This window comes from Aquarana catesbeiana, linkage group LG02, assembly GCF_042186555.1.
Source record: "Aquarana catesbeiana isolate 2022-GZ linkage group LG02, ASM4218655v1, whole genome shotgun sequence".
NCBI lineage: Eukaryota > Metazoa > Chordata > Amphibia > Anura > Ranidae > Aquarana > Aquarana catesbeiana.
In genome coordinates, this window is record NC_133325.1 from 55968811 (window position 1) to 56091835 (window position 123025).

Here is a 123025-nt window from a genome sequence, read left to right on the forward strand (position 1 = left end):
TCATTGAGCCACTCTGGGAAGATCTCAAACGAGCAGTTCATGCAAAACAGCCCAAGAATTTACAGGAACTGGAGGCTTTTTGCCAAGAGGAATGGGCAGCTTTACCATCTGAGAAGATAAAGAGCCTCATCCACAAGTACCACAAAAGACTTCAAGCTGTCATTGATGTTAAAGGGGGCAATACACGATATTAAGAACTGGGGTATGTAAACTTTTGATCAGGGTCATTTGGGTAGTTTCTGTTGCCATTATGATTTAAAAAGAGTAAACACAGTTGACTGATAATAAATGGCTTGAGCCAAACACTAACCATAAGTGAAAGAAAAGTTTTTGTGTTATCATTCATATTCTCTGAAAAATGGCCAAGAAATCATAAATTCTGCCAGGGTATGTAAACTTATGAGCACAACTGTATGTGTCACCACAATTTTCAACACGAAGATTTCTTTGCAAAAGAAATCTAATGACTGAAACCAACTATTAATTAGTGTTGACATAAAAAGTGCTTACGTAAACATATTTTCAAAAAAAGGTCCCAAATTAGAAAAGTCCAAAGAAAAAACTGAAAAAACAACAATTTTTTTTAAAATGTCTCCAAATGCGTGTGTGCAACCAAACACAATCCAAATTTCAATCTTCAATGAAAAAAATGTGATCCAATCATTCATGTGTTCAAATATCTGATGTGCTCCTTCATCAATAGTCCTAAAATGACTCACCAGAGGCTGTGGCTGGTCAGAATATAAACCAGCAATACCGCGGTGTTTGTATAATTAGGAAGATCCACTTTCCACTCTGTTGATTTTCAACGTATCCACCCGTCAGTTTCTCTCCCGTATTAAACAGCAGATAATTATGGGGAAGAAAGAAGAGAAATCTCCATAGCATAATCTAATTTTTTAAAAAGGTTTTATTTGTTTAAAACGTAGTATAATACACTCAAATTTTTGTAGTGTCAGCCCGACACTAGGGAACAATCGCGTGTTGATACAATATACCTCTCCGCTCCTGGCTATACTCCAAAGCCACGAGCCTTATCTTTACAAGAGCTTGATGGTGTCAACCTCCTTACAGAGCAGCATTCACAGAATGCCTTGCATTTTTCTCAATGAATGCAGGGTGTCCTCTGATTGGAAGAGTTGGAGAGGTGAGGCAGTGATGTCATGATCTCCACCTCGTCCAGTCAAGGAACTCTTTGCATTCATTTAAAAAAATGCAAGGTGTTCTGCGAATGCTACCCACGCTGCGCAAGCAATCCCTGTGGTTAACATGGAGCAGGGCAGCTGCTTAGCACAGGACCCGGAAAAACCAAGGAGGTCACTTGGAACTGGACCCAGAAGACAGCGACTACTACAGTGATTCTCCACTTCCACAACTGTCCCACAGGTATGACATATGCATACTTATGTTGGTCCAAGCTGGACCAATGTATCTGTAGCACCATCTAGCTATGGGTGCTAGTGTTAGTTGTAGTGTAGGTACATTTTAGCCTGGCTAAGAGCCAGACTGGGTTGAATCTGGGTCAGGGACTCAGGGAGGCTGGATGACTCACCAGACAGCAACTCTGGTACCTCCCCCTGCTTGCTGAAACCTTGGAGAAGCTTCCAGAAGAATGGGAGGGAGGTTAAGAAGAGCTGCCTGGAGTATTGAGGAGGGCCCCAGCCAGTCCCCAGCAAATGGGCTGGCAGGGGGTAGGCCCCTCTTAAATACTCAGGGTCAGGCCAGCAGGGGCAGTGGAGTTTGGGTGGAAGCTGGAGATGGAGTGCTGAGGAGGCTGTCAGTGGCTCTTGAGGGTAACCCCCTAGTCTGGGGGGGGGGATTACCTCGGGTCTGGGGCTCAGGTGCTGGAGGGATCCTCTTACAACACACAGAAGAGTCCTGTCCAGAGGCACGGGAGCAAGAGTGAGGACAGCAGGAGCCAGCGAGCATGTCTGGTGAGTGTGCAGGCTGAGAGGACTATGGGATGTATCCAAGAGGGCTAGTGAAAGGGGCTGCTGCAACCAGGCAGGCTGGCAGGGCATGAAGAAGTGGTGCTGGGACCAGTGACCACAGGAGGAAGTGCAGTGAAAGTGCTAGTGGTGTCACCCTATCGTTCTCAAGTATAGGGGCCTGTGGTCCCTGGCTGTAAAGGGCCTTTGCTAAAGACTTTTCTAGGGTGACACCACAATGGACCTGTAAGCAAGATTGTGCAGGAGAAAGGAAAAGAGTGTATGTAGACTGTGTATATAGAAGTTTGTTCCAGTCAAGCGGGTATCCCATAATCATCCCATCTCCATCCAAGTTTATTAACCCCTGAATAAAAATACAAAAAAAAAAAAAAAAGTTGCTGGACTGTTTCCTGTCTGTCTGAAGTCCCGGAAGACTGTTTCCTGTCTGAAGTGTGCCTGTGGAAATTCGGTATGCCTGGCTGTGCATTGTGGGGGATCCCTATTCACCAGCGGCTCCTACGGGAGGGTGCGCTACATAACTATACAAAAAATCCATATGTGGGACTCTTTAAAAAAATTATCAAGAATGGTCAAATTCCATCAAAGTTTAGAAAGTTTCCCAAGGCATGTCTGACACGCTAGGTGGATCAATAGAATGGCAATACAGAGATTTTCTTTGACATCATATTAATCCTATCAGTGTCCATATTTACACACCTATTTTGTACATATACCTCCCAAAGTGACATTCTTGGCTGTGCTGGTGGGACCTGTTTAGAAGTCGCATTACTCAGAGAGGTTTCACAGGCAAAACCGGACTGCTAGACGAGTGAAACGTAACAAAGGTGGAATGTTAATGGCCCTCTTTTTTTTTTTTTACTAGTCTCTATCTAATTTGTATGACTCTTTCAAATATTGAAAAGACACTGCAATAATGCTGTAAGAGATACGTGTGATGTCCTCAGCCTGTTGCAGGACACCCTGAGGATTCAGGTGACACATCAGTATTTTACTGCAAAGAAACTTTTCCCCCTTGTTGCTGCATTTCTTTCTTTAAAGAGACCCTGGCACTGCAAAAGAAATCTAGTTATATGTACCTGTTCTTGAATCTACGCTCTCTTGCTGTAATGCCACTAGGAGAGTTTTTTAACATCTGACCTATTTCCATGTAAGAAGCCGGCATGCTTCGCCACATGCTGTGGTACCACCTGCAGGCTGATATTGAGGGCTGCGGCAGGGAACCAGGCATCTAAAAAATAAGTAGTTCTGTGGATAGTTGATTAATTTAAATTAAATATTTCTATATTACAGGCATTTACACTGAACAGGCATAACTTTATGACCACCCAACTATTATTGATTAGGTACCCTTTTTGCCACCAACACACCCTTGACCCGTGGAGGCTTGGATGTTGTTTTTTTTTTAATAAAGTACTTGTCAAAAACTGTGTTTGTTTTTTTATTAACTTTTTGAGCACTTTCTAGTGAATGAGTAGGGGTACTATGTACCCCATACTCATTCACATGGGGGGGTGGGATATAGGGGCCCCCCTGTTAAAGTGGGCTTTCAGATTCCGATACGCCCCGCCCGCAGATTCCCACAACCACTGGGCAAGGGTTTTGGGGAAGAGGCCCTTATCATCTTCAACATGTTCCCCCTGCCCCAAAGACCCCCCCTGTTGAGGGCATGTGGCCTATTATGGTTCCCTCCCCCTCCCCCCTTTTCTGCCCTACCGGGCTGTATGCTCCAATAAGGGTCTGGTGTGGATTTTGGGGGGGGCCCACGTTATTAAAAAAAAAAAAAAATTGGCATGCGGTTCCCCTTAAAATCCATACCAGACCCAAAGGGACCTTTTTTTTGTGAATTTTTATTTGCCGACAGTTCTTTTGTTTACATTCAGCTGTCAGCGGGAAAACTGCTGACAGCTGATGGGTCATCTGTTTGTAAGGACACGCCAGCCAGCTTGCCAGCCCACTCCTTAACAACCAGCCATTCTAATCGTTATGAAAATTTGGAATTTCTTAGAAAATGAAATGAAAAATAAATTAAATGAAACTAAAGAAAACTAAACAAAGTTTGAAACAAATCAGCGAAACAAAATTAGTAACATAAACAAGCTATCCAAAATGAAACTAAACACCTTTTTCAGTTCCGCACATGTCTAGGGATTACCACCAAATACGAAGCAGAGAATTATGGGACTTTTAAGACTGAAACCACCTTCTAACATTGTATTATGGCCTGATAAAACTGCAACTCACAGGAAGCCTTGTGTGCATCTCCCAGGAATCCTTGTGGCAGAAGGAGGGTCAGGGGGCCTCATAAGGAATTGTGGAGGGCGGGTTCGCTCTCCTGGCAGAGTAGGACCGTAGTGTGCACATCAGGGTGTACCAGCGTCATCAGAAGAGGAAGGACCTCAGTTACACAGCAGCTATCACTTTCTCAGTGAAAGTTCTCCAGCAACACAGAAGTCATCACACCAGTGAATGCCTTCAGCCTTGCAGTGGTCATCTGACATCATACCAGTGAATGTTTTCAGCAGTGCAATGGCCATTACACCAGTTAACGCCTTGAGCGGTGCAGCGGTCATCACATCAGTGTATATCTTCTGTTACCCGGCTACCACCATCATCAGCACAGCTCAGCAGGACTATCGTTACATCTGAGGCTTGGTAAAAGGACTGTTTGCCAAGTTATATCACATCTCTCTGATTGCAAGCCCAGCTATACTATTAGTATTCTGAGAGCAGAACTCCACCCAATGGAATGCTATACATTCCCTGTAAATACCTCTCTGCTAGCAGAATCATCAGCATTATCGCTCAGTGCCTCCAAGACAATATTAGGGCCCCAACATTGCCGGCAGAAGATGTAAAATTCCCTGCAGGACATTAGGGTACTGTCATTCCTCAGAATTACTATCCTCCTTCTCCTCCTCTTTCTTAACTACAGCCTAAGCCTAGTATATCCCTGGGTGATCTGTGGCAGCATAGCCTCCTGATCAAGTAATTTCCTATTCCAGCTGCCATAGTTGAGCTTTTCGGGCAATTATTAGAGCTATGCTGAATCCAGTTAACTAGTTCATTTTATGCCAGTTATGTTATGGTTACCTTTTATAGCTGTTTATCCACCTGTCTACAGCTGTCGATACGCCTGATTGTTGACATTATCACTAAGTTGAGTTGTGTCAATACAGCAGAATTCTATTTTATTACTTTGCCGAATGCTTTTTTTTAAATGCTGAAAGCTATTTGAGACAAACGCCTTGGTGTGGCTGCAAGATGCATTACTAAGCCTACAGTATAAGGGTTGGTTTCCTGAAGGCAAATAGACTGTGCACTTTGCAAAGTGCAGTTGCCCTCTGCAAGTGCAGTTGCTCCAGAGCTCAGTAAATAAGGTAAGGTTTCACTTTGCAAAGAATACCCAATCACATGCAAGGGAAATAAAAAAAACAGCAGTTTTTGCTTGCACACGATTGGATGATGGAAGTCAGAAGAGTGTCTGCTTATTTACTAAGCTCTGGAGCAACTGTAATTTGCAAAGGGCACAGTATTTTTGCCTTTAGTAAATCAACCCCAGAGTGTCAGAAGGCTTGAAAGTCTTAGTAGGCATAGAGGTCCTATACTATTCAGCGGCTCCTACAGGGGTAGTGCTAAATTCCCATACTGCATCCTGCTGCCACCTCTTCCCGGATAAGTGACCATTACATGATGCATACCTCCCAAAATTTTGAGATGGGAATGAGGGAAACCTATCAGCAAAAGTATGCAGGCATAGGACACTCCCCCTGCCATGCCCCCTTACAGGAGAATTGTACAAAAAAAACCAAGATTGGTTAAACCCACAAGTGCCTTTTTTACCACTACTATTCCTTTATATCGGCTTTTGGAATTTACAGATGCAGCAATTTAGAAATCAGATGAAAGGTTTAGCACTGGAAAACACTTTTTTATAGATAAAAAGTGCATTTTATATACAACTATATAGATCAGACCAAAATGAGGGACAAATGAGGGGGAAAGAGGGACAGAGGGACATTGCTCCAAATCAGGGACAGTCCCTCGAAAATCAGGGACAGTTGGGAGCTATGCGAGATGTAAAATAAAAGTGATTAATCAGACCAGACCCCCTACCTCCATTGCTCCATGGTCCAGTTCTGATGGTCATATGCCCACTGTAGGCATTTTATGCTGTGGACACGGGTCAGCATGGGCAACCTGACCAGCCTGTAGCTAAGCAGCACCATACACAACAAACCATGATGCACTGTGTGTTCTGACACCTTTCTATGAGAACCAGCATTTACTTTCTCAACTATTTGAGTTACAGTAGCTTTCCTATTGGATCGGACTACAATGGCCAATCTTCGCTCCACATTTACCTCAATGAAGCTTGGCCACCAATGATCCTGATGCTGGTTTGTCAGTTTTCCTTCCTTAGTGGTAGGCCCTGACCACTGCAGACCAGGAACATCCCACAAGAACTGCAGTTTCGGAGTTGCTCTGACCTAGTTGTGTAGCCATTACAATTTGACGCTTGTCAAATTCGCATAAAGTCTAAGGTCCCTATCTTACATGCATACTTACACGCGTACACCTACTAGAGCTCATTTATACAAGAATCAAATAACCTACCAGCATGTCTTGGAAGTGAGGTAGGAAACCCACACTGGCACAGGGAGAACATGCAAACTCCATACAGATAGCATCCTGGATGGGATTCAAAGCAAGGACCCCAGATCTGCAAGTAAGAAGTGCCTGTGTGCAAGAACAGAAGTTGTGCCTCACTGTGAGCCTACATCAGTGGAGAGCCATGCTGCACCGCAGCCACCTACAGATGTACATTTTTTTAACACCCCCCCCGCTTACAAAAAAAATTTCAGTAATAAAGCGGAGTACCTCCCATTACCTCACAGGGGGAAAGGCAGCAGGTAGGGTAGGTCTGTACGGAGGATGTTCCATCTTTCTCTGATTGCTGAGGAAGTGTTTATTTGATTGCTAGGAGGCTAGCGGTCCTAGCAACCAACAACAGTAGCAAAGACAGCAACGGTGGGGAAAACCTGCGCTGTAGACTGTGGGGGGGGGGGAACAGAGATCACAGGCAGCCCCTACTGATAGAAATCCTCAATATGTGCAGTGTGTGAGAACACAGTGGGCCCCACCCCCCTATGGGCCTGCATGCTTGGCACACACTACACATATTGAGGATAAAATCCTGCTAACCACCTGGCCATTGTGCTGCCTAACTATTTAAAGGATTATCATTATACACTATATTACCAAAAGTATTGGGACGCCTGCCTTTACACGCAAATGAACGTTAATGGCATCCCAGTCTTAGTCCGTAGGGTTCAATATTGAGTTGGCCCACCCTTTGCAGCTATAACAGCTTCAACTCTTCTGGCAAGGCTGTCCACAAGGTTTAGGAGTGTCTATGGGAATGTTTGACCATTCTTCCAGAAGTGCATTTGTGAGCTCAGGCACTGATGTTGGACGAGAAGGCCTGGCCCACATTCTCCGCTCCAATTCATCCCAAAGGTGTTCTGTCGGGTTGAGGTCAGGACTTTGTGCAGGCCAGTCAAGTTCCTCCAACCCAAACTCGCTCATCCGTGTCTTTATGGACCTTATGTGATCTGGTGATGCTGACATGAGTATGAGTTTTCTTTAGCGAAATCTGCATATCATAACGATCAATAGGTCCTAAGATATAAACTGCTAAAACTATATGCAAATCTTGACTTTTTTCCTCTTTTTGAGAAGTTCACTAAACATGCATTTTTTTCAGCCCATAGATATGAAAATTAACTTGGGACTCACAGTGATACTAGGCAGCCCTAAAGGTAATTTATTCTGAAAAAATGGGATTTTTTCCTTACTATGTTTTTTATCCATTATGTATGATTTAGCTAGCTGCCTGCACCATCTCAAAACATTGCTCTGACACAGCTCCCTCGTTTCCTCATGAACAATGGCTACCGCCAGGCATGCAGGCGTCATTGTGCCTTCAGGACAGAAAGGACAGATTGTTTGTATAGTTAACAATGAGTGATGCTTCCAGTGTTCTATTGAAAAACCTAATTGAACTTTAACCACTTCCATACCAGGCACTTCCGCCCCTTCCTGCCCAGCTTTCAGCGCTGTCGCACTTTGAAAGACAATTACACGGTCATGCAGCACTGTACCCAAACTACATTTTTAGCATTTTCTTCCCACAAATAGAGCTTTCTTTTGGTGGTATTTGATCACCTCTGGGGTTTTTATTTTTTGCTAAACAAACTAAAAAGGTCAGATTTATTATTTTTTTTAAAGTTTCTTAGTTTCTGTCATAAAATTTTAGTTTTTTCCTTCACTGACGTGCACTGATGAGGCGGCACTGATGGGCACTGATGAGAAGGCACTGATATGTAGAATTGATGGGCACTGATAGGCAGCAATGATATGCAGCACTGATGGGCACTGGCAGGCGGCACTAATGGACACTGACCAGCGGCACTGATGGGAACTCACAGGTGGCACTGATGGACACTAATACTGACAGGTGTTACTGCTGGGCACTGATTGGCACTGTGATGGGCACTGATTGGCACTGTGGTGGACACTGATTATTGATGGGGCACTGACTGGCAGCTAATGGGCACTGATTGGCAGATGATTTGCACATCTGATGGGGGCTGTGCTGATAATCAATGTGCTGATTATCAGAGCAGACCCCCCTCTGACAGGGAGAGCCGCCGATCGGCTCTCCCTGTCAGCACAAACCAAGGAATGCCGTTTACCGGCACCTCCTGGTTTACGCGATGATCAGCTGTTATTGGTCACAGCTGATCAGGTGGTAATAAGCCTCTGTCAGAGGCTCTATACCATGATTGGAGATGCTGTGTGTCAGACTGACACACAGCACCTCTGATCGCCACGCTGCGCGCCCCCGCGGGCACGCGCAGGCATGTTATCCTTTTGGACGTCATATATCGTCAGAATAACAGAACCACTGCCGGCCGTCAATCTGCTATAGGCCAGGCAGGAAGTGGTTAAAGTGGTTGTAAACCCTTACATAAACCCAGTGAAGTGACTGGCCTCAGGTGATACACAGAGATAAAACAAATCCTCCTACATAAGTTGTACCTCTTTATCTTACATAGTTACATAGTAGGTGAGGTCGAAAAAAGACCCAAGTCCATCAAGTCCAACCTATGTGTGTGATTATGTGTCAGTATTACATTGTATATCCCTGTATGTTGCGGTCATTCAGGTGCTTATCTAATAGTTTCTTGAAACTATCGATGTCCCTCGCTGAGACCAACGCCTGTGGATAGGAATTCCATATCCTTGCCGCTCTTACAGTAAAGAACCCTCTACGTAGTTTAAGGTTAAACCTCTTTTCTTCTAATTTTAATGAGTGATCACCTGTCTTGTTAAACTCCCTTCCGTGAAAAAGTTTTATCCCCCATTGTGGGGTCACCAGTACGATATTTGTATATTGAAATCATATCCCCTCTCAAGCGTCTCTTCTCCAGAGAGAATAGGTTCGGTGCTCGCAACCTTTCCTCATAACTAATATCCTCCAGACCCTTTATTAGCTTTGTTGCCCTTCTTTGTACTCGCTCCATTTCCAGTACATCCTTCCTGAGGACTGGTGCCCAGAACTGGACAGCATACTCCAGGTGCGGCCGGACCAGAGTCTTGTAGAGCGGGAGAATTATCGTTTTATCTCTGGAGTTGATCCCCTTTTGAATGCAAGCCAATATTCTGTTTGCTTTGTTAGCAGCAGCTTGGCATTGCATGCCATTGCTGAGCCTATCATCTACTAGGGCCCCCAGGTCCTTTTCCATCCTAGATTCCCCCCAGAGGTTCTCCCCCCCAGTGTATAGATTGCATTCATATTGTTGCCACCCAAATGCATTATTTTACATTTTTCTACATTGAACCTCATTTGCCATGTAGTTGCCCACCCCATTAATTTGTCCAGGTCTTTTTGCAAGGTTTCCACATCCTGCAGAGAAGTTATTGTCCTGCTTAACTTAGTATTGTCCGCAAATACAGAGGTTGAACTGTTTACCCCATCCTCCAGGTTGTTTATGAACAAAATAAACAGGATTGGTCTCAGTACAGAACCCTGGGGGACCCCACTACCCACCTCTGACCATTCAGAGTACCCATTTATTACCACCCTCTGAACTCGCCCTTGTAGCCAGTTTTCAATCCATGTACTCACCCTATGGTCCATGCCAACAGACCTTATTTTGTACAGTAAACGTTTATGGGGAACTGTGAAAAATGCTTTTGCAAAATCCAAATACACCACGTCTACGGGCCTTCTTTTATCTAGATGGCAACTCACCTCCTCATAGAAGGTTAATAGATTGGTTTGGCAAGAACGATTCTTCATGAATCCATGCTGATTACTGCTAATGATACCGTTCTCATTACAAAAATCTTGTATATAGTCCCTTATCATCCCCTCCAAGAGTTTACATACTATTGATGTTAGGCTAACTGGTCTGTAATTCCCAGGGATGTATTTTGGGTCCTTTTTAAATATTGGTGCTACATTGGCTTTTCTCCAATCAGCTGGTACCATTCCAGTCAGTAGACTGTCAGTCCTACATCCATTCAAAGTGCAGAATTTACACAGGATCTTTCAGCTCTGAAAAGCAGAGGGTGGAGAACTGAAGTCACATCAGTGAGGAGATCTCTGAAAGCTGATTGGAGGGAAGGGACACACCCCCCATCACACAGCACACAGGAACAGAGCTGAGGCTGTCAATCAGCTGGAGCTCCCTCCCCTGTCAGGAAAGCTTGTCAGAAGTCACTCCTGCTTATATCAGAGGAACAAAGCAGCTGACAGAAATGAATTCTCTGGAGTAAGACACCATATAGAGGGATATTCTTTGTTAAAATTTCATGTCTGAGGTTTACAATCACTTTAAGGCTTTGTTTACACAAGTGCATTGGGGAAACTAGTGCAAAATCATGCAGAAAAATGCACTGCCCCTTTGCAGGCACACGGTAGTGGTAGTGGTAGCAGACATCCAGGGCAGCACCATGGTGGTGCAATGTCATAGTACCTGGCGGCGCCGGTGCTTTCCGGGCTGGATGGAGGAGGCGCTGAATGGAGGATGGAGCTCTTGCTCCTCCTCCATCCAGCCCGGGACACCGAAAACCACCGGCGCCGCCAGGTATGATGACATTGCGCCTCCATGGTGCTGCCCTGGATCTCTGCTACCATCTGGCTTACTTTTATTGATATGTCTGAAATTGCCACTGTCTAGTGCAATGGTTCTGAACTCTGTCCTCAGGACCCACTAACAGGCCAGGTTTGCAAGATAACTGAAATACATCACAGGTGACATTATTTGCTGCTCAGTGATTGCAGTATTCTAGTCTATCTCCCCAAGGAAATACTTAAAATCTGGCCTGTTAGTGGGTCCTGAGGACAGGAGTTGAGAACCACTGCTCTAGTGAGTGCATTACTTTTAAATAAACTTGTTTATGACATTGCTACACTCAGATTGGCGCTGCTTTTCTCTCCTTGTGTCTCAGTACCTATAGAGTCTCTTCTGCTCTCCAGACGGCTGCCTTTCCTGTGTATGCATAAAGATCCCTATCCTACCTCCTGTGGCCACCACCCAGGATATACGGACCTTGCATGGACTATTTTCCCTCCCCCGCCACCCCATATCTGGACTAATTGTTTTATGGTGACATACATGCCATATCCCCCAGCAGAGGTATCCTTGCATCAGTCATAGAGTACCTGGCGCTGAAATTACCATTGTTTTTATTGCCATTAGATTAATGGCAACCCCATGCATTTTGCAAACACATGCCCATTTGCATGTGCCAAAGTGCCATGTGTTCTGGTGCAGTGCGATTGTTAAAATGGTGCAGAACATTTCTTGCGCATAAGGCAGCCCATTGAAATGAAAGGAGAACTACAGCCAAAGCTGGCTGTACTTCTCCTGTGGATCATAGGACTGCAGTTCGTTCTGCACTCCTGTGACCCATTTTCAGCACACAGCGGGCTGAAACTGGCTGTCTGCTGATGTCACAGAGCCGGTCCAGGCTCGGGCAAGATCGCAAAAATGAAGTTGGAATCTGACCACATGCCTGGACTGGCACCCGGCTCAGCCTCTCAGCGAGCTGCTAAGAGTCTGTGTCGGCCACTCCCGCCCCCTCCACAGCCCAGTGGAGAACGGGGGGGGGGGGGCAGAGTAGAGAGCTACTGGCTGATTGTCACCAGCTCTCAGCTCAGGGAGCTGTGAGAACCGAGTGATCGGCGGTGTTCGATCGCTCGGTTCTCAGTGTTAGAGGCGCCGGAAGAAAGATGCAGCATCCACCTAGGTAAGTATGATTCTTAAAAAAAAAAAACCATACATCTCCTTTAACCGGATGCAACATTCAAGAATGTGTGGAGACGTGCAAAAAAGCATCTGCACCCGGTCATATCTCCATGGTGTGAATGGAGCCTCAGGTAGAGTAGAAAAGCCACTCCCCTAAAAGAATGCTGCAGAAAAGGACTCGCTTTTAGTATGGAAGCAGTAGTATTTCTGTAGAGATGCTTCCTGCTGAGTCAAACCTATACAGCTGCAATAAGCAAAGCTCATGCTCCCTGCTGAATGGAAAGCTCTGGCTCTGACTCAGCAGGGAATGCATCAGACCTCTGCAGAGAGACCACTGGTTACCCACAGGTTAAGGATCCTTCTCTGCAGCATGCTAAGAAGGGGCAGACTTTTCTACTCAAGCTGTGGTCACTTTAAAAAAAAAAAAAAGAACTGTATGGCACACCTTTTATTTCAACACACCTGGAATGTATTTGGATGATTTGCACTTAAACTGGATTTTAGACTCTATGCAGATCTCTGCGATGCATGAGTTCCCACACGTGTTCCTGCATCATACAAGATCATGTGTGCTGTATTGTGTCCTAATGGTATCCAAATGCACCAAGCCATTGCAGGCCTATGTTGAACCACAATGCATGGTTACGTAGCGGTACCCCCGTAAGGGCTGCTAATAGACTCTGTACCCCACTGATTACCTGGACTCTGCAAATCCTCCCTTACCTCTGACACCCTGGGTTCTATCATGTCACCAGCTATAGTAGTAAATAGAGACTCACACAATATTAAAGAAATAGTTCAAATATGTTTACTGTAGTATCAAAACACAAGATATATATATATATATATATATAGATCTATATATATATATATATATAGATCTATATATATATATATATATAGATCTATATATATATATATATATATATATATATATATATATATATATATATATATATATATATAGATCTATAGATCTATATATATATATATATATATATATATATATATATATATATATATATATATATATATAGATCTATATATATATATAGATATATCAACTTTGTCAATAATGGAAACACTCCTGTATACACTTATGTAAAGCTTATCTAGTAAACACAATATATTGATGTAAAGTTCCCTTAATTGTGAATGAACGCAAATATTAACTCAATACAGGGACCTATGTGAACAGGTTAACAGGAGAGTAAACACCTGGTACAATATCTTATGTCAGATCTCTCCCTTCTTCCTCCTCTACTCACAGGCCAGCAATCCTGCACAATATTGAAAACAGTATAAACAATATTATATTCAATAGGATGGCTCCGTTTAGCAGTTCAATGCAATTAGAGCAGATGAGGAGAGAAAATTATAAAAAGGGGAGAAAAGGTATTCCTTGAAATCCAGATGTCTTCAGCTAGCCTCTTTTATGTTGTAAATAACATAATCCAATATGGCAAGGCGTAGCAAAGTTAGCAAAGCTGTGACTTATCCTGGTAGTAGTATAGCTTCCTTCTTTTCATAATCCTAAAGATGTCATCTGATGTAGCCACTGAAATCAGTAATGTGTACATGTGAGCATAGTAATCTGCTTGCTGTATCTGTTATAATAGAGGGTTTATCTTATGTGGGACTACAAGTACCACCAGCTAAACTGTGTGGGTGTTGTTTAACAGCAGTGTCCTTTACTATAATACGGGCTACCCCAGTTGATGTCTCATTAGATGAAACGCGTCGGGACGGGCTCTGCTGATGCCATTGCGTAAAAATTTTAACAAAATCGCTTTTTTTATCTTCACAAATGTGAGTGTTCCGTTTAAATCTTAATAAAATATTCCCTTTTTCTTAACTGAATTACACTATGTGGCCCTCCATTCTTTTTTTCTCGCCCAATCATACAATACGGGAAAATATTTTTATCCTATTCCTCTTCTAACCAATCTGGAGTACCTTTGGAAAGAACATTTGGATATCTCACTTCTAGCCAGAGATCGTTTATATGGATATCTGTAATTCTTGGTGTGTTACACCATACAGCTCGTTTGACTTATTAGGCATATGCCTGTCTGAGTCCACGCTTTCCGGTAAGCCTTCACATAATTGGTGGTGGATTTTACATCTTCTTGTTCTATTCCTTTACAAGTCACAATGATGTCATGACCATTTCATCCATGGACTCAGATTTATTCACATGTTTGATATTTTTTTCTGTGGATATCACGTTCACTTATTTGTAAAAAGTTCTTTTCATGTACTGCATGCCTTGTACCTTTTAAGTTTTTTTTCATAAGCATTGTTTTCACTTATTTCAGTTTAATTTTAACATTGCACATTAGCGCCGCACTTTCATTTTTTATTTTTTACGTTGTTGCAATTCTTTTACTGTGCTGGCTGCTGTTTATTATTTAAAGAGACAGTGCGGTATATTTTTTATATTTTCAACTATAACATGGGCTATGCCCGCTCACCACTCCAATATTTTCAACTATAACATGGGCTATGCCCGCTCACCACTCCAATATTTTCAACTATAACATGGGCTATGCCCGCTCACCACTCCAATATTTTCAACTATAACATGGGCTTTGCCCGCTCACCACTCCAAATCTCAGGTGCACTAGATACCAGTGCAGATGATGAGAAGACTCCAGCCAGAACTCTCTGTGTGTCTTTGCTCTGGGAAATGCCGACTGCCGCGCCACGTTGCAGCTCACTGGAATCTGAATTGCAGGCGCCTCTGGGTGATCTGAAATACCCGCCGGTCACTGTACTGAAGAAGCGATGCTGTCCGCAGAGATTGCTCTGGGTATAGCTGTCCGGCTGAGATACTCTAATAGGGGAATTGGCGCTGTTCAAAAAAAAATTTACAAATGTGTATTAAATCATGAGTATTAAATAAAGAAAAATATGTATGCGTGAAAATACACCAAAATATAATGCTATACTATAAAGTGCTAAATACTAGAAAATGTGTATATCAATGAAATGCAATACACGAAAAATCAAATTAACAGTGAAATAAAACATCAGATGACATCTAATGAAAACTTATACTCTCAACCACTGTGAAAAAATGACAAAAATACCAAAATAGTGGTAATCAGTGTAAAAAGTGTTTAAAAAATGTGTATTAATAAAAAGTGAAAAATGACAAAATACTTTTACAGTGTCCTAAAAAATATGAAAAGTCTGAAAAAAGGCTGTAATATATCAATCCAAAAATTCCAATAAAAAATCTTAATGTAATGCTGTGACAAGTGCTCCCCGTCTTCTGTTGCACCCCCAATCGTGCCCTCACTCACCAGAGCGCCTAACCCCTGCAGGGGTAATAGGCATGTAGGTTGGGATCCAGCAATGATGTTCCTTAGCGATCGGTGTTCCTCACCACAGTGTCCTTTTCTCCTTTTCCAATATGCCAATGATGTCCTCTTAATAATCCCCACCGAAATGTATCCATATATTGTGAAAAAAGAGGAGCCTCATAGCGTAAATCCAAAAAGACAATGTTTATTGTAAAAAAAAGTTATTTAAAATGGAGCTGACAGTGCTCCACCGGCTGGCTCAAAGCCAATCGCCGCAGCAACAGCGTGGTAGCAGCGTGCGTTCCACAGCCTGCCTACCAAAAAACCGGAAGTCTCAAGTAAAAGCCACCATTAATTTTTGAATTTCACCTAGGTGATTTTCTGTGTTTGGGGGGCTGCAGTTCCTTTTTCTGTCCTAAGCGTGGAATAATTGATTTTCATTTATAGCTGTCCGGCTCCCCGCTGTGTAGGCCACAAATCATCAGCAACTCCCTATCACACAAACCACTTGCTGGTAGAGTCAAAACCGCGTCCAGAGAGGCTGCTCTAGGCCGTGCCAGTCCTTTTTATATCCACTCCCAACAGTCTGTTCCCCCGTAGTTCAGATCATCCCTGCTGGCAGTGTCACTTCAGCATTCTGAACTACACGTCCCATCATGCTTTGCTCTACATCCAGCAAACAGTAGAGGGAGCCAACCCCACATTAACAACACAAAAAATGTCTCTAACTTATAAGCATAATAGCTGACCATGGCTAAAGTTATTATCATGTGTTGGGATGCAATGTGATTTTAAAAAAGCGCCATGCCCTTTTTTGGTGCGATTTAAATGCAGGCAGTCCATGCACATGAATGGGCTGCCGCAGTGCTGGGACAGGGTCATCTAGAGCCCAGGGCGAACATGCCAAATTGTGCCAACCCCCCACCCCCAATATGTATTGCAATTAAAAAAGGGATTGGAAACTAACCAGGGATATTTGGAGTCCTAGCAATCTTTGTCACATCCCAATTATCAGACAAAGAAAAATAGTAGGGCAGGGTACACCAAGAAAAAGTGACATGATATAAAAGTCTAACAATTTTATTAGTACAAAAAAGATTTAGTTAACAACAGTGATATGTACAGTGGGGACGGAAAGTATTCGGACTCCCTTAAATTTTTCACTGTTATATTGCAGCCATTTGCTACAATCATTTAAGTTCATTTTTTTCCCTCATTAATGTACACACAGCACCCCATATCATGGACGTCCGCAGGTAGGGGCTAGGGGGGTCAAGTCCCCCCCCCCCCCCCCGGAATCAGGGATCGGATCTTTATTTAATAATTTAGCACAGTTGCGTCGCTATCGGGGTGCGGGCAGCCCACACCTGGGTGCCACCCGCCAGTGGGGTGACACCATCAAGGTGCTATCAAGTCCCCCCATCAGTGTAGTGTGACTTCGGTTCTTTTCCCTGCTCAGTCCAGCAGAGAACTCGGCGGCGCTGTGACAGGAGAAAGGTGAGCTGCGGGCTGTCAGAGGTTGTCCCCGCTCGCCCCCCCCTTTCTCCTGTCAGGGAGAAGAGACGGCGGCTCTCACCAGGTTCCCCGCCCCAACTTCCTGCCTGCTCCGTTCCTTCCCTATTGACCATCACTGAGGGCCAATCAAAGGAGACTAGGAGTGGAGAGCTTCATGGGACATGTAGTCCCTAAGATTGGCGGCCCCATTTTCCACGGGGAGGAGGCTACAGCTCGATCAAGAGAGAGATTGAGAGACTGCAGCCTGGAAAAAAGCTGAGGGAGAGAGTGCTACAGGACAAAGAAAGAGTAGTGTGCTGGGCGGAAGCCAGAGAGAGAGCCACGCTGCCTAGCACCACCAGAGAGAGCCACGCTGTCCAGCACCACCAGAGAGGGAAAGACTGAGCCACTACCAGGGTACAGACAGGCTACACTACTGATCAGAGTCGCCCCCCCGGGGAACCCAGAATGAACGATTATCCAGCCAGAGGGATCACTGCTGTAGTTTTGCTGGAAAGAGGGCCTGTTGGCCATTATCCATTACTTATCCTAGGGACTGTACTACGTCTGCAGTCTCTGACCATTATAATGTGATAATGACATTGTCTAAAAAGGGGTGGTGCATGGGTGACCCTAAAATGATGCCCCCCCCCCCCCCCCGAAAAAAAGTTCTGCGGACGCCTATGCCCCATATTGACAGAAAAACACAGAATTGTTGACATTTTTGTAGATTTTTAAAAAAAGGAAAACTGAAATATCACATGATCCTAAGTATTCAGACTCTCAGTATTTAGTAGAAGCACCCTTTTTATCTAATACAGCCATGAGTCTTTTTGGGAAAGATGAAACAAGTTTTTCACACCTGGATTTGAGGATCCTCTGCCAGTCTTCCTTGCAGATCCTCTCCAGTTCTGTCAGGTTGGATGGTAAACGTTGGTGGACAGCCATTTTTAGGTCTCTCCAGAGATGCTCAATTGGGTTTAAGTCAGGGCTCTAGCTGGGCCATTCAAGAACAGCACTCTGTAGAAGGTTTTTGTCCAGGATATCCCTGTACTTGGCTGCATTCATCTTTCCCTCAATTGCAACCAGTCGTCCTGTCCCTGCAGCTGAAAAACACCCCCACAGCTTGATGCTGCCACCACCATGCTTCACGGTTGGGACTGTATTGGACAGGTGATGAGCAGTGCCTGGCTTTCTCCACACATACCGCTTAGAATTAAGGCTAAAAAGTTCTATCTTGGTCTCATCAGACCAGAGAATCTTATTTCTCACCATCTTGGAGTCCTTCAGGTGTTTTTTAGCAAACTCCATGCGGGCTTTCATGTGTCTTGCACTGAGGAGAGGCTTCCGTCTGGCCACTCTGTCATAAAGCCCCGACTGGTGGAGGGCTGCAGTGATGGTTGACTTTCTACAACTTTCTCCCATCTCCCGACTGCATCTCTAGAGCTCAGCCACAGTGATCTTTGGGTTCTTCTTTACCTCTCTCACCAAGGCTCTTCTCCCCCGATAGCTCAGTTTGGCCGGACGGCCAGTTCTAGGAAGGGTTCTGGTCGTCCCAAACGTCTTCCTTTTAGGGATTATGGAGGCAAATGTGCTCTTAGGAACCTTAAGTGCAGCAGAAATTTTTTTGTAACCTTGGTTAGATCTGTGCCTTGCCACAATTCTGTCTCTGAGCTCTTCAGGCAGTTCCTTTGACCTCATGATTCTCATTTGCTCTGACATGCACTGTGAGCTATAAGGTCTTAAATAAACAGGTATGTGGCTTTCCTAACCTAGTCCAATCAGTATAATCAAACACAGCTGGACTCAAATGAAGGTGTAGAACCATCTCAAGGATGATCAGAAAAAATGGACAGCACCTGAGTTAAATATATGAATATCACAGCAAAGGGCCAGAATACTTAGGACCATGTGATATTTCAGTTTTTCTTTTTTAATAAATCTGCAAAAATGTCAACAATTCTGTGTTTTTCTGTCAATATGGGGTGCTGTGTGTACATTAATGAGGAAAAAAAATGAACTTAAATGATTTTAGCAAATGGCTGCAATATAACAAAGAGTGAAAAATTGAAGGGGGTCTGAATACTTTCTGTCCCCACTGTATATTCAAAAACACCTAAAAACAATGGATAGAACACATGCCAAATAATGAAAACAGCTGCTAAATTTGGAACACACCAAGGTTCCAGACTTTGAGTCGAATCAATACGGTGTGTAGACCAAGATTGCCAACATGTTTCGGAAAACGGGGGGAGGGTTTTCTATAGACATATATATTTCCTTCTTCAGGGGTTATATGTAAGCATGTTGTTATATTTAGCTCTGTGTTCCCTTTGTAAACACTACATGTCAATAAAGTAGACGAAAGGTCAGGTCTCAAATTCTGCTGAACTGCATTTTCATGCCCATAAATTGTTGTATAGATATGGCTCTGGATTTCAAAGAGCCAGTCACAACAGTTTGGGAGCTCTCTGTGTGTCTTTGCATGCAGACTAATCTGACTGCAGTTATATGGATGGGAGCAGATTAAGTAGCCGCCTTGGAGCGATGCATCAATGCTCGCAAGGATCACCCCTCAAAGAACGGGGGAACAAATATCTGTGGTTGTTTTTTCTACTGTGTTCACAGAGATCCCTGGCGTTTCCCGGCCAAACACCCCCAATATGTATGAGCATTATGTGTCAGCGAAAATCCCCTCTCCCTCCCTCCAAAAAAATCAACCATTAATCTGCATGCTCACCCCTATACATGTCCTCCCAGTACAAATCCACCTCCTGCTAAAATTCCCCCAGCACAAATATTGCCCCCTTCCCAGCTCAAATCCTCTCTCTCTCCATATGCTCCCCACCCCAAAAAAAATGTCCCCCCCTCCTAGCACACATCCTCTCCACATCCCCCCTTACACTTTAAATCTCCCCCTTTCAGCACAAACCCCCCCCCCCCCCTCCACAATTTTACTCTCCAAGCACAAATCCTCTCCCCCCCTACTCCAATTCTCCCTCTACCAGCACAAATTCCCCTATCACAGTCCCCCATCCTAGCACAAATCCCCCCACAAATTTCCCCTCCAAGCACAAATCCTCTCCCAACCACTCCAAGACCCCCCTTCCAGCACAAATTCCCCTCCTCCAATCACCCACCCTGGCACAAATCTCCCCTACAAATTTCCCCTCCTAGCACAAATACCCCTCAATGATCCCTACTAGCATAAATCCCCCCCCAAAAAAAAATATTTCCCCTCTGATATTTTACTTTCATAGCACAAATCCCCCTTCCTGGAACAAGTCCTCCTCCCTCCTCCCAACACAAATCCCCCCAAATCACCACTCCTAGCACACCTCCCCAAATTTGCCCTTCTTGAACAACTCTTACCCCCTGCTGCCCCTCAAATTCCCCTTCTCAACACAAATCCCCTCCCCCTCCCCAGCTTCTTGTGGTGCCACCACAGCTCATATAATATCACAATGCCCAGGGCAGCCGCCCCTCCCACCCACCCCTTGTCCCTGCCCTGGGATTCCCTACCCCCAAAGCAAAGTAAAACACACAAAAACACACAGCCACAAACGTGTGCTGGCGCATCGCGCAGATGTGAACCCAGCCTTTTTTAAAACTGATATTTTTTTTAAATAAAATATTTGTGTATTATTTTAGAATGAAAACTAACATTACATCACAGATTCATTAATGCACACACATTGTTGCCCTCCTAGATTCTCCATTATTTCGTTTCGTACACAGATATAGGACGATGTGCATGATATGCTAATCCCGTGTCATGTTTTATCGCTAGTTCACTCCTGCAAAAATACCCAACACATTTGGAAACCCTGAGTCAAAGAACATTTATTGATCTGATTGTTAAATTGATTTATTTATTAGCTGTTATGGGTTACTGCACCACTTTTATTTGTGTATTACCCTTCTTTCTGAGCTCATTAACTGCATGGGAACCACGTCTGTCCCACCTCCCATAATCCCCTGTCATAAAAAATCTGTAACCCACACAAACAGCAATGTTAGAAAATTCATGCCCACAACGTCCCCCAAAAGATTAACTTGCTTTACAGGGCTTATTGGGATTCTTTGCATTCTTTAAATCTGAGGACTTTGAACTCTTTATTCACCATTTAGATTTTTTTCAGATGGCATCTGGGAGGTGACGAGAGGTGACATAAATGAGTTGGGTAAATATCTAGGTTATGCTTTGTATAACATAGTAGAAAAAAGCATTAGGGCCATTTTAACCACTTGCCGACTCACGTCGAAATACGTTGGCAAAAGTGGCACGTTCCCGCAAAAGAGAAAAATATAAAATGAGCAACCAATAATGTAATGCCGCACCAAAAATTTGTAAAAATGAATAAAACATAAAATAATAGAAAAATTGGGCGCAAAACCATATAAATATGTATATGAATATGAAATCACCCAAACATGCGTGAGTGCACCATATACAGTATCTCACACAAGTGAGTACACCCCTCACATTTTTGTAAATATTTTATTATTCTGTCTCTTTACAGGTATGTGTCAGCTCATCCACATCTTCCACCGTTAACTGAAATTGGAATCTGCCTGCTGTCTCTGTGTGTGTGTGTCTCTGGTATGTGTCAGCTCATCCACATCTTCCACCGTTAACTGAAATTGGAATCTGCCTGCTGTCTCTGTGTGTGTGTGTCTCTGGTATGTGTCAGCTCATCCACATCTTCCACCGTTAACTGAAATTGGAATCTGCCTGCTGTCTCTGTGTGTGTGTGTCTCTGGTATGTGGCCTTCTCTATCTGTTGCCCTGTGCGAACAACCATGACATTTTTGTTTTTCTGGACTGTCTTACCTAAGTTTTATGTGTTGATCTTGTCTTGGCCTCTTGCTATTCTGACTTTTGAAGCAAAAAGTTCACTTTGATTGCCAGGCACTCTTATAGTCACTCATGATTAATTAACGAACTTCAACCCCACCCCTATAACAGTATATATTTGAGCATCCTTAAGGGATCAGCACATTGCTGGGGGGTGCACATTGCAGGGGCTTCTATCCTTAAGGCTTCTATCTCTAAGTGATTCTTTCTACAAGTGATATGCACTTCATTCTCTGCACTTCAGCGATTGCACGAAGCAAACAATTACAGCAATCTGCACTGGAAAGCAGCTAACAGACTACAGGTGACCCTGTCTCTCTCTTAAGCTCTCCTTCCACTCTGTAACATGCACTCTCTACCACTACTTCTGACACTCCTGACCTCTCTCCTCAAACTCTCTTACCTTCACCCCCCCTCTCCACCCGCCTGCTTATACATATCACCCTGCCTTCTGTCTTCCCCCTACTACTGCTCTTACCAACTCTCGCTCATTCTACATCCATACACTGATAAAACCTCCAGTACTCTGAAACATGCCCCTTCACATAAATCACAGTCCCACATTACCTCCCTCACCCTCCTGCTTCTCCTAATCTCTGGTGACATATCCCCAAACCCTGGGCCACCATCATCTGTCATTGCCCATTGCTCCCATCCCCCTACACCCTCTGGCAGGAGCCGCAACCCACAGAACTTGGTCTCTATTCCTCTTTCCAATACCAGCCCCCCCTTTTCCTGTGCCCTGTGGAATGCACGTTCTGTCTGCAACAAACTCACCGCCCTCCACGACCTCTTCATCACAAATTCCTTTAACCTACTTGCCATTACTGAAACCTGGCTTCATGAATCGGATACTATTTCTCCTGCTTCCCTCTCCCATGGGGGCCTTCTCTGGACTCACTCCCCCAGACCAAGTGGACGGAAGGGAGGTGGAGTGGGAATCCTTCTAGCTCCATGCAGCACCTATCAGGTTCTTCACCCACCTCCCTCTCTGATACTCTCCTCTTTTGAGGCACACTGCATTCGTCTTTTCTCTCCCATTTCTCTAAGAATTGCTGTCATCTACCGGCCCCCTGGACCGGTATCAGCCTTTCTTGATGACTTCTCTGCCTGGCTACCCTACTTTCTCTCTTCTGAAATCCCCACAATTATTCTTGGGGACTTCAACATCCCTGTCAACACTAACACTACTATTACTTCTAAACTTCTCAGTCTAACCTCATCGCTTGACCTGAAGCAATGGATACAGGCTCCTACCCACTCCAATGGCAACACCCTTGACCTTGCCTTCTCCTATCTGTGCACTCCGTGCAACCTTTCCAACAATCCACTCCCACTCTCTGATCACCACCTTATTACTTTTGCTCTCTCCTTGTCTTCCACCTCTTCTCCCTCCAACCGCCTAACAGTTACACGCAGAAACCTTCGCCACCTCAACCCTTCTCTTCTCTACTCTGCTACTGATCACCTCTATGACAAAATCTCCCCCCTGTCCTGTCCCAACCTAGCTACTTTCGTTTACAACAGCTCACTGTCTTCCTCCCTAGACAAGCTGGCCCCCCTCACTACACACAGAATTAGGCCCCGACTGCTACAACCCTGGCAAACAGATGACACCAGAAGTCTCAGAAAACGTAGCCGCGCTCTTGAGCGCCTGTGGCATAAGACTAAGACCCAGGAAGACTTCACACAATATAAATCTGCCCTCCTAAAATACTACTCCTGCCTTCACACTGCCAAACAGACCTACTTTATCACACTCATCAACACCTTCTCATCCAGTCCACGTCAACTCTTCTCTACCTTCAACACTCTACTCTGTCCTCCACTGCCTCCACCCACCAACTCACTCACTGCCCAGGAGATTGCCAATCACTTCAAAACTAAGATTGATACAATTCATGAGGAGATCGCCAATGCGCAAAAACCTCCCCCATGCAACACTCCATGTCCACAGATACAATCATTACTTCCCTCATTCAACCCTGCTACTACTACTGAGGTTGCTAAACTTTTATCTAGCACTCATCTAACCACTTGCCCCCTGGATCCTGTTCCCTCGCAAATGCTACGCTCACCCTCTGACTCGATTCTACGCTCTCTAACTCACATTTTCAACCTCTCCCTCTCTTGTGGCATCTTCCCAAACTCTCTAAAACATGCGCTAGTCACCCCCATACTAAAAAAGCCCTCACTGGATCCCACCAATCTCAACAACTTACGTCCCATCTCCTTACTCTCCTTCTCCTCCAAACTTCTTGAAAGACTGGTCTACAACCGATTAAGCGACCATCTGACCATGAATAAACTTCTTGATCCCCTTCAGTCCGGTTTTCGCCCTCAACACTCCACGGAAACTGCTCTCCTTAAACTCTCAAATGACCTACTAATGGCTAAAGCCAATGGACACTATTCTGTACTACTTCTCCTGGACCTCTCTGCTGCCTTTGACACAGTGGACCACCCCCTCCTCCTCAAAAAACTCCACTCCTTTGGTCTCCGTGACTGTACTCTTCGCTGGTTCTCATCCTACCTATCCCACCGCTCCTTCAGTGTCACTTACAACTCTACTTCCTCTTCTCCTCTTCCTTTTTCCGTCGGGGTCCCCCAAGGTTCTGTTCTCGGACCTCTCCTTTTCTCAATCTACACCACCTCCCTGGGTCAATTGATTGCCTCCCACGGCTTTAAATATCATCTCTACGCTGATGACACCCAAATCTATCTCTCCACCCCCCAGCTCTCTCCATCTGTCTCCTCACGCATTACCAACTTATTAGCAGACATATCAGCCTGGATGTCACATCACTTTCTCAAACTCAACCTATCCAAAACCGAGCTCATGATATTTCCTCCCTCAGGTGCCACTTCCCCTGATCTCCCTGTCAAGATCAACGGCTCAACTATCAACCCATCTCCCCACGCCAAGGTCCTAGGTGTAATCCTGGACTCTGAACTAACCTTTCGACCCCACATTCTATCACTATCCAAAGCTTGCCGCCTCTGTCTTCGCAACATCTCCAAGATACGCCCCTTCCTAACCAATGACACCACAAAGCTTCTAATCCACTCCCTGGTCATCTCCCGCCTTGACTACTGCAACTCCCTCCTCATTGGTTTACCTCTAAATAGGCTATCCCCACTTCAGTCCATCATGAACGCTGCGGCCAGGCTCATCCACCACACAAACCGCTCAGCGTCTGCTACACCCCTCTGCCAATCCCTCCATTGGCTGCCACTCAGTCACCGAATTAAATTCAAGATACTAACTATAACTTACAAAGCCATCCACAACCTGGCCCCCAGCTACATCTCTAACCTAGTCACAAAATACCAACCTAATCGTTCTCTTCGCTCCTCCCAAGACCTCCTGCTCTCAAACTCCCTTGTCACCTCATCCCATGCTCGCCTTCAGGACTTCTCCAGAGCCTCCCCCATCCTCTGGAATGCTCTTCCCCAATCCGTCCGATTTTCTCCTACCTTATCCACTTTCAGACGATCCCTGAAAACTCATCTCTTCAGAGAAGCCTATCTGGCCCCCACCTAACAACTGTACATTTATCTTCTCAATCAGCACATCACCCACAGCTATTACCTCTTGTATCTCTTAACCTTCCCTCTTAGATTGTAAGCTCTAAGTGAGCAGGGCCCTCTGATTCCTACTGTATCAAATTGTATTGTACTTGTACTGTCTACCCTCAAGTTGTAAAGCGCTACGTAAACTGTTGGCGCTATATAAATATTGTATAATAATAATAATAATAATTATATCTTTTCATGTGACAACACTGAAGAAATGACACTTTGCTACAATGTAAAGTAGTGAGTGTACAGCTTGTATAACAGTGTAAATTTTCTGTCCCCTCAAAATAACTCAACACACAGCCATTAATGTCTAAACCGCTGGCAACAAAAGTAAGTACACCCCTAAGTGAAAATGTCCAATTTGGGCCCAAAGTGTCGATATTTTGTGTGGCCACCATTATTTTCCAGCACTGCCTTAACCCTCTTTGTTCACCAGAGCTTCACAGGTTGCCACTGGAGTCCTCTTCCACTCCTCCATGATGACATCACAGAGCTGGTGGATGTTAAAGACCTTGCGCTCCTCCACCTTCTGTTTGAGGATGCCCCACAGATGCTCAATAGGGTTTAGGTCTGGAGACATGCTTGGCCAGTCCATCACCTTTACCCTCAGCTTCTTTAGCAAAGCAGTGGTCATCTTGGAGGTGTGTTTGGGGTCGTTATGTTGGAATACTGCCCTGCGGCCCAGTCTCTGAAGGGAGGGGATCATGCTCTGCTTCAGTATATCACAGTACATGTTGGCATTCATGAATCCCTCAATGAACTGTAGCTCCCCAGTGCTGGTAGCACTCATGCAGCCCCAGACCATGACACTCCCACCAACATGCTTGACTGGAGGCAAGACACACTTGTCTTTGTAATCCTCACCTGGTTGCCGCCACACACGCTTGACACCAGCTGAACCAAATAGGTTTATCTTGGTCTCATCAGACCACAGGACATGGTTTTAGTAATCCATGTCCTTAGTCTGCTTGTCTTCAGCAAACTGTTTGCGAACTTTCTTGTGCATCATCTTTAGAAGAGGCTTCCTTCTGGGATGGCAGCCATGCAGACCAATTTGATGTAGTGTGCGGAATATGGTCTAAGCATTGACAGGCTGACCCCCACCCCTTCAACCTTTGCAGCAATGCTGGCAGCACTCATACGTCTATTTCCCAAAGACAACCTCTGGATATGATGCTGAGCACGTGCACTCAAACTCTTTGGTCCACCATGGTGAGGCCTGTTCTGAGTGGAACCTGTCCTGTTAAACCGCTGTATGGTCTTGGCCACTTTGCTGCAGCTCAGTTTCAGGGTCTCGGCAATCTTCTTATAGCCTAGGCCATCTTTATGTAGAGCAACAATTCTTTTTTTCAGATCTTCAGAGAGGTCTTTGCTATGAGGTGCCATGTTGAACTTCCTGTGACCAGTATGAGAGAGTGAGAGCGATAACACCAAATTTAACACACCTACTCCCCATTCACACCTGACACCTTGTAACACTAACGAGGTACATGATATCTGAGAGGGAAAATGGCTAATTGGGCCCAGTTTGGACATTTTCACTTAGGGGTGTACTCACTTTTGTTGCCAGCGGTTTAGACATTAATGGCTGTGTGTTGAGATATTTTGAGGGGACAGCAAATTTACACTGTTATACAAGCTGTACACTCACTACTTTACATTATTAGTGTCATTTCTCCAGTGTTGTCACATGAAAAGATATTATAAAATATTTACAAAAATGTGAGGGTGTACTCACTTGTGTGAGATACTGTAGCTGCATAATTTTATACAAACATTTACACTGTGTAGTATACTGTACTTTGGTAGAACAGAGGGGCTGGCAGTAATCCTACTCTGACTTTACAACCACTTTAAAAACATCATTCTTCCTTGCATAGAAATGAGCAGTAGGGGCTTATTCTCATGTGTGGCAGCCCCTGCTGTATACTCGCACATTATTGCACACTTAGGCTTCTTTCACACTGGAGGCGTTTTCCAGGCACATTTGGGCTAAAAATAGCGCCTGTAAAGCGCCTGAAAAAGGCCTCCCCTGCAGCCCCAGTGTGAAAGCGCTCAGGATGTTAGAAAAAGTCCTGTAAGCAGCATCTTTTGGTTGGTGTGGGAGCGGTGTATACTTCGCTCCTCCACTGCCCCAGCCATTGAAATCAATGGACACCACTGCCAAAGCGCCTGCAAAGCTTTGGGGTCGCTTTTAACCCTTTATTCGGTTTTACAGCGTCCCGCTATCGGCCGAAAAGCTAACGCCCCCCCCACCCCAGTGTGAAAGTAGCCTTACCCTCCAGTGTGTGCTCCTAACATGGCCTTTCTCAACCATTTATCCCAGAGGAACCCCAAAAATAATTTTCAGGTCGCAGAGAATCAGTGTTATTATTGACGTCAAATTATGATTCAGTTTTAGTCATAGTCTTTTGACTAAAATGCCATTTTAGTTTTAGTCATATTTTAGTCGTTGTCATTTTAGTTTTAGTTCTATTTTATTCAGCTGAATCGTTTTAGTTTTAGTCATGTTTTAGTCGACTAAAATCTCCAGTACATTTTAGTCAACTAAAATCTAATGGGTTTAGTTAAACTGTAATGCGTTATTTAAGCATTTCTCTAGAATTTCCAAGCTCATTATATACTCCTGGAGTAAAAATCTAATATGTTATTATTATTTATGGTATTAGGGTTTGAACATGCGCTACAGACAAAGATTTAGCCATTGTGATAAACTGTATAACTAAAAAGGGGACACTACCCTGACCACCAAAATAGGGGCAGTACCCTGACCACCAACTAAAAAGCAGACACTACCCTAACCACCAAAAGGGGACACTACCCTGACCACCAAAAGGGGACACTACCCTGACCACCAAAAGGGGACACTACCCTGACCACCAAAAGGGGACACTACCCTGACCACCAAAAGGGGACACTACCCTGACCACCAAAAGGGGGCACTACCCTGACCACCAAAAGGGGGCACTACCCTGGCCACCAAAAGGGGGCACTACCCTGGCCACCAACTAAAAGATGACAATACACTGAACACCAAATAAAAGATATGCTGAAAGGGGGGCACTACACTGACCATCACCTACAGCAGGGAGAACACAGTAGTGACACCAAATATAGTGATACCAAATCTCACAGCAAATCTGGTGAGGCAAGCAGTGCCTTAGATCTCACACTGAAGATATCCCGCTACGAGGTTACAGCACAAAAAAAAAAAATTGCAATTTCAGGTGGAATTTAAGAAAAATATTTTAGGGTGGCTTAGGCACAATTAACAGTACTAAATCTCTCCTATAAGACAGCAAATCTTTGCTTTTTGATTTCACATTGACAATACAATAACAGATAAATGCAGAGAACAGACACAAAAATGTGAAAATCATATAAAAACTGTTTTAGGGTTACAGTGCAATAATAACTCAGAGTATGTGTTCGCTGTACATACACTATACATTTCCTGGTGCCCTTGCATCCCCCTGAGCACTTTTGGTATTTGCTGCCTCTGAAGATCTGAACCTTCATTTCTCACGCTCTGGAATTTAGTCTTCTGGCCTCTCACAGGCTGATGCTAATTAAATGGCCTCTATAATGTCTCTGCACTTTTGTAGCCTGAGCTGCAGGCAATAGTCCCTAGTTTTGTAAACTTGCCCTTGGAAATATTTGACTCTGCATATTTTCCTCATCTTGATAATTATAGTATAAGTACGGCCAATATAAGAAAATTACATAGAAAATGCAGTCTGTCACGACCAACATGGCAATTATTATTCTAGGTCAGGGATCTCAAAACTACGGCCCTCCAGCTGTTGTGGATCTACATGTCCCATGAGGCATTGTAAAACAGACATGACTAGGCATGATGGGAATTGTAGTTTCTGAACAACTGGAGGGCCATAGTTTGGAGACCCCTGTTTTAGGTATACCAGAAGTTTTTTTTTTTTTTTTTTTTTTAACTGTTGATCCTGCTAGTAGATCTGTTATTTTTATCCTTCCTGTAACAGGGTGACAACACTGCTCATTTGCAAGTGAAATGAAACAGCAGCATTGTCACAGATGGACATGTCATTTAGATGGTAAAAGATAAACAAATGAAAATTTCACAGCACTGCTGTATGTGAAATGGAAAGTTATTGAATACTAAAGTAATTCACACGCCACGGGTACAACACAAGGATAAATACCCAAAAGGACATTAACATTTACCTTGCTTAACCACTTGCTGACTGGGCTATAGCCGAATGATGGCTACAGCGCAGCCGGCTAGTTCTGGGAGGCTGTCATATGATGGCCCCCTGTGATCGCGCCCGCTGCAGGGTGGCGCACTCTGTGATCACAGCGTCCTCCAGACACAGCTGATCACAGATTGAGGTTAAGAGCCAATCAGCAGCTCTTTACCACGTGATCAGCTGTGTCCAGTCCAATCACAGCTGCTCACAGTTCCAAACAGATGCTAGTTATCGGCACTCCTATATAGTGTGCCAATAACCGGCTCCTGTAAAAGGGACATGCACACTGATAATCGGGGCACTGATGATCAGTGCAGTCCCAACAGTGCCCACCAGTGCTGCCAATCAGTGCCCATCAGTGCCTCCTCATCAGTGTCACCTATCAGTGCCACCTATCCATACTGCCTATCAGTGCCCATCAGTGCCAGCTCATCAGTGCCCACCAATGCTGCCTCATCAGTACCCAACAGTGCAGCCTATCAGTACCCAACAGTGCAGCCTATCAGTGCCTATCAGTGCCCACCAGTGCTGCCTCATCAGTACCCAACAGTGCAGCCTATCAGTGCCCACCAGTGCTGCCTCATCAGTACCCAACAGTGCAGCCTATCAGTACCCAACAGTGCAGCCTATCAGTGCCCATCAGTGGTGCCTCAACAGTGCCCATCAGTGGTGCCTCAACAGTGCCCATCAGTGCAACCTATCAGTGCCCATCAGTTCCGCCTCATCAGCGCGCATCAGTAAAGGCGAAAAATTACCTGTTTGCAAAATTTTAAACTATGAACATTTCTTTATTTAAAAATTTTCAGCCTTTATTCGTTTATTTAGCAAAAAAAAAAAACAGCGGTGATTCAATACCACCAAAAAAAAAAGCTCTATTTGTGTGCAGAAAAAATGATAAAAATGTATTTTGGGTACATTGTTGCATTACCGCGCAATTGTCATTCAAAATGTGAGAGCTCTGAAAATTGGCCTGGGCAGGAAGGGGGGTAAAAGTGCCTGGTAGGCAAGTGATTAAAGGATAACTGCTCTTTCCTGGAAACAAATATAGCAGATTAAAATAAATAAATAAATAAATAATATAGCATTTACAATTGCTACACAAGCCATATTGTAATTTAATGTCAGTAGAAATTACCTTTCCATATCAATCTGCAGCCACCGTAATTTTTTAATTCAATATGGCAACCTGGAGGAGATCTGTACAATGCTGGTGTACAGAACTCCCCAAAATTTAATTTTCTCCTTGTATTAATTGGCTCACTAATTTTCCCAGAAGTCTGCATTAAGACTGCATTAAACATTTTAGGCATCCCCTGCAATAGGAATTTCAGTTTTGGTGAGGTACACCTTAAGGCTGGGTTCAGACTGGAGGCACGGAGCGGCTCACAGCAGGGGACCGGCGCGTCTCCATTCACCATTTCAGGTCCGATTTAAGCCAGAATTTTTGGCTGAACTCGAATCTGAAACGGACCAAAAGAAGCACAGGACTCCTGTGCAATTCTCACCGAAACCACTCCGGAGATTTGTGAACCGGCTCCATTGAGAGCGCGGTTGCAATCTCCCGCTATGCAAATTGGATGCGGCTTTCGCAATAGTGTGAACCCAGCCCAAAAGTAAAATACTTTTAAAGGGATGCAGAGACTGCAACTTTCCCTATTAGAACACTGGGAGTGCACCAGGTGAACATAATGAACCAGACCCTCTCATTCCAGATCCGCCCGCAAAGGACATGCAAAGGAATCTGCTACAAAGTTTGTTAAAATCCCCACAATATACCTTGGGTTTGTATTTTTTCTCTTTAAAAATAGTGTTTAACCACTTCACTGCCTGCGTATTGTAAAATGACGTCCACAGATGGGATCTCCCATCCTGGGTGGACGTCATATGATGGCCTGGGCTTCCCGGCCGTCTAGGGGGCGCACCGCCGGGGTCGCGCGCGCCCAGCGCGTTGCTCGGGACCCGGGGCGTGTGCCCAGCGGCCGCGATGTCCGCCGGGCACCCGCGATTGCCCGTTAACCCTGCCGGACCGTGGATCTGTATGTGTAAACACACAGATCCACGTCCTGTCAGTTGAGAGGAGACCGAACGGAGGAACACTGATCGGTCTCCTCCCCTTGAGCGTCCCCTCCCCCTACAGTTAGAATCATTCCCTAGGAAACATAATTAACCTCTTGTGCCCCCCTAGTGGTTAACCCCTTCCCTGCCTGTCACATTTACACAGTAATCAATGCAATTTTATAGCATTGATCGCTGTATAAATGTGAATAGTCCCAAAAATGTGTCAAAAGTGTCCGATGTGTCCGCCATAATGTCGCAGTCATGAAAAAAAATCGCGATCGCCGCTATTACTAGTAAAAAAAATAAATAAATAATTATTTTTTTTAAATGCCATAAATCTATCCCGTATTTTGTAGACGTTATAACTTTTGCGCAAACCAATCAATATACGCTTATTGCGATTTTTTTTACCAAAAATATGTAGAAGAATACGTATCGGCCGAAACTGAGGAAAAAATTTTTTTTTTTTTTTTAAATTGGGATATTTATTATAGCAAAAAGTAAAAAATATTGTGTTTTTTTCAAAATTGTCGCTCTTCTTTTGTTTATAGCGCAAAAAATAAAAACCGCAGAGGTGATCAAATACCACCAAAAGAAAGCTCTATTTGTGGGGAAAAAAGGACGTCAATTTTGTTTGGGTACAACGTCGCACGACCGCGCAATTGTCGTTTAAAGTGCGACAACGCTAGAAAACTAAAAATTGGTCTGGGAAGGAAGGGGGTGAAAATGCCCGGTATTGAACCGGTTAAAAGAAGACTATACCATTAAATAACTAAAGCCCTGCATAGCCAGAGGTGCCCCTGTCTTAGCGGCCAGACAGATTAGACGGGACCACCCACAGAGACAGCTCTTCTTTCTACCACCACAGATAATTGAACCTGAGGAGCAGCGATGGGAGTGGGCTCTGTGTACCTGTTTGCGGGTTGAGAGGAGTAGGGAATAAATTGGGAAAAGCTGCAGCTGGAGCTACTGGAGAAGCCCCGCCCACTCCCTGGGGAGTACCTCGGGGAGCTGTGATTGGCTGTAGGCACAGCCTGAGATGATACACCCAGTTCCCCGCCAGATGGAGAACTGTGGGAGCTGCAGGGACTGGTGGGAAATGTAGTCCCCAAAGGGAGGAAGTGCTGTACAGAGGAGACTGTGTAGGACTACAAGTCCCAGGAGCAAAGCAACTGCAGAAGGATGAAAAAGGACTGGAAGCCTGGTCTCTAAAAACAATTTATGCACATGAGTGCCAGTGTATCCGGTGACACTAGATCCGGTCTGAACTATTGTACCTACTAGCGACCACCAAGCGGCCAGGGCCAAGGTAAAAAATCCCCCTTTTTGGGGCCAGTGGGACCGCACAAGTGGACTGCAGGAGGCAGCCTGATCATGAGTCCAGTGTTCTGGACAACCACGGGAGGGAGGAGGCTCCTCAACAAACTTCAGAGTGGAGCAACAGTCCAATTTGGGACCCCCACAGATTTTTTTTGAGGATTAGCTCTCCTTGTAATTCCTGTTGGAATTACAAAACTCTTCTTATGAGCACTCAAGCACAGTCCTTAGCCCCAACGTCTGCCACCAACAGGTATACCACTGGCTAGTGGGTAGCCCTTAAATCAGGGCCTAGAAGGTGCAGTCTTTGCCCCCTTGAGCCAGGTTTCAGGTACTGTGCGAAACGAGGTTTAACAGCTTTCTGTCCATGTTATAGCCGAAATATGGCTAAGGCATGGCTGTTCAGTTATGGGAGGCAGTCCTTGGACCGCGTGTGCACATTGAGCACACTGTGTGACTACTGTGTCCTTTGGACAGAGCTGATCACAGATCGGGGTGAAGGGCCAATCACAGCGGCTCTTTACCATGTGATCAACTGTGTCCAATCACAACCGATCACATGTAAACAGACTTGTCGGCTATCGGCATTTCTTTCCTCATACATACACTGTCTCTGTGTGAGGAAAGGAGAGTGGATAGCCGGCAAGTCTGACAGTGCACAGTGAGTAGATTGTTTATACTGATAATCAGGGCACTAATCATAAGTTCAGCCCCATCAATGCAGCTTGTCAGTTCCCATCAATGCCGCCTCATCATTGCAGCCTCGCCAGTGCCTCCTCATCAGTGCCCATTAATGCAGCTTATCAGTGCCCATCAGTGCTGCCTCATCAGTGCACATCGGTGCCGCCTCATCAGTGCACATCCACGCCGCCTCATCAGCGCCCATCAGCGAAGAAGAAAAATGTTATAATAGAAACTAAGATCCCGCACCTACAGGTAGGGGGCGCACGTGCCCACCACCGGCGGCTCGCTTCCGCTGTGATTACACACGGCGAAAACCAATTGGCGTGTGCCGGGTACCTGATGTTCTCCGGCACCTGCCGATCGTCAGCCAAAGAGACAGAACTGCAATCTGCCTATGTAAACAAGGCAGATTGCCGTTCTGACGGGGGGAAGGGATGGAACTTGTGTCCCTGCAAAGCAGGGACTAGGATCCATGCCTTCTCCTAGTAAAAGCACCTCCCACAGTACACCAAAACACTGGCTAGGCACACATTTAACCCGCTGATCGCCCCTGATGTTAACCCCTTCCCAGCCAGTGTCATTAGTACAGTGACAGCGTATATTTTTAGCACTGATCACTGTATTAGTGTCACTGGTTCCCAAAATAGTTTCAAAAGTGTCAGTTAGTGTCAGAATGCCTGCCACAATATCGCAGTCCCTCTATAAGTCGCTGATCGCTGTCATTACTTGTAATAAATAAATAAAGATATCTGATAGTTTGTAGACATTATAACTTTTGCGCAAACCAGTCAATATACGCTTATTGGGATTTTTTTTTTAACCAAAAACATGTAGCAGAATACATATTGGCCTAAACTTATGAAGAAATTTGATTTTGTTTCAATTTTTTACTTGGATATGTTTTATAGCAGAAAGTGAAAAATATTGTGTCTTTTTTTGTTTATAACGCAAAAAATTAAAACCACAGAAGTGATCAAATACCACCAATAGAAACCTCTATTTGTGGGGGAAAAAAAGGACATCAATTTTATTTGGGTACAGCGTCGCACGACCGCGCAATTGTCAGTAAAGTAACACAGTGGTGCCGTATCGCAAAAAAATGGCCTGGTCATGAAGGGGGGTAAATCTTCCGGCGGTCAAGTGGTTAAAGAACTCCATCTCATAAACTAGTACCTAAAGTGGGCACTTTACCTAAACTTAGAAGCCTTTATGAAGACATTTCTGACATGTCAAAGTACACTGCAACTGTAACTTTTTCAAACAAATCTCCGCCTTTTATCCTTAAACCCGGTCCTTGTGCGCCTTTCTAGTGATTTTGCCTAGGAGGAAGCATTAGACATGTGCAATTAGTTTCGTTCCAAAATCGTTTTTCGTCAGAATTAAGCATATTCGTTCATTCGGTTTGCCGAATTTCGACGGAAATTTTTTTAAATTATTTTTTTTTTCAAAAACAAATTTTCTACAAAAATGAAAATTTTAAAGAACGAAAGTCAGAAAGAACAAAAAAATCCAAAAAATAAGAAGGAAAATGCGAAAATTTTGAAAGAACGAAAATCTGAAGATAAGAACGAAAAACATTCAGATAATTTTGCTTTTTCGTATTTTCTATCATAATTAAATTGTTAACCATTATTATAGTTTTTTTATTATTATCATTTATTAATAATAAATAATAATAATAACTATAATAATAGTTATAAACTATTCAGTTATAGGTATTGGAAATTCCTTTCAAATTTGTGTGTTAGTGAACGCAATAAATACGAATTTATCCGAAGTTACGAATGATCAGAAATAACGAATGCCGCATCTAAACGAATGGAACATAACGAATACGAATGCATCCGAAGTTAGGAATTATCGTAATAACTAAGACCACCTCTATAAGAATGGAACGTAACGAATTTGAATACATCCGAAGTTACGAATTATCAAAATAACGAATGCTGATCATAACGAATGATAAACAAAAAAAAATGAATGAAACGAAAACGAAAGAAGAAAACCCCCAAATTTTTCGGCAGTGCACATGTCTAGGAAGCATTTCCTCGATCTCCTCCTCCAGGGATGGGGCTACAACATTGTAACTAAGTAGCAAGTGGCGAGAGGCTGTAGCCAGGGCTGATCTATATCAGACATTTGTAAACAAAGCACAAGGATTTCGATTATTGGTAATCTCTGAGCCGGCATCCTAATCCAGGAAGACACAGGATGATACCTGAACAAAGATGGTGCTGTCATTCTGAAGGTGTAAGCAGATGACGTCATTGTCGGGGGGGGGGGGGGGGTACTAACCACTACATGGAAGGCATTCTGTAACACATTACTTACATTACATGCAATTATAATGAAAAAATATATTTGACGCTGAGTTCACCGAAAGACTTAAAGGCTACAAGACGTGGAGTTCTGTTTAGTTTACATCATTTTATTATACCTGGAAAGTCTTTCACTTTCTCCAGCATTCTATGATTCATCGGTTTCTCAAGCACCCAAAGCCAAGCCCTTCTGTAAGGCATGCCAGCCATGAGAAGCATGAGGCATGGCAAATACCTTACTCTACTGGTTACTGAGAAATCTCTGAGGATTGTAGAACAGGCTGGTGATAGAGAGAGAAGAACGGGTGACCTCTACTGGTCATAAGTCCCATTCCTACTAATGCTTGAGCATACTCCTCCTAGTACGTACAGTACAGTATTTCATTCTGGCGTAACATTTTAAAGCCGTAAGCTATCACAATGTAACGTTATACTCTTCTACTCACACCATCTTTTGCCATTATTTTAATGTACTGCAACAGGTTTTATGGTTGGAGTAGTCCTTTGGCTTTAACCACTTGCCACCCAAGTTTAGAGTTGCCACCTCATCTCAGGCATCATCCCGGTAAAACCACTGAAACCCGAGGACGTCCGTTTACGTACCTTAGGTGGAGTTGCCACCTCATCCCTTTAACCACTTCAATACCAGGCACTTAGACACCTTCCCGCCCAGGCCAATTTTCAGCTTTCAGTGCTGTCGCAATTTGAATGACAATTGCGCGGTCATGCTACACTGTACCCAAACAAATTTTTTATCATTTTGTTCCCACAAATAGAGCTTTCTTTTGGTGGTATTTGATCACCTCTGCGGTTTTTATTTTTTGCGCAACAAATAAAAAAAGACCGAAAATTTTGAAAAAAAACAAGTTTTTCTTTGTTTCTGTTAAAACTTTTTGTAAATAAGTACGTTTTCTTCTTCAATGACGGGCACTGATATGGCTACACTGACGGGCACTGATACGGCGGCACTAATGGGCACCGATGAGGTGGCACCAATGAGGTGGCACTGATGAGGTGGCACTGATGATGGGCACTGATAGGCGGCACTGATGGGCACTGATAGGTGGCACTGATGGGCACTGATAGGTGGCACTGGTATGTGGCACTGATGGGCACTCATAGGTGGCACGGATGGGCACTTATAGGCGGCACTGATGGGCACTCGTAGGTGGCATTGATGGACACTCGTAGGTGGCATTGATGGTTACTTATGGGTGGCACTGATAGTTGGCACAGATGGGCATGGATGGGCACAGATAGATGGGCACGGATGGGCACCGACAGGTGGCATGAATGGACACTGATGGGTGGCACTGATGGCACTGCTTGTTTGCAGCGATGCCCCTAAGGGTGGCATTGCTGGGCATCACTGCAACATAATGGTGCCAATCAGTGCCCATTTGTGGGCACTGATTGGCACAGATTTGGCACACTGGGCACATGTGGATGGCCATGGGGTACATACCTGGCCATCCACATGTTGCCCCTTCCCTGGTGGTCCTAGTGGCAATCCCTGGTGGTCCAGTGTGGTGATCTGCGGGGGGGCTGCGCTGATAAACAATCAGCGCAGACCCCCCCTGCCAGGAGAGCCGCCGATCGGCTCTCCTCTACTCGCGTCTGTCAGACGCGAGTGAGGAAGAGCCGATCAACGGCTCTTCCTACTGACAGCGTGATCAGCCGTGATTGGACACGGCTGATCACGTGGTAAAGAGCCTCCGCCGGAGGCTCTTTACCAAGATCGGTGTAGCGGTGTGTCAGACTGACACACCGCTCCACCGATCACCGCGATGTGCGCCCCCGGGGGCGCACTGCGGCATGTTATCCTGCTGGACGTCATATGACGTCCAGTCAGGATAACAGAACCACTTCCCGGACGTCAATCCGCCATAGGGCGGGCGGGAAGTGGTTAAACCTGGACACATACGAATTGCACAGGCTCTGTGGCTGATTAAGGTGGTAATTAAACTCACTTGGTGCCTTATCTGCATTAAATTAGCCTCAGAACCTGTGTATTTCATATGTGTTCAGGTTTAAAGGGATGAGGTGGCAACTCTACCCAAGGTACGTAAACGGACGTCCTCGGGTTTCAGTGGTTTTACCGGGATGATGCCTGCACCTACAAGCATCATCCCGGTATCATTCTTTGCGATTGTCTTTCATGCAGAAGTGATCCGAGTGGCTAGTTACCTACTCAATCACTTCTGCGGGAGGCAGAAGGGGGTCCCACCCCTCTCCTGCCACCGCCTCTCTAGTCTCCATCGCGGAGGCCGGGGAGCGATGCGGCCCCGCGGCAATGGCTGCCATGTACAGAGAGACAGTGGCGGCTGGATTACTGGAACCATGTCCTGTGGTCTGATGAGACCAGGATAAACTTATTTGGTTCAGATGGTGTCAAGTGTGTGTGGCGGCAACCAGGTGAGGAGTACAAAGACAAGTGTGTCTTGCCTACAGTCATGCATGGTGGTGGGAGTGTCATTGTCTGGGGCTGCATGAGTACTGCCGACACTGGTGAGCTACAGTTCATTGAGGGAACCATGAATGCATCCGAAGTTACGAATTATCAAAAGAACTAAGACCACATCTATATGAATGGAACGTAAAGAATTACCCCACCCAGCCAGCCACCGACTCTTCCCCCCCAAGTCGATCGCCTCTTCGATCGCTCACCCGCCAGCCCTGCACTTACCTTCATCCCTGCATCTCTCTTCCGGAGTCCCGGCGGTCTCCTTCCGTAGTCCTGGAACCCAGCCAATGGGGTCCTATGACTCCCGGCCAAACGGGTCTCAGGACCTGCTTCCTGATTGGCCGGGAAGAGAAACAGGAAGGCATTAGCGAATATTACCCACTTAAGGACCGAGCCTCTTTTTGAGAATTGTTGTTTACGAATAGTTTTATTGTTTTATAGTTAAAAACTGTTTTTTTTTTTCTAGAAAATTACTTAGAACCCCCAAACATTATACATTTCTTTTTTGTAACACCCTAGAGAATAAAATGGCGGTCATTGCAATATTTTCTGTCACACTGTATTTGCACAGCGGTCTTACAAGCGCACCTTTTTTGGAAAAAAATACACTTTTTTGAATTAAAAAATAAAACAACAGTAAAGTTAGCCCAATTTTTTTTATATATTATGAACGATAATGTTACGCTGAGTAAATTGATACCCAACATGTCACGCTTCAAAATTGCTCCCGCTCGTGGAATGGCGACAAACTTTTGCCCTTAAAAATCTCCATAGGCGACGTTCTACAGGTTGCATGTTTTGAGTTACAGAGGAGGTCTAGTGCTAGAATTGTTGCTCTCGCTCTACCAATCGCGGGGATACCTCACATGTGTGGTTTGAACACCGTTTATATATGCGGACGCTACTCACGTATGCATTCGCTTCTGCACGCGAGCTCGGCGGGACGGGGCACGTTTAAAACGTTTTTTTTTTCTTAATTATTTTACCTTTTCATTTTTTATTTTTACACTGTTCTTTAAAAAAAAAAGTGTCACTTTTATTCCTATTACAAGGAATGTAAACATCCCTTGTAATAGAAAAAAAGCATGACAGGACCTCTTAAATGTGAGATCTGGGGTCAAAAAGACCTCAGATCTCATATTTACACTAAAATGCAATAAAAAAAAAAATTTTGTTATTTAAACATTTTTTTTAAATGGCCCTTTAAGAGCTATGGGCAGAAGTGACATTTTGACGTCGCTTCCACCCTGCAATGTTATGGAGACGGGTGTGGGCCATCTTTCCCTCGCTCGTCTCCATACCCAGAAAGGGGAAACAATCGATCGCCTCCACCGCTGCCGACGGATCCGGTAAGCGGCATAGGGCACCGGAGAGTGGCGGGAGGGGGAGCCCCTCTCCCTCCGCCAATAAAAGTGATCTCGCGGCGAATACCCTGCAGATACCACTCTTACTGGAAAGCGGACCACCGGCCGAAGAAGAGGATAACGGGGTTATGGCAGCTATCTACTGCCATAACACCGATATTCCTCTTCAAGGTTAGGACGTATATCGGCGTGCGGCAGTCTGTAAGTGGTTAATTTGCTAATGTCACACAACTGGGTGGGCTCAGGGCACAGTGCTCTGCGCCCCGAGCCCACCCTTTTTTGAAGCCAATTAGAGCCTCAGGCTCTAATCATGTGCTTCCAAAAAAAACAAAAACCTGTTGAAATCTATGCCTCTGGTGCCCTGCATGTAGATTAGAGGTCGGGCGCATGGATTGGGGGGGGGGCCTCCTGCATGAGTGGCTGCCACTGCAGAGAGAGAGGAACTGACATTGTTCACCTCTCTCTGTAACCCCGGAAGACGGGAGCGACGAGTTATGTCGTTATTTCCGGTTCCGGTTCTTTGTTTACCTGGCCACCTGCGGCCAGGAAAGCAGCCGATCAGACAGGTCTGTGTCTGATCGGCTGCATGGGAGGCCAGAGGAGAGATTTGTTGTTTAATAGGCACCGCCCATGCTGTCACAAGAGATGTTGTTCATCCCTTGTGATAGCAATAAAGTTAGTACCAAAAAAAAAAAAATTTTCGTATGAAATGAAAAAAAAAATGTGAAGCGCCCCGTCCCACCGTGCTTACGCGCAAATGGGAAAGAATACATTACTCCCGCATACATTTGTAAGCGGTGATCGCAACACGCATGTGAGGTATTGTCACGAACAATAATTCTAGCACCAGACCTCCTGTGTAACTCTAAACTGGTAACCTGTAAAGGCGTTTAAAGCATTGCCTAGGGAGAATTTTAAGCACTGTAGGTTGCTGCCATTCCACGGGCAGACGCAATTGTAAAGCGTGACATGTTAGGTATCTATTTACTCAGCGTAACATCATCTTATACATTATACAAAAAAATGGGCCTAACTTTAGTGTTTTGGTTACTATTAGCATGATGCCAACCCCCGCCCCATACAAAAAGATCATTGGCGTCAGGTGGTTGCTCATCTGAGAGACAGAAGTTGCTCATTGCTCAAGGAAGATCCAGCAACCTCTGGAGGAACTTCATGGAACTCCATGGATGAGAAAGCCTGCTCTAAACCTATAGCAGTGGAAAGTATGAAGTGCAGTGGTCAGATGCGTGCAATGTACAGAGTGCAGGGGTCAGGAGTATGTGATGTACAGTGTGCAGGGGTCAGGTGTGTTTAACTGCTTCAATACTGGGCACTATCACCCCCTTCCTGCCCAGGCCACTTTTCAGCTTTCAGCACTGTCACACTTTGAATGACAATTGCGCGGTCATGCAATGCTGTACCCAAACAACATTTTTATAATTTTTTTTGAGACAGATAGGGCTTACTTTGGTAGTATTTAATCACCACTGCACTGATGGACACTGAAGAGGAGGCACTGATATGCAGCACTGATGGGCACTGATATGCAGCACTGATGGGCACTAACATGTGGAATTGTTGGGCACTGACAGGCAGCATTGATGGGCACTGGTGGACTGTTTTTTTTTTTGCATTGATAGGTGGCACTGATGGGCAGCACTGATAGGCAGCACTGATGAGGAGGCAATGACAGGCATCACTGATGGGGCACTGAAAGGTATCACTGATGGGCACTGATTGGCATCACTGGTGGGCACAGGTGGGCATCACTGGTGGGACTGCACTGATAATAAACGCACGGATTATCAGAACAGACCCCCCCTGTCAGGAGAGCTGCTTATTGGCTCTCCTCTACGCACGTGCTGTCAGCGTAAGGAGAGGAGTGCTGATAACTGGCATTTCCTATTTACGCTGTGATTGGACACAGCTGATCACATGGTAAAGAGCCTATGTGAGATGCGGTGTGTTCAAGTGACATACCGCACCACCAATTGGGGGCGCGCACGAGCGGCTTGTTCTGAAGGACGTCAGAACAATGAGACCCCCCGCCCGGCTATCATTTTGCTATAGGCTGGGCAGGAAGAGCGCAGGAGTCAGGAGTAAGTGACATACAGAGTACAGAGGTTAGGTGTGTGTGATGTACAGAGTACAGAGGTTAGGTGTGTGTAATGGGCAGAGTACAGAGGTTAGGTGTGTGTAATGGGCAGAGTACAGAGGTTAGGTGTGTGTAATGGGCAGAGTACAGAGGTTAGGTGTGTGTAATGGGCAGAGTACAGAGGTTAGGTGTGTGTAATGGGCAGAGTACAGAGGTTAGGTGTGTGTAATGTACAGAGTACAGAGGTTAGGTGTGTGTAATGGGCAGAGTACAGAGGTTAGGTGTGTGTAATGGGCAGAGTACAGAGGTTAGGTGTGTGTAATGGGCAGAGTACAGAGGTTAGGTGTGTGTAATGGGCAGATTACAGAGGTTAGGTGTGTGTAATGGGCAGAGTACAGAGGTTAGGTGTGTGTAATGGGCAGAGTACAGAGGTTAGGTGTGTGTAATGCACAGAGTACAGAGGTTAGGTGTGTGTAATGGGCAGAGTTCAGAGGTTAGGTGAGTGTAATGTACAGAGTACAGAGGTTAGGTGTGTGTAATGGGCAGAGTACAGAGGTTAGGTGTGTGTAATGGGCAGAGTACAGAGGTTAGGTGTGTGTAATGGGCAGAGTACAGAGGTTAGGTGTGTGTAATGGGCAGAGTTCAGAGGTTAGGTGTGTGTAATGTACAGAGTACAGAGGTTAGGTGCATGGGCGTCTGCAGAACTTTTTTCATGGGGGAGGGGGGGGGCATCATTTTAGGGTCACCCATGCACCAGCCCTTTTTAGACAATGTCGTTATCACATTATCATGGTCAGACTGCAGATGTAGTACAGTCCCTAGGATAAGTAATGGATAATGGCCAACAGGCCCTCTTGCCAGCAAAACTACAGCAGTGATCCCTCCAGCTGGATGATCGCTCACTCTGGGTTCCCGGTGGCGACTCTAATCAGTAGTGTAGCATGTCTGTACCCTGGTAGTGGCTCAGTCTTTCTCTCTCTGGTGGTGCTGGACAACGTGGCTCTCTCTGGTGGTGCTGGGCAGCGTGACTCTCTCTCTGGTGGTGCTGGGCAGCGTGGCTTTCTCTCTGGCTTCCGCCCAGCACACTCCTCATTCTTTGTCCTGTAGCACTCTCTCCCTCAGCATTTTTCCAGGCTGCAATCTCTCAATCTCTCTCTTGATCGAGCTGTAGCCTCCTCCCTGTGGAAAATGGGGCCGCCGATCTTTGGGACTACATGTCCCATGATGCTCTCCTCTCCTAGTCTCGTGTGATTGGCCCTCAGTTATGGTCAATAGGGAAGGAACGGAGCAGGCAGGAAGTTGGAGCAGGGAACCTGGTGAGAGCCGCCGTGTCTTCTTCCTGACAGGAGAAAGGGGGGGGCGAGCGGGGACAACCTCTGACAGCCTGCAGCTCACCTTTCTCCTGTCACAGCGCCGCCGAGTTCTCTGCTGGACTGAGCAGGGAAAAGAGCCGAAGTCACACTACACTGATAGGGGGACTTAATAGCACCTTGATGGTGTCACCCCACTGGCGGGTGGCACCCAGGTGTGGGCTGCCCGCACCCCGATAGCGACGCAACTGTGCTAAATTTAAGATCCAATCCCTGATTCCAGGGGGGGGCACTTGACGCCCCTTGCCCCTACCTGCGGACGCCCATGGTTAGGTGTGTGTAATGCACAGAGTACAGAGGTTAGGCATGTGTAATGGGCAGAGTACAGAGGTTAGGTGTGTGTAATGGGCAGAGTACAGAGGTTAGGTGTGTGTAATGGGCAGAGTACAGAGGTTAGGTGTGTGTAATGTACAGAGTACAGAGGTTAGGTGTGTGTAATGTACAGAGTACAGAGGTTAGGTGTGTGTAATGGGCAGAGTACAGAGTTTAGGTGTGTGTAATGTACAGAGTACAGAGGTTAGGTGTGTGTAATGGGCAGAGTACAGAGGTTAGGTGTGTGTAATGGGCAGAGTACAGAGGTTAGGTGTGTGTAATGGGCAGAGTACAGAGGTTAGGTGTGTGTAATGGGCAGAGTACAGAGGTTAGGTGTGTGTAATGCACAGAGCACAGAGGTTAGGTGTGTGTAATGGGCAGAGTACAGAGGTTAGGTGTGTGTAATGGGCAGAGTACAGAGGTTAGGTGTGTGTAATGTACAAAGTACAGAGGTTAGGTGTGTGTAATGTACAGAGTACAGAGGTTAGGTGTGTGTAATGGGCAGAGTACAGAGGTTAGGTGTGTGTAATGGGCAGAGTACAGAGGTTAGGTGTGTGTAATTGGCAGAGTACAGAGGTTAGGTGTGTGTAATGTACAGAGTACAGAGGTTAGGTGTGTGTAATTGGCAGAGGTTAGGTGTGTGTAATGTACAGATTACAGAGGTTAGGTGTGTGTAATGCACAGAGCACAGAGGTTAGGAGTGTGTAATGGGCAGAGTACAGAGGTTAGGTGTGTGTAATGAGCAGAGTACAGAGGTTAGGTGTGTGTAATGTACAGAGTACAGAGGTTAGGTGTGTGTAATGTACAGAGTACAGAGGTTAGGTGTGTGTAATGGGCAGAGTACAGAGGTTAGGTGTGTGTAATGGGCAGAGTACAGAGGTTAGGTGTGTGTAATGGGCAGAGTACAGAGGTTAGGTGTGTGTAATGTACAGAGTACAGAGGTTAGGTGTGTGTAATGTACAGAGTACAGAGGTTAGGTGAGTGTAATGTACAGAGTACAGAGGTTAGGTGTGTGTAATGTACAGAGTACAGAGGTTAGGTGAGTGTAATGTACAGAGTACAGAGGTTAGGTGTGTGTAATGTACAGAGTACAGAGGTTAGGTGTGTGTAATGTACAGAGTACAGAGGTTAGGTGTGTGTAATGTACAGAGTACAGAGGTTAGGTGAGTGTAATGTACAGAGTACAGAGGTTAGGTGAGTGTAATGTACAGAGTACAGAGGTTAGGTGTGTGTAATGTACAGAGTACAGAGGTTAGGTGTATGGAATGTATAGAATGCAGGAGTCAGGAGTATGCAATACACATAGAGCACCAAGAGAAGCAAGGCTTGTGCCCCAAACAAGTTATGCTTAATCTGTAGATGCTCTGGCAGGGGAGTTTGGACCCTTTTATCCCCCATACCCATCCACACCCCTCTGCCCCAACAGATGAGAACCAACAGGATCCAGAGAGGCATATAGAGTATAAAGGGAGGAGAGGCAATCCAGACACATGGGCCCCTGGTGTCTGCTGGGTCCCCAGCACTGACATACAGACACCCACATACTCACACACACTTCTTCTATTAAATGGGTGGTCCCAACCTCCACTCAGTGGCAGGTGAGCAGGGCTTTTTCTTTCTGCTCTCAAGTTTGCTGATCAAGGAAGGTTGACTGAATCGTCCCTTGAGCAGAAATTACAACTGATGATGCTGCACTAAGCTGCCAACAGGCAACCTCTGGTGCTCCTCGGCCCTAGGGTTGCCACATCATCCCTTTAATCCAGGACACATATGAATTACACAGGTTCTGAGGCTGATTTAATGCAGATAAGGCACCAAGTGAGTTTAATTACCACCTTAATCAGCCACAGAACCTGTGTAATTAATGTGTGTCCTGGATTAAAGGGATGATGTGGCAACCCTACTCGGCCCCCCTGCTGCTCGATGGGGCCCTGTACAAGAGGGCTGCTGGACCCTTTGTAACAGTGGCTCTGGAAGCAAGTCCAAACTCTGCTGTCTTCGAGTGCTAAAGTGTCTGGTAAAGTCTTCAGCTTTCGACACTTCTGGGAGTGTCAAATGCCTGTGTCTCCTACCAGATACCTACATCATTAATGTGTTCTGTAGAGATGTAGGGGCCAATGGAATGATTTCCCAGTGTGTGGCAGGGGGTGCAGGAAAGCAACACTCCCAGAAGTGTCAAATGCTGGAATCTTTGCTGGACAATTAAGCATTGGAAGACAGCAAGCTTTGGACGTGTCACCCACCCAAGAGGTAAGTATTAACAGTCTTCTATTACAGGAAGCTATTCTTCATATTTAGTAGAGAAGTTTTGATTTCTGTCCCTATTGGGAAGGTATATCCCAAAGGGGTTCTATCAAGTTGAAGTAAGGACTCTGTGCAGGCCAGTCAAGTTCCTCCATGCAAAACTCGCTCATCCATGTCTTTATGGACATTGCTTTGTGCACTGGTGTGCAGTCATGTTGGAACAGGAAGGGCCCATCCCCAAACTGTTCCCACAAAGTTGGTAGCATGAAATTGTCCGAAATGTCTTGGTATGGTGATGCCTGAAGAGTTCCCTTCACTGGAACTAGGGGGCCAAGCCCAACCTCTGAAAAACAACCCCACACCATAATCCCCCCTCCACCTAATGATTTGGACCAGTGCATAAAGCAAGGTCCATAAAGACATGGATGAGCGAGTTTGGGGTGGAGGAACTTGACTGCCTGCACAGGGTCCTGGTCTCAACCCGATAACACCTTTGGGGTTAATGAGAGCGGAGACTGTGAGCCAGACCTTCTCATCCAACATCAGTGGACTGACCTCACAAATGCTCTTCTGGAAGAATGGTCAAACATTCCCATAGACACACTCCTGAACCTTGTGGACAGCCTTCCCAGAAGAGTTGAAGCTGTTATAGCTGTAAAGGGTGGGCCAACTCAATATTGAACCCTACGGACTAAGACTGGGAAGCCATTACAGTTAATGTGTGTGTAAAGGCAGGCGTCCCAATACTTTTGGTAATATAGTGTATGTACAGACCTTATTATTTTTGTAACCTGATGTATAGCATAGTCCCATGTATATATCGGGTATCATGTTTTTATAGTAATTATACATTTTTATTGGATGTACAAATTAAAATCTTTGATAGATATTTTGTGTTGACTTTTCTTCCTTGTTACACTCAGTTTCCCCTTCTTTCTATTTTTGCTGCAATTTATTTCTTGAATTGTGCCCAGGAAATCCGCCAGGTGGCGCTATAACACCACACACTCCGAAGATTCCTTTTTCACTACAATTTGTTAAATTATGTACAGTTTGTCCAGCAGATGGCGATGTATCACCGCACATTCCAAAGATTCCAGGATGGATACAAAGTATCCAGCCAACTACCGGAAGTATTGCTGTAGCTATGGTAACAGTGAGTGTTGTGTGTGAGACTCAAGCTGCAGGAGAGTGAACAGGTTGTCATCTGCTGGTACATGTGAGTATAGAGGAGCCAGATGAGGGCACACATACAGGACATGTGGGGGCAACTCATGTGCTCAGCTCATCCTAACCTGACACATACTTCACATCTCATATGTCTGGACTGTATAGGGATTTATTGCTGGGCTACATAGGGGTCCATCTCTTGACTGTATAGGGTTATATTGCTGGACTGCATAGGGGTCCATCACTTGACTGTATAGGGGTTCATCTCTGGATTGCATAGGGATCCATCTCTGGACTGCATAGGAGTCCATCTCTTGACTCTATAGGGGTTAATCTCTGGACTGCATAGGGGTCCATCTCTGGACTCTATAGGGGTTCATCTCTGGACTGTATAGGGGTTTTTCTCTGGACCGCATAGGGGTCCATCTCTGGACGGCATAGGGATCCATCTCTGGACTGTATATGGGTTTATCTCTGGACTGCATAGGGGTCCATCTCTGGACTGTATAGGGGTCAATTTATTGACTGTATAGGGTTTCATCTCTGGATGGCATAGGGGTCCATCTCTGGATGGCATAGGGGTCCATCACTTGACTGTGTAGGGGTCAATTTCTTGACTGTATAGGGGTTTATCTCTGGACTGTATAGGGTTTTATTGCTGGACTGCATAGGGGTCCATCTCTTGACTGTATAGGGTTATATTGCTGGACTGCATAGGGGTCCATCTCTGGACTGTATAGAGGGGTTTATCTCTGGACGGCATAGGGGTTTACCCCTGGACTGCATAGGGGTCCATCTCTTGACTGTATAGGGTTATATTGCTGGACTGCATAGGGGTCCATCTCTGGACTGTATAGAGGGGTTTATCTCTGGACGGCATAGGGGTCCATCTCTGGACGGCATAGGGGTCCATCTCTGGACTGCATAGGGGTCCATCTCTGGACTGTATAGGGGTAAATTTTTTGACACTATAGGGGTTTATCTCTGTACTGTATAGGGGTCCATCTCTTGACTGCATAGGCGTCCATCTCTTGACTGCATAGGGGTTCATCTCTGGATTGCATAGGGGTCCATCTAGGGGTTTATCTCTGGACTGTATAGGGGTTTATTTCTGGACAGTATAGGGGTCCATCTCTGGACGGCATAGGGGTCCATCTCTGGATGGCATAGGGGTCCATCTCTGGACTGCATAGGGGTCCATCTCTGGACTGTATAGGGGTACATTTTTTGACTGTATAGGGGTTTATCTCTGTACTGTATAGGGGTCCATCTCTTGACTGCATAGGCGTCCATCTCTTGACTGCATAGGGGTTCATCTCTGGATTGCATAGGGGTCCATCTAGGGGTTTATCTCTGGACTGTATAGGGGTTTATTTCTGGACAGTATAGGGATTCATCTCTGGACTGCAAAGGGGTCCATCTTTTGACTGTTTAGGTGTTTATCTCTGAACTGTATGGGGGTCATACTGGTAAAGGAAGCCTCCATTAGTTATTTGAAACTAATACTAACAATTCAGCTCCAAGCAGTGGCGGCTGGTGCACCAGCCAGGGGAGGCAGGGCAGCAAACAAAGCACCGGACCCCCCGCGGGTGGTACTCACGCAGTCGGGCTCTCAATCGGCGCAGATGCAGAGCACTGAGAGATCGCTCTGGGCGCCCATCTCCTGAGTCCTGAGTACATCCTCCCCCCTGCCCACCCAATACAATCGCTTCTCCTCTCGGCCAATCACACTCCTCCCACTTCCTGATTGCCCGGGAGAAGCAGCAGGAAGACAATAGCAAATATTAATTCGCTATTGTCAGGGAGCCCACCCCTTTTTTTAAGAATCACATGCTTAAAAAAAAAAACCCATTGGAGTCTATGCATCCAGTGCCCTGCATGTAGATTACGGGCCGGGCGCATGGACTAGGGGGGGCGGCACCCCTGCGCCCTGTATGGAGCGCCCACCACTGGCTCCAAGGGTGGTATTCATTTCTTGCTACTAAGCAGTGATGAGCGAATCTTCCGGGCTCAGATTTTGAACATTATTGTGACTCTTGCCTGAAGTATGAGAAGTTTGCAGTGAACCCTACTGAGTCTATGGGAGGTGAATCTTGTTATTTAATTCTGTCCATTTGTAGGGCTAATAAGCAAGCTATTGTTAGTGTGTTGCAGCACTATTTCATTTGATTGGCACCCTAATACACTAAGGCAGGGGTCTCAAACTGGCGGCCAATGAGGCATTTCAAGGCTGACAGTTACAAGCATGACTCCATTAGGCAGAGGCATGATGGGACTTGTAGTTCTGCAACAGCTGGAGGACCACCAGTTTGAGACCAGGCAATGCAGCTCCAACGTACATGCCTTGCAGCACAGAATTAAATTCTTCACTTTCTGTACCTGTGACTCCATGACATGAATCTGCCTATATGTCTGACTGTGATCAGTCTTCTTCGTACCGCTCACTCTCAGCTGAGCGGGGGGGGGGGAGGGGGTTGGGGCAAAAGAAAGCCGGAGCAAGCAGCTTCTACTCTCCTGCTCTATATGCTGTCACAGACACACAATAAAAAATGGAGCAGATTGCTTGCGCCCCCTTTGGTAACTAGGAACAGTATCTGCTCCATTTTTTGAGGCAAGCAGAGTGGTGCGGGCTTTATGCCTGCACCACTTTTTTTTTTTTTTTTTTAGTGGCCCCTCTGTGTTTTTGTGTGTCTCAATTAGAGAGGTTTTCCTTTCCCTGTCAGGAGAAGAATCTCCCTAAAAGTAACCCAGGCAGCAATAAAGAACCTGACAGAGCCCCCAACAGTGGCGGCCCATCCATACAAACGGCCCCCTTAATCCATGCGCCCAGCCCCTAATCTACATGCAAGGTGCCAGACGCATGGATTCCAATGGGGTTTTTTTTTTTTTTAAGCACATGATTAGAGCCAAAGGCTTTAATTGGCTTCAAAAAAGGGCGGGCACGGGGTGCAGAGCACTGCGCCCTGAGCCCACCCAGTTGTGTGACAATAGCAAAATAATATTCGCTATTGTCTTCCTGATTCTCCTCCTGGCCAATCAGGAAGCTGAGACCCAATTGGCCAGGGAGTCTTAGGACTCACTTTATGTTTGGCCGAGAGGAGAAGGCCCCGGAGTGAGGGAATAGCCATAATAGGAACAATGTGTGCAGCAGGGATGGCTCTCCTGCAGCCATATCCAGCACTCCCCAGCTCAGACAGTGGAGGGAGGAGGAGGGGAGATCAGAATGTCATCCTGGCCAGAACTTGTCTCTTGCCTCCTAAGTTAAGGAGGCCTCTGATCGCTGTCTTCCCATTCGTCCATCTTCCACGGGAGGGGGGGGGGCATGGTGTTGGTTTGGCCCCCCCCCCAAAAGATTGAGCACCAGCCGCCACTGGGCCCCAACCCTCTATTCTCTCTACCTGAAAAAAATAAAAGTTTTTGATGGAGTTGAGCTTTAACCACTTGCTGGAAGCCATGTTGGTAAAGAGATCCTGTTGCCAAATCATTCATTTCAGCAACATGTTTTCCATAAGTTTATATTGGCATTTAACATACACTATATTGTCAAAAGCTTTGGGACACCTGCCTGCACATGAACTTTAATGGCATCCCATTCTTAGTCCGTAGGATTTAATATTGAGTTGGCCCATTTTTTGCAGGTATAAAAGATTCAACTCTTCTGGGAAGGTTGTCCACAAGGTTTAGGGGTGTGTCTATGGCAGTGGTTCTCAACTCCTGTCCTCAGGACCCACTAACAGGCCAGATTTTAAGTATTACCTTAGGGAGATGCAGACTAGAATACTGCAATCACTGAGCAGCAAATAAGATCACCTGTTATGTGTTTCAGTTATCTTGCAAACTTGGCCTGTTAGTGGGTTCTGAGGACAGGAGTTGAGAACCACTGGTCTATGGGAATGTTTGACCATTCTTCCAGAAGCGCATTTGTGAGGTCAGGCACTGATGTTAGACGAGAAGGCCTGGCTCGCAGTCTCCGCTCTAATTCATCCCAAAGGTGTTCTGTCGGGTTGAGGTTAGGACTCTGTGCAGGCAGTCAAGTTCCTCCACCCCAAACTCGCTCATCCATGTCTTTATGGACCTTGCTTTGTGCACTGCTCCAAATCATTTGGTGGAGGGGGGATTATGATGGGTTGTTTTTCAGGGGTTGGGCTTGGCCCCTAAGTTCCAGTGAAGGGAACTCTTAAGGCGTCCATGTCTTTATGGACCTTGCCTTGTGCAATGGGGTGCAGCCATGTTGGAACAGGAAGGGGCCATCCCTAAACTATTCCCACAAAGTTGGAATCATGAAAATGTCCAAAATGTCCTGGTATGCTGAGGCCTTAAGAGTTCCCTTCACTAGAACTAAGGGGCCAAGCCCAACCCCTGAAAAACAACCCCACACCATAATCCCCCCCTCAAATGATTTGGACCAGTGCACAAACCAAGGTCTATAAAGACATGGATGAGCAAGTGTGGAGACCGCGAGCCAGGCCTTCTCATCCAACATCTTTGCCTGACCTCACAAATGCGCTTCTGGAAGAATGGTCAAACATTTCCATAGACACAAAGGGTGGACCAACTCAATATTGAACCCTACGGACTAAGACTGGGATGCCATTAAATCTCACGTGCACATAAAGGCAGGCGTACCAGTACTTTTGACAATATAGTGTATTTTATGTATCTTATTTACCTGTACAAGTCTCTCCTGTGTTGACATCTAAAACCCCAGAGACTGCTGTTGGGTGCCACTGTCTTAAATGTGATGTCACTGTCACAGCAGACTCGGAGCTGGTACTCAAGTGACACTTATTAGCAGTTGTCCAAACCTTTTTTCAGTTGGGTAGTTACGAATTGTACCGCTCTTTGGGGGTGGGACAGTGGGCAGACTAGAGGGTGGGGGCCAATAGTGCTAATGGGCGATTTGGCCAAATTGCTGAAACAGGGGGAGGGGCTTAAAGTGAGAGGAAAATTTTGCTGTTTTGATGTCATTGAGAGGAAAAAATTCTGCTGTACTGTATCAATGGGATGAAGGCATGAGCTGGGAGGCAGGGGTAAGGGGCACCTTGGGTGTTTCATGTTACAATGGTGTGTCCTATGTTATGTTTAGACCTGTTTGGGGTGTGGCCTGCAGGCCACTGGGACTCCACTGATGGTTTTGTGGACCACGGTGGAGGGCTAGGAATTCTTCCATGATGGGTGTCTGGACCATGGAGGATGCAGCTGAAGCAAGGGTTCAATCTGGTGGCTCAACTGTATGTTGCAGTCCAGGCATGGCCACAGCAGGGCTTCCAGTGCTCCCTGGAGAGTAGTAGTGGAGGGGATCAATATTGCAAAGTAGATGCTGCCTCATCTGATGGAGGCACCTCCAGGGACTGGCAGCCGGGCTGACCCTGAGCAGAGGTGGGTCAGGCTGATTTTGGTGTGGCTCAGGCCTCACCCAGGCTCATAACTCTGTCCTATCTGTCCTACCCTGCTTCTTTTTTGCCCCAGATCGCAGAAGGTAGCATCCACTTTTGCCTTTCGATCTTTTCCTGGCAGCTACATAGTGATGAGCAGAACTGCCTTGGGTTGGGCTCAAGCAGGGTTTATTACACTTCAAAGAAGTTTGTATGCCAAACCCCATCGCCATTGAAATCAATGGGAGCCAACTCTGTCAAATTAAAAATTGCCCATTTTCTGAACTAATAGATAAGGCGGATATCAAAAAATAGCCAGGGGGGGTGGGCACTGACTTGGGTAGAAGCAGTAGAAATACATATATATATATATATATATATATATATATATATATATATATATATATATATATATATGATTTAAAGCCCCTGTTGAACGAGAGGCCAAACGAGCGAAAGCTCAGGCAAATGCCCGAACAGCCAAAGTTCAGCCTGAACCACCGGCTCACTCATAGTGGGGAGGGGAGGAGAAAGGGAGCTGGGCCAGCATAGACAGTAAACTGTACACTCTCAGAAGAGGGAGCTATGCTAAAGAAATTGATTCTTCCTGGACATTTTTTAAGCTCTTTACGATTTATTCTAGCCCTTTTGTATTTGTCGAAGACAGTAATCATTTTACATCGAAATGCCAAACCAGGGCAATGAATTGCAGCCAATGCTGAAGTGCAAGTAGACAGAAAGTGGCTAAAAGAGGCTGCAGGAGATCAGAAGCGCTGGGTGAGATGTAACAAAAAAATGAAACAGTGAAAATAGTTTATGGTTAACCACTTCAGCCCATGAAGATTTGGCTGCTGAATGACTGGGCCATTTCTTGCGATTCGGCACTGGGTCGCTTTAACTGACAATTGCGCGGTTGTGCGACGCTGCACCCAAACAAAATTGACGTCCTTTTTATCTCACAAATAGAGCTTTCTTTTGGTGGTATTTGATCATCTCTATGGTTTTTATTTTTTGTGCTATAAACAAAAAAAGAGCGACAATTTTGAAAAAAACACAATATTTTGTACTTTTTGCTATAATAAATATCCCCTTTTTTTTAAAAAAAAGCTAATTTTTTCTCAGTTTAGGCCGATATGTATTCTTCTACATATTTTTGGTAATAAAAATCGCAATAAGCGTATATTGATTGGTTTGAGCAAAAGTTATAGCGTCTACAAAATAGGGGATAGATTTATAGCATTATTATTATTTATTTTTTTTTACTAGTAATGGCGGCGATCTGCGATTTTTATCAGAACTGCGACATTATGGCGATCACATCAGACACTTTTGACACATTTTTGGGACCATTGGCATTTATACAGGGATCAATGCTATAAAAAATGCATTGCTTACTGTAAAAATGTCACTGGCAGGGAAGGGGTTAACACTAGGGGGCGCTCAAGGGGTTAACTGTGTTCCCTCTCTGTGTTCTAACTGAACGGGGCATGGGACTGCCTAGGGTAGATGACAGATCGCTGTTTATACTTTGTATGAAAACACGATCAGTCTCTTCTCCCCTCAGAGAACCGGGATCTGTGTGTTTACCGGTTCTCGGTGTGTCACGAGCGATCGCGGGAGCCCGGCGGTCGTCGGGCCTGCCGGGCACTCGCATCGGCTCCGGGGGCGAGCAGCAGACGCGCGCCTGCGCCCCTAGTGGCCACAGGGCGAAGCGACATAACATAAAGTCGTTTCTCCCAGACATGCCATTCTGCCGCAGTAAAACTGCCGCGGCTGGTCGGCAAGTGGTTAAAAACATGGCGATTGTTTATTATACAAATTGCTTTAGCAAATAGAGGCAAAGTGCAGTTGCTCCAGAGCTTAGTAAATGAGGTAAGGCTTCACTTTGCAAAGAATACCCAATCATGTGCAAGGAACATTAAAAAAAAAAACCAGCATTTTTGCTTGCACGTGATTGGATGATGGAAGTCCGCAGAACTTCTGCTCATTTACTAAGCTCTGGAGCAACTGCTCTTTGCAAAGTGCACAGTTTATTTGCCTTTAGTAAATGACATCCTGTTGGGATTTACATCTACTTTAATGACAAAAATATCTAGGAAAACCAGACGCAGGTGTCAGCTTTGGATTTCATGTCCAGGAATGGTCCAACCCTCGGAGCCCAGGATTTTTTTCATCTTGTGCCATGGCTCAGTTAGGATGTACGTATCCTCTATCTAATCATAAATCACCCCACTTTCCTCTTCTATCTCCCCTGTGATGTTCCCTATTAGCGTTGGACTATTATTGGACTCATGATGATCATGCTTTTCTATATCTAATTAACATTCCAGAGGGAACCCAATGAAAAGCCCCTTTAAAGCAGCATTTCCCGTGTAGCATAGTAATCCAGCGGCAGCTCAGAAGTCAGCTCACAGGCGAGCCTTTCAGGACCAGCTAAACATGAAAGTATAATGAATTTTTGTTTGGCGGCCCCGGCTGGGGATGGACCACTTCCCTTCCTGTCTCCTCAGCTGTTCACCAATAACAGGACCAGAGTTTATCCCAATTCATCAAAGAGGTGATTCATCCCTGAGCGCCCCCCAATGACGACACTTTTCCCTCTTGGGCTGCTGGCCAAAACTTTTTCTTTTTTTTTTTTTTTTTTTTAGCCACAACCTGTTCTAAATAAATTAAAATCACGCATCCACCTGTTCTGGAATAGTATTTTTTCCTAAGAAACAGATCAGGAACATGCTGAAGGTATTGTCACATTTAACATGCTGAAGGCATGCTGAAGGTATTCTCACATCCCCTCTTTCCCATGGACCAGAGCAATCTTCACGCCATTACTGAAGATAACAAAGTAATACTATTATCGTTTTTTTAGGACAGAAAAAAAATCTCTTTTTGTGATATTGTCTTGTAAAAATAATTTTATTTTTATGCAATCCTTAGACACAAATTTATCAAAAATATAAAAAAAAAAAAGATTTTTTTTTCTATTTGATCAGTACATAATATATATTGTTACTGTAGATAAAAAGTATACATTTTATTCTATTGTTTAACCCATTAAAAATTACATTAAAAGTATTATTCTGGTGTAAAGTATTTCAAATGTTTTTTTTTGTTTTGTTTTTTTATATGTTACTATTTTTTTTTTTAAGTAACAATGAAAAAATTAAAGAATTTAAACCATACCTGGCCGATCCCTCTGGAAGCTGAAAATGTTCCCAATGCAGCAGGGCAGCTGCTCAGCATGAGCTAGTGGTCTACTACAGCTTCCAGAGTAGGGGTCCCCAAACTGAAGCCCGTGGGCACATGTGGCCCACTACAAGATTTTATCCAGCCCGGAGCTGATGCACACAGTCTCTGCTTCTTCTCACCCTCTCCCACCAGCTTATGTGCACAGTCTCTGCTTCCCCACCTCTCGGTACAGTCTTCAGGAGGACAGGAGCAGAGGTCCCCATCTGTGTCCTAGCAAGCAGTGATTAGCTTGCCCCAACAATCACAGGACGATGGAACTTCCTCTGCCCTCTGTTAGCCTAATTACAGGGGCAAGAAGGACTCTGATGTAAGAAGGATTGTTATGGGGGACTCTCTGATGGGGACATTGATTACAGAAGGACTCTGATGTAAGAAGGATTGTGATGGGGGACTCTCGTATAGGGACATTGATTAGAGAAGGACTCTGATGCAAGGGGGTACTCTGATGGTGACACTAATGTTAGAGGGACTCTGACAGGGACACTGATGTAAGGGAGGACTCTGATGGGGACACTAATGTAAGTGAGGACTTTAATGTGGACCCTGATGTAAGAAGTGAAGCTGATGCAGACTGATTTTTTTTTTTACCTTTATCAATGGCTCAAATTTCTTTGCTTTCCTTTGCTTTACTGAAGTACTTTCTGTGTTGTACCAACTCATATCATGCTGATTACAAAGAAGTTCCAAGAAAAATATATTATTTCAAAACTGTTTTTTTTTTTTTTTTTTTGTCAAATATATAGTGTGGCCCTCACAATGAAAAGTTTGGCGACCCATGTTCTAGAGCAAGGGTCTCCAAACTTTCTAAACAAAGGGCCAGTTTACTGTTGGTATCAGTGGAAGGAATAGTGCCCCATCGTTGCTATCAGTAGAGGGAATAGTGTCCCGTCATTGGTATCAGTAGAAGGAATAGTGTCCTGTCGTTGGTATCAGTGGAAGGAATAATGCCCCATCATTGGTATTAGTGGGAGGAATAGTGCCCCATCATTGGTATGAGTGGGAGGAATAATGCCCCATCGTAGAAGGAATAGTGTCCCGTCGTTGGTATCAGTGGAAGGAATAATGCCCCATCATTGGTATGAGTGGGAGGAATAATGCCCCATCATTGGTATGAGTGGGAGGAATAATGCCCCATCGTTGGTATCAGTGGAAGGAATAATGCCCCATCATTGGTATCAGTGGAAGGAATAGTGCCCCATCGTTGGTATCAGTGGGAGGAATAGTGCCCCATCATTGGTATTAGTGGGAGGAATAGTGCCCCATCATTGGTATCAGTGGAAGGAATAGTGTCCCATCGTTGGTATCAGTGGAAGGAATAGTGCCCCCTCGCTGGTATCACTGGGAGGAATAGTGCCCCCTCATTGGTATCAGTGGAAGGAATAGTGCCCCATCATTGGTATCAGTAGAAGGAATAGTGCCCCATCATTGGTATCAGTGGAAGGAGTAGTACCCCATCATTGGTATTAGTGGGAGGAATAGTGCCCCATCATTGGTATCAGTAGAAGGAATAGTGTTCTATCGTTGTTATCAATGGAAAGAATAGTGCCCCATCATTGGCATCAGTGGAAGAAATAGTGCCCCATCATTGGTATAAGTGGGAGAAATAATGCCCCATCGTTGGTATCAGTGGGAGGACTAGTGCCCCATCATTAGTATTAGTGTAAGGAATAGTGTCCCATTGTTGGTATTAGGGGAAGGAATATTGCCCCATCACTGGTATCAGTGGGAGGAATTGTGCTCCCTTGTTGATGTAATGGGAATTATAGTGCCCCAAGGGCCAGACATAGGCATGCAAAGGACAGTTTGGAGACCACTGTTCCAGAGGATTCCTACAGGTATGGTACATGCTTAGTTACATTGTCCAAGCTGGACCAATATTCTTTAAACTAACAGTTCAATTGGGCTTTAACTATCCATGTGAATATGGCACATAGGGAGGAATATATTGTTACATTTTTGTCGTCCTTCTCATTTCAGGCAACCTCAGCCATGGGGAAGAGCGAGAAGAAGGGAAAGAAAGGAACAAAGAAAAAGAAAGGAAGTAAAAAATCTCAGGAAGACAAAATGACGTTTGCTGAAGCTCTCCTGGCCTATCAGTGAGTATCCTGTCACCTGGGTGGGGTTAGAACACCCCGGCATCAGAATCTTTGGGGAGGGGGGGTTCAAATACTTTGCATTTTAAAATCCATTTTGGAAAAAATTATTTTGTGTTTGAGAGGCATCTAAAGTGTATTTCCAGTTTTGCAGTCAAATTAGAGAAAACCACATTTTATGTGTGTTTCCATTCACACTGCATACATATTTTTTTTTTATATATATATTTCTTACCTATTAGATGTTTCTCAGGAGAAGGTGTCATGGCTGACTTCAAAGTTAGGATAGTGAGTCTGTCCCAAGTCTGTCTTCATTAGCCTACAATGCAACAAGCCCAGCCCCTACACCTTTAAAGTAGTTGTAAGCGTTTGATTAAAAAAAATAAATATAAAAAATAACAAACATGTTATACTTACCTGTTCCGTGCAATGGTTTTGCACAAAGCAGCCCTAAACCTCTTCTTCTGGGGTCCCCTGCTGGCACTCCAGGCCCCTTCTCTTCATCGTTTGCCCCCACAGAAAGCCACTTTCCATCAGGGCACTAGTGCGGGCTCGCTCCTAAGTCCCCCTGCTGAGTCCATTGACACAGACAGAGGGATTCTGGCCCCGCCCCCTGCTCCCGTGTCACAGCCAATGGCTCCTGCTCCTATCAATCTGTTCAATGAGGAAAGCGACAAGCCGCTGGAGCCACTGCGCTCGTGCACATCGCTGGATCAGATCAGGCTCAGGTAAGAAAAAGGGGGGGGGGGGTCTGGGGGGAGCTGCAGCACAGAAGGTTTTTCACCTTAATGCATAGAATGTATTAAGGTAAAAACCTTAAGACTTTACAACCACTTTGTTAGGACAGACAATGTTCAAATCTAGTTATCTGATAATAAAGATCTGCCTGCACAACACAGATGGGGTTAGGTGTAGCAAACACAGCTGCCCAGCCCCATCATAAACAAAGAGTACTATGTAGGATTTTTCCTTGCTGGAGGGTCAACAATAGAGCATCTAAAAAGGTAAGATGCAATTTTGATTTTTTTTTTTTTTTATATGATGTGAATGAGGATGTGTTACAAATATATAGTAGGTGTTATCCCAATTTTTCCAAGTTGGCTGCAAAAGTGGAAATACCATTTAAGGGTTTTTTGACTTGTAGATAAAATGCACAGCAAAGCAATACACAGTAAAAGCAGCAATAAATGGCAATAATCATTGCTCTGTACAATCCAGTGTACTTGTGCTATCGATACACTTATGCCCCGTACACACGATTGGACTTTCCGACAACAAGCTCACATCCAACATTTGTTGTAGGAAAATCCAATCGCGTGTATGGGGCATTAGGCATACTCTTCACTAGAGTTAATTGATTAAAGCTGGCCATTGTTTGGTGGATAATGCGTAGAGGAACAATGAGCAGGGAGATATCTGGGACTTGCATGGAGCCTGGGAACATGCAAGCAAGTAAGTGCATTCCCTGCCCTACAGCCACACATATACCTGCAGCTTGTATACATGCAGATGCAAAACAGGAAATACCTCGGCCACAAATGATTGGCCCATTACAGGTGACCGCTTCCTGTCTGGCTTGGCTACATGGGTTCAGAAGAGTATCCAAGAGTATCCAAACTATCCAAGAGTATCCAAACTACCTACTAATATACAGTGGGTATAGAACAGAATCACCCCCTTTAAAATGATCTGAAATGAAGACGGACATGGTTTTTGTTTTATCCAGCAGTATTTACTCAGTGCAGTAAGTACTCAGTACTTATAATATCATTTAAAAATATAACGCCAACATGTCAGAAAAAAATAATAATCAAAAACAGAATCACTGAGTTGGAAAAAGGATCACCACCTTGTGTCAGTATTTAGTTGGACCACCTTAAAGCGGGGTTCCACCCAAATTTTGAACAATATCTGTATGTATTCTCTTCCTTGCCTAGATGCTGACATGCCGTTTAAAAAAATATAAATCGCCGTAATTACCTTTTATTTTTCTATTCTTCTTTGCACTTCCTGGTTCTCCTCCCATGGGAGTAGGCGTGTTTCTAGCCTCTCCCAGACTCCTGGGAGCTAGTCTCAGGCTTCCCAGGATGCCACTGAGCATGTGCGGGAACGAGCAGTGAATGCTGAGAGCACAGCATTCACCGCATCCAGGAAATAAATGCTTGTGGGCTTCAAATGCCCACAATGAAGATGGAAACCGCCTGCAGTGAATAATATAAGTTATTCTTTCCGACGAAATCTGACACAGACGGACATATTACACACAATATGTGAGTATGTAATGCTGGGAAGAAAAGTTTGTGAATGAACTAAAAAAAAAAAAAAAACGATAGATAGGTGGACCCCCACTTTAAGCGTTAATTATGGCCTTTAGTCTGTTGGGATTTGTCTCTACTAACTTTGCACATCTAGACTTTGCAATATTTGCCCACTCTTCTTTGCAGAACTCCAAGTTCAGTTAAATTGGATGGTGACCGTTTGTGAACTGCGGTCCTCAAGTCATTTCACAGATTTTATGTTGGAAGGTAAACCTTCTTCACATTGACAACTTTCTGGCAGAGGGCAGAAGATTTTCCTTGAGAATTTGATGGTATTTTGCCCTATCCATTATTCCTTCTATCCTGACAAGTGCTCCAGTCCCTGCTGCAGAGAAACACCCCCATAACTAGATATTACCCCCTCCATGCTTTACTGTAGGAATGGTGCTATTTGGATGGTGAGCTGTATCGGATTTCCAGCAGACATATCGTTTGGTGTTGAGGCCCAATAATTCAATTTTACTTTCATCTGACCATAACACCTTTTTCCATGTGGCCGCAGAATCTTCGAGTTGCGTTTTGGCAAAGCATGGCATGTGGCTTTTCTTGAGAAGTGGCTTTTTTCTTTCAACTCTCCCATATAAGCCACATTTGTGGAGAATTTGTGATATTGTTGTCACATGCACACAATGACCACTCTTTGCCATAAAATCCTGCAACTGCTTCAGAGATGCTGTAGGACTCTTGGTAGCCTCTCTGACCAGTTTCCTCCTGGCTCCTTCATCTAGTTTGGAGTGACGTCCTGAACCAGGGAGGGTCTGTGTTCTACCAAATACTGTCCTCTTCCTAATAATAGACTTCACTGTGCTTCTATGCATTGCTAAAACCTTTGAAATGTTTTTTGTATCCATCTCCTGACTTGTGCCTGTCCACAACTTTATCCCGGAGATCTTTTGACAGTGCCTTGACACTCATAGTTGATTGTTTGCTTCAGTTGCACTACCAAGGGACTGAAATTCTCCAGGAAAGCTCTTTTCATGCTAAGCTAATTAAAATGACCGCAGCTGATCACAGTTGAAAGTCAAATGGCTTTGTGTGCCATTAAGAAGGTGATTAGCTACACCTGATTGAGTTTCTCAGGTGAGGGGACAGGTACCGAGTTTGTTTTGTCTCCCCATGAGAGATTAAACAATGGATGATCTATTATAAAACCATCCATTGGGAAATGAGGAAGTGATCATGTAAATGTTGATCTATGTATGCTTGACATGGAAACAATATGTGCATTGTGCGTTTATAATCCTGGATGGTGTTTTCACAAGCATGGGGTGTTTGAACATGTAAATCATTTCCTTCTATTCTTTTCATTATGAACACTTCCTCAGCCTAATCAGAGAGTCTTTATGCTTCATTACATTATAAGCTAAAAGATTTAAAGATGAATTCCACCTCTGACTGTTTTTCATAAAACCCCTTTTACACAGTCCAAATTGGCTTTACAACAGTGTCTGCAGGAGCTGACAACATAGTAGACTACTAGGGATTGGACAGGATAGAGGGGGGCAGCAGTACAAAGCCATCCACAACCTGGCCCCCAGCTACATCTCTAACCTAGTCACAAAATACCAACCTAATCGTTCTTTTCGCTCCTCCCAAGACCTCCTGCTCTCAAACTCCCTTGTCACCTCATCCCATGCTCGCCTTCAGGACTTCTCCAGAGCCTCCCCCATCCTCTGGAATGCTCTACCCCAATCCGTCCGATTTTCTCCTACTTTATCCACTTTCAGACGATCCCTGAAAACTCATCTCTTCAGAGAAGCCTATCTGGCCCCCACCTAACAACTGTACATTTATCTTCTCAATCAGCACATCACCCACAGCTATTACCTCTTGTATCTTTTGACCTTCCCTCTTAGATTGTAAGCTCTAAGGAGCAGGGCCCTCTGATTCCTACTGTATCAAAGTGTATTGTATTTGTACTGTCTACCTTCAAGTTGTAAAGCGCTACGTAAACTGTTGGCGCTATATAAATCCTGTATAATAATAATAATAATATTTAGTCTTTTCAGCATATCAGATCTAAGATTATTATTATTATTATACAGGTTTTATATAGCGCCAATAGTTTGCGCATTAGGGCAGACATTACAGTTACATTACAATTTGGTACAAGAGGAATCAGAGGGCCCTGCTCGTTAGAGCTTGCAACCTAAGATCCCAGAGACTTTCTTTTATTGTAATAGTTTTTTTCGTATTATTTTATTTAAATTCTTATTTCTAATGAATATTTATTTGCATTATCTGATGATTTTATATCTGCCTGAAAGTAAGCTTTAAAGCCTAATTTAGGGAAACCTAAAGCAGTTGTTCACACAATTTTTAAAGTTTATCTCAGTCATTTTTAAATACAGCATAGAATGCAAAATGGAACTTTTTTTTTTTTTTTTCCCCCGGGTGTACCTGTATATATGTGCCTTGGTTTTTCTTTGCTGCATACACTCTCTGCGGCTGTGGGCGGGTATTTTGCGGGTATTTGCGTAATTTGCTGCCTCGCCGCATTGTCTCCTGGGATCTCGTGTCATTGCTCCCAGGAGTCAGTGCGGAGGCCCGTCGCAAAATCTCGTGGGATTTGCTGTGTATACTATTGTTAGACATCACAACGGGGCGGGAACTTTCTAAGACGCCGCCCGTTGTGATGGCAACAAGGATCTTTACAACGCTCCGCGCCGTTACAACTGAGCATGCGTGAAAACCAGCAAGGAATGCTGGTAGATCTGCAATACTGGAACCAGGAAGTGATTGCTTGTGGGCTTCAAATGCCCACAAGCAAGATGAAAACGGCAGTACATATTTGATATAACTCACTGTTTGAAACAAAAACGGACATCTCGGGAGGAAATGACTGCAAAAAGTGAGTGTGACATTGTAAACGTGTATTTTTAAGTGTAAAAAAATAAAAAAACGCGAGTGCACATCCGCTTTAAAAATGATTGCTTGCAGTGGGGCTTTGGCTTTGCCCCACTGCAAGGGTTAATTGCTCATTTAGGTCTAAGGCAGTGATGGCGAACCTTGGCACTCCAGATGTTTTGGAACTACATTTCCCATGATGCTCAACTACACTGTAGAGTGCAAGAGCATCATGGGAAATGTAGTTCCAAAACATCTGAGGTGCCAAGGTTCGCCATTACTGGTCTAAGGGGTCGATGAGGCCTAGGTCTCTCTTACTAGATGCTCCCAGTCACAAAAGCAGTCACATGCATACCCACAATACAGACTCAGTCTAGGGCAGGGATCCTCAAACTACGGCCCTCCAGCTGTTGCAGAACTGCACTTCCCATGAGGCATTGTAAAACTCTTACATAGTTACATAGTTACATAGTAGGTGAGGTTGAAAAAAGACACAAGTCCATCAAGTCCAACCTATGTGTGTGATTATGTGTCAGTATTACATTACATATCCCTGTATATTGCGGTCATTCAGGTGATTATCTAATAGTTTCTTGAAGCTATCAATGCTCCCCGCTGAGACCACCGCCTGTGGAAGGGAATTCCACATCCTTGCCGCTCTTACAGTAAAGAACCCTCTACGTAGTTTGAGGTTAAACCTCTTTTCTTCTAATTGTAATGAGTGGCCACGAGTCTTATTAAACTCTCTTCTGCGAAAAAGTGTTATCCCTATTGTGGGGTCACCAGTACAGTATTTGTAAATTGAAATCATATCCCCTCTCAAGCGTCTCTTCTCCAGAGAGAATAAGTTCAGTGCTCGCAACCTTTCCTCATAACTAAGATCCTCCAGACCCTTTATTAGCTTTGTTGCCCTTCTTTGTACTCGCTCCATTTCCAGTACGTCCCTCCTGAGGACTGGTGCCCAGAACTGAACAGCATACTCCAGGTGCGGCCGGACCAGAGTCTTGTAGAGCGGGAGAATTATCGTTTTATCTCTGCAGTTGATCCCCCTTTTAATGCATGCCAATATTCTGTTTGCTTTATTAGCAGCAGCTTGGCATTGCATGCCATTGCTGAGCCTATCATCCACTAGGACCCCAAGGTCCTTTTCCATCCTAGATTCCCCCAGAGGTTCTCCCCCCAGTGTATAGATTGCATTCATATTTTTGCCACCCAAATGCATTATTTTACATTTTTCTACATTGAACCTCATTTGCCATGTAGTCGCCCACCCCATTAATATGTTCAGGTCTTTTTGCAAGATTTCCACATCCTGCGGAGAAGTTATTGCCCTGCTTAGCTTAGTATCGTCTGCAAATACAGAGATTGAACTGTTTATCCCATCCTCCCAGGTCGTTTATGAACAAATTAAATAGGATTGGTCCCAGCACAGAACCCTGGGGAACCCCACTACCCACCCCTGACCATTCTGAGTACTCCCCATTTATCACCACCCTCTGAACACGCCCTTGTAGCCAGTTTTCAATCCATGTACTCACCCTATGGTCCATGCCAACGCACCTTATTTTGTACAGTAAACGTTTATGGGGAACTGTGTCAAATGCTTTCGCAAAATCCAGATACACCACGTCTACGGGCCTTCCTTTATCTAGATGGCAACTCACCTCCTCATAGAAGGTTAATAGATTGGTTTGGCAAGAACGATTCTTCATGAATCCATGCTGATTACTGCTAATGATATCATTCTTATTACTAAAATCTTGTATATAGTCCCTTATCATCCCCTCCAAGAGTTTACATACTATTGATGTTAGGCTAACTGGTCTGTAATTCCCAGGGATGTTTTTTGGGCCCTTTTTAAATATTGGTGCTACATTGGCTTTTCTCCAATCAGCTAGTACCATTCCAGTCAATAGACTGTCTGTAAAAATTAGGAACAACGGTCTGGCAATCACCTGACTGAGTTCCCTAAGTACCCTCGGATGCAAGCCATCTGGTCCCGGTGATTTATTAATGTTAAGTTTCTCAAGTCTAATTTTAATTCCGTCCTCTGTTAACCATGTAGGTGCTTCCTGTGTTGTGTCATGAGGATAAACACTGCAGTTTTGGTTACTGAAGCCCCTCGATTCACTCGTGAAGACTGAGGAGAAGAATAAATTCAATACCTTTGCCATCTCCCCATCCTTTGTAACCAGATGTCCTTCCTCATTCTTTATGAGGCCAATATGGTTTGTCCTCCCTTTTTTACTGTTTACATACTTAAAGAATTTCTTGGGATTTTTTTTGCTCTCTGACATTCACTGACATGATTAGGCATGATAGGAATTGAAGTTCCTGAACAACTGGAGGGCCATAGTTTGAAGACCCCTGTTCTAGGGTATGCCTTTTTAGAATTTGAGGAGTAACTTGAAACAGAAGAGGGGTTCAGGGGTTCAGTCTAATGCCGTGTACACATGAGCGGACTTTACGGCAGACTTTGCCCGGCGGACGGGATTTGGTCGGACAATTCGATCGTGTGTGGGCTCCAGCGGACTTTGTTTTCTCAAAAGTTGGACGGACTTAGATTTGAAACATGTTTTAAATTAATCCGTCGAAATCGAGTCCGGTCGAAAAGTCCGCCGTCTGTATGCTAGTTCAACGGACATAAAGCCACGCTAGGGCAGCTATTGGCTACTGAATATGAACTTCCTTGTTTTAGTCCGGTCATACGTCATCACGTTTGAATTTGACGGACTTTGGTGGATTGTGTGTAGGCAAGTCCGTTCATTCAGAAAGTCCGTCGTAAAGTACGTCGAAAAGTCCGCCGGGCAAAGTCTGCCGTAAAGTCTGCTCGTGTGTACGCGGCATAAGGGTTCAGAACAAACTTCCAGCACAAATCCTTATAGCTGCAGACAAACATGAAAGTCCCAAACACAGGTCTTACTCGCAATGTCCTAGGAGCTGTCTGCTGTCTGCTGTTTCCTTGGGTAGGTCCTCAGTGGGGGAGGTAAAAGATCCTTCTCCAGACCAGGACTTCAGGACAGTGCCATCCAGCAATAATAAATTATTAACTACCCCTCCGCCCACCGTTTAGACAAATGACGGGGGGGGGGGGGCGGAATCATCTTTCATTCAGGGACGACACATATATCCCTGGGACGCGGTGTCACCCCAATCTTGGTAAAGAGCCGATGACGAGGCTCTTTACCCATGTGATCAGCTGTGTCCAATCACAGCTGATCACATGTACATAAATCTGAGACCTTTATTATTATTCAAATAGTGTTCTTGACAGTTCCCAACTTTCTGTTGACTCCACCCTTCACACCTTCATTGCTAGTAATTATCTCTCCTCGCCTCATACTGACAAGTGGGAGGAGAGGAGATCAGCAGCATCTCCTCACAGTGGAGATTGTACAGATAATCAGGGCACTGTTCATCCGTGCCCTGATTATCAGTGCAGCCCCAACAGTGCCCAGAAGTGATGCCAATGTGTGCCCAGAAATGATGCCCATTAGTGATGCTGCCTTTCAGTGCCTGCTCATCAGTGCCGCCCATCAGTGCCCATTAGTGCCACCTATCAGTGCCCCTCAGTGCCATCTATCATTGCCCATGAGTGTATTCTATCAGTGCAGCCTCATCAGCGCACATCAGTGAAGGAGAAAAATGACTTATTTACAAAGTTTTCTTACAGAAACTAAGAAAAACTTTTTTTTTCAAAATGTTTGGTCTTTTTTCGTTTCTTTAGTAAAAAATAGAAAACCCAGTGTTGATTAATTACCACCAAAAGAAAGCTCTATTTGTGTGAAAACAATGATAAAAATGTAATTTTGGTACAGTGTTGCATGACCGCACAATTGTCATTCAAAGTGTGACAGCGCTGAAAGCTGAAAATTGGCCTGGGCAGGAAAAGAGTAAAAGTACCCTGTATTGAAGCAATTAATCTTTTCCAGGGCCTCAGCTTAGCACCTGCTGAGGCAGTTTCTTGTCTCACTATAGCTGCCTCCCACAGGAGAAATATAACCCTCCCTGAAGCAAAAAAAAAAACTCTGGAAAGGTCCCAGCCACCTTCTGGATTACCCCTTCAAGGGTTTGGTTGAGGCATAATAAATACTAGATAATTGACTTTCCCTGCCCTATATTCTGAAAGCTTCTCCTAAAAGCAGGTGAGAGAAATCAAACACTCAGCTAGGAAATCCAGACCAGACAAAAACAATAGATTACTGCTCCAGTGAATGCAGTGAAGCCAAAAACTTGGTTTTATCTTAGCAGCCTAACTAGAGGAGGGCGCTACAGAACATAGAAAAGAAGATCTACTTACCTGACACTCCACTCCCCCAGGCTGTTAGACCAATCGCAGTCTAAGGTCTTGGCATCATAAAGACCAATGTAGAGTCCATAGGCCTGCATTGGACATAATGACACCAAGACACAGTCCACTGCTGGTGCATGGGGGAGCATTATCTGCCGGGGGAGCAGAGGATCTGGTAAGTAAAATGCGTTTACTCTCCCCTAGAATAAAGGAACAGTTAATCCTTGCAGTGTGGCCCAACTGCAAGGGGGGACTTTCAGATTCCCCGGAGTCAGCCTTTAGGCCTCATGCACACTGGACGTTATAATAACGTTATAAAAAATTGCAGTAGCTTTGCAGTGAGTTTTTCAACTTTTTTCAACGTTTCTTCAATAGTGTTTTTTTAGTGTATTTCCGCATTAGCATTTTGGTTTGTTTTTTTTTTTTGAAGAAAAATTTTTTTTTTTTCAATGGCTCAAAAACGTTAAAAAAAAATCGACGTTTATCAGCATTACAGCGTTTTTACAGCTGAAAAACGTCTCTCAGAACCCACTGGTTTTGTTTTGTTTTTTTTACTGCTCAAAAACGCCACTGCTCAAAACTGCTGATAACAGCCTATGTGTGCATGGACACATAGGATAACATGATGGAGAGTTTAATGACTGTAGAAAAAAACGTCTACTGCCAAAAACAGCTGCTGTAAAAACGTCCAGTGTGCATGAGTCCTTAATGGTTAAATCTGGAAAAAGTTTGAATAAAAATACATAACTGTTGAAAAAAAGATCTCAGGGACTTAGTGTAGATTCTAAGCCCTTCCACCTTCAAATCAAGCAGGTGCTAAAAGCGGCATTCAATATAGTAAATAAAAAAGAGTTGTAGTAGCAATACAAGTAAAAATCAGGAGATTTTGTGTGAATACATAACTGTTAACCCCTGTAATACCAGCTATAGTTATTTAAGGTGGAATTCTACCTTACAGCTAACTAGCCTTAAAACTGTTCCCTCCCCCCTTCTAACACCTATACTAACCTGTGTGACATATGTGCATATACTTACCTATTTTCAGCCCGCTCCGGTCTGGTCTCGTGATCCCACTCCTCTATGTCAGCCAGTGCGGATTCAGGAGAGGGGAGGGAGCAACAACAACAGATAGGGATTGAAACCTATGGGTGAAGTCATCTCCAGGCATTACCCATTCAATTTGCATTAACATCCTCCCTTAATGGGGCCCCTCTTCCATCCCCGGGCCCCAAAGCAGCCGCATGGGCTGCTTTGGCCATAGTAACACCACTGCTTGTATGCTTTGTCAGATACCAGAGATCCCCAAAACCTGAGACCTTAAGACCCCTTTCACACTGAGGCTAGAAATAGCCTCAGAAAAGCGCCTGAAAATTGCCTTCCATTCACTGCAATGTGTGCTTTCACACTTGGGGGGTGCGCTTGTTGGACTTTAGAAAAAGTCCTGCAAGCAGCATCTTTGGGGCGGGTTGGGAGCGCTATAGCGCTCCCAAAATGCCCCTGTCCATTGAAATGAACAGGCAGCGATTTCAAAGCGATTTGAAAGAGCTGCAAAACGGGTCTTTTTTCCTTTTTTTTTTTTTAAGGTCACGTCACGTGACCTTAAAAAAAACGCCCGCTAGCAGCCAAAAAGCGCCGATAAAGCCCTGCAAAAACGACCAGTGCTGTTTTAGCTGCGCTTCAGGGTGAAAGGGGTCTTATTATTATTCAAATAGTGTTCCTGACAGTTTCTGACTTCCTGTTGACACCTTTCACACCTTCAGTGCCTTACTTTTGCATATCCTTATAATGAACAGGGTCACTGACCAATGGAGGGGTGCAGGAGGGACTGAGACTAAAGTCGTGTAGCACCCTTTAGCTTAGTGTGCTAGCTGTATATATTTTTTTTTTTGATAGTGTAGGGTCCTTGAAGGTGCCTCCTAGTCTGGGGGGGGTGACCTCGGGCCTGGGGGCTCGGGTGCTCGGGTGCTGGAGGGATCCTCTTACAACCCACAGGGAAGTCTTGTCCAGAGGCATGGGAGAAAGAGTGAGGACAGCAGGAGCCAGCACGTCCAGGAGAAGTCAGCTGGGTGGCTGGTGAGTGTACAGTCTGGGAGGACTGTGGGAAGTAGCCAGGAGGGCTAGTGAGAGAGGCAGCTGCATCCAGGTGGGTTGGCAGTGCCTGAAGAGGTGATGCTGGGATCAGTAGCCACAGGAATGTAGTTGGACACTGGGACTTTTCTCTACACAACCAAAGGGGCCTGTGGTCCCTGCCTGTAAAGGGCTTTTGCTTAATCTGATTAAGTGCCTTTTGTCAGACTCATCAAACAGTGTTCCAGCTGGGTCTGTGTTGTTTTCTGCAAGCGAGTGCTGGAGGAAGAGGAGTGTCTATAGACTGTATATAGGAATGTTGTCCCCAAAGAGTTCTGAAGTCAAGTGAGCATTCTATAATTTCCCTCTACCCTATCCACGTTTTATCCCCTCAATAAAACATAAAAACAAGCACTGGACTGTTTCTTGACTCTGGGATACTGTGAAAATTCGTTGTGCTTGGCTATGCAGGGTGGGGGATCCCAATTCACCAGCGGCTCCTACGCGGGGTGCGCTATAGTTGCTATTTGCATACTAGAGCTCCCTGGGTTTTGAGCCTCCTTGGGAACTCTACAGTATATATACCTATAGAGCTCTAGGTGTCTACTGTGCAGATTATATGACTTGAGTGCATAGTCAAATTACATAGTTAGTCAGGTTGAAAAAAGACACAAGTCCATCTAGTTCAACCAAATAAATAAATAAATAAAATAAAAAATATCATACAATCCCATATACCCAATCCTATACCCACAGTTGATCCAGAGGAAGGCAACCCCCCCCCCCCCCAAAAAAAAAAAATCAGAATCCAATTTGCTACAGCAGGGGAAAAAATTCCTCCCTGATCCCAGAGAGGCAATCGTATTTTCCCTGGATCAACTTTACCTATAAATGTTAGTACCCAGTTATATTATGTACATTTAGGAAAGAATCCAGGCCTTTCTTAAAGCAATCTACTGCACCAACATTGATAAAAGGAAAAATGTACAATTTTTATTTATTTGCATTGGTCCTGCATTCATGATCAGTGCTCCTTCAAACTCTTCCTCCAGTCCCAGGTCCATAACCTTCAGTTATAGGGATAGAAGAAATTAACTTCTACAACTACAAGGGTGGTGATGTTAGGGGGGAATATTTATAAATGGATCAATTCAATCATTTATCACTTTTCTACTGTCAAAAGATTTGTCACAACGAAAAAGCATGCAAAGTTCTCATTGGCCTGATTGAGTCTTATTCCTTGTTGTACACAGAATATCTGAATTTCCCATAAATCAGTAGAAAATCAGGACTTAGTAACAATGGAAGTAATGACATATGATGACACCAATCACTTTTAAATATTAGTTGCTGTCAAATAGCAAATCATTGATTTTTTATAATGATTGTTATATAGACTCGTTACCTTTGAGCCTTGTTTATCCTAGCCTTCCTTCATCTCTAATAATTCCTGTGAATAGTGAGTGTGACAGCCCCTGGAATACAGGTCATTGTAGGGCATGCAAGTTATAATAGAAAGTTCGGATCAGGGATCTGTGGATTTTAAGCATACCTCTAGAACACTTGTCAAACATGTGGCCCACCAGGCTTTATCATGTGGTCCCCCTGCAAACTGCACACTGTAGTCTGTACATAGCGCACCCCTAAACTCTGCACTCTGTAAGTAATGCACTCCTGAACCCTGTAGGTAGCGCACTCCTGATACAACTGGCCCTTTGACGGCAACCATATTGCCGATGCGGCCCGCAATGAAATTGACACCGCTGCTCTGGAAGGTGTAGCTACACATTTATATAACAATATAAATTTTATATTACCATGTTATAAAGTATAAGCGCATAAACCTTGTGCAACAATCATAAGAAAATACATTTTTAGGTAAATTTTATATAACTATAATTTGCCAATGAACAGGAACCTCATTATTGTATTATATAACTGCCTGCAGAATTCAGATGAAGGAGTCTATGATCGAAGAACTCTTGGCTGAGGTGAAACAAATAGAAGAAAAGAATACAAGATACAAGGAACGGGTATGTGTTATTATAAGGGAATGCACTTAAAGAAAATCTGTTAGCTTTCTAAATTCATTAAAGTATAAGTAAGGGAAATTTTTATTTTAGTTTTGAATAGAATGTAGAGGGTTTAGAACTCCTGTCAGTTTATATTACTGTCTATGCCCCCGTTAAAGAGATTCCTCCTCTCTATTTGTCTTGTTTACCATTATCATTGAAAGTGAAAGAAAAAGAAAATCCCAAATTTTGGGTTGTCCCTAGAAAAAAAATGGAGGGAAAATCTTCCAGTGGTGACACTAGTTCTGGTGACCTGGAGGCCCCAATAAGTTACAAGTAACATGTTAAGCACCCCCTGGAATAGGAACTTAATTTTTGGTGGGATAGTCCCCAATGCATGTCTACTTGTGGGAATCTCTCCAATTCATCCAGATAAATCTTATTGTGTTTTTGTATTCAGAATGAACGTCTAAAGGCCGAGCAGACGGGACATGTCAATGAACTCCTAAGTGAGGCCAAAGCCCAGGAACGGGAACTGGCTAAGAAAGAGATCGTCAACCGGGAACAAGTAGACGAGCTGATGAAAGAGAAATGGGATTTTATTCGGCAAAAGGAAAATCTGCTGGAAGGTACAACAAATATAACCACATACAGGGGACATACAATTCTTTTACACAGCTGAAGGACAATATCTTCATGAGACAGTGCCCTCATATATCTGAAAATGCACTTTGTATCTAGCAGGAGTACAACTTTGCTGCAGTGGTACAGGACGATGTCCCCACAACCTGTGGAGGTATCTCATGACACCAATGAGTGAGCATTCCAGTGTGGACAGATTTGCACCATGGCACAGTGAGGGTGGCTTCTCTGGTCCCATCCAGCCTGGAGGACCTGGAAGTGGTTTTACCTTCATTGCTCAGTGGATATACACCAATAGCAGTTAGAGATCCCAGAGAAATTAGAGATTATGCTGTGTTTAAAGGGGGGCTCCAAGCAAAGACGGAAAATGTATTCATACATATACAAAGTAAATACAAATATAAATTACAAATATATACAATACAATATACAAATATATCTATCTTCTGTTTTGTTATGCTCAATTCAGGGCAGGACAGGCAATATCTTCAGGGTGTTGAAGAGACAAACTAGCAACTAAACTCAATGTAATTCCATCCGCCAGTAAATCCTCTTTCAGCATAGAAAGAAAAACTGGCCTCAGTTGTCAGATTCTGATTACCTGCCAAAGGATTTGTATTTTTCTTTCTCCAGTTCTAAGAATTACGCAGCTCTGCCACATCCCCGTTTGATCGGGAAGAGGACTCTCTCTTAAGCATCTCGTTAACACTTACAGGTCTTGTGCCTCCCCAACCCTTTGCACTGCAGCAGTTACAGTTCTTTTTCCTTCTAAAGTAGGTACAGCTAGAGTAGAAAAGCCTGTCCCCTGCCTGCATGCTGCAGAGAAGGACTCTTGCTCTCTATGGGGATGCAGTGGACTCATTGCAGAAGTCCAACACATTCCACATATCTATAGTTCTGCAGTTAGCAAAGCTCATGTTCCCTGCTGATTGGAGATTTCCTACTCAGCAAGGGGTGTGTTGGACCTCCGCAGAGAGACCACTGCCTCACCACAGAGAGCAAGGATCCTGCTCTGCAGCTATTGCAGGGACAGGCTTTTCTACTCAAGCTGTGGCCGATTAAAAAAAACTGTAAGGACCGAATTACATCTTTGTGTTGTGGTAACAAGCAAGTTACCGCAGCATGCAGCAGCACATGCATTACTGTATTGCAATGCTGTTCCATCGCACCACACCACAACGCATGGCAATGCATGACATAATGCACATTAACGCACCAAAAAAATGTAAACAGGCCCTAAGACTCTGCACACCTTTTGTTACTTGGTTTAAATTAAAAGTTCAGTTAGACTTTAAAAGATGCGCTTGCTGATGTTTTATTGAATACATTTCTGCATTAACCCTTTTACTGCCACTGCCGTATGTACTGCAGTCTGTGGGACAAACTGACTGTGAAGTGATCCAGCGTCTGTGCACCCCAATATGCGTCACTTCCCTCCCCCTTGCGTGTGCCCGGTGATGGTCCTTGGGCTCCCTGCGCCCATCGGCAGACCCGAGACCGGCATGGCGGGTGCCGCCGGGGAGAAGAGAGGGAGATCCCACTAATGACCTGGGTCCTAGTATCACTTTTCCCAGTGTGGTTGTGGAAGAAGCTAATGGAGTGTAATCTGCGATTCATTGTCTTCAATGAAGGACTGGTGAAACATCAATGAAGGACTGGTGAAACATTAATGGAGGACTGGTGAAACATGAGACATCAGTCCTCTGATGTCTCATTAAAGAGAACCTGTCACCAAAAATGCATCACTTGGGGGAATTTTTGTCCCTTATGTGATGTAAAAAAACTTTAGAAAAAAAATATAAAAGTTTAAAAAATGAAAGATACACCAAATCACTTAAAATCCCCCCCCAAAATGTTTGAGTCCCCATCCCGACATACACACATGTACGAATATATATGTATGCATCAGGGGCACCGTCATAAAAACGTCAATTGCGCTATACATTTTACATAGCTCTGAGCATGCTGGAGTGAGAGCATTAATTCTAGTCCCATTATTCACTGTTAGCTCTAAACTGAAGAACTGTTGGGGCTTTTAAGCATCTTCTATGGAAAATATAGGGTACCAAAGTTTTTCGCCATTTCATGGGTGCACACAACTTTAAGGCTTGACATTTTGGGTATCTGCGCAAACCTCACCTTTTTTGTTTACCACATAAATTGTGTAGTTTATTGCGTGTATGCCCCCTAAAATTAACTTTCCTGACAGACTCCATGACAGCCTACGTATGGGTTAATCCCGCCCCCTTATACCTCATAGGACCCCTCTCCCATAAATCTTTGTTCCCGAACCAAAGGTCGTGTTCCTTTTTTGTCCTCCTCCTAGGACCAAAGTTGAAGTCTTACCTTTTAAAGATATCTGTGATTCAGGCCTGACGGTTAGCACACGATGTTATGGATTCAGGCGGTATCTCTCTGGAGTCCAGCAATCCCCGGCTATTAGCGGGGTGGACGCGGGCAATGAATGCAGTGCCATGAAGAGCTTACTAGCCTGGCCATTGGCAGGCAAGCGGCAATGTGGCCAAATGTCCCAGCTATTAGCGGAAGGCCTTTCTTTTGAACGCCCTGATCGTGCAGTGAGAGCAGCAATAGCTCCCACTTTTCGGTTGGGCTGCAGCCATGCCGTGGTGGTATAGTATATATACATTCTCATATGGCAGCAGTGTATATATTTGTTGTTTGTCTTTTCCACTTCTCTGGCTCCAGTCTCTTAGGCCATGGCAGCTGGAACGCACCTGTGCTCCCGTCCGCCGCTTCAGGGGTCCCCTGGGCTCTTCTGCGCAGCCGCAGGCTGCGATATACAAACTGAGACTTGGTCTGCGCGTGCGCGGTTTCAACAAGATTGCTGCGTCGGTCCCAGCGCAGGCACCCTTCTTGGCGCGGTGACATCATCAACCGCGGCAGATTGAAATAGCTATTCCTTGGGATGTTCTGTGGGCTTATGCGGCAGCTTCCCCAGGGACCTTTTTCCTGTTGCCAAGGTAAGTGTTCATGCTGCAGGCTCCCTGGCTGCTGGTTGATGTCACTCTCTCTCTCTCATATCCATTGATGGTTCCTTTTCAGTTACCAAGCTGTTTTGCCATGGATGTGTCACCGCACCCCTCTGGCCAACCCTTACGCTGCAGGTAGGATTGGTTGTTCCTTTGTCCCTATCTGGCTTGGGTTCATTCAACCAGGAGCTGTTAACCTTTTCCTTTTCTCTCCGTCCTTCTAGGTCTGAGCGAAAGGCCTCCAAAGCGATGGAGGCCTGGACGGATGACGTGGATGTACCCTTAAGAAGTGCCTCTGAAGAAATGGCCAGGAGTTCACCTTTACATGAACTGAAGCTGCAATCAGCCTTTCTGGGGGAAGCTTCCCTTGACATAATTCGCCTGGTGGTACGGGTCATGCTCTCATCCATCACGGCTAAGCGTGCCTTGTGCCTGCGCCCGTGGGTAGCGGACCCTGCCTCTAAGCAGGCCTGGTGCAGGGTTCCCTTTGAGGGCTCCTCAGTCTTTGGGAACAAATTAGACCGTGCCATCACTCGTGCCACGGGGGGGCAAGTCGGAATTCCTACCCCAGGATCGTCGCCTGCTAGGCCAGAAAAGAGTTCAGCCTAGGCAAGGTTCGGATCGTGCGAGGGACGCCCGCCGCTATAGGCCTGGGCATGAGTTCAGGAAGACCTGGAAGAGAAACCAGACATTAGGCCTAAAGATTTCAAAGGGAGCGTCTTCCGGTGAACGAGAAGCCTCTAAGTCTTTTTGATGTTGGCCCTGCCCAGGCGGAGCAAGTCGGGGCTCACTTACTCCGCTTTCAGCGCGTCTGGGCAGTTTCGATCAAAGATTACTGGACCGGCTCCTCAGGACATGCTTGGACATTCAGCAGCCCACCCAAACTCCGGTTTGTACCCACATCCTTGCCTCACTCGGAACAGAAAAATGAAGTCCTTCTGTCCTACGCGGACTCTCTAGTGGCTCAGGGCGCCGCCATACCAGTTCCAACCGGTGAAAGATTTCAAGGGGTCTACTCGCCCCTCTTCATGGTTCTGAAGAAGAATGGCTCCTGGAGACCAGTTATAGATTTGACCCACTTGAATTCTTTCTTCAAGAAAGAGAAATTCAAAATGGAGACACTATTCACAATCCGTCAGGCAATTCAGCCAGGCGATTGGCTCGTGTCCATAGATCTTAAGGACGCCCACTTCCATGTCCCGATAGCAGAAGAGTTCTAGAAATTTCTTCGCTTTGCTGTAGATCAAGTCCACGTTCAGTTTACCTGTCTCCCATTTGGGCTTACGACATCGCCTCGTGTCTTTTCAAAACTCTTATTGGCTGTCGTGGCTCTGATCAGGATCAGAGGTATTCGTCTGCATCATTATTTGGACGACCTGCTGTTACTATCTCGGGACGGAGCAACTGCTAGTCCACAGATCTCAGGTCATCTCCACTCTACTCGAGTTCGGCTGGCTGTTGAACAGGGAGAAGACCCACCTAGAACCTACACAGTCCCTGCTTTTCCTTGGGGCACAATTTAATACACTCAGATGCACCATCTCCCTGCCCCTGGGGAAAAGTCCAGTGATTCGGAACAGAGTTTGTCTAGCAATGTCCTCCTCACATCTCCGGACCTCACAGTGTCTGAAGATCATTGGCACCATGGTGGCCACATCACCTATGGTGAAATGGGCACAGTGGAAAATGTAGCCCTTCTAGAAGGGCTTCCTCCAGCAGTGACACGCAGGGTCCCGAGATCATTCCATCCGAATAACCTCCCCCATGCGAGAGAGCCTTCCTTGGTGGCTGCAGCGAAGGAACCTCCTCAACTGTCACTCCATCTCCCCAATCTCCTGCATTATGATCAGCCAGCAACAGGGGCTGGGGCGCTCACTGCCTGACAGAAGTAGCCCAAGGCAAATGGAGTTTTCCATCCCACGGGTTAGTCTCGAATGTTCTTGAATTCCTGGCAGCGGTCTACGGTCTGCAGGCCTTTCACCACTTAAAGGCGGGAGCCTCAGTTTTCCTAAGACTGGAGAACACAACAGCAGTCTCATACATCAAGAGGCAGGGAGGTACTCGCAGTCTCTCCCTGCTGAAGGAAGTAGAGCCTCTCATGACCTGGGCCAAAGTGAACTTGGCTAACCTAACAATTGTCTATCTCCCCGGAGACCAGAACGTTCAGGCAGACTTTCTTTCGAAGGTATCTCTAGACAACAACGAATGGGCTCTTCACACCGAAGTCTTCAAGTGGGTTCTGTCCCTTGGCTCACCCCGGAGGTAGACCTATTCGCCTCCCCATGCAACTTCAAGCTGGAGAGGAACTACTCGAGGTGTCATTATCCCCTAGGCCTTCGGAGTAGATGCCCTGACGGACCAGTGGAGATTTCACAGGGCTTACACCTTTCCTCTGGTTCTTGTCATCCTCCAGTTCCTGTCGAGATTTAGGATGGAAGAAGCAGAGATAGTAACAATAGTTCCGTATTAGCTGAACAGGCAATGGTTTCCCCTGTTGATGCAACTCAGCTTCCAGGACCCAGTTCCTCTGCCCTCCAGGCCAGATCTCCTATCTCAAGGGGCAACTCTACATCCATGCCCGGCCCATCTGCACCTGATGGCTTGGTTCTTGAGAGGGGAAGGCTGGAAGCCCTAGGTTGTCCAAGCAGGGCCATCTCCACGTTTTGAATGCCAGGAGAGCAGGTACCGACAAGGTCTACTAAAGGATTTGGTCAAAATTTACAGACTACATTTCCACCACTGCAGGTTCTTGCAGTAATCCAAAAATACAGGATATCCTGGGCTTCCTACAATCAGCCTGGATCAGTCAGCTCCCTGAGGTTTCAAGTCTTCGCAATTTCTGCCTTCACGGGAATATCCTGGGCTAGACACCCTCTTACTCAGCAGTTCTTCAGAGGAGCAATAAGGCTTAGACCTCAGAGAAAACCAAGATTTCCCAAATGGGATCTCCCGCTTGTCCTGGATTTTCTCTCAGGAAGAAAGATGGAACACGCAGAATGGTTCTCTATCAAGGAACTTTTCCTAAAAGTTGCCTTCCTGGTAGCCATCACATCGGCCAAGAGGGTCTCCGAAATGAGCTCTCTGGGATACAAGGAGCCATTTCAAATTTTTTTCCCTGATCGTGTAGTATTGATTCCTATGCTGGGTTCAAACCCCAAAGTATCGTCTGTTTTTCAGTAAAATCAGGAGATTACTCTTCCAACGTTCAGGTCAGCTGAAAACTCCAGTGTACATCCATTGGAGAAGCTCTGAGACAGTATCTAGAAGCCACAGCTCTTTTTCGCCAGTCTGATCATCTGTTCATTCTTTTTCATGGAAAAAACAAGGACTTGCATGCCTCTTCCAGATTTATTGCAGCGTTGATTGTTCAGGCCATTTAGTGGGCCTATAAAGCTAAGGGCTTGACGCCTCCAGAAGCGGTGACCGCTCATTCGACCAGAAGCATTTGTACTTCATGGGCGGCTTCGTTGCCCCAGAATTGATTTGCAGGGCAGCATCGTGGTCTTCAATTAACACGTTCATGGCGCACTACTGCGTAGAACCGGCCTCTTTGTCTTCTGTTAACTTTGATTTGCACATCCTGTCTGTTGACGGTGCCAATTAAATCTTTTTTCTTTTGTCCAGCATTTACCCACCCGGGGGTGTGCATGGCTAGTTATTTCCCATACGTAGGCTGCCATGGAGTCTGTCAGGAAAACAGAAAATTTCCTTTCAAATACTTACCGTAATTTTCCTTTCCTGATGGACTCCATGGCAGCAGGAGTTCCCTCCCATTGGCTGGAGTAGGCTAAGTTACAGAACGCGGCCTCTGGCTCGGAACAAAGATTTATGGGAGAGGGGTCCTTTGGGGTATGAGGGGGGCGGGATCAACCCTATACGTAGGCTGCCATGGAGTCCATCAGGAAAGAAAAATTACGGTATTTGATAGGAAATTTTCAGTTTTAGTGTATTTTTTACTGAAAATGTTTCATAAACTGTAAAATTTCATAAACTGTTGTGCTAATATTGTGCGACTTTAGATCAAATTTAGATCTACCACCTTTTTATTCTCTAGGGTGTTTGATTTCACATAATCTTCAGACCTAAAATGATTTTTTTCAACATGTGCAAAAAAATGCAAAAGCGCAAAGCCACGTATACACGGGGCCGAATATCGTCCGAAATAAGCCGTTACAGTAGAATCCAGCTGACTTTCGGCCTGTGTGTACAGCTGCTTGTCCAACAAAAGCTGCTTCTGTTGAACGGGCATGCTGGAAAACCAGCAGCCGATCAGCATCCGTTCAGCACTCTCAGCTAATGGTTGCGAGCACTGGCGGTAGAGTTGCTACCTCATCCCTTTAAAACCGAACACATATTAATTACTCAGGTTCTGTGGCTAATTGGTAATTAAATTCACTTAGTGCCTTATCTGCATTAAATTAGCTTTAGAACCTGCGTAATTATTATGTGTTTGGGTTTAAAGGCAAGAGGTGGCAACCCTATCTGGCGGGGCGGGGGCCAGTCCCCCTGTTAGAACACAATAACACAGCGAGGAGATCGCTGTATTAACATTGCATAGTTACTCGTGTCTTTTATATCTATCTGGATTTCTTACCCAAACAAGCAACCTGCAAAAAAAGACTCATCATACTTAACTTTCTAGTGGGTGCTGATAAAAGATGCTTGCAGGTGATCTAGCCTGCCAGACTCCTACTGTAAATAAAATCGCACTTTTCTTTGTATAGACCGTATAGAGTATTTCAAGGAAATTATTTCCTATATACTGCTGCCTGCTGTCGGAATTATTTTGAATTCATGACAGCATCACTCTGCAGTCTCCTCTCTCTTCTGCAGAGTTTCCATTGATATTAGCTGGGGAATAAAGTTATTTTTATATTTTGTCTTTTCTCTCAGCACAGCGCAGCTCTAATACTTAACATTTATCTCCCCAGAGCTCAGAGCCTCCCCTGTTTCTTCTCCTCGCTGCAAGTCTGTTAGTTCAGGAGCAATTAAATTCAACCGACGGCGGAGGAGTGAGCCTGGAACTTGTACCTTTTATTCCAGCAGATGAGAGACTGTAACCGAGGCAGCATACAGAGGAAATGATATAGCTTTAGATTGTAAAGATTTTTAGATTATATTTATAAACAGTATCTCACAAAAGTGATTACACCCCTCACATTTTTGTAAATATTTTATTATATCTTTTCATGTGACAACACTGAAGAAATGACCCTTTGCTACAATGTAAAGTAGTGAGTGTACAGCTTGTGTAACAGTGTAAATTTGCTGCCCCCTCAAAATAACTCAACACACAGCCATTAATGTCTAAACCTCTGGCAAAAAAAGTGAGTACACCCCTAAGTGAAAATGTCCAAATTGAGCCCAAAGTGTCAATATTTTGTGTGGCCACCATTATTTTCCAGCACTCCTGGGCATGGAGTTCACCAGAGCTTCACAGGTTGGCACTGCTCTTCCACTCCTCCATGATGACAAGCTGGTTAGAGACCTTGCGCTCCTCCACCTTCCATTTGAGGATGCCCCACAGGTGCTCAATAGGGTTTAGGTCGGGAGACATGCTTGGCCAGTCCATCACCTTTACCCTCAGCTTCTTTAGCATGGCAGTGGTTGTCTTGGAGGTGTGTTTGGGGTCATTATCATGCTGGAATACTGTCCTGCCGCCCAGTTTCCGAAAGGAGGAGATCATGCTCTGCTTCAGTATGTCACAGTACATGTTGGCATTCATGGTTGGCTTGTTCTGAGTGGAACCTGTCCTGTTAAACTGCTGTATGGTCTTGGCCACTGTTCTGCAGCTCAGTTTCAGGGTCTTGGTAATCTTCTTATAGCCAAGTCCATCTTTATGTAGAGCAACAATTATTTTTTTCAGATCCTCCAGAGAGTTCTTTGCCATGAGGTGCCATGTTGAACTTCCAGTGACCAGTATGAGAGAGTGAGAGCGATAACACCAAATTTAACACACCTGCTCCCCATTCACACCTGACATCTTGTAAAACCTTGTCACATGACACCGGGGAGGGAAAATGGCTAATTGGGCCCAATTTGGACATTTTCACTTAGGGGTGTACTCACTTTTGTTGCCAGTGGTTTAGACATTAACCACTTCAATACAGGGCACTTTCACCCCCTTCCTGCCCAGGCCAATTTTCAGCTTTCATCGCTGTCGCACTTTGAATGAGAATTGCGCGGTCATGCATACTGTACCCAAATGAATTTTGCCTTTTTTTTTGCACACAAATAGAGCTTTCTTTTGGTATTTGATCATCTCTGTGGTTTTTACTTATTGCGCCATAAACAAGAAAAGAACGACAATTTAAAAAAAAAAAAACAATATTTTTAACTTTTTGCTATAATAAATCTCCCAAATTGATTTAAAAAAAAAAAAAATTTTTTTTCCTCAGTTTAGGCCGATATGTATTCTTCTACATATTTTTGGTAAAGAAATCACAATAACCGTATATTGTATGGTTTGAGCAAAAGTTATAGCACCTACAAAATAGATGATTGATTTATGGCATTTTTATTATTATTTTTTTTTTAATAGTAATGGCGGAGATCTGTGATTTTTATCCTTACTACGACCTTGCAGTGGATAGATCGGACACTTTTGACACTTTTTTAAACCATTGACATTTATACAGCGATCAGTGCTATAAATAGCCATTGGATACTCTATAAATGTCACTGGCTGGGAAGGGGTTAACACTAGGGGGCAATCAAGGGGTTAACTCTGTTCCCTCAGCGTGTTCTAACTGTGAAGGGGATGGGACTGACTAGGGGAGGAGACCGATCGGTGTTCCTATATACTAGAAACACACGATCTGTCTCCTCTCCCCTGCCCAGGCACCCCCTAAGCGCACACCTGTGCACAGCTATGCCACTGGTAGTGGATCATTTTTCAAGAGGACAGTAAGCATTACTGCCTGTCTGAAAGAAGAAGCCTCAGATGGACTTGTCATTGGTAAGCATGATCACTTAGCTCTGCTGATTAATGTGCATTTGCCATTGTGAGCATTATGATGGTTACTCACTCTTGGGCTGTGTATTTTGGTGTACGGACCACTACATCAGCAGCGCATTGCACCACGACTACTATATGCAGCAAGGTGTGGAAAGGTAGCCAGGATACATGAAACTAGTTCACCTTTGTATTTTTCAGGAAAAGATGTACTTACTCTTTAAAGTTGTTGAAGGGGGCCCATTTTAAAGCAGAAATTTACCAATAACAACATAATATTCTTTAGCCAGGAACATACATTCTGCATTATTAATTATGCTACCAAAATGAGTGTGTGCTGTAAATTGCCTCCAGCATTGTTCCCGTTTCTTCTTGCTGGAAGCTGTCATTTTGCTGAAGCCCAGACCCCCTGAGCAGCAGTAAATCATAAAGCTGAACTAAACTCATCAGTTTAAAAAAACAGTTACATTCCTGGAATGCCTCTGTTGCAAACTGTCACATTTGCTTGTGTCCTAAACCAGACTGCCAGTTGCAGAAGCGGCTTCTTTGGCTGTAAAGGATAGGAGGGTTTAATTACGCTTTAAGGCTGTCAGCAGATTGACCTCTACAAACTTAGCAGTGCCTAAAAATGGAGAGCAACTGAGCATGTGCAGAGCAGGGTGAGACAATGTATTACTGGATTTTACACAGTATAGATACTTATTTTTAATGTTTTAATTCTTTTACAGCTATGCCTGCAAAAGGGGCCAACCTGAACTGATCTATCAGGACTTAATTTTCTGAATAAATTTCCACTTTAACTGCTAAGTTTAAACACAGCAACAACAGTTGTCATTGTTTCCCAGTCTGAAGTGACTACATCAGCCATTCTCAGCCAGGGTTCCGTGGAACCCTGGGGTTCCACCAGAGCTTGCTAAGGGTTCCTTAAGCTGTGGCTGATGAACCACCTATTTGATGGTACCTACAGAGTTGAAGGCTCAGCACCACTTGGCAAAGCCAGCAGCATGACACCAAATATCGTTCTAGCTGTCTTTAAGGGTGGCATTCTGAGCACCACTTTAAGGGGGAGGGAACATTGTATATACAGCTATTATGGGGGGGGGGGGTAACACTTACCAGGTGAGGCAGTCATCTTGTGAGATTGCGTTGGCCGGGAATCAAACCCGGGTCAGCTGCTTGGAAAGCAGCTATGCTTACCACTGCACCACCAACGCGAGCTAGCATGTCTTTAGGGTGTGGGAGGAAACCGGAGTACCCAGAGGAAACCCACGCAAACACAGGGAGAACATACAGACTCCATGCAGACAGTGTCCTGGTCAGGATATGATCCAAACACCCCAGTGCTGCAAGGCAGAAGTACTAACTACTAAGCCTCTGTGCTGCCCGATCTTAAAGTAGAACTTCACCTATAAAGGGAAGTTCCGCTTTTCATCCTCTTCCTCATTCGTTGGCCGGGAATCAAACCCGGGTCAGCTGCTTAGAAAGCAGCTATGCTTACCACTGCACCACCAACGCGAGGTAGCATGTCTTTAGGGTGTGGGAGGAAACCGGAGTACCCGGAGGAAACCCACGCAAACACAGGGAGAACATGCAGACTCCATGCAGACAGTGTCCTGGTCAGGATATGAACCAAACACCCCAGTGCTGCAAGGCAGAAGTACTAACTACTAAGCCTCTGTGCTGCCCAATCTTAAAGCAGAACTTCACCTATAAAGGGAAGTTCCGCTTTTCATCCTCTTCCTCATTCCTAAAGGAACTGGAGATACAGGTCCATATTGTAGTGTTATGAATCTTTTATATTCTGTCCTGTAGGGAGGGACTCTGAATGGTTCTCATTCCATCCACCCTACCCATTGAGCCGTCCATATTTCCCCTTGGGTTATGATATTCTTAAGGCGGAGGTTCACACCTCCAGTGTCACATTTGGCACCTTTCAGGGGGGAGGGGGGTGCAGATACCTTTATAATACAGGCATTTGAACCCCCCCCCACTGTCTGCTGGGAAACACATGGGTCCCAGAGACAGCAGGGACCATCCTGATTGCGCAGCCCGATTCTCGCATGCACAGTAGGGAACCGGGAAGCAAGGCTTCACTTCCTGATTCCCTTACCGAAGATGGCGGCGAAAAGCCGAGCGACAGATTGGCTTCGGGTGCCGACATCGCGGGTGCCCTGGACAGGTAAGTGTCCATATTTTAGAAGTCAGCAGCTGCAGTATTTGTAGCTGCTTACTTTTAAAAAAATATTTTGTCGGAACTCCGCTTTAAGTGACCTAGAGATGCAGATCCATTTTGTAGAGTGACCTAGAGCTGCAGGTCCTTTTTGTAGAGTGACCTAGAGCTACAGAGTCCTTCAGCTGTTGTAGGCCTCAGTGGTCACTTCTCCAATATTGGTGATGTCCTTCGTGCGGAATGGGACAAATACATGTCCTCTGGTCTGTATAGTGTTTCTACACCATGGATAAGCTCTGTCTTATATAAGAGGACATGAGCTAGCCATGAGTGTAACCTGAAATGTAGACAGGCAGGGACAGGACAACTCACTTGAATGTGGAAGCCTGGCTCTTCATAGATGGTAGAGAGTCCATTCCCAGTATGGTGAATTGGGCAACAAGGATGCCCTGATAGTCCATCATCATTGTCTATGATTGTCTGTCTGTGGAGCTGCTACCACTAGTAGCTCCACCTACTGTGCCCAGGTCTGCTGGCTGGCCTCTGCTGTTTTTATGGGCATCTGAATGGTGACCACTTGAATGGGGCACCAGCGCTACTTCTTTGACGCTCACCTAAAAGGTATTTCCACTTTTGCAGCCATATTGGGATAATACCTACTTTTATATCTGTTACATGTTCTCATTCACAGAATAAAACTTAATAAAAATTGTAAAGTTTGCTGCTCACCTTTAAAGAGGGAATCACGTGTGAAAAATGACAAACAAAACATGGCTCCTACAGATCTGATACCAGAACCCCAGCCGAGCATGCAGCCTGGCAGGTCAGGAAAGGGGGGGATGAGCGTGCACCCCCTCCACTCCTAAACCATACCAGGCCACGTGCCCTCAACATGGGAAGTGGACCTTGAAAAGAGGGACCCCCCTCCCCCCTGACAAGGCACCTCTTTATTTTGAGGTCATGTGGCCTGGTATGGGCGAGGAGAGGAGGGCGCGGCGTATGCTCACCCCCCTTCCCCCCTTTCCTGGCCTGTCAGGATGTGTGCTTAGGAGGGGGTCTGGATTTTGGGAGGCCATCCTTTTTTTTTTTTTCCATGGGGTTCCGGCTTTAATTGTGATCAGCAATTTTTACAATGTTCTTAAAGTTATGCTATGTGAATGGGAACAAGTAAAAAATATAAAGTAGGTGTAAAAAATGTGGCTGAAAAATTGGAAATACCTTTTTAGGTGATCTCAGTAGAAGCGTTGGTGCAGAGATCTGTCTTGGTACAGTTGTACCTGGTCTCTGGGAGGGCTGATTACCATTTCCTCAAGATAGCTGAGATGGCAGATGCCAAAAGGTCATGGATGTTTCTTCGAGCCGCACCTGGTCCCTGGGAGGGCTGATGGGAAGATCCTCTGTTTACTGAAGTGGCAGCTGCCACCGGTGTGGGGACCTGTGTCGGTACAGCTGTACCTGGTCCTTGGGAGGGTTGATGGGAAGACCATCTGTTTACTGGATAGGCATGCGCCACCAGTGTGGGGACCTGTGTTGGTACAGAGGTACTGGGTTCCTGGGAGGGCTGATGGGAAGACTCTTCAGTTGCTGGAGTGGCAGCCGCCACCAGTGTAGGAACCTGTATTGGTACAGCCGTGCCTGGTCCCTGGGAGGGTTTCTTAGACTTTTTGTTGAGTCTTCTTGATTCAGAAGCTGCAGAAAGGGAAATAGAGGGCTGATGGGAATCCCCTCTGGTTACTGGAGTGGCAGCCGCCACCAGTGTAGGAACCTGTGTTGGTAAAGCCGTACCTGGTCCCTGGGAGGGTTCCACAGACTTTCCACTGAGTCTTCTAACACTATCCCCACACACAAAACTTGAACTATGCAGAAGAGATAATGTGGCACTCTTGTTGGTAAAGATAGCTGGTGGTATTGCTCTCTTGAAGAAAGGAGCTAATGAGAATCTTTCAAGAGAGTGATGACGTAGTGGACTCCGGTGATGATGGCTTGACTTGAAGATCTTCTCCCTCCATGTTCACTAGCAAATCATCTTCTGATCCCTCCTCCTCCTCTCCTAGTTTAAAATTTCTTCCAACGTTTTGGCCATCTTCATTCCCAAAAAAGCTGCACCCCTCCTATTTAGGTGCAATCCATCAATGCTATAAAGATGGTAACCGACTGAAAAGTCAGCCCAGTACGCCATGAAGCCAAACCCCTCCTCCCTGCAATAGTTCCTCAGCCACATGTAAAGCTCCCTAAGCTCCCGCTGCCTCTCTGGTGTGGCTCGAGGTACAGGCAGTATTTCTGAAAATACTGCCTTGGAGGTCCTTTTCTTCAATATAGTCCCTAAGTCCCTGAAATAATTTTTTAGGGCGCCCCATCTTCCTCTAACTTTGTCGTTGGTTCCAATATGTATCATGACAGCTGGGTTTTCCCCAGCCCCATCCAACAATTTGTCCATCCGATGTGCAATGTCCCGAACACAAGCACCCGGTAAACAGCATACTGTTCGGTAAATAGTCTTTGTGACAGATTTCCCTCTCTGTCCCTCTAATTATTGAGTCCCCTACCACCAGTATCTTCCTGTTCTTTGCTGTAACTTTGCGCTCATTTTCACTGGAGGAGATGTGCCCAAAGTTCCTCTGGCATTTTGGTGGAGTCTCACATTCTGGTGGGTCTCAATATGAGCTTCACATTCTGGTGGAGCATCAAGCTGAATTTCTTCCAGCTTTTTGGTCACCTTCTCTCCTAATAGAGCGGCACCCTGCTCATTTAAGTGCAGTCCGTCCCTGCTATAGAGCCGGTAATTTACCGAAAAGTCAGTCCAGTTCTCCATGAACCCAAACCCCTCCTCCATGCACCAGTTCCTCAGCCATTTGTTAAGTACCATAAGCTCCTGCTGCCTCTCTGGTGTGGCTCGAGGTACAGGCAGTATTTCTGAAAATATTGCCTTGGGGGACCTTTTCTTCAATATAGCCCCTAAGTCCCTGAAATCATTTTGTAGGGCGCTCCATCTTTCTCGAACTTTGTCATTGGTACCGATATATACCATGACAGCTGGGTCCACTCCGGCCCCATCCAACAATCTGTCCATGCAATCTACAATGTTCCGAACCCGAGCGCCCGGTAAACAACATACTGTTCGTCGATACCGGTCTTTGTGACAGATCGCCCTCTGTATCCCTCCAATAACAGAATCCCCTACCACTAATATATGCCTATCTTTTCTTGTAACTTTGCGCTCTTTTTCACTGGAGCAGATGTTCCCAATGTTCCTCTGGCATTTTGTTGGAGTCTCACATTCTGGTGGGTTCTCAATATGAGCTTCACATTCTGGTGGAGCATCAAGCTGAATTTCTTCCAGCTTTTTGGTCACCTTCTCTCCCAATAGAGCGGCACCCTGCTCATTTAAGTGCAGTCCGTCCCTGCTATAGAGCCGGTAATTTACCGAAAAGTCAGTCCAGTTCTCCATGAACCCAAACCCCTCCTCCCTGCACCAGTTCCTCAGCCATTTGTTAAGTACCATAAGCTCTTGCTGCCTCTCTGGTGTGGCTCGAGGTACAGGCAGTATTTCTGAAAATATTGCCTTGGGGGACCTTTTCTTCAATATAGCCCCTAAGTCCCTGAAATCATTTTGTAGGGCGCTCCATCTTTCTCGAACTTTGTCATTGGTACCGATATATACCATGACAGCTGGGTCCACTCCGGCCCCATCCAACAATCTGTCTATGCAATCTACAATGTTCCGAACCCGAGCGCCTGGTAAACAACATACTGTTCGGCGATACCGGTCTTTGTGACAGATCGCCCTCTGTATCCTTCCAATAACTGAATCCCCTACCACTAATATATGCCTATCTTTTCTTGTAACCGTGCCCCCATCTTCACTGGAGACATTCTCCTGGAATTTTGGTGGAGTATCAATGTGAACGTTGCATGCTGGTGCATTCTCCGTGTGGAAGTCGCACTCTGGTGGAGTGGCCATGTCATGGTCGCACTCTGGTGGAGTGGCCATGTCATGGTCGCACTCTGGTGGAGTGGCCATGTCATGGTCGCACTCTGGTGGTGTGGCCATGTCATGGTCGCACTCTGGTGGTGTGGCCATGTCACGGTCGCACTCCGGTGGCGCGGCCATGTCACGGTCGCACTCTGGTGGAGTGGCCATGTCGAGGTCGCACTCTGGTGGAGTGGCCATGTCGAGGTCGCACTCTGGTGGAGTGGCCATGTCGAGGTCGCACTCTGGTGGAGTGGCCATGTCGAGGTCGCACTCTGGTGGAGTGGCCATGTCGAGGTCGCACTCTGGTGGAGTGGCCATGTCGAGGTCGAAATCTGGTGGAGTGGCCATGTCTATGTCGCACTCTGGTGGAGTGGCCATGTCTATGTCGCACTCTGGTGGAGTGGCCATGTCACGGTCGCACTCTGGCGGCGTGGCCATGTCACGGTCGCACTCTGGTGGCGTGGCCATGTCTAGGTCGCACTCTGGTGGAGTGGCCATGTCACGGTCGCACTTTGGTGAAGTGGCCATGTCACGGTCGCACTCTGGTGGAGTGGCCATGTCACGGTCGCACTCTGGTGGAGTGGCCATGTCACGGTCGCACTCTGGTGGAGTGGCCATGTCACGGTCGCACTCTGGTGGAGTGGCCATGTCACGGTCGCACTCTGGTGGAGTGGCCTTGTCGAGGTCGCACTCTGGTGGAGTGGCCTTGTCGAGGTCGCACTCTGGTGGAGTGGCCATGTCGAGGTCGCACTCTGGTGGAGTGGCCATGTCGAGGTCGCACTCTGGTGGAGTGGCCATGTCGAGGTCGCACTCTGGTGGAGTGGCCATGTCACAGTCGCACTCTGGTGGCGTGGCCATGTCTAGGTCGCACTCTGGTGGAGTGGCCATGTCACGGTCGCACTCTGGTGGAGTGGCCATGTCACGGTCGCACTCTGGTGGAGTGGCCATGTCACGGTCGCACTCTGGTGGAGTGGCCATGTCACGGTCGCACTCTGGTGGAGTGGCCATGTCACGGTCGCACTTTGGTGGAGTGGCCATGTCACGGTCGCACTCTGGTGGAGTGGCCTTGTCACGGTCGCACTCTGGTGGAGTAGCCTTGTCGAGGTCGCACTCTGGTGGAGTGGCCTTGTCGAGGTCGCACTCTGGTGGAGTGGCCTTGTCGAGGTCGCACTCTGGTGGAGTGGCCTTGTCGAGGTCGCACTCTGGTGGAGTGGCCATGTCGAGGTCGCACTCTGGTGGAGTGGCCATGTCGAGGTCGCACTCTGTTGGAGTGGCCATGTCTATGTCGCACTCTGGTGGAGTGGCCGTGTCACGGTCGCACTCTGGTGGAGTCTCAATTTGAATGTCACTTTTTGGTGGCGTCCCAATGTGATGATCGACAGGCCTGCCGTGTGAGCCTTGTCTGCAGTAAATACTGCAAACATCTTAAAAAAAAAAAAAAGAGAGGAATTTAGATTTAGCACCTTCAACTACATTTCATATATTTTTCTTTGTACAACATCAAATTATAGAGAGAAAAGTTCAAAACTCTTGTGCCAGAGACAATGAATAAACTCGACATGACAGGGACACAAGGATGACTCTTATTGGCCTTCGTATAAAAATGCTTGTTGCCTGCCACTCATCCCGACCCACTGGCTGGCAATAATTGCATGAAAAATGTGTCCTTATTTAACCCCTTCCCGCCGAGCGTACGCAGATGTGCGTACTCGGCTTTCGGGGGTTATACCGGGATGATGCCCATAGCTGCAGGCATCATCCCGGTACTGTTTTTTAGAGCCGGCGATTTGCTATCCAGGTATAACAACCGATGCGGCTAAAAGCCGCTCGGCTGTTATACACGAGGAGCAGGAGGGGACGTCCCCCCTATCACCGCTCTTACCGGGCCTCCCGTTCCATCGGGAGGCCCGATTACCAATCCGCCGCCTCCGGCGGCTAGTGACAGTCTGGAACGAAGCCATGAGCAGCTTCGTTCCAGCCTCCTAATTGTAAACATGGAAGCGACGTCATGACGTCACTTCCCGTTTACTCGGCTGCCAATGGCGCCGTTTTTAAAAAAATATAAAGTATTCAGAATCGCCGAAAACGGCGATCTGAATACTTTGAAGTGCAAAGGGGGGATCGGGGGTCTTTTAGAGTACCTGTCACCACCTATTACTGTCACAAGGGATGTTTACATTCCTTGTGACAGCAATAAAGGTGATCAAAATTTTTTTTTTTTAACGCAATTTATTAATATAAAAATAAATAAGAAAATTTTTTTTTTTTTTTAAAGCGACCCCATCCCCGTGAGCTCACGCAGCGAAGAAAACGCATACGGAAGTCACGCCCGCATATGTAAATGGTGTTCAAATCACACATGTGAGGTATCACCGCGATCGTCAGAGCAAGAGCAATAATTCTAGTACTAGACCTCCTCTGTAACTCTAACCTGGTAACCGTAAAAAAAATTTAAAGCGTCACCTATGGAGATTTTTAGGTACCGTAGTTTGTCGCCATTCCACAAGTGCATGCAATTATAAAGCGTGACATGTTTGTTATCTATTTACTCGGCGCAACATCATCTTTCACATTATACTAAAAAATTGGGCTAACTTTACTGTTTGTTTTTTTTTTAAATTCATGAAAGTGTCCCTTTTCCCAAAAAATTGCGTTTAAAACACCGCTGCACAAATACCGTGTGATATAAAATATTGCAACAATCGCCATTTTATTCTCTAGATTCTCTGCTAAAAAATATATATAATGTTTGGGGGCTCTAAGTAATTTTCTAGCAAAGAATACGGATTTTATCTTGTAAACACCAAATGTCAAAAATAGGCTTAGTCATGAAAGGGTTAAGGTTAAGTATAAAAAGGGAGAAAAAAATGCACTGAACTGCATCAAAAACACATCAAAAACATGCATGCAGAAAAGCACCTGGAACTCCTCTGGACTGTGCGTTTCTATGGTGTGAACCGGCCCCTAATGTACACGGGATGTTTGAAAACCTTGACAGATAGTAACCGACATTTAAAAAAATGTCCCTTTTGCCGCGCAAACACCTGTAAATGAATCGCAGCTAAACACAAGTTACCGCAATTACAAGCTGTTACAGCCATTTGGCGTTTCAAATAGCTCTGAACATCGCATTTTTTTTTTTTGCTTTCTAAAAAATGCTTCAAAACTCAACTGCTTAGAAAGGACTATAAATGCCCCCCCTCGTGTACATGTACTGATAAGATAACAGAGCAGAGTTCAGGGGCAGCTGGAAAAAATGCCCAACTGATCCTAAACGTCCGTTTTCCAGCAGCAGTGTACATGAAGACAGTCGTTTTTGTTTTGAAATGTGAAATTTGTCAGTTAGAAGCAATCCCAGGTTATGTGACAGAACTCTTCTGTATAACTACTGTAATAAAACCAAATATAGAATACTGGGATAATTATTAATTTGAAGAATGATGATGGGAATAATTACTTTGATTTTGCATTTATAATTAAAACTGGTGATGGGACACAAGTGTTTGTCAGTTACATCAGGCAGCCAATGAGATCCATTCCTCCCACACACCTGATTCATGTCTCCTGCTGCCCAACTGCCAGTTGAAGGAGTGAGCTGAGATTATATTTGAATAATAAAAATGTATCCAGTATAGAATTCTCTCCATTTTATTACATTATAATTGAATGAAATCCTACATACCTTCTGCGTGTCTCTGTCTGGGTTTTAGGTGAATGCAGACAGTGTTTAGAACTGCCCTGAACCCCCGCCTGATAGCCTTACACACCCTCCTACGAGGGGCTTTGGGCTGTGCGGGGGGCTGATTTTCTGCTGTTAAGGTTGCAACCATTTTTGATTGCATAATTGGGTCTCCTTTGATGATAAACAGAAGATCCACTGACTTTATCGCACTTCTCTCGCTATGAAAACGCGCTATTATAAAATAATAAGCAACGTGTCTCAGAGCAACAGAACTCACGTCCTCTTCACACAAGAGAAATTCTGTGAGTGAGCCCAGCTGCTGCCAGAGCTCCTTATATCAGGACTCTCCCACTGTGACATCATCAAGTGGGATGACCATATATGGGCATGTCACATGACCTTTTTTTTTTTCTAACTGACAAAGAATTCAAATTTGTAAACATGTTAACCCTTCGCTGCCCAGGACAATTTTGACATTTCTCACACACTTGTTAAAATGAACATGTTTTTTAGCTAGAAAAATGGCTTTTAATAGCCAAACATGATATATTTTCTGAAAGCAGCGACCCTGGAGAATTAAATGGTGGTTGTTGCCATATTTTATGTCACACGATATTCAAACAGCTGTTTATTAAATGCAAATTTGGAAAAAATACACTTGAATGCATTTTAGTGCACACAAACACTGTGTAATACCTATTTTATTTTTATAAAATATAAATCATGAGGGTAAGATGAATAAATAGATGCCCAAAAAGTCAAGATTTAATTATTTTTTTTATTTTTTTCCAACATTCAAATATGAATTTGGTCATATCACATGACTTTTTTTTTTTTTTTTTTTTTTCTAACTGACAAAAAAATTTCAAATTTGTAAACATGTTAACCCTTCACTGCCAGGGAAGGGGCGTGGCCGGATGTGAAGGAGAGAAGACGTGCTGCGGCTGAGCTCCAGTCTCACATAGATCCTGATACCGATCCTGGCTCGAAAATCTCACCTACCTCCACCTAATCCGGCACCCTGGGGTCCAAGAGGTCCCTCAGCACCAAGCGGACCCCCCCGCCACCTCCGGGTAAGACCCGTTCATCATCCGCGGCCTATACCCGCTCCTCGGCCGCCGCCATCTTGTCCACGAGGCCTCCTATCTCCACAATGTCGGCTGGTACACAGACACAAACCCTCTCTGAGCTGTCTGCAGCACAAGCAGCCTCACATGCAGAGCTTCTAGCCGCCATAAAAACGGGCAATGACTCGGTCATGGTTAAGATAGACCATCTAGTCACCGATGTCAGCCTTATAAGGCACGACATGGACAAATTTAGGTCCCGGTTTGCTGAGGCTGAAGGCCGCATTTCCCAGCTAGAGGACGATACCAGAGCTGACTCCAGGGACCTCCGTGCCCTGCAATTGCAAGTGAAAGCCCTGCAAGAAAAGTCCATAGACACTGAGAACAGACTGAGGAGGAACAACATTCGTGTCATAGGTCTCCCTGAGAGGGCAGAGGGGTCTAAACCAGCTGAATTTGCAGAATCCTTCCTCCTCTCTCTCCTGGATATCCCTGCCATGCCTCCCACATATGTAGTGGAGAGGGCCCACAGAGTTCCCCCTGCTCCCCCTATACCCGGAGCCCGCCGAGACCATTCCTCCTCAGGCTCCTTAACTACAGGGACCGGGATAAACTGCTTGCTGCAGCCAGGGAGAAGCAAGAATTACGCTTCAATAACACAAAGATAATGCTCTTTCCCGACTATTCCCCAGAGATACAGCAAAGACGCCGATCGTTCACGGAAGCAAGAAGACGCCTGAGAGACAAAGGATTAAAATTCAGCTTGCTTTACCCTAGCAAGCTTCGAGTGATCGATGGCGAAAGAGCTCACTTCTTCATGGATCCTGAGGCAGCTCTCTCCTGGCTGGATGGTCGTGGCTAAATGGCAGCTATGTATCCCCAGGTACTGTGACTTGACTTAATTAACCGGCAAGTTCCAATCCTCCTATTTTCCCTCTTTCCACTTGGATCTACCATCAATAATCTTTACTTACCCTCGGGGTCATATTACCTGCTGCGGATTTCCATTTTTCAAGGTTTCCAAGGGATACGCTGAGATTCTGACCCCATCTTCACTCGCATTGCAAGATGATCCCATACTTTTTCTTTCTTTTTTGCTAGACTTTTATTTTTCTCCCTCCTCCCCCCTTTTTTCTTATGTCACTATTTCATTCCACAGCTCCAATTGAATAAGTCATTCAACGTGTGTGTGAACTGAGCACTATATTGAGAGCCGGACTGCTCGGCCTCCGGTTGAGCGAACTACACAACTGCCCAACAGGTTTTCCACGCAGCAGAACCTCACTTCCCCTCCTGCACTCCCCCTCCATCTGCCCCCACTTGGTGGCATTATATCACTCCACGGTTGAGGGGAATAAAATAACATTCACACCCCCTACCAAGACCACGGACTGGTCTCCAGTAAAAACATTACTGAGTGATAACCCTATTTAAGGGTACACCTACAGTTAGAAGTTGTTTTTTTCTTTTTTGGGTAAAACTATTCCCGCTCTCCTCCCCGGTTTTAATTTCTTTTTCTTTTGGAGAGGAGATGGGAATCAGTAGGATAAGCACTCAGTGCTTGGGTTGTTTATGTTTTAGTTTGTTGTTTTTATTGTTAGTGTTTAAATGGTTGCTGCAGTGGTCAATTGCTACCGCCACACGGTGGGGTTACTCGGGGATTTTGCTGTCTGTGAGTTGCCCTCCCATATGCTCCTCCTACTATCCTGTCCTACATCGGTCCCCCTTCTACGAATGGCTACCTCCCTAACTGAAAAATTTACTGTCCTCTCATGGAATATCAGAGGCCTGAATTCTAAATTCAAACGCGCACTATTAACCAAATACCTGAAACTCCACTCCCCTCATATTATTCTTCTCCAAGAGACTTACCTCACAGGCAGCAAGGTTCTGACACTTAAAAAACCCTGGATACAGAGGTCCGTGCACGCTACATACTCCTCCTATGCAAGGGGGGTCTCAATACTAATTGCCAAGAAATTCCCATGTACAATTGAGGAAGTATGCACTGATCCCCAGGGTAAATTTGTTATTTTGCTGTTTAAACCCTTCACTGCCAGGGACAATTTTGACATTTCTCACACACTTGTTAAAATAATCATGTTTTTTAGCAATAACATGGCTTATAATACCCAAACATGATATATTTTCTGAAAATAGAGATTTGGAGATTTAAATGGTGGTTGTTGCCATATTTTATATCACACGATATTTGCGCAGCTGTTTATTAAATGCAAATTTTCAGGGAAAAATACACTTAAATGCATTTTAGTGCACACAAGCACCTTATAATACCTTTTTTTTTTTTTTTTTTTTTTTTTTTAAATATAAAAAATTAGGTTACGATGAGTAATTAGATACACAATAAGTCAAGATTGAATAATTGTGCACGTCTGAGAAACAATTTATTTTTATTTTATTTCATTTAACCACTTCAATATCAGGCACTTATGCACCTTCCCACCCAGACCAATTTTCAGCTTTCAGAGCTTTCAGCGCTCTCACACTTTGAATGACAATTACTCAGTCATGCTACACTGTATCCAAACAAAATGTTTATCATTTTCTTCTCACAAATAGAGCTTTCTTTTGGTGGTATTTAATCAGCACTGGGTTTTTCATTTTTTGCATTTTTAAGCAAAAAAACAGCGAAAATTTTGAAAAAAACTTACTTTTTTTTTAGTTTCTATTGTAAAATTTTGCAAACAAGTCATTTTTCTTCATGAATTTATGCCAAAATTTATACTGCTACATATCTTTGGTAAAAATAACCCAAATTAATGTATATTATTTGGTCTTTGTGAAAGTTATAGAGTCTACAAACTATGGTGCCAATCACTGAAAATTGATCACACCTGATGTACTATCTCACCTGAAGGCCTTTCTCATTTCTTGAGACACTAACAAGTCAGGAAAGTACAAATACCCCCCAAATGACCCCTTTTTGGAAAGTAGACAGTCCAATGTATTTACTAAGAGGCATGGTGAGTTTTTTGAAGCTGTATTTTTTCCCCACAATTCTTGGGAAAATTAAGATATTTTTTTTTTTTTTTTTTTACATAAACTGGTCATATTAACAGGTTATTTCTCTCACACAACATATGCATAATTGCAACTACACCCCAAAATACATTCTGCTACTCCTCCTGAGTATAGCGATACCACATGTGTGAGACTTTTACACAGCCTGGCCACATACAAAGGGACATTCTTCCTATTGACCACCAATATAAGGGGCATTGTTCCTATTGAGTCCTGATGAATTGGTTTTAGTAAGGGTTCCTCGAGAAATGAAAATTATTTTTGGGGTTCTTCTAGGGTTAAAATGTTAAGAAAGGCTGGACTATGTAATTGAAATTAGGCCGAAAAAATCCTTTTATACTGAAACAGCTGGATGATAATCTGCCATGGACAGTTCCACTCCAAGAGATCTATTTTGCCTGAAATTAAAGAGAAAAACTAAAAAAATCGCCTCAAAAATGCAGCGTCCATGATCACCTTGATGGTCTCTTTCCAGTGCTTTCCTTGTAGTGGAAATGTCTGTGCCAGGGTCACACAGGCAGCTCAGGCATGCGTCTCCACATGGAAAGAAAAGCACATCTTTGTAAACGTTTTCTTTGTTCTTCAATTTTTGCTTTTCAGAGACCAGCAGAGAAATATTGAATCTGGAGAAGCAGATTACAGTGGCAAAGACAGAGAGGGATTATTGGCTGGAATATAAGAACGTGGGGAGCCCAGAGCATGCCAAACAGATTCATCTTCTGCAAGAGGAAATCAAGCATATGTCACAAAACTTCACAGAGATAAATGGTCAGTCCTATATCAGTTCCAGTAAAAAAAATTGTTTAATAATCGCCTCTCCTGCAACCCACACCACTGATTTGCTCCAGCAGTGAGGAGAACAATCTTCTGAGTCTAAAACCTCCAGAAGTGTCAGACTCCTGGCCTGCAAGCTCTTTGAGGTTCCTTCCACCAGCCCCTGCGTCACAACTGTATCTTGTAGAACAATGGTTCTCAACCACCGGGTCACAGCCTCCCTTCTCCCGGGCCTCTAACCAGCTGCAGATCCCCTAAACTTGCACAGCGCTTTACAGCTTCCATGGTGCCACCTAACTTCTAATAGTGTCCTAGCCAGGGCCGTTTTTAAGGCAGGGCAAAAGGGGCAGCTGCCCTGGGCCCTGTCATTGTTGTGGGGCCCAAAGCAGCTGCCTCATACTTGCCAACTATCCTGGTTTAAATTCCCTTGTCCCTTGAGGTTTTAGTCCTGTGCCGTGTCCCAATATCTCAGTGTGAAGTGCTGCTACTAATGCTGCCCAGCTCTGCCCTATTGTTGTGTACAGATGACTCACCTGCAGACCCTGTGTTTACATGCAAATTACCAGCATTCATATGTAAATAGCAACGGAATTCATATGTAAATAGAGACGTCCGGCGGCATTGATATGTATATCATGCCCCCCTGAGGTCATATCCACTATAATCTCTAGCAACCAATCAACAAGCAGAAATCATGTGCTGTAACCTCTAGCAACTAATCAGTCAGCCGTAATGTGTGCTGTAACCTCTAGTAACCAGTCAGTGAGCGGTAATGATAAACTGTAACCTCTGGCAACCAATTGCAATAGCTGCCTGATCTGATTCAGTAAACTGATTTTGAGTCTAGCTGCTATTTATTGTATGTCTCAGAGCAGGTGGAGAGCGAAACTGCATGGGGGGGGCCCCAAGAAAAGTTTTGCCCAGGGTCCAATCAATATTAAAGACGGCCCTGGTCCTAGCTTTCACCTTAACCTCCCACACTTCCCTCAGGCCCCCTGAGAGCCCTCATCCCCCAAAGTTTACCAGGCCCTGGTCTCAATAAGGCTGGGAACCAATGTTGTAGAGGATGGTGGAGGAAACCTCAGCGCACTGCGGACATAAATCTGAAAATTCTTTCATGGGCGTCTTCTTCTCAATGCAGGAGAGGTGAGTATTAAACTGTATCTCTAGACAAATGTAGTTACATGGTTGTTAAGGTTGATTAATGACACCAGCCCATCCAGTTCAACCTATGGTGTGTGTGTGTGTGTGTGAGTTTATATTATATAATATTAAATCACATATCCCTGTATTTTGCGATCGTTAAGATGCCCAACTAAAAGTTTTATGAAACTAGCAACACTCCCTGCTGATACCACTGGTTGTGGAAGGGAGTTCAAAATTCTCACCGCTCTGACAGTAAAGAACCCTCTATGCAGTTTAAGGTTAAACCAATTCTCCTCCAGTTTCAGTAAATGACCGCAAGTCTTTTTAAACTCCCTCTCACTGAAGAGATTTTTTCTCTATGCTAGGGTCACCATTAAGGTACAGTATTTGTATATTGCTATCATATCTCCTCTCAAGTGTCTTCTCCAGAGAGAATAAGTTTAATGCTTCTAGTCTTTCCCCATAACTGAGCTCCTCCAGTCCCTTTATCAGCCTTGTTGCCCTCTCTGGACTCTCTCCAGTTCAGAATTGGACACAATACTCAAGATGCGGCCCAGACAAGTAGAGTCTTGTAGAGTGGGATAATTATCGTTTTATCTCTGGAGTAATTCCCCTTTTTAATGCATGCTAATATGTTGCTAGCTTTGCTTGAAGCAGCTTGGCATTGCATAGCATTGCCGAGCCTGTCATCTCCTAGGACCCCTAGATCTTTTTCCATCCTAGATTCCCCCAGAGGTTCTCCCCTATCTAAAAATTAGCATTTGTATTTTTAGCAACCAAATGCTTTACTTTACATTTTTCAACATTAAACCTCATTTGCCCAACCCATTATTATATTGAGGTCCTCCTGTAAGGGTTTCCACATTTTGTTGTGAAGTTATCGCCTTAGTTTAGCTTTGTATCATCAGAAAACACTGAGATTGAGCTTTTTATACCAACCTCTATATTATTTATGAATACATTTTAACAGAATTGGTCCCAGGACAGATCCTTCGAGGACTCCACTTACCACACCAGACCATTCTAAATACTTTCTATTTATCACCACCCCTTGGACACGCCCCTGTAACCAGTTTTCTATCAAGGGACACACTCTATGGTCCATGTTGACAGACCTCAGTTTGTAAAGTAAACGTTTGTGGGGAACTGTATCAAATGCCTTTGAAAAATCCAGATATACCACGTCCACTGGTCTTCCTTTATCTAGATGGCAGCTCACTTCCTTCATTTTTTAATTTGGACATAGTGGGGAACAGTTAGACCTTCTGTGAACATTTTATTACTTTCTATGTCCCCACTGAGGAGATTTACCCCTCTATTTGTACTGGTGACCATCCTCACTGACGCATAAAGTCCCCAGAACAAGAGGTAGGGGAATATCTTATATTGGGGACACTTGTTCTAGGGACAACTGTCCAAGAAAGGGAATTTCCCTCATTTTGGGAGATTTCCACTAACTTTGTGTTGGGTCTCTGATACAGGAAGTGAAGAGACGTTTCACCAATCACATGCAGACAGCAAAAAAAATAACATGGTAGTGGTTTTACCCTTACCGATGCTATCTAATACAGAAAAAAAAAACATTTTGGCTGTCCACATACACTGATAAGTCATAACTTTATGACCACTGATAGGTTTAGTGAATTACATTGATTATCTCATTATGATGACATCTGAAAATTGGTGGAATATAGAAGTAAACATGTTTTCCATGAAGCTGATATGTTGGAAGCAGAAAAAATGGGCATCCTAGTTTGTGGTGCATGGGGCTGCATAGTCGCAGACCAGAAAAGTTGCCCATTCTGGCCCACGTCCACAGCGAAAAGCGCTTACAATGGGCACCTGAGCATCAGAACTGGACCAAGTCACAATGGAAGAAGGTGGTCTGGTCTGATGAATCACGTTCTAACCTGGCAAACAGATGGCACAGGATGCAGTATGGGAAGAAGGCAAGCTGGCAGAGGCCGTGTGATACTTTGGGCAAGGTTCTCCTGGGAATCCTTGGGTCCTGCTATTCACGTAGATGTTACTTCAACACTTACCACCCACCTAAACATTGTTGGTGACCAAGTACCAAGTTGGTGACCAAGTACACCCTTTCTTGGAAACGGTATTCCCTGATGGCAGTGGCCCCTTTCAGCAGGATAATGCGCCCTGCCTTACTGCAAAAATGGTTCAGGAATTGTTTGAGGAACACAGTTGACTTGAATTCTGAACAGCTCAATCCAATCGAGCACTTGTGGGATGTGCTGGAAAACAAGTCTGATCCATGGAGGCCTCACCTCGCAATTTACAGGACTTATAGGATCTGCTACTGATGGCTTGGTGCCAGATACCACAGTGTACCTTTAGAGCAGGGGTCTCAAACTGGTGGCCCTCCAGCTGTTGCGGAACTACAAGTCCCATCATACCTCTGCCTGAGGGAGTCATGCCTGTAACTGTCAGCCTTGCAATGCCTCTTGGAACTTGTAGTTTTGCAACAGCTGGAGGGCCACCAGTTTGAGACCCCTGCTTTAGAGGTTTAGTGGCTTCCATGCCTCGATGGGTCAGAGCTGTTTGGCAGCAAAAAGGGGAGCTACTCAATATTATGTGAGGGTCATAAAGTTATGGCCAACCAGTGTACTTTAAACATCTTTGTTTTTTAAAGTTTTTACTTTAACACTTTGAGAGCAGCAATAGATTGTACACGTATCCTCACTCAAGCTACTCAAACAGCACTGATGCAAAGTAGCCAATAGTTTCTAATCATATCATTAAATTCATCTGAATAGTCAGAGATGTATTCTGGTTGGCATTGCTTTTTGTTAGAGAATTTGTGCATATACTCACACACCTCACTTAACCCATCCTTTATGAGAGTGGCGTGCGCCGCTTCAAATGGTAGGTGTTGCCAAGGCTTAAACCTGCATATTGCACAGGGCGCATAGTCCAGGAGTAATGCACAGACTGCAGGCCACAGCAGTGTGTATGGTGAACGACCGCGACATACAGGGATATACAAGGTAATACTGACATATAATCACACACATAGGATGGACTTGTGTCTTTTTTCAACCTTACCTACTATGTGTAGGGAATAGTGCTCAGGAGTGCATATTGCACAGGGCACATAGCTCAGGAGTGCATATTGCACAGGGCACAGAGCTCAGGAGTGCATATCCCACAGACCACAGGACTCAGGAGTGGGTAACACCTAGGCCAGTATACAACAAACCAAATGACCTGGAGGGAATCAAGTATTATATGCAGGGCCGCTGACAAGGGGGTAGCACTGGCCCTCCTGTATGGAGCCCAAGCCCCATCAGTTCGACAGGGGGGCCCAGGCGGCTTTATGGTGCAGGCAGTTCCCCCTCCCTGCAGTACAGCTGGCTTCTCCTCCTCTCCCTCCTGCAGACTGTCAGCTGTTGCAGGGGGAGTGGTTTCAGGTAATGTCCCCCCTTATGCTGCTCCAATCACCCTCTCCTGTCCAGAATCATCTGCAGCTTTGATACCCCTGTGCCCCCCCCCCCCCTGTGCTTACTGTGCTTCAGTTTATGAATGAACAGGGAGCCTCTATATAGTGTGATTCATGATCATTCATTCTATTGAGAGAAATGATTGGGGATTTGTGTCCTCTATCACTTTCTCTGTTACAAAAGTCAGAAATCAGGGATCTGTTTAGACCCCTGATTTTTTACCAAAGTCCTCCCATGGCTATTGATAATGTAGAAAAAAAATAAAAAACATTGTAAAAAAATATTTAAAAAACATAATTAAGGGCTAATTAATACAGGAGGTTCCCTGGCCACAAATATGAGTGGTTTGTTCATGCGGCTGGAGCCGTGTTCGGGGTCATACACCTGAACCCACACACCCACCCAGCCAGCCTGGGGGGGGGGGGGGAACCCCCATGATTTCTAACAGCAACCCTGAATATACATTTAATTTCTTTCTATGCACTTAATACCCCTTGCAGATTTTGCTGTTATTCTTCTCTTCTTCATCCAGACCATTTCAGAAGAAGCCTGGAGATGACGAAAGAAAAGATAGACCAGGAGACAGAGAGGAAGATGGGTCTGACAAGAGAGATGGCCACATTGGTATACATGGCATTTCATTATAGTTGTTACTTCAGGCACAATCGGAGCCCTGTCCCTAACAGGGCACCAAAGTGACAGAACTTACCTACCCTCTCCAGCTTCACACACACATTCCTGTTGGTCAATGTGGCAGATCATCATAGTGGTGGATGATTGGAAATAAGAAGGGGAAGGGAAGCTCCGACACTACCAGGACGTGTCAAAACTTTGTACAGAATGGCCTAATATTGGCCATAGCAAAACTGAATGATAGCTGCAGTAGTTATGTTCATGAAGTTTATACCTGCTTGCAGCTCTTTTATTTCCAAAGTGAGAAAAGTACTTTAATGTAAATCTGTCACCAATCTGAGCAATTCAAACTGAGCTTATGATAGGAGAAATACATAAGGAGAGGTAACTATCATTAAAAGTCACATTAAAAGCCACATTTTTCAGCGATCAGGAGATCCGCAGATATAGACAGTTGTATGCAAATCTTTTTTCAAATCAAGCCTGGGACTGCCACTTCCTGCCGCTTGTGCCTCCTTATTGGCCCTTTAATGAGAAGGGTGGCATCAATTAACAGTAGGAAATCTGATGGGGAGTAAAATCAATCTTGACCATTTCTGGGAAATCAGGACATGCATATGGGAGTATAGAGAACTTTCATTTGAAACAGGTGACATAAGAAAAAATGGAGGCGCTGGACTAAAAAGTTGGCTGTATCATCAATTTCACATATAAACTGATGGTAACTCTAACCAGCTTGACCTCGACCACTTGGAAAACACAACATGGGGGGATGATCCCACTGCATGGGAACCTTCCAACTTGAGAAGGAATAGAGAGCCAACTGATCAGCTCAAAAGTCCATATACACTATAGTCTGTAGGGTTCACTACTGAGTTGGCCCACCCTCTGCAGCTATAACAGCTTCAACTCTTCTGGGAAGGCTGTCCACAAGGTTTAGGAGTGTGTCTATGGGAATGTTTGACCATTCTTCCAGAAGCCCATTTGTGAGGTCAGGCACTGATGTGGACGAGAAGGCCTGGCTCGCAGTCTCCACTCTAATTCATTCATTCAAAGGTGTTCTATTGGGTTGAGGTCAGGACTCAACCGTGCAGGCAAGTCAAGTTCATCAACCCCAAACTCGTTCATTCATGTCTTTATGGACCTTTCTTTGTGCACTGGTGCGCAGTCATGTTGGAACAGGAAGGGGCCATCCCCAAACTGTTCCCACAAAGTTGGGAGCATGAAATTGTCCAAAATGTCTTGGTATGCTGACGCCTTAAGAGTTCCCTTCACTGGAACTAAGGGGCCAAACCCAACCCCTGAAAAACAACCCCACACCATAATCCGCCCTCCACCAAATGATTTGGATCAGTGCACAAAGCAAGGTCCAAAAATACATGGATAAGCGAGTTTGGGGTGGAGGAACTTGACTGGCCTGGCCTTGACTTGTCCTAACCTCAACCCGATACCTTTGGGATGAATTAGAGCGGAGATTAGGAGCCAGGCCTTCTCATCCAACATCAGTGCCTGACCTCACAAATGCGCTTTTGGGAGAATGGTCAAACATTCCCATAGACACACTCCTAAACCTTGTGGACAGCCTTCCCAGAAGAGTTGAAGCTGTTATTGCTGCAAAAGGTGGGCCAACTCAATATTGAAGCCTACGGACTAAGACTGGGATGCCATTAACTTTCTCGTGCCTGTAAAGGCAGGCGTCACAATACTTTTGGTAATATAGTGTATCTTTATTCTTGACAGTATAAAGATAACCAGTAGAAATGCAGTAACCAATGCGTTTGCTGGAGTTTCTGTATGGACTGTGGTAAAATGATCCTAAAGTAGAATTCCAGTCAAAACCTAAATACTCTTAAAAATGCTCCCTCCCCCCTCATAATACCCACTCTGACTAACCTTTGTAGGAAAGATCTGTATACTTACCTATTTTCAGGGTTGCTCTGGTCCGATCACGTGATCCGGCTCCCCTCTGTCACCCGCTACTGGCTGACACAGGCGAGATCACATATACTCTTAGTAGCTTTGACTGAATGAATACATTTCAGCCATGAAAGTATCATGTCAGTTATAACATTATTGGTCAGAGAACAGAAGAAAAAAGTGAACATTGAATTTTTAATACTTTCCTAGGATGCAGCGAAGCATATTGACCTGGATAGCCAGAAAGAAATCCAAGAGAATAAGTGGATGAAGAAAGAGGTAACTTGGGTCTTGCTGTATGAAATTATGTTTCCAAAATGGCCTACCGGCATATAGATCAGTGTTTCTTAACCTTTTTCAGTCGTGGCACCCTTTGACAATATGCAAAATCTTGAGGTACTCCAGTCTAAAATGTAAAAAACAAAATCTTACTTAATAATGGGAAACCTGAGCCCTGGATAATCCAGACAACCACCTTGATGAAATTAACTTCAAATCAGAAGCCCATTTCACATCAGTGCCCCCCCCCCCCTCCCAAGTAACATTGGAGTTCCCCCTTCACATTGGAGTTCCCCAAACACATCTGAAGCCTCCCTTCCCACCGGAAGACCCCATCACATCAGAAGCCCCCTACTTTTCCTACATGAGAGTCCTCCATCACATTAGAGTCCTCTCATCACAGCGCCCCATAATCAGAGTCCTCCCATCTCCAAGTCCCTTCTTCCCATCAGAGCCTTACCTTAAAGCTCCAGCAGCATGAACTGGAGGCATTGCAAGTCTGGGCAGTGATGGACTTTCGTACTCTCCTGAATGCTAGGGGTGGTCCTGCCTTACCTAGATCAGTGCCATCAGAGATATATTGGTTGTTATGGTGCTGGTGGTCGGCCCTCCTGCACCATGGCAACGCATGATGCTGATTCAGGGCAAACTGCATCAAACTGCATCCTATATTTGCGGAAATGATCCCCTGCAAGTAAGTTTGTAAGTTTGCCCACTTATACTTATAAAGAAATAAAGGGTCTATAATTTGTGTCATATGTGTATTTAAAATGATAGAGACAGAATGTCAACCAAAAATCCTGAAAAAACATATGATACAACTTTTATAAATTGAGTTGCAATACAGTAAGTAAAATAAGTATCTGAACTTCAAACAAAACATAACTCAATACTTGGTGGAGAAACCCTTGTTGGCAAGCATAGAGATAAGATGTTTCTTGTAGTTGGTTACCAGGTTTGTACATATCTCAGAAGAGATTTTGGTCCACTCTTATTTACAGATCTTCTTTAAATCTTTAAGGTTTCTTGGCAGACGCTTGGCAACTTGAAGTTTCAGCTCCCTCCATAAATCTTCTATAGGATTAAGGTCTGGACAATGGCTAGGCCACACCATGACCTTAATATGCTTATTCTTGTGCCACTCCTTTGTTGCCTTGGTGGTATGTTTTGGGTTATTGTCAAGCTGGAAGACCCATCTATGACCCATCTTCAGTGTTCTGGCTGAGGGAAGAAGGTTCTCATCCAAGATTTTACAACACATGGCCCTGCCCATTAGCCCCTCAATGCGGCAAAGTTGGCCTGTACCTTTAGCAGAGAAACAGCCCCAAAGCATAATGTTTCCACCTCCATGCTTGACTGTAGGGATGGTGTTCTTAGGCTCATGTTCAGCATTTTTCTTCCTCCAAACATGGCTAGTGGAGTTAATGCCAAAGAGCTCAATTTTGGTCTCATCTAACCACAGCACTTTCTCCCAATCCTTCTCTGAATCATTTAGATTTTCATTGGCAAACATCAGATGGGCCTGAACATGTGACTTCTTGAAGGGGGGATCTTGCGGGCACTGCAGGATTTCAATCCATGGCGGCCTTTTGTGATACCAATGGTTTGTTTGGTGACTGTGGTCCCAATTGCCTTAAAATCATTCACAAGCTCCTCCTGTGTAGTTCTGGGCTGATCCTTCACTTTTCTCATGATCATCCTCACCCCATGAGGCGAAATCTTGCATAGCGCTCCAGTCCGAGGGCAATTGATGGTTATTTTGTGTTTCTTCCATTTGCGAATCATCTTTCCAACAGTTGTCTCCTTCTCATCAAGCTTCTTGCTGATTATCTTGGAGCCCATTCCAGCCTTGTGCAGGTCTACAATCTTGTCCCTGACATCCTTTGACAGCTTCTTGGTCTTGCCCATGATGGTAAGGATTGAATAGAAGAAAGAGATTCTGTGGACAGATGTCTTTTATACACATAAAGAGTTGTCGTTAGGAGTACCTTCTTAAATTGACAGGACTAATCTGTGTACCACATGAGCACATACTGTAACCAGTCTGTGGGAGCCAGAACTATTGTTGGTTGGTAGGAGATCAAATATTTATTTTACTCACTGAACTGCAACTCAGTTTATAGCATTTGTATCATGTTTTTTTTTTTTTTTTTTCTTCTGGATGTTTGGATGATATTCTATCTCTATCACTTAAAATACACCTATATTAAAAGTTATAGACTCTTCATTTCTTTGTAAGTGAGCAAACTTACAAAATCTGCAGGGGATCAAATAATAATTTTCCCCACTGTATATGTATATATAAAGACTAGGGATATATTTGATAACCTCAGCACCACATCCTTATGAGCAAAAAAATATAAAATAAACAGGGATAAATGGGGACTTTAATGGTACTAATCCTATAACCCTCAGAAAAACACACACAAATACAGGTATTCTTAGGCCCAGGTTCACACTGAGCTGCAGGAATGAAGCCGTTCAGCTGAACTCGCACAATTTGACTCCCGCATTTCAGAGACATCTGTGCAGGTTTCTGCACAAATGTCAATGTAAAACGCAGCCCGAAATCACAGAAAGTAGTACAGAAACTACTTTTTGAAATTGGTGCGGCGCCGCAAATGCAGCGTCGCACTGATTAGGACGGTGCCATTGCTGGCAATTGCCGCCGATTTGACATGTCAAATCGTACCAGTGTGAACCAGGGCTAAAACATATATTAGAATATTAGTAAAATTAAAGTACAATTAGTCCACATAAAAACATATCCAATGGATATGGATGTGTCCATAACACCAACTACCCCATACACTTTCCCTAATACATATTCAGTCAAAAAAAAAAAAAAACAATTGTTACAGAAAAAAAGTCAAGAAAAAAAGTGACTATTGGCAATAAATACGATAGTGGAAGGTGTAATATCCAAATAGATGGATCCACGGATATTACACCCGCCACTATCGTTTTTTTTTTTTGCCAGTAGTCACTTTGTTTCTTGACTCTGTAACAATTATGTTTATGACTAAATATGTATATGGGAAGGTGTATGGGGTAGTTTATGTTAAAACACATCCATATTCATTTGATATGATTTTATGGATTAATTGTCTGTTCTTTTTACTTAAATTATCTAATGAAAATATGTTTTCCTGGATTTTAGCATTAAAGTGATTGTAAAGGCTCATTTTTATTTTTAAATAACAAACATGTTATACTTGCCTCCTCTGTGCAGTTGGCTTTGCACAGAGCAGCCCAGATCCTCCTCTTCTCGGGTCCATCTTTGCTGCTCCTAATCCCTCCCTCCTTTGAGTGCCCCCCCAGGCAGCAGCTTGCTACAGGGGTCACCCAAGCTGGGACGGAGCTCTGTGTATCCATTCAGACAAGGAGCCTGACCTGGCCTCAACCCCTCTCTCCCCTGATTGGCTGACTGACTTTGATTGACAGACACGGGATCCAGTAGCACCGTTGATCTGTCTCAGCCAATCAGGAGGAGTGTACTGGATGGCTGAGGGGATCGTGGACATCGCTGGAGAGAGAAGGGGCTCAGGTAGGTAATTGGGGGGTGCTGAGGGGGGGCGGGGGAGGGGCTGCTACACACAGAAGGTTTTTTTATCTTGATGCATAGAATGCATGAAGATAAAAAACCTTCTGCCTTTACAACTCCTTTAAGGCATGAGGGGGATCGTCAGTCATCAAACCTGTTCTCCTTAAAAGGTTTTCAATTTAGGGCTTTGCGTCCTAAATGTTATTTCTCATCCTCTCCAGGTTGCAATTTACAGTAAAGACATTCAGGATCTGGAGAAGACTGTTTATAAGACGGAGCAAGAAAATTTACAATTAATAAGTCATCTTTTCAATTGCCGGCTTCAGGATCTAAAAATATCCAGGTACGCTTTTAAGTGCACATGCGGGGTAATAAATATTCTTCGAGCTTTGAATGCTGGAAGGATTAACCCCTTAGAGGAATGTGTGATTCCCAGCATAGAAAAGCTTCTGGATCACACAACTGACAATGTCGGGGGGAAATAAAATTAGCTATTTGATTGCGTTGTGTGTAATGATTTCAAAGCCAACTGTTAACAGCAGGGTGGTTGTTGCATGGCCCCTTTCATTTGAATAGGTACTGTCGATGGAACACAACCTGTGGTTTAATTTTTGCCAAGCCACATAGCGTGGCTGGACAGTTGGGAAGAGGGGGCATCAAAGCTACCCCTTTTTACTGGTCCCCAGTTGCCTGTGTAAACGTGGCATTAGGGAAAATTGATGTCTGCAGGGGCGTTGCTAGGGGGTGGCTTTTGGGGCTATAGCCCCGAATCTGAGGCCAATAGCCCCGAGTCTCTGCAGGGGTCCCCAAGGGGAGGGGAGGCTCTCTGGGACCCTTATGTAAGTGGGGGGGCTCTCTGGGGACCCTGATTTTAAGGCCTAGGCTTTCTAGGGACCCAGATTTAAGGGGGAGGCTCTCTGGGGACCCTAATGTAAGGGGGCCTCTCTGGGAACCCTGATGTAAGTGGGGGGGCCTCTGGGTACCCTCATGGAAGGGGGAGGCTCTCTGAGGACTCTGATGTAAGGAGGAGGCTCTCTGGGGACCGTGATGTAAGGGGGGGGGCTCTCTGGGGACCCTGATGTAAGCGGGGGGCTCTCTGGGGATATATATATACACCCACACGTATATTACTGTATATACATGTGTATGCCTGCCCAAGCGTATGACTTTCTTTACTACGCTGCTATGGGCTTTAGCCCCAGATCTTTTGTAGACCTAGCAATGCCCCTGGATGTCTGTATATTTGTAAATATGTTATTTGATGTATGTACAACGTATGTGTGTGAGAATATGTATACATGAATACATTTATCTGTCTTGTTGCCTTTTGCACTGTATATAGGTACAGAGCACCCAGATCTGTGTAGAATAAGAAAATCCTTCGAAATTAAAATTGAAAAGTTTTAATAATCCAGATGTGGAATTCTTCTAAATAAAATTTCGCTGGGGAACCCAGAACACAGTTTCTTTTACCTACTTCCCCATCTCTTTCAGGAATGTCTTCTTAACGCAGATGGTTGGGCTGGATCCACCAGAAGATATAGAGCACAGATTGGTCAAACAGGATCTGGAAACAACCTCTGATGATAAAGGTTTGTCATAGATGTAAAGTAAATAGTCAATAAAGTGTATGTAAACTCCTATAATGATCTTCTGTTTTTTGTCCCCCTTTTGGTCTGTTAAATATACCATTGAGAGTATTATATGTGTTTAAGAAGTGCAAAAAAATAAAAACTGTTGATCTTGTAAGAAATTCAGAGCTGTCCTGTGTTGTTCTCAAGACATTCTAGCAGTTCTTATCTTGAACTACAGAACAAGTAGTCCCTATACTGTGGAGATTCAGCAGTTTCAATTTGAGCAGTATATGGCCAGTTTAAAGCTGGCCATATACTGCTTGAAGGTTGTCTGATTCCATTTGGTGTTACAAGTAAAAATACAATTTTTTGTCAGTTTAACATGTGTTTTAAAAGAGAAACGATATGGGTCCATACACACCTACACACAGTTTTTTTTTCACAGAGAAGTCACCTGCGAGTCATTCCTTGTCTCCACGCCCTACTCACCTCCGAGCACCGTCCCATGGTTCCACAAACGTCCCAATACCACCCCTTTTAGAGAATACAGAACCAAGTATGATTTTGTGGTGCTAAGTACTTTGTATGGAATTTGTTAATAACAAGAAAAACAGTAAAAAAGATCCCCTGCAGTCAGACCCCCCAGCAACAATAAATCCCTGACAGCATCAATAGACCCTCCAGCAGCCAGCAACAATAGACCCATCCCTCAACCAACAGTAGATCCCTCCCAGCAGCAATTGACCCCTTCAGCAGCATAAGACCTTCCCCAGCAACAATAGACATCAACAGTGACAATATATCCGCCAGCAACAGTAGATCCTCCAGCAAACCTAAGCCCCCTTTGCCATTACATACATGTAGTACTGGAGGTGTCAGAACTGCGTTCCCCTGCATTTCTGCTGAAAAAAAAAGGCCTTGGGTATTACCCCACACACACAACACATGGAACTATGTGAATTCAGCTTAAAAAAGCAGTGCTTCTATATTTGTGTCTAATATCTTGTAGAGTATAGTGTCAGAAAATACAAGAGGATCCTGGGATGGCTTCAGTGACCACTCCAAAACCAATGTCTATAATCCTATCTTAACAATCGAGAAAGCATAGAGTAGAGAGGATGAAGGGTCAACGGCATTCTCAGAAGGGATCTGCAATGGAAGTCCATATTTCTCTTAGAAAAGGCTACTTTTGTGTATCCAGAGATAAATTACAAACTTCTCTACAGCCCTTGGCTCTTTAGTGGTGGACTGTTTAGCTGGAGTAGGTGTTATTATGTTGCTTCCAAGGGAAAATTCTGGTTTTAATTCACTATATCATAAGCACACGTGAGGTTGGACAAAAGAAGAGAACATGATAGGGCCAAACATGGATATGTGTATCACTAATCTTCTGCTTCTAGGTGAAGACAGGGAGCTCGCCACCTCTGAGGGCAGAGATTCCCAGATCTTTCTTGATCTGAAACACTTACTGCATGAGGATGAAAAGGATTTCAAAGTAAGTGGAGCCCCCATAGAACTGCACAAGTGAAACATTACCACTGTATGTGTGATGTCAACATCCATAAAAAAAAAAACTTTTTACCATATAAAAAATGAAAACAAACTTCATGAAAAATGAATGTGGCACTGAAGTACTATTGGTGAACACTGCATGTCCCTAAGAGGTTAGCAAAGTCACAGATAAGAAAACAATGTTTTTTTTTCATTATGTTATATATACTATACATACAGAAAAGCCCTTTCGCACGGGCAGACCATCCACTGTCCTCTATGGAGCGGCGGATGTCAACAGATACATGTCCATTAACACTCACTGACATCTGATCCTATCCGCCAAAAACAGAGGGATGGGGGAACCGTTCCCCATCTGTCTGGCGGTTCGGAACAGATGACAGTCAGATGTAAACAGACAAGTGGTCAGTTTAAATCCGACTGCCCATAGAGGAAAGCGGGCTGTGTCCACTCTTGCATCAGCAGAGCATACAAAGACTGCTGAGCAGGTGGATCCGCTGGCAGAGTTTCCCGGTGTGAAAGAGCCCTAATGCCGTGTACACACGAGCGGACTTCTCGTCGGACTGAACTCCGAAGGACTTTTCGACGGAGTTCCGACGAAACGGACTTGCCTGCACACGATCACACCAAGGTCCGATCCTTTTGAACGTGATGATGTACGACCGGACTAGAAAAGGAAGTTCAATAGCCAGTAGCCAATAGCTGCCCTTGCGTCTTTTTCGGTCCGTCGGACTAGCATACAGACAAACTGTTTTTTCGATAGGAATCAAGTCCGTCGGAAAGATTTGAAACATGTTCTATTTCTAGGTCCGTCGGAATTTTCAACAGAAAACGTCCGATGAAGGTCGATGAAGCCCACACATGATCGGAATGTCCGCCAGAATCGTTCCGTCAGACCTTTGCTGCCGGAAAGTCCGGTCATGTGTACGCGGCATTAGAGTTTAGTTTATAGAAAACTTGCCCTGAGAGAAATAATATGATTTTTGTACTCACTGCAAAATCCTTATCTTAGTCCATTGAGGACCACAGGAAGCCCTAAACCTTTGGGTTATACTACAACCTACAGGAAGATTGGACACTGTCAAGCAAAATACCTCTAGGCTAGCGCAAAATATAACTCCTCCTACTTCCAGTATACCTCAGTTTGTTAGCAAAGCAGTACCAAGAGATTCCTGGAACACCTCTGGGAGCAAATACCACACTCCTGGGTCCAGACGCTGCTGGCTGAGAAAATTTGCCTGTCAATTGTCAACGTTGTTAATGTAAAGGGCTGACAAGGTTGAAATATTAAGTTCTGCCCAGGACAGGATTTGCTCTATCCCTTGCTACAGTGAAACTTCTTGTTCCTCCCTGAGGATGGATGGATGCTATTGCATGGTCTGACTGTATCCAGATTGGCTGGCCCTCTTATTAGTTGGTCCAGTGCTGTATAGACAGCCATATTGCCCGAAACTCAAAGATGTTGATCAGGTGAGATTCCACCAACAACCAACAAAATGCCCAGGACTTCCCAATAGCAAATAGGCTGGCTTCTGTCATCAGGATCTTCCAGAACATAAGAAGAAATTATTTCCTTGACTACAGAAAATCTGAACACTGGATTTAGGAACCATAAAGACACTTTTACATCTAGACTCCATTGGATTTTTTTACTTACCATAAATTCCATTTCTTGAAGTCCATTGGGGGACACAAGAATTCAGATACAGTTGGGGTTGCTGTCTACAGGAGGATTAAAAACTGCCACACAGAAATAAAAACCTAAATCAGTCGCAATACAACCCCTCCTCTAGCCAGCATGCCTCAGTTTTGTGGTAAAGAAGTACCAAAGACATCAGCAAGAACACAGAGGGATGGGACCTGTGTCCTTCAATGGGCACCAAGAAATGGATTTTACGGTAAATACAAAAATCCCATTTTCTGTCTCATCTATTGAGGGACACAGGAATCCAGATACAGCTGGTTAGCAGTTCAACTAAGGGTGAAGAAAATAGCAAAAAAACTACCATCAGGCCTCACAAAAAGGGACCAGCCCAGCAGCTCCAGAGATGTGGACGGGCTACCCGAATCTGAATAGAAGAAGTGGAGCCCCCTACTTGACATGGAAACCTGTCAGTATGACTAGAGGGGAGAGCATGGAAGATAAACCCAATGCTTCAGACCAAGATTTAGGTTGACAACTCACTGCCAGAGGGGAAGACTCCACACGCAAGGGAAAAATGCCAAATATCTCCTGAGGCATTACCAATTGCGGTTTTAAGCACATGGCCAAAGAGATGATGTCCCATGAAGACCAGCCCTGTCAGATGCTTTTTGGATATGTCATCAGCATGCCAGTAGTGCAACCATAGTGCTCTGTGCATATGCTTGGACATAAGATCCATACGGGATAGAAGTTTAGAAGCTTGTAACAAGCCATCTCAACTGATGCATAAGGCTCAAGACATTTGCTCAAACCTTTCTCTGAAAAGGTGTTTATCTCAGTTGAGGACAGATCCCTTTGGAGGTAATGGAAGCACTCTGACACGATCTGGCAGATTAGGGTCCCTGCCAACTAGCAATGAGGTTTGGGTTCACCGCTTCAATGGGTTTGAGGCAATTCCTGCAATCTCCAGATTACTGGTCCCATTTTTTTAAGCCATAATGTACTGCATGGCCCTTGAACTGGTTTAGAAGAGCCAACAAGGGGGCTTTTGGATAAGCCAGCCCTCTCACTATAAAGAGGAAGGCACAGGGAAGTCATAGTGTCAGTGAATTGGACAGTGTTGTTGAAAATACATAGGGAGAAAATGAGAGATTAGAGTGAGTCAGGAAATTGTACTTTCATTTTCATTGCTAGCTTTTTGGATAGCTGTCACTTGTCACTTTTAGCTGCTATCCCATCCATAGCCCTTTTTTTTTTTTTTTTTTTTTGCTGCAAGGCTTCCTATTGCTTTTTATTTTATGCAGATTTTTTTGTTTACCCGAATTAATACTTCCACCATAAAAACAGCGGGCTTTGGTTTCAGTGTGGAGTTTTGGGGTTTTAATTTTATTATTTTATTTTACTTTATGTTTATAGGGCTAACCATTTGTTCTTAGAGCTGATTTTTTTATTTTTTTCACAGCAGGCACCTAAACAACCCAGCATTGTATCAGTCACATTCAACGCACTCTCTTTTCACCACAGTGCTAAAATGGAAACTGAAGGTTCGTTGGCAGGCTTCACCCCTTTAGGTAACATCAGCCATCAGGAAAAGGTTCCGGGGAAGCAACAAATCCACTTCACCAGCCTGATCTATAGGACTACTCCTTGCCTATTTATGTATGATTGTCTAATACATAAATGGGCAGGATGTAGTCCTATAGTTCAGATCGAAGGAGGTTGGTTTGTTGCTTCCGCAAAACGTGCTCCTGATAACTAATGACGCAATCACACGAGTGGACTTTTCGACCGGACTGGTCCGACGGTCTATCCGACGGACTTTCCAAACAAACGGACTTGCCTACACACGATCACACCAAAGTCCGACGGATTCGTACGTGATGACGTACAACCGGACTAAAATAAGGAAGTTGATAGCCAGTAGCCAATAGCTGCCCTAGCGTCGGTTTTCGTCCGTCGGACTAGCATACAGACGCGTGGACTTTTCAACCGGACTCGAGCCCATCGGAAAGATTTGGAACATGTTCCAAATCTAAAGTCCGTCAGATTTTCGACCGAAGAAGTCCACTGCAGGTCCGATGAAGCCCACACAGGGTCGAATGGTCCGTCGGACCAGTCCGGTCGAAAAGTCCGCGGCATAACATTACCTAAAGGGGTGAAGACTTCTGACAAACTTCTGCTTAACATTCCCAAACTGTCTCAGTGGGGTTGATTTACTGAAACTGGTGCACTCAGAATCTGGTGCAGCTGTGCATGGTAGCCAATCAGCTTCTAACTTCAGCTTGTTCAATTAGGCTTTGACAATAAAAACTGGAAGGTGATTGGTTTCTATGCAGAGCTGCACCAGATTTTGTACTCTCCAGTTTTAGTAAATCAATCCCAGTGTCTTCTCCTTCTTGCAGTATTCTCCTTCCACTGTTCATGGTCAGGGTAGGAGGCATCGGTGTGAAGGGACAGTCTTCTCTAGTCTAGGCGTATTTGGCTTCTTTGTCCACAGTGCTTTTTACTTTTGTGAGTACATTTTAATTACTACATTATGGACTCTGCACTGTTCCTTTATATTGTTTTCCAGGCTGTGATGTCATCCTCAAATCACAATTTAGAGAAAGCCTTGTATTCATTGATACAAATACAAGGCTTCCAGTGAGTGGTAGAGCAGCACTTAGCTCAACTCGGCTTTATTCTGACCGCAGATGGGAAGACCTTGCACCACTGCTGCAACACAGCGCTGTATATGGTATGCTGATGAATACAGCGCAGAAAGGAGCCACATCAGTTCATATAGGAAATAGTTAATCTGGGCCAACTTGGTCAAAACTAACTTTTTAAAGTAAAAGTAAACCTGGAGTTAGGCTTTAGGACATTACCCAAGCATACAGTATAAGCCTCAAGGTCATACGAACCATTTGTACCTTAGGTTAAAGTGAAAGCCCATGCTAAAAACTAAAATGCCTGCATCTATAGACACCAACATTCTAACACTAACCTATCTAGCCCTGTAAAGAAAAAAAAAATCAGTATACATACCTTTTCTGTAGGCGATCCGACCCGATCTCCAGCGGCAGAAGCACAGTCGACAGCGGCTGTGAAATTATTGGGAAGTGACTTACCCATAGACTTACTATGGGCTTCCATCTGTCTCAAGATACGGTACAACAGGTGTGGTGCCCAAAATAATTTAAGTATTGGCAATCTATTATAGATACTCTTAAGAGTTCATCAAGCGCAAGTTGTTCTAGGCCACTGGGTGTGTATCCTAGACAATGTAGATGAGGAACTGTATCCTAATGAGATAAGGGTGCCAATACCCAGGCTTCTGTTTTTTTGCTTGAAAAATCAGTGCATTGAAGTGGGCACCTACAGTATCTCACAAAAGTGAGTACACCCCTCACATTTTTGCAAATATTTTATTCTATCTTTTCATGTGACAACACTGAAGAAATGACACTTTGCTACAATGTAAAGTAGTGAGTGTACAGCTTGTATAACAGTGTAAATTTGCTGTCCCCTCAAAATACCTCACACAGCCATTAATGTCTAAACCGCTAGCAACAAAAGTGAGTACACCCCTAAGTGAAAATGTCCACATTGGGCCCAATTAGCCATTTTCCCTCCCCAGTGTCACGTGACTTGTAAGTGTTACAAGGTCTCAGGTGTGAATGGGGAGTAGGTGTGTTCAATTTGGTGTTATTGCTCTCACTCTCTCATACTGGTTACTGGAACCTCAATATGGCACCTCATGGCAAAGAACTCTCTGAGGATCTGAAAAAAAATTGTTGTTGCTCTACATAAAGATGACCTAGGCTAGAAGATTGCCAAGGCCCTGAAACTGAGCTGTAGCACGGTGGCCAAGACCATACAGCAGTTTAACAGGACAGGTTCCACTCAGAACAGGCCTCGCCATGGTCAACCAAAGTTGTTGAGTGCATGTGCTCAGCGTCATATCCAGAGGTTTTCTTTGGGAAATAGACGTATGAGTTCTGCCAGCATTGCTGCAGAGGTTGAAGAGGTGGGGGGTCAGCCTGTCAGTGCTCAGACCATACGCCGCACACTGCATCAAATTGGTCTGCATGGCTGTCATCCCAGAAAGAAACCTCTTCTAAAGATGATGCACAAGAAAGCCCACAAACAGTTTGCTGAAGACAAGCCAACTAAGGACATGGATTACTGGAACCATGTCCTGTGGTCCGATGAGACCAAGATAAACTTATTTGGTTCAGATGGTGTCAAGCTTGTGTGGCGGCAACCAGGTGAGGAATACAAAGACAAGTGTGTCTTGCCTACAGTCAAGCATGGTGGTGGGAGTGTCATGGTCTGGGGCTGCATGAGTGCTACCAGCACTGGGGAGCTACAGTTCATTGAGGGAACCATGAATGCCAACATGTACTGTGATATACTAAAGCAGAGCATGATCCCCAGGGCAGTATTCCAACATGATAATGACCTCAAACACACCTCCAAGACAACCACTGCCTTGCTAAAGAAGCTGAGGGTAAAGGTGATGGACTGACCAAGCAGGTATCCAAACCTAAACCCTATTGAGCATCTGTGGGCCATCCTCAAATGGAAGGTGGAGGAGCGCAAGGTCTCTAACATCCACCAGCTCCGTGATGTCGTCATGGAGGAGGGGAAGAGGACTCCAGTGGCAACCTGTGAAGCTCTGGTGAACTCCATGCCCAAGAGGGTTAAGGCAGTGCTGGAAAATAACGGTGGCCACACAATATATTGACACTTTGGGCCCACTTTGGACATTTTCACTTAGGGGTGTACTCGCTTTTGTTGCCAGCGGTTTAGACATTAATGGCTGTGTGTTGAGTTATTTTGAGGGGACAGCAAATTTACACTGTTATACAAGCTGTACACTCACTACTTTACATTGTAGCAAAGTGTCATTTCTTTAGTGTTGTCACAAGGAAAGATACAATAAAATAGTTACAAAAATGTGAGGGGTGTACTCACTTTTGTGAGATACTGTATATTAGAGGACTGGTAAGTAAGTCCAGGTCAACTTGACCCTTCTTAAAGCAGAATTCCACCCATTTAAAAGGCGGCAGCTACAAAAAGTGTAGCTGCTGACTTAATAAACAATCACCTGTTCCATGGTCCAGCGATGCAGGTGCCCGAAGCCTCGCTTCACTCCCCGCATTGTGAATGGCCGGCAATCTTCTGGGACCTGTGACGTGTCCCAGAAGATTGCAGGGAGGGGGGGAGAGGAACTTCCTTCTGGCGCCACAGCGCCAGGAGAGGAAGTGACAGCTGGGTGCCTGTCATAAATTTTATTGTAGCAGTCTGTATGTGAATAGAGGTTATACAGAGGCCTACTTTGGGTATTGTACTTTGATATTTTGCTTTGATTAAATTACAGAAAGATAAACATATGGCGTTGTGTGTTTTGTTTAAAAATACATGTGGCTATGGGGGAAAGAAAAAAGATACAACAGGAAGGGAGAAGGAATCCCTCCAATGTAAGGGAAACAACCGCCCACATAGTTGTCAACATTGGAAGATTTTCCCTCTATTCCTGTTCCAGTGACAAATTACAATTTTGGATTTTCCCTCACTTTCAATCCTACAGACAAGGGTCATCAAGACACATTGAGGGAGGATCTTCACAGTAGGTTCACAGAGCAAAAATAACCTGACCAAGATTCTAACCCTTCCATGCTAAATCCAGAGCTAAAAGGGTGGTTTTAGATACATCTTAGGTAAAATTTTTAACACAGTACTTATAATTCCGATCATTACAGAGGATCAAATCGGTCGTAAGTGGTTCCTGATCATGTGATGACTTTCAGCTATGACATAATGAAGCTGATGCCTTCATTCAGATGGTTTCAGCTTACAGATGGCAGTGTGTCTGTTTAATACTGTAAATGTCTAAAATAAGTATAGTTTTAAACAGAGGTACATTTTGTCTAAGAAAGTTTGGAGACCACTGTTCTAAACTAAGGGCCAGTTTATTGTCCTTCAGACTTTAGGGGGGGCTGGTCTGAGGCCAGTGGGAGTAGAAATGTTACTTGCATCAGTGGAAATGGAGGGGGGGGGGGGGGGTAGTGCCCCATCTTTGGGAGGAATATTGCCCCATCCTTGATATCATTGGGACGAATAGTGCCCCATCGTTGATAACATTGGGAGCAAAAGTGCCCCATCATTGATAACATTGGGAGCAAAAGTGGCCCATCGTTGATATCACTGGGAGCAAAAGTGCCCCATCGTTGATATCACTGGGAGCAAAAGTGCCCCATCGTTGATATCACTGGGAGCAAAAGTGCCCCATCGTTGATATCACTGGGAGGAATAGTGCCCCATTGTTGATGTCAGTTGGCAGAATAATGTCTATCAGTGGGAGAATAGTGCCCCAAGGACCGGATAAAGGCAAAAGGCCACATCCGGCCTTCAGGCCTCAGTTTGGAGAGCACTGATTTAAACAAAAACAGCAGGGTTTATAAACACAGTAAACCATATGCAATTTTTATATATGTTCTTCAAAAATGATTAAGGTGGACAACCAAAGCCTTATAGTCAGGTTACCAGATGTATACTGCTAAATTTAGCCCAGGCATTTAGGCTTTAATAACCACTGGGAAGAAAAGTTGCTTTTTTTTTTTTGTTTTTACTACAAGAACCACTTTGGGGAAGCTCTAAAAACGCCCATTTTTCTTTTGCAGGAATACTTACATCTGGGCCCAGCGGAGCTAAAATTGTTAAGCATCGAAGGACAAGCTGTGCCACTACACAAGGAGAGTGTAGAGGCCAAAAATTCTGATCAGAATGAAGGACTGTCCCCTCCCAATAAACTGAAATGGCCAGTTACACCAAGGATGATAAAATCAGCTTTTCCATCTTAACTAAAAATGTTACTCAACAAGTTACTGTATGTAGAATAAATGTGCATTTCATTCAGCTGTATCTTTGTGATCTTCCAAGTGGGACAATGGCAGGAAAGTCTATATGTACCTCCAGTGTCAGTCATAGACAGAACATCAGCCAGCTGATAGAGTGTAGCCCGCCGACTGGAGAACGTTTTCCTGAGATAGGCATTATGCCCTTATTTACATGAATGCTGGCCTGCAGCTTAATTAAAAGGAACATGTCTGTGCCCCAATTAAGTCTCCTTTTTATCGGGCTGGAAGAGGGTAGCTCAGGATTTTTCATCATCAATCCCCCTAGCATAACAACCTTTAAGTCCTCATGCACACGGACGTTTTTACAGCTGCTTTTTTTGCAGCTTAAAAAGGCCTGTCTATGTTAGTCTATGGCTTCATGCCCACCTAGGCGTTTTTGAGCTGCAAGTGGCATAGGCGTTTTTAAGCTGTAAAAAAAACCCAGGACCAGTGGGTTCTGAGAGACGTTTTTCAGCTGTAAAAACGCTAAAACGCTCAAAAACGTCATTCACCAAAGTTTTTTAGCGTTTTTGATCCATTGAAAAAAAAAAAAAAAAAAAAAAAAAACGCTCAAAAACGCTAACGCAGAAAAAACGCTCAAAAACGCTATTGCAAAAACGCTGAAAAAAGTTAAAAAAAATCACTGCAAAGATACTGGCGTTTTCATAACGTTTTTTTAACAGCCTGTGTGCATGAGGGCTTAAGTGTATTATTACCTTTGCTGGAGGGGGGAGTTATCCTTCAAGTGAACCCATAATCTCTATTACAAGTTTTGACTTTGCCAGACTTTGTAGCTAGGGTCCACACACTACATCTATACGTTTATACAATCCCCCAAGCCAATGTGTCCTTGGCCAAGCCTATTACCTGTAATTGGCCGTCTTCAATCCCATTCCTTGCCTTCTTCAACTATTTCAAGCACTCATCACTTCTATGTTTACTAACCCAGCATTTAGATACTATTTATTTGGGAGATAAATAGACATTTACTTGTTTTATTAGCCAGCGGGTGGACCAACCAACCCAGTTATACTCCTATAAATCTAGTATAGTGCTGTAGACATAATTGAAAGTGCATAGTGTTTCTACAGTAGAAAAAGTTACAGAGAAGAAAAGAGACATAATAATACAGATACATTGCCTAGACCAGTGATGGCGAACCTTGGCACCCCAGATGTTTTAGAACTACATTTCCCATGATGCTCACCTACACTGCAGAGTGCATAAGCATCATGGGAAATGTAGTTCAAAAACATCTGGGGTGCCAAGGTTCGCCATCACTGGCCTAGACCTTATGTTTTTTTTTTTTTTTTTATTTGAAAAGCCAGTGGCCTGCAAAACACACCCAAAAACTTCCACCCGGTGCCAAAAAAAGTGCACAAAGAGTGAAACACAAAAACGTGCAACAGGTGTTACACTGTCCTCCACTAGGGAAGAACCTTACCCTGATCCCCCGGGCGTTAGGCTCCAGACAGGGACTGAGGTACTTCACATAGGTACATCTGGCCGAAACCAGATGAACCCCCGTTCTCTGGAAGGTCTGCCAAAACAGACCCACCCAAGTACTAGGTGGGACTCCCCCGAAGGGAGACCCATGAGAGAGGGCGAACCAAGCCAGAAGGCCTATGTCCACCCCCTCCCAAGACTTTCAGATTAGGTCTGAGGACCCACACCCCACTCATCACACTGTGACAACACCAAAGAAAAAAATACAAAAAAGCGACAAACACAGGGAAGGTTGTAGGTAAAAATATCCTTGTCAATAGATATATATTTTTTTTTTAAACAATTGCCTTAGCCATCTTTATTATTTTTTTTTTCTCCAGGGAGATATATATTTTATGTTGGACACTTTATGTGTGGCTGTGAGAGGAATATATTCATGTGATGGCCCTCCTAGCCTGCATACACTAAAATGTGCTATGCTACATTATATACACTATATTGGCAAAAGTTTTGAGACACCTGCCTTTACACGCACATGAACTTTAATGGCATCCCAGTCTTAGTCTGTAGGGTTCAATATTGAGTTGGCCCACCCTTTGCAGCTATAACAGCTTCAACTCTTCTGGGAAGTCTGTGCACAAGGTTTAGGAGTGCGTTTTGGGTGGAGGAACTTGACTGGCTTGCATAGAGTCCTGACCTCAACACACGGTTTTTGAGTGTGTCTATGGGAATGTTTGGCCATTCTTCCAGGAACGCATTTGTGAGGTCCGGCACTGATGTGGACGAGAAGGCCTGGCTCGCAGTCTCCGCTCTCATGCCAAAGGTATTCTATCGGGTTGAGGTCAGGACTCTGTGCTGGCCAATCAAGTTCTTCCACCCCAAACTCGCTCATCCATGTCTTTATGGACCTTGCTTTGTGCACTGGTGCCCAGTCATGTTGAAACAGGAAGGGGCCATCCCCAAACTGTTCCCACAAAGTTGGGAGCATTAAAATTGTCCAAAATGACTTGGTATGCTGACGCCTTAAGAGTTCCTTTCACTGGAACTAAAGGGCCAAACCCAACCCCTGAAAAACAACCCCACACCATAATCCCCCTCCACCAAATGATTTGGACAGGTGCATAAAGTAAGGTCCATAAAGACTTGGATGAGCGAGTTTGGGGTGGAGGAATTTAAATGTCCTGATCTCAACCCGATAGAACAGCTTTGGGATAAATTAGAATGGAGACTGCGAGCCAGGCCTTCTCATCCAACATCAGTGCCTGACTTCACAAATGCGCTTCTGGAAGAATGGCCAAACATTCCCATAGACACACTCCTAAACCTTGTGGACAGCCTTCCCAGAAGAGTTGAAGCTGTTATAGCTGTAAAGGGTGGGCCAACTCAATATTAAACCCTACAGACTAATGCCCCGTACACACGGTCGGACTTTGTTCGGACATTCCGACAACAAAATCCTAGGATTTTTTCCGACGGATGTTGGCTCAAACTTGTCTTGCATACACACGGTCACACAAAGTTGTCGGAAAATCCGATCGTTCTAAACGCGGTGACGTAAAACGCGTACGCCGGGACTATAAACGGGGCAGTGGCCAATAGCTTTCATCTCTTTATTTATTCTGAGCATGCGTGGCACTTTGTCCGTCGGATTTGTGTACACACGATCGGAATTTCCGACAACGGATTTTGTTGTCGGAAAATGTTATCTCCTGCTCTCCAACTTTGTGTGTCGGAAAATCCGATGGAAAATGTCCGATGGAGCCCACACACGGTCGGAATTTCCGACAACACGCTCCGATCGGACATTTTCCATCGGAAAATCCGACCGTGTGTACGGGGCATAAGACTGGGATGCTATTAAAAGTTCATGTGTGTGTAAAGGCAGGCGTCCCAATACTTTTGGCAATACAGTGTATATGTATGTTTGCGTGTTGAGACAATATTGTCTTTATTGGTAGTGGTGAAGGGTATTTTATAGTTCCTGTAGCTTTTTTTGATATGACTATTTTAGTCATTTTAGTGTTATTCAATAAACTTACATTAATTTTAAATTTTTGTCCGTGTCAAGCCACATATAGTCTCTATAGGTAACCACTGTGACAACTGTGATCCTTTATTGCAGCTGCCTTTTTTTGTTCTGCAGCTTCACCCACTACCATCTGCCTAAGCCAATGAGAACACCCTTACTGACTAATGAGGAGCCTCATTGGACAGGAGGATGGCAAAATGAAACCTCCAGCTTGACCTCAACCACCCTGAGCCTCTGTATTGGTCCTTTAAGCTATGACAACATGGGCTCTTTATGCAGCAGTATTTG

General features: G+C 44.7%; 1 protein-coding gene and 1 non-coding gene across 2 annotated transcripts; one reads left to right on the forward strand and one right to left on the reverse strand.

The window, feature by feature from the left end:
- Positions 1 to 47050: 47050 nt before the first annotated feature.
- CCDC83 (coiled-coil domain containing 83) lies at positions 47051 to 119281 on the forward strand. The gene is made up of 11 exons (XM_073612941.1): positions 47051 to 47178; positions 57728 to 57846; positions 71315 to 71399; positions 71839 to 72007; positions 96500 to 96667; positions 101807 to 101898; positions 104035 to 104103; positions 107869 to 107990; positions 109142 to 109239; positions 110622 to 110716; positions 119047 to 119281. The coding sequence occupies exons 2-11, from the start codon at positions 57740 to 57742 to the stop codon at positions 119224 to 119226; spliced, it is 1185 nt and encodes a 394-aa protein (XP_073469042.1). The 5' UTR covers positions 47051 to 47178; positions 57728 to 57739; the 3' UTR covers positions 119227 to 119281.
- On the reverse strand, positions 83409 to 83480 carry TRNAR-UCU (transfer RNA arginine (anticodon UCU)). Its single transcript has one exon. It is a non-coding gene; the product is annotated as a tRNA-Arg (tRNA).
- Positions 119282 to 123025: the final 3744 nt, after the last annotated feature.

Bases quoted from the DNA above. Each gene is read 5' to 3' on its own strand.
- CCDC83 (XM_073612941.1), top strand. From the start codon at position 57,740: ATGGGGAAGAGCGAGAAGAAGGGAAAGAAAGGAACAAAGAAAAAGAAA. The intron at 57,847-71,314 runs GTGAGTATCCTG...AACTGCCTGCAG, and splicing joins GAAGCTCTCCTGGCCTATCA to AATTCAGATGAAGGAGTCTA. The intron at 96,668-101,806 runs GTCAGTCCTATA...TTCTTCATCCAG, and splicing joins AAACTTCACAGAGATAAATG to ACCATTTCAGAAGAAGCCTG.